Here is a 144179-nt window from a genome sequence, read left to right on the forward strand (position 1 = left end):
AGGCAGTCCCGCAGGATAAAACACTGCTCAGGATTAAGGACTCATAGATTTTAAGGCCCGAAGAGACCATCCTGATCACCTAGTCTGACCTCCTGCACATTACAGGCCACAGAATCTTGCCCACCCACTCATCTAATAGACCCATAACTTCTGGCTGAGTTACTGAAGCCCTCAAATCATGGTTTAAAGACTTCAAGTTACAGAGAATCCACCATTTACACTAATTTAAACCCGCAAGTGATCCATGCCCCATACTGCAGAGGAAGGTGAAACCCCCCTATCTTCTCTGCCAATCTGATCCCAGGGCACCCTTCACCACCCCAAACATGGCAGTCAGTTAGATCCTGAACATGTGGGCAAGAAATCACCACCCAGACACCTGGGAAAGAATTCTCTGTAGTAACTCAGAGCCCTTCCCATCTAGTGTCTGATCACAGACCACTGGAGATATTTGCTACTAGCAGTCGCAGATGGGCCACAAACCACTGTAGGCAGTCTCATCAGACCATACCTTCCATAAACTTATCAAGCTCAGTCTTGTAGTCAGGCTGTTCCAGAACTTTACTCCTCTAATGGTTAGAAAACTTCATCTAGTTTCAAGCCTAAACTTTTTGATGGCCAGTTTATATCCATTTGTTCTTGTGTCAACACTGGTGCTTAACTTTAATATCTCCTCCCTCTCCCTGGTATTTATCCCTCTGATATGATTGTTCTTTATCAATACATCTCTCCTCAGCCTTCTTTTGGTTAGGTTAAACAAGCCAAGCTCTTTGAGTCTCCTCTCATAAGGTTACTTTTCCATTCCTCTGATCATCCTAGTAGCCCGGCCCTACCCCAGTCCAGTTTTAATTCATCTTTCTAAAACATGGGGGACCAGAATTGCAGACAGTAGGAGCCTCGTTAACACTGAAAAATATAATTTGTCCTTTCCTCTCCCCATGTTTTTTTTTTAAATATAGTTCTCACAGGTGACAGCAGTTGTCTGCTGCAACCTCACTCAGAGCTGGATACAGTGTAATAGTTACCTGGCTTGTTTTACACATTACTTTTTAAGTACATCCTAATTTAAACTTTTTTCTTTTTTTTTTTTTTGAAACAACGTACCATTGCTGACCCTGTTTCCATTATTTTTTGCCTTCAGCTCCTTAGAGCCCTGTACAGATACATAATTTGTATCTGCATACAATCCGTGATCCGCAAACATGGTCCACAACTATAAAGCGGATTTGCAGGGCTCTACAGATCCTTCTGTTATTAATGGTACGGTTTAATGGACTGAAATTAGAGCTGAGAAATGGGGACTTTTCTGAGTCTGTGCATGCAGCACTGGGTAATTCAATTCATAGCTCCATTTCCCCACCTGTAACACTGAGATAATATTTACCTCCCTCAAGTTTATACAAGGCTTTTATAAAATGGGAGAGCTGTCTCTAAGCTATTTTTATCATCTACCTATCATTTTTCTATACCATATTTGTGAATTTGATTATTCCTCAGAGATGAACCTCTTTATGTCTTTGTATTCAATCTTATTTCAATCTCAGCCAGTTTCTCCAATTTATCAACTTGTATTTTATTCAATCATACCTTCCAAAGTCTTCATGTTACCTACAAATATTTCAGTTCAGTTACTGTGATTGCTCAATACAAGACAACTTCTGAACAGGTCACTCACTATGCTACAAGTGGTATAAATTTGTAATAAACATTACTGGTGGAGAAAAACTAAATTAACATCTCCAAATGTATTCATGAATGGACTTTATCTGTTGACTGGTATATGAATTTTTTGGGGTGGTTTAGCCTCACCAGTGAAGGCAAGACTTTAATCCAGCCATATGCTGTTTTTTTAATTTACATAATTCTTTCTAGGTCTAAACTCAAAATTTAGCGGACAATTTAAGAGCTTAAGAGAACACACCAGAGATTTATTTGTACAGAAGTCACAAAGTAATTTCCCTTCCAGGACAAATGTTAATTTTAACTTTGCATAGCTACTGTTGCAACATGTGTATTCATGTCCAACACCTTTTGGTCTGGCACCATTTCTAGTTTAGATTTCCAGCAGAGAAAATTGTGGGTGACAGAATGTGCTGGCAGTGGAATATTATCATGGAAAACAATCCATTGAAGGAGACTCCTGGCACAAACTTCAAGAATAATGGCCATGTCAGACAGTGAATACTCTCTTTATGCACTTTCCAGATGGAAAAAGAAAAGGAGTACTTGTGGCACCTTAGAGAGTACTCCTTTTCTTTTTGCGAATACAGACTAACACAGCTGTTACTCTGAAACCTGTTTCCAGATGGAAGTAATTTGTATTCAGTCAGTTAATTATACCGAACGTCCTTTCAGAATATAAGAATTTCCCTGTCATAGTTACCGATGCAAATCAGCTTTCAGAATAAAGAGAGAAAAGGCAACTCTGGAAATCTTTGTACCCAACATGGGTTACTTATTACCTGCAATGAAGTGCCTTTAAAAACTAAAATTAGTAGAGTAGTGCGGTTTTGCAAACAGAACTGTGAACTAATTGTATATGTGAGAGTTACCTGCACAATCACATTATTCAATGAAGAAAAAAGCCATCCAGTCCCAAACAATTTTGGTTTTACAGTATCAGATAAGTGAACCCTATCATTTTTATCACTGACTTTCTACATGAGCAAAAATGCACTTAGCACTCATACAATACTACCCACCTAGGTCCTTATACTGCATCTATCACCATGGTATCTGATCATGGTACTGATTGCATTCAAGATGGCTCTCCAAGCAGCACACCAGAAAAGTGATATTCTAGGCACTGTAAATAAATTATTCCAAAATATGGTAGCAGTTGTCCTTGAACTGTGTGCCTGGATGTATGGAAACCTTAAGCACAGATGATATACTTTTTTCTACATACTTTCAGAATAGATCACTTCGTTTCTGTATCCATGTTTGCATCCCAGACAGCTGTTGACAAGATTGTTCCCATATACGACAGGGTACTTACTATCTGCTAGTCTAAACCTTCCAAATGCTTCCATGTTGTTGGTCACCAGAAAAGTTCATTTTTATTTTAAGGAGCAATGTCAAATTCTTGGTTATATTGGTAATAAAGATTCAAAAATAATCCATGTTTCAAGGTATACACTGAAAACCGCAATGAGCAGGTTGTAGCCAGGCCAAATTAATCTCTTCACTGCTGGTCCACAGAAGTTCTATGGGATTCCTAAAATATCAAGACAGTTTCAAAGGGTACTTGGGTAGAGGCCAAATTCCACTAATTTTGGCATGAAACAGACTTCCAAACTTTTCATCCACAGAGATATAAAGTCAGATTCAACTACCCTGTTTGTCATGTTTATTGTTTAAATCCATCAATTTTAGATTAGTATGCTGGTTGACCCAACACTGCGAAGCAGTGTATTTAGAATTTAATTTATTGTCTGCTGAAGCATACAGCTGTCCTCAGGAGTAAAGGTAAGTGCTCTTTTCTAGTATCCTAGGTCTGTTTTACCTTTACATCATTCGCTGCAAGGTCAGAAAATTAAATTTTGAGAAACTGTACAATAGACTGAAAAGTTTTGACAGCCCAATTTCATGCTCCAACAGAGTTCATGTGATGTCACCAGCAGTGTAAGCTGGTGCACTACAAAGACAGAGAAAAATACACTTATAAATTGTATGTTGGAAACCTCTCTCACCATTCAGCTGTTACTTTGAAACCAATGGATTTTTTTTGAAGTACTAATGTAGTCCATTTTTTTTGTTGCACATGCCATTTGTTATGCTCTCCAACTATCTGGGCATCATGTGACCCTCAAATGAACTGTAATTATGTTCTTCTACCTTCTACACAAAATTCCTTCATTTAAAACAAACAGAGAAATAACAATATTCAAAAACTAATATGGAAGCAGAAAATAAATTGTAATTTTCTTACAAGATACTGTTATTTTAGGTTTAATTCTAGTTAAAAGTTCAATCACAGTGAATAAGAGAAATCCCTCTCATACTTCTGGAAAAAAAGCATTGTCAAAACCACATAAAGGCATTCTTCCTCAGGATATTCCAAGATGGAAGCCTCCTGTAGCTTTTCTTTCCTGAGTGCGGCTCCTGCAGGAAGCTGTAACCTGACCAATTTGCTGAGCTTCCGACTGCAGGAATTAGCCCTCTAAGTAAAGGCTCTGGAATGTCCTGCATGCAGCAGAACTAGAGTGGAAAGGGTCAGGGCAAAGAGAGGCTACATAGAGATTACCATAAATCTTGCACACTGCAGAGCACAGCTCCCTAGCAATCTCTTCAAGACCATCTACCAGGTGGGTTTGGGGTGGGAAGAGACAGGCCAAAATTTCAAATTAACTTTTTAAAAAAACAATATATTCATCATCATTGTGTACTAGTAACCTTAGAAATGTCAGTACAACTCTGGAAACAGTGTTTGTTAAAAAATAGCCAGGAGGACATAAAACACAATTTTATATGTAATATCCTGTCAATGTTTTTCTAATTTCATGCTAAGGTGGCAATGTATCTGGGATCAAACAATAGTTTTAAACAGGTCACACTTGGGACCTGAACTTCTTCACAGTGTTAAGGAAAAAAAAAAGTGAGGACCCGAACCATCAACAAGTACACTAGATATCTGTGTTGTGCACAATATAGAATAACCCAGAAGTCACTGTCACACTTACCCGACTAACCATACCTTTGATCCCTCCTAGTCACTTTGAGTGTATCCCCTTCTCTCAGGTCTTAAGCCATCATCTGTCTCTGTGGGTGGAATCATATGATTCTCTCACTCTCAGACCAGGCGTTGGGCTGTAGTTACTGGTGCTAAGCAGCAGGTGTGACAGAAGCTCAGTTCCCTGCATACCTGTTTCCTCCAGGAGTAATAGCAGTGGCAACTAGTGACCAAACAGCTTTCTTAAATCAAAGCATTGTTTATATAGAACAGCATTTCAGAGAAAAACCATCTTGAAAAACAATAAACCAGCTTATATGCATATATCTGCCTTTCCCTAAGACTTACCGTTTCCTGGATCTGGGGAAAGACACAAAATCTTTCGGACCCTTCTGCAGAATCTCTTTCTGTGTCAACCTGTCCTTCCGCAAACTGACTCCCCCAGAAAGGGCTTTTTGACTGTTAGGTGTTCTTTTGATCTCTGGCTTCCCACCCTGGCAAAACAAGGCTTGCATTTTGGCTGAAGACAATGTTTTGTCCCACCAGCTTGTAACTGCCCCTCAAGGTTGGTTTGGAGGTTGCTTGCCGGGAACCCCTGTGTTGCTTCCATGCTTGCTTTCCCCCACAGCCCCCTATTAAACTCGAGCAATACATTCATACAAGAAAGTCTTATAACCCCAACATACATTAACTTCATCTCACTGACTGGCTCTCACATTTTTCATAAAGGTATTACCTCTCAGTATTTAGATTACATGGACATGGAATTACTGTCTCACTTCCAACACCACAAGTGATTTTATTAGAATTATTGTTGCAGTTATTAAACTTTGCAAATTAGGTGTGCATCAGAAGCTACTGGTTCAAAAAGCAATCAACATCTGAAAGAAAAATTCAGAAGGTGAACCAAAATACAGCAGTGGAACTCATTTCTACAGCAGAGAGCTGGACCAGCCATAACCTGATCAAATGAAAACCTGGAATTCATGTCTAAATCTCCCCTGCTCTGTACAGAAGGGAAGAGAGCAGTGATTTCTGCAGCCCCCTTTGAGAGTTAGGATATATAGGTTTAAGAGAGGGCAAACCCTAAAGAACCCATTTTAAAAAGAGTGATGGATGAAGCCTCTGAACAGCCACGGACAGGAACTGCCTTAGCAATATAGTTTCAAGAAAGCAGAGGGGAACGTTGATGTCCCAAAGCAAGTACGGAGGGACTACCCTAGCCTTCTATGAATCCCAATGACTTATCCCTCAAGGAGCCAAAACTGAAGCCAAGACAGAATGGAAAATTTTTCAAGGGGAATCTTGAAGAATTTTCCTTCCCTGAACTCCCTTCTCCAGGTTTTATTGTCAGCAGTGAAAAAGCTAGATCTGGCCTAGAGTTTTTCCATTATCTTGTATGGTTAAAAACAAAAACCCCCTGATGTTCTTTGATTTGATTTGCTTTTTAAATGGGTAGCATGCAGACATGTGGCCATTTATTTTGTGGGGAAAATATCAGAAAGTTCATCTGAGTAAAATTAAACATTTAAAAATGCTGTTCAGATGATTTAAACATACAGTGATCTATACTTACTTCTAGATACACAACTGGGGGGAGGTGGGGGTGGATGGAAGGGAGTCAACTTAAAATCTAGCATCATCCAAGGTACACAAAGCCAGTTCTTCCCTGGAGCATAGTTAAGGAGGCCAAACCAGACATAATGGTCCCCTCTGGCCTTAACAAAAAAACAACCTTTAAGTAAATATGACCTCTTATCACAGAACCATAGAGACACAAGGAATGTATACTTGAACAAATAGCTCTTTAGAAGAAATATACCAATGACAGACATATATAGAGCTGGGTATTTGGTCAGATATTTGTTGATTACTTTCATTCTTTAAGCTATTTTAAATATTGCAGTGGTTTGTAAGAGATCCATATACCCGATAATAAAGTTGTTAAATTTTTAACATGACATGAATATGAAAAAAGGTTATAATTTAACGGTCTTGCCAATTTACTTCTTTTTATGTAATATGTTTGAAAATGTATGTATCTACCTTTCAAATAATTTCCTAAACTGCATAATCTTTCTTTCAAGAACAAACAATTTATATTCAAGGAGCTCTAATTAGGGAATAGCTAGAAAGTGTGCCTTACATGGACAAAGTCACTGCTATCATAATCTGTTTATAAAAGGTGTCACACAGGTATTGTATGCAAACTGGTAAGATGCTGGTCATTAATATTATTGCATGATGCACGGATGGCTGGTGTATAAAGAACTATAGTATGTGCTGGAAATATATTTTTAAAATGTGTTTTGCAAGCAATGCATAAGCTCAGCCTGTCCTAGACAAATGAATATTGTTTTACCTGCTTGACTACGTTGTGTCTCCAATGTAAACGGAGCAAGGTCAGGCCAAAAACAATGGAAGTACATCTACAAACAAGATAAATAAAAAGAAAAGGAGTACTTGTGGCACCTTAGAGACTAACCAATTTATTTGAGCATGAGCTTTCGTGAGCTACAGCTCACTTCATCGGATGCATACCGTGGAAACTCCACGGTATGCATCCGATGAAGTGAGCTGTAGCTCACGAAAGCTCATGCTCAAATAAATTGGTTAGTCTCTAAGGTGCCACAAGTACTCCTTTTCTTTTTGTGAATACAGACTAACACGGCTGTTACTCTGAAACCTGTCAAGATAAATAAAGCCATCAAAATAGCATGTGAGGGAGATGACCATTTAACTATCACAACTGGGGATGGAGGCTGTACCTCCAGGCTCCTGAACAGACAATGGACTTTGGGAAATATAAGCAGAAACAGAAAGCCATTTTGGCATCAATCACCTGAGGGACACACGAAGCCAGAGCTCTTGAAATCTGAGAAATCTGATCCCTTCAGCTAAGAAGGCTGATGTCTCTGCGAACTGGCTATAGGTGGGAAATCTGCTTAGACAAAGACTAACTTTCTGAAGTTGTTTTAGTCACTAGAAAGAGTGTTTTGTTTGTAACCTACCTTTCATATCTCTAACTCTTGCTTGAAATCATTCAAACATACACTCTTTGTTAATAAATTTATTGTTTTGTTACAAAACTCTCAGTGCTGTTATACTGAAGAGAAGTGTAAGTCTTCAGCTATTTTAAGACTAATGTGTGCTCTGTCTTTTTGGAAGCAGCAAACTTAACTTCTGTGAGTGTCTGTTGAGAGGGACTGAACACTGCAGAAGGACATCTCCAGGGAACTTGGGTTCAATGATGGTTACCTTCAATGCAAGGTTTGGACTGGCAGAGTCCTGAAGCATTTGTTGGAAAGGCAGGTGTGTCAAGCTTGTCAAGCTGGTGTGCCAGGGAGCTGAAACATAGCTCAGCAGCAGCAGCAAAGTTCACTCTTCCAAAGGCAGAGTGGTAACATGGTGGCTCACAATTCCGGTTGTCCCGAGTAAGATGTCACAATAATTATTGTGACAAGTGTTCTAAAATTAAGTTAGGTTTATGGGATGATTTAGTAAAAAAGGTGTAACGTTTACCAAAATTACAACTGCAATATTGCAAACACTTATGAACATACTTAACTTTAAGTAGTCGTCTCAGTGACTTCGAGTACACTTCCACATCACTATTTCAATTCAACAGGTTTAATTTCATTACAAAATAGATCTACACTACTGAAAAAGATTACTTTTAATTCAGTTTATTTAAATAAGATAAAACTACTTAAAAGACCACTCTTTACATACAAAATGTACATTAACATGTGAAACTTTTCTGTACTGAAGTATAAAACCTGCACACAGGTTTTAGTGTTTAGTAAAAGGAAACAAGCACACAATATTTAAAAAAAACACACCATTCTTACTATTTTACAGCATTCAGAAGTGCCTTTGATTCCACAATAATGAATGGGAAACTCCTGTCTCAGCCATATCCGATGTAGACTACTGTTCATATTTTCAATACATATACATTTAAAAAAATTCTAAGTAAGCTTTCAGATCACTGCTGACAGCATTTTCAAATGGCTCATAAAGCCAGAACAAGGATTTCTTCATGTTTAAATTCAGTGGTGAAAGGCCTTCATATGGGAGGAACAAAGATTTCAAATTAGTTTTTGTATATAGAAGCTTTACTGTTTACCACATACACTCAAAGTACGTGAAGGATCAGGCCCACTTAACCACCAAAATCAATAGTTTTGCCATTGATTCTAATGGACATAGGACCAAATCCAGTGTATTACACCACACAAGTAATAATCTAAATGGAATCCACTGGGATTCAAAGAAAAACTGAAGATCTCATTTTAATAACTCTCACAGGTATGAAAGAGGCAAGACATTGTTAAGAGTATACTATCCTAACTCACTGCAGTGATTGTTACCTCTTTATGTGTTGATGAGAGGAGAGTGTTGGCCCGCATTCTAGGATTTCCCACTTATTTTAACAAGCATTATAATAACGGGGATAACAAAAGAAATGTGTTGCACACATGCATACAGAAGTTTGTATATAAGAGCATGGCACTAATCCATTCATTTTTTCCCCTCAGATTCATGCTGAATATAGATTCTAATAATGTGCTTCCATGTGCATTTTTTCATCTCAAATGACTATAGAAGCTTCAATTTGAAGCAAGGATGTTACATAGTTCATCTGTTATTACCAACTTAACCTGTATTTTAAAATGTAATACAAATACAATTCTGTAGTTTTGTTCTATATAACAAAAATAATTTTTTCTCTAGAATAAAACCTGTCAATCCGATGATTTTATACTATATTGTTTAAGTAACTATCTTCTGGAACCCAAAAAGGGTTTGGATGCACAATCTTTCATACACCTGGAACCTCAACAATTGTGTTGGGTATTTAGCCAGGACATGATCTACTAAACTGAATTTAGCTGTATAGTATAAAATATGAACATTTTTAAACCCACAAAGGTGTTTTGTAGAGACACGTAGGAAATGAACTACAGTATAATTGAAAATTCAAAAGCAGGTTTTTTTAGTATCTTGTAATACCACCACCTTTGGAAGGGAAAGTGAAACCACTCTCAATGCAAGAAGGTAGACACTTTTAAGGTGATTGGTGAGACTATGATTCCAGCTTTATATTAGGGAGCTTTCAAACTTAAGAAAACTCCACAACAATGTGAATCCCTGTATAGTTTAAAGAGAAATGTACTTCAACTGTTCTGAACTACAGGAATGATATATTTACATTTCCAGGACCCCCACTAGTTCATGGCCATGTTACATGCTGGATTTTCTTCTTTGCTTCTGTAGGTTTTAGGTCATTCTGGAATAGAAGAAAGTATACAACTAATATTAGATGTGCTGCACTAGACAGTATTTAGTAGTTATTGTACAATATCCAGAGAGGGATAGCTGAGAACATTATAGTAACTTTCTGATGCCATCTTCTGGAGGAAATTAAAATGTCAGGCTTACCCAGAAAGTAAAAAGGAAGAAGAACTATAAAGGCTGATAAATTTAACCTCTTGCAAACTCATTCATTTTTTGTGGTGGTGAGCACGTTTACCAAAAGTATCCCTCTTACTTGGAAAACATAAGTAATTTAGAAATACATCCATATAAGAACTTTAAACTAAGGTCTGATCCATTAAGAATGTTTTAAAGCAAATATAGGAATATCTACTCTTAAAATTAAATATAATTAAATCTAATTTTTAAAAATTAAAGAATCTTAAAAATGCTGCTCTATTCTAAAGACAATTAAAAGACTACTTGCGTAAAACTGCTGAAAAATTACAACTACAGAAAAACAGGTATTTCTTTACACTACCACGTATAAATGAGGAACCCATTGCTTAAGCCTCTGTGCACTTGCAAATTTAAAAATAAAAAAATTCATAAGAATTGGCAGCAAACAGACAACCTCCAAATCAATCTCAAACAGTCATCAAAAATAAGAAGGAACTATGAAGCAGTCTTCAGTTGGTTAGACAGGCAAACACCTGAATAAACAGATGGACTTTGCACCATACCCTGAAAGTCAAACTAGCTCTGGCAGACCAAACGGGGAGCAGGATCCAGACTCAAGTAGAGTTCAAAACAGATGCTGACACCAAACTGAGAATGCAAATCTGGATGTTGTGAGCAGCAATTCAGCTGATCTCAGCCACTGGGAAGTTGCAGAGATGGTCTTTAAGGTAATCAGGACACAGACCAGACTTTACAAATTAACACCAACACCATGAGTGGTTCTTAAACAAACAGCAGCATGCCTGAAATGGAAAGCACCAATATGCAAGAAGTCTGTTGGGTTTCATACTAGTGGAACCATCTGCCACTTTAGCAAAACAGTTTTTTAACATTGGTCCTTGGTGAGACTTAGTTTAATGCTGCACAGTAACATTCCCAACAGCAGCGTCTCTCGTATGCTGAAGATTCTTTACTACCTTATGTACACAGTTTTCTTTAATTATGGAAAAAAAGTCTGCTCATGACCAACAACCTGTGCACCAAATTTCAGCAAAACAGGAAGTCACTTATTCTGACAGAAGATACACCCCTCTTAAAATCAATTAAAATATCTTCCATTTATATACCATCCTTCAAATATGCACACACGAATCACTTCCCATACAACCAAACACTACAAAAGAGTTTAGGACAGGAAGTAAACAGTATTACCAAATTAAAATTGCATGAGGAATTTGGGCTGTACTGACAGAATTTTAAATAAGTGTCTGGAACATGGTAATTCAAGGACCAAGAAACACTAACTCCTATTTTATACTTTTCTTCTAGGAACTCTGAAGCCATTGCTTAATTAATAGTTAAGTTAAATTAAACCATTGGCTCATTCATTACAGCCTGATTCAGCAAGATACTTAAACATATACGTAACTTTAAGCATGAGTATTCACACTGACACCTCATGCTTAAATTTAAGCGCATGCTTAAATATCTTGCTAAACTGAGGCCTAAATTATTTATGTTAACAGACTACAAAACAATCTAAACTGCAGTAAAGATTTTGATTTCAAGAATGTCAGTGGTAATCAACTCTGAACACGAATTTATTTAGATTAGGGCTGCCAAGTGATTAAAAAAATTAATTGCAATTGCACTGTTAAACAATAATAGACCACCACTTATTTAAATATTTTTGGATGTTTTCTACATTTTCAAATATATTGATTTCAATTACAACACAGAACACAGTGTACAATGCTCACTTCATATTTTTGATTACAAATATTTGTGCTATAAAAACAAAATAAATATTTTGCAATTCACTTCATACAAGTACTGTAATACAATCTCTTTATCATGAAAGTTAATTCTACATTTGTAAGTTTATGTACAAAAAAACTGCATTCAAAAATAAAACAATGTAAAATTTTAGAGCCTACAAGTCCACTCAGTCCTACTTGTTCAGTCACTCAGATAAACAAGTTTGTTTACATTTGCAGGAGATAATGCTGCCCGCTTCTTGTTTACAATGTCACCTGAAAGTGAGAACATGTGTTCACATGGCACTGTTGTAGCCAGCGTTGCAAGATATTTACGTGCCAGATGCACTAAAGATTCATATGTCCCTTCATGCTTCAACCACTGTTCTAGAGGATATGCATGCATGCTAATGAGGGGTTCTGCTTGACAACGATTTAAAGCAGTGCAGGCCGACGCATGCTCACTTTCATCATCTGAGTCAGATGCCACCAGCAGAAGGTTGATTTTCTTTTTTGGTGGTTTGGATCCTGTAGTTTTCACATCAGAGTGTTGCTCTTTTAAGACTTCTGAAAGCATGCTCCACACCTCGTCCCTCTCATATTTTGGAACGCACTTCAGATTCTGAAACCTTCATTCTAGTACCGTAGCTATCTTTAGAAATCTCGCATTGGTACCTTCTTTGTTTTCTGTCAAATCTGCAGAGAAAGTGCTCTTAAAACGAACAACACGTGTTGGTCATCATCCGAGACTGCTATAACATGAAATATATGGCAGAATGCTGGTAAATCTGAGCAGGAGACATACTATTCTCCCTAAAGGAGTTCAGTCACAAACTTAATTAATGCATTATTTTTTTTAACAAGCATCATCAGCATAGAAGCATGAAGGGGCGTTCGAATGTTTAGCAATATCTGGCACGTAAATACCTTGCAATGAGGCTACAAAAGTGCCATGTGAATGCCTGTTCTCACTTTCAGGTGACATTGTAAATAAGAAGCTGGCAGCATTATCTCCCTTAAATGTAAACAAACTTGTTTGTCTTCGAGATTGGCTGAACAAGAAGTCAGATTAAGTAGACTTCTAGGTGCTGAAGTTTTGCATTGTTTTGTTTTTGAGTGCAGTTATGTAACCAAAAAAAATTCTACATTTGTAAGTTGCACTTTCATGATAAAGAGATTGCATTACGGTATCGTATGAGGTGAACTAAAAAATACTCTCTCTTTTATCATTTCTACAGTGCAAATATTTGTAACAAAAGTATTATAAAGTGAGCACTATACACTTTGTATTCTGTGTTGTAATTGAAATCAATATATTTTAAAATGTAGAAAAACATCTGAAAAAACTTAATACATTTAATTGGTATTCTATTGTTTAACAGTGCAATTAAATCTGTGATTAATTTTGAGTTAATCGCTTGAGTTAACAGCAATTAATGGACAGCTCTATTAAATATTTAATAGGTGAACAAAACCTGTAGACGTACCATACAGCACCTCTGTGCTGTGAACCAAACAAATTCGAAAACCTATTTAAGTTTTGACTAAAAGATCTCTAAAGAACACTGTAGTAGTTTAGTGATGTTTTTCAGCTTCGTGCTGGGTCAGTATTGATCTAGTGCTTCAGCATGGCTTTGAAGTGCTGCTGGAAGAGCTGCCTTTGAGATTAAACATACAAATGAGTACCTGACTCATCCAGACCCTCAATAGTGTGTCTTGATTCCTGCAACATCCTCTTCTCTAGCCTTGAGTGGCCTTTTCTCTTGCCCCACTCACAGCCAAAAATGCTCAAAATGCTGCTGTGAAGATCACTTCCTCAGCTTGTCACTTGAAATCTCTCTTTGTATTGCTCCACTGGGTCCTACTTAACCAGTGCATCAAACATGAAAGTGAAGACATAGTTCAAGGCCCTTCAAACCCTGTTCCCCAACCTACCATCTCTCATATGCTATCGCAATGCTAACTCCTGCCTCTGCTCCGCCAATGACACCAGCCTTCACTGCCCCCTCGTTAAGTTTTCAAGCACCTTCATGCTTTCTCCCATGTTGCTCCTCATGCATGAGGAGCTCCCCAACAACATCCATAAAGCCACCCCATTGTACTCCTTCAAATCCCTTCTTCTTTGCTGTGGTGCTGTTACCCCGGAATTGAGGGGTATGTTACACCAGAATTTGATCACACTAATTGCAGCCATAGTGTGTGCATTCAGCCACCATGAATTAATAAAATAGAACACCACATAGTTAAGGGTTAATTTGGACAAGGAGGGCTTTTGAGGCAAGGTCAAATACTAGCTACAGGCTTGCACTTTCTGCTAATCAGAATAGGAGGAGGGGAGAAAAGATTCAACAAACTTGGAACGGGGGTCACGTGGGACCAGGTGTCTGTCACTTTACGGCCCGTTGCGAGGACCATGGCAGCACCTGTGTACCCGGCCTGGCTCGGGCGCTTGGCCACCAGGCAGCAGAGGTGGGCCCCACCATGTGCCCCACCCGCCCCCTGGTGCTGGCCAACCAGGTGGCGAACCACCGCCTGCACCTGGGAGAGGCAACGTGTACCACAGAGATGTCATTACCGATGGCTTGCTGGAAGCAGAATGAGTTCAGCGATGCAGTCTGTGCCAAGGAGATCCAGACATTCTATGACTGTATGGCAAAGACAGATGCGGAGCACAAGGAAAGACTTAAACAGGAGTCCCTGGGCCAGATGAGAAACTTATCTCCAAAGACAGTGAACAAACTACTGAGAAGGTTCCCTAACAGCACAGATGATTTTTAAAGGAAGACTTGCTTTCCCAAGTAACTGGAGACCAGTAGCTGAAGCTGGTATCATCTTTGGAGAAGAAGTTAAAATAGTGATCAGCGAGCATTTGGGGCTGATGGTGGCTGCCAGCATTCCTCAGAGATTCTTGACTTGAACATTTCTTTGGGGGTGGGGCCACTTTCTCCATTAGCTGAGATTGTTCTATGGGGTCACAGGGTCTTGTGATAACAGGAGTTTGCTAAGTGTTACTCAATCAGCCATAATGCGGTCTTGAGTCTTGCTTCATTGTGAAATAAAGCCTTCTAAGGAATGAAATAAAATAAATAAAAAAATAAATAAGACAAAGAAAATAAGTGGATGGAGACTTTGAGCTTCGGTGCCTTTGGTGTAGAAGCTTATTATGGCTAAGACTGCTAGGAATGTTTTGTTGATAACTAGTTGACTGAAATTAGAAGAAGTAATGACCCATTGGGGGTTGCTATGAGATATGGTTCTGTAAAAATTTAGTGATAAAAAAAGACTAGATAATAGACCGTACTTTGGAGCTGAAGCTATCATAAGAGACGTTTTCCTGATACCATACTCCCCGGCAGGGAAGCAAGCGGTCATTGCTGACCTGCTGCTAATTACTTAATACCATCTCAGATTCTAGGTAATTATTTTGGATGTCCTAAACGTATTGCTCATGTGTGTGCGCACTTACAGCTAATAAATAGTAGTTTTAGATAAGAGCACGCTTCCTTGTATCAATATTTCATCAGATGGAAGCATTGTGTTCCCACTGATTTATTCCTAAAACCACCTGGAGTGAAAGAGTTAATCCACAGCTTTGGATTCTGAAAACCTTGGGTAACAATGCCTAGAAAAGCAACTTGATAATGGCTAGACAGCTGATATGCTGATAGAGCTATCATACTGACCAGTATTATCTCATCGTTGCCTTGTGCTCATTCATCTAATCACCTGTTGTCTCATGTCTTGTACTTAGACTGTAAGATCTTTGGGACAAGGATCATTTTTTTGTTTTGTTTGAAAGGTACCCAGACAATGGGATCCTGGCCCATGACTGGTACTCCTAGGTGATTCTGCAATGCTAGTTATTAATATGAGTGATGAGTGCTAAAGAATTACTATTTTACTGGCAGGGCAGTCTAATGGATAAGATATAGGACAGGGAATCAAGAGATCAGCATTCGAATCCCAGCTCTTATGCGACTTTAGGCAAGTCACTTCATCTCTCTGTGCCCCTGTTTACCTTCCCATCTTTTGTCTGTTTGGTCTCTTTACACTATAAACTTTTCAGGGGAATGACTGTCTCTTCCTATGTGTTTGCACACTACCAACCATACTGTATGTACTACAGTAATGTGTATACCAAATTATATAAAATGACTTTCAAATAAAGCTAAAATATAACAGTTATAATGTTATAAAGGATTCTCAATAAAGGGATCTGAGGACCTACCTGCTCCTTCATATGCTCAAGGAAAAGATTTGCAAAAAGCTAGACAGTGGTGTGAACATACATACCGCTGATTCAGATTCTTCTTTTGGAGCTGCTCTCTTTAATTTCACAACAGCAGCTCCTGCTACTGGGGTCAAAGGTGGCAACTTCAGATTAGCCAATATACTATTAGTCACTGGAACACTGTTCTGTTTATCCTTATTCTTCCCAGTTTCCAGTTTAGCCTCCTGTGATAAATTGGAGGCTGAAATGTATGTTGAGGCGTTTGAAGGAACAGATAATCTCCTAAAAGTATCAGCAGTGATTCCAGCTGGAGGAGGTTTTAGACTATCAGTAGCTCCATTTTCTGTCTTTTTCACTTTTATACTTGTACTTGTTGAACTGCCATCAAATACAATTAGTGGCCGTTTCCGTAAGCCTTCCACAGTTGTAACACTGAAAATACAAGTTTTAAAGTTCTCAGAAATACAAACTAGATCATCAAGAGTTCAGTTAATAACTCAGGAATATATGCAATGTAAACAGACAATTCAAAAAATTAATCTAGCCCAACCTGGCAATATTTGTCAGTCATTTTCCTTAAACTGTTTTACTCGCTCCAATTTAAATTAAAGCAATTGCTTCAAAAATATCAAGCTACCCTATTTAAACTCATTCCAAACAATACGACTGTCAAATTTAGCAGAGCCTTAATATTGCCGTTTACAGTTATTTTAGGATTTGACAGTATCAAAAGAGATACAAGTTATTCCAGATATAAGGCAAATATCTGAGGAGCTGTGAATTGCCCTCTTCGTCTAAGTTGAGATTCACCGTCAATTTGAAATTTTATAAAAATCACTGTTAACATCTGCATTTATTCATGATTCTTACAGTGAGAAGGCCCAAATGGGGGCTAGACAGACAATTAGTGAAAATATTTAGGAAAAAAACCCAACCGCTATTTCTGAAATAAATTGTTCCTGAGCCAAAATAGCAGGCCTAATTTATTTTTTGTTAGAATTGCTCATGCTTTTGAATCTACATGCAATCAAGTCTGGCTAATTAAATATTTTATTTATAAATAGAGAAACACTGTCAAATTGTGTATATCCAAAAGATAATTCAAAAGGCAAACAAACAGCATACGTGGCAAAAAAGTTAACATATGATTTTAACATAACTGTCCTTTTACGCACACTGAGGTAAGGACTAAAAGCATTCTAAACCTCAGGGACATGGAAAAGACAATCACCAGGAAACCTGAAAATCTGTAAATTAATGAACAGATTCCAGCGTCAACCATTCCATTTACTGATTTTTCATTTGTGACAATACCTTATATTTGTGATACATTTCATAGAAGTTGTCCAAGTAAAGTGTTACGTTATAACATAAGTATCACTGAGGTGGCTATACATGAGTGGTTTAGAGATACATGGTTATTTAAATGTAGGTAAGAATGAATATACTTTACATACAATCATGTTTAATACCCACGTCATGACACCCATCTGATTCAATTACATCATCATTAGAATAGCCACTAAACATGGAGTTGCTGATAGCCTTTAAATATAAAAATAAATGAAATTCCAGAGATCTGCTGTGTGATGATAGCACTTACCAACGTTTCTTTAAAAATGAAAGGAACAACAGCTGAAGAGTGCATATGCATCCATGCTCACAGGACAACATTAACTGACCGTGCATCAAAGCTGGCCATTCGGATTTGCCCTTCATTATACTGCAATTGTGTTTAATGATTCCATTAATTTAACACTTAAATGAGCAAAATACGTAAAGAGCCTAATAAAAGCAACCTACCCACACAAATGAAGAGAGTTAATCTCTACCACTCACTCTGGATTTTTCCTTGCAACTTTTATTCCTGACAACAGCACCCTAATCTTGAATGCACTCCATAATAGTTATCTTCAAAGTCCACCCCCAATAAACCAGTATACAAAGCTATAGTATCTGTTTCAGTCTCTTTCCTTAACATGCTTAAAGATGTAGCAGATATTCCTTAGTTAAGGATTGCTTTTAAGTAATTGTTGTGGATACTGACACTCAGGAGCTACATATATGTTTAGGTAGGATATTTGGAATTCATTATTGTGGGGATCACTCATATTGTATTTTTGAGGAGTAACAGCACCCTTTGTTATCACAAATGACAGAGTGATATATTATTTAGAAGATATTCCTAAAGAAGCCACTAAAGCAGGAAACTTCTTCTGGGCAATCAGGTAACTCTCTGTTTCTGCAGAATTTCAGTTTCCACTCAAAAACAATTCAATGTGTAATCTTTAAAGTTGTGAAGATTACCTGCTGAATGTGAACAAAATGCAAACTGATGTAGTGTTGTCTTCCTGAGCCTGCAGACAGATATCCTGAAACAACAGAGAGGTATCAACTGTCTAAGGCCCAACTCCGAGCCCCAGCACACAGTCTAAACAGTTGTGCTGTGCTCCGAGGAGTTCATCAAGGTCTGGTAGGGCGAGGCAAGAATCCTTTCCCTTCAAGCTCCACAGCAGGCAAGCTGCTCTTTAGCAGCAACTCAGCTTTATCACCGAAGCAGCTTCCATACTGTGTTACGGGGTATAGCTGGTAGATTTATCCCCCACACTCACAAAACCCTTCTTTACAGCAACACTCAGGCAGCCTCGTGGAGTTGAACTCTACAGCACACAGAGGATGGTTATGAAGCTCTCCAAATACTGCTCCATCTCATGCAAAGTAGAACCATATTGGTTCTACTACAAGGTCATCAACAGAAATGGAGAAGGGGACATTATACACTCCTAAAAGCGTGTGAACTACTTTGATTCATCTCACTAGGGTGTTACAATAACTGAAGTTTCTCTATGTTCATTTTAGTTTTACTTACCAAAACTGCTCTAAGTCTAGAACTTTCAAAAGCCTTCAGCAGCCTGTCTCCTACCCTCTCCACACTGTGTGCATCATGAATGCTAGCAGTAAAAAGATAACCCAATAAAACACTCGCCAGACAAAATTATTTAAGCGTTGAACATGAACAGAAGGTTAACTACTGAAAAGTCTTGAAGTTGCCTAATAGTGGCTAATCAATAGGAAGCACCTAAACAGTAATTGGACTTTCAACATACAATATATTAAACACCAATAAAATAACCTTAACAGTGCAACCCTTACCAAAAACAGAGTGGCTGTCTAAATGGGCCTATTTCTATTCTTTGGTCTTCATATATTACTTTTTATTATAAAATGTGTGTAACTCTAAACAAGTTTTATTTGTACCATCATAATTATTTCTAATGTGCGAACTCAAACTCCACTCACATGTGAGATCTATATATAGTGGTAAAATTGGGTACAGGAATTCTTAAGAAATGTAGGTTTCTTGGTGTGCTCATCTGCATGCCTGTACCAAAAACTCAAGTCCTGTTCAGCTGTTTCAAAACACTGTTGATGTATGAGATCAGTATTGCATGCTTATGTCTGCTCACTGGCTGAAGTACTGCACAGTGCGTGAATACAGACAGTTTCTTTATGAGTACATCTAGTTGTCTATCTGTTGCATTCACACAAAGCTGTCAGAAACTGAGGCCCTGAACCTTTAATGTGAAGCACAGGGAAGCCCTTTAAAAAAATCACAGCAATTTGGCATGGGTATAGAGATCTGCCCATGAACATCATATTACAGAATTAGGACCACAGTGTGGAACTGAAATATAAATAAAATAAAATTTTCAGACCACTTTATTTTCTGATCAAGGTTGAGTTTAAGGCCTTATATGAGAGAAGAGCTATTCAACTCAAAAAGTGGTCTTGAATTAGATACAACACACACACTTTTGTTGCAGACTGGTGCCCAAAATCCTTCCTCAATTCCTAGCATACAAGCAAGCATAAATTACTATGGCTTGGTCTACTTTTTAAAAATTCGGTCAACACAGCTACATTAGTCAGGGGGTATGAAAAATCCACACCCCTGACTGATGTAACTATTCTGAACTAACCCCCAATGTAGACGAAGCTACATCAATGAAATAATACTTCTGTCAATGGAAATATCATTGCTCAGGGAAGTGGTATTCCTATGCTGATGGAAAAACCCCTTCCATCAAGGCTGCACCAACACTACAGGGTTATGCCAGCATAGCTACAGCAACGTACCTACATGAGTATAGCCTCTGTAAAGTAGACATAACCAACTGAGTGTGAATGATATAGGGTAATTATATTATGAGTGGATATTGATTTGAGACATGTTAACTGTAACTAACAACTACAATTAGTAACAGTAATGTCAATAGTAACAATTACAAGTAATAATAGTAACAACTATTACTATTAACCATGACAAGTGCTAAGCTTTTCATCCCCTATCTATCTCCGTCTGTAAAATGAGAATAAGGATGCTTACTTCCTTTGCAAAGTGCTTTGAGATCTACTGATGAAAAGCACTGTATAAGAACTAGGTATTACTATTATCAGCATTTTATTGCTACAGTTGAACTTCTTCCCCTTTTGGGTCACCATTATGGTAATACATTCTGAAATCTCACACACAGCATCCCCTGCAAGTGCTAGCAACATGCACAGAAACTGCAATTTACAAGTTTTATGAACTGAGTAGAAAATAATTAGGTTGATCTTGTTTTCCAAAATGTGCCAACGGCAATCCAGGAATTACAAGCACAATTGAATTACCTTTTACTCTCATTTTTTGTTTCATTTAGCTCCCTTTTCTTTTCCATCATTTTCCCCCATCTACTTTTGGGTAAGTCCCGCTGAGGCAATGGTATGGCATGTTGAACATAGAGATTAGTGAGGCCATCTTTGTCGATCTTTGCACTATTTTCAACTAATATGTTCTTCTGTGGGAAAAGGAACATAGCCACTATTAACAGGAGAAACTTCCAAATGCAAATAACTTTAATGGCATTTCACTTTTTCAACAGTTAATTTAGCATAACTAACATTTTAAACAAGTAATGAAATACATGATTTACAGAACATTGCAGATTATCAATACATACATTGGTGAGATTCCATGCAGGTATAAGGAGGTACCTGCATGGACCCAACAGCAGGATCACAGCCTTTGTTAGGTCATCTGAAAAAACGGGTTTAAATAATTCTCAGCGCACATTCTAGTTCAATTAATCTCAATGCCAAACATTTTAAATTATGAGAATTTCTCTGAATTACAAAAGGGATCAAGCCAACCTTGTAATGGGTTTGCAACCTTATTTGCAGAAAAGCTACTACCTCTTCATAAAAATCACACACAGGTGGTCTTTCAAGTCCCTAGATCTGGATTCTTGATTCCTCAGCTCCCAAAACACAAGCGTCTATCATCTGAGTGGAAGGCAGATCTCCATTAGCTATCTATAGTCGAATGCTGATTTTCTAAGATACAACCAACCAAGAGAATGAAACATACTCTCCCACACACATGGGCCTTGAACCTTTAAACCATTATGCCTATAACTCTATACGTGAGAGCACATTAAAATTCAGGGTAACTACTCACATAGGTAACATTTAACAAGCTAAGGGTAACGGTATCCAATTCTAGTTCCACTTAAACTGATAGCAAATAAACCCCTATGACTTCAACTGGAGAAGGAGTTGAACTCAAACTGTCCACAACGACGTACACTAATATATTTACTTAAAGTTACTTTCGGATCAGGGTATTTTAATAATGTACGCTTAAAAAAACCCAACAGTTTGACGAATTCCCTTCTAACTTCGTGCCAATGTTCTTTTACTTTCTGGCAAATCTGCCAGCTTTCAAGGGGAACAAGTTTTCCAAACCGAACCGACAATGCGTTGTTAAAATAAAGCTTTAAAATGGAAGCGGACTCTATCCTGGGGTGGAGGAGGCCAGCGCCTCTCCGGGGCCTGCCTGCGATGTGCAAAGGCCGTTACATGGGGAAACATCGATCCGCGTGACACGGGCTCCCACCGTCACACGGGTACAACCAGAGGAGGGACTCGAGTTCGGGTCCCGACGCCCGGCGGGGCGCGCTGGGTTACAGCAGCGACCTCCCCGCCTCCAAGCCCGGCTCAGGCTGGCACACGGCACGACCCGGGGGGGACGTGTTGCGGGGCCCGGGGTCGGAGGGCTCCCGGCGAGAGGCTCGCTGCCCGGGCGGGGCTCTCCTGGCCCAGGGATCCCCCCTCCGGCGGTGGCGGGCGCCCCGCGGGCTCCCTGGGGCTCGGTGAGGGCCCCCCCTCCCAGGCCGCACCTGCTCCAGGGTGAGCCGCAGGAACTCCTGCGACAACAGCTCCGGGTGCAGCAACAGGTCCGAGTTCACCCGCCCGCTGCTGCTGCTGCCGCCGCCGCCCTCCCTTGCCGCCCCCTGCACCGCCATTTTCCCGCGGCGATTCCTTCCCGCGGCCGTTCCCACAATGCTGCGGGGTGGCGCGTGAGCAGGAAGTGACGCAATACGGACTGAGGGGAGGAACGTCAAACTCCGCCCAGGCCGGCGCCAAGAGCCGCGCGTGCGTGAGCGTTACACATTCCAATGACGACGGCTTCGGCCGGGGGCGGGGCTGCGCGCTCAGCTCGCCGCGCTTGCTTCACGCGCGAAGCGGTCGCCTGCCGATCGATCGATCGATCTCTCCCTCTCGTGCGCGCCGCTGGGGCGAAGCACGTGGGGCTTGGTAGAGCTGCGGTCTGCTCCGCTGAGCTTGACTTGAGTCCCCCGCGACGCGCATCGGAGCAGTGATTGCTCTGCTGCCTCCTTGTAGGGTTTGCTGGCGGGGGTCTTGCACTGTCTGTAGCTGTCCGCAGCCTTAATGCCTTGAAGCAACAGCACTCCTTCCCCGCAAGGGACAGGATCCTGCTGCCTGCTTTAATTGCTATCTAGTAAAGTATTTAAGGACATTCTTAATTTTAAGCAGAGAGTCACAGAAGGGACTTAGCGATCAGATTCAGCCCCCTGAGCAGTCAGGACGAAGTAAATCCAAGTATCAGAGGAAGTCATAGACTCATAGAATAACAGAGTTGGAAGGGACCTCTGGAGGTCATCTAGTCCAACCCCCTGCTCAAAGCAGGACCAATCCCCAACTAAAGCATGCCAGCCAGGGCTTTGTCAAGGCAGGCCTTAAAAAACTTCTAAGGGAGGAGATTCCACCACCTCCCTAGGTAACGCAGTCTAGTGTTTCACCACCTTCTTAGTGAAAAAGTTTTTCCTAATATCCAACCTAAACCTCCCCCACTGCAACTTGAGATCATTACTCCCTGTCCTGTCATCTGCTATCACTGAGAATAGTCTAGATCCATCCTCTTTGGATCCACCTTTCAAGTAGTTAAAAGCAGCTATCAAATCCCCCCTCATTCTTCTCTTCCGTAGACTAAACAAGCCCAGTTCCCTCAGCCTCTCCTCATAAGTCATGTGTTCCAGTCCCCTAATCATTTTTGTTGCCCTTCGCTGGACTCCTTCCAATTTTTCCACATCCTTCTTGTAGTGTGGGGCCCAAAACTGGACACAGTACTCCAGATGAGGCCTCATCAATGTCAAATAGAGGGGAACGATCAGTCCCTCGATCTGCTGGCAATGCCCCTGCTTATACACCCCAAAATGCCATTGGCCTTCTTGGCAACAAGGGCACACTGTTGACTCATATCCAGCTTCTCGTCCACTGTCACCCCTAGGTCCTTCTCTGCAGAACTGCTGCCTAGCCATTCGGTCCCTAGCCTGTAGCGGTGCATTGGATTCTTCCATCCTAAGTGCAGGACTCTGCACTTGTCCTTGTTGAACCTCATCAGATTTCTTTTGGCCCAATCCTCCAATTTGTCTAGGTCCCTCTGTATCCTATCCCTACCCTCCAGCGTATCTACCACTCCTCCCAGTTTAGTGTCATCCGCAAACATGCTGAGGGTGCAATCCACACCGTTAGTCTGTATCCACACGTCACCTGAAAGACTGAAGAAGTGGTTTTTTACCCACGAAAGCTTATGCCCAAATAAATCTGTTAGTCTTTAAGGTGCCATTGGACTCCTCTAAGTAACTCTCGACCCTTGTTGACAGGTGTTTGTACAATCTGGTCTTAAAATCGTCCAGTTAAGGGGATTCCACAACCTCCTTTCGAAGCCTATTCTGGTGCTCAACTATCATTACAGTTTTAAAAAAATTCCTAATATCTAACTGTAACCGCAGTGCCTGGATGGGCCATATTGAGAATGCTACTCTTAGGGCAGACTGTGAGGAATAGGGCAGACAATCCCCAAAAGTGGTGATTTATTTTATAATGACTAGATTCACCAAGCCAGTAAGGAAACAGCTTCTCTAATACCATACTAATTAGTAAGAAGCCAATTATAGTCCCCTTCAAGAATTCCAGCCCATGACTCCCATCTAGACTGCCAAATCTAATATAGTGAGTGGTTACTAAAAACCTGATTCATCATATGTGAGAAGAAAAGGAGTAAGCTGTAGCTCACGAAAGCTTATGCTCAAATAAATTGGTTACTCTCTAAGGAGCCACTAGTACTCCTTTTTGCAAATACAGACTAACACGGCTGCTATTCTGAAACCTATCATATATGAGGTTCACCAATCCCAAAAGATCGGACACTTAGCCCCAGGCCAATATGAGTCTCAGATCTTACCCAATAATTATGCTGATGCCAATCTTTTAGTAACTAAAATTAAAGGTTTAATAATAAAAGGGAAAAGAATGAGAGCTGCAAATGATTAAAAGATCAATATACATACCAATATGTGTCAAGTCCTCAGGACAGTTTCATAGCAGAGATGGGGAGGCTGCTGCTTTATAAAAGTCTTTCTGGATTCAGGTCAGAATTCAAAGGCAGCTTAGATGTAATGTCTGTTAAAATCCATGCATTTTCCAGGATATTCCAAATAATTATTTGGAAGTTCTCCGTCTTATGACTTATACTTTCCCTGTTCAAAGTTTAAGCAGACTAGAGATGGCAGGATCAGACCCTTTATAGTTCTCTAGCAAGCTGAGAAGCCTCTGGTCAAAGCAGGACCTTCCCCCCAGAAAGAATAGGGAGTGCAGATTGTCTGTGGACCATTGCTTTCAAGCTAATTTTCTATTTCCTATGCATACACAGGTAAACTAGTTGGATTCATTCACATAAGGCAATCAGCCAGTACTTCATTATAGCATAGATAGTTAAGCTGAAGACAACGTAGATAATATTGTAGTCACACCTAGCATCTACCCTTGATTTCTATTATTACAAATAAATGAGTTAACAATTGCACAAATAATTGTTAACAATTGCGAGTCTAATATATCTCTTTGAAATTCACTCAAGTTGATTACATTTCAATGCCTTTTGTTAAATTGTTATGGATCATCCCCAGGTTGGCTGGTTTGTCAGTAGACTAACCTAAATCTCCCTTGCTGCACATTACATTAATTCCTTCTTGTCCTACTTTCAGTGGTCATGGACAACAGCTGATCACCAAACTTTTTATAATAGCGTTTAGCATATCTGAAGATTGTTATCATGTCTTCCCTCGGTCTTCTTTTTTTTCAAAACTAAATGTGCCCAGTTTTTTACCATCACCTCATAGGTTAGGTTTCAGAGTAACAGCCGTGTTAGTCTGTATTCGCAAAAAGAAAAGGAGTACTTGTGGCACCTTAGAGACTAACCAATTTATTTGAGCATGAGCTTTCGCGAGCTCCAGCTCACTTCATCGGACAGGTTTTCTAAACCTTTTATCTTTTTGTTACTCTTCTCTATACTTTCCAGTTTGGCCATATTTTTCTTAAAGTGTGGCACCCAGAACTGGACACAGTACTCTAGCTGAGGCCTCACCAATCCAGAGCAGAGCAGGACAGTTACCACCCATGTCTTATATACACCCCAGAATTATATTAGCCTTTTTGGCAGCTGCATCACATTGTTGGCTCATATTCAGTTTGTGATCTATTATAACCCCCTGATCCCTTTCAGAGTCATTCCATTGAAGTCAGTGGCATTAGGCACATGCTTTACAAGATTAGGGCCAGATTGCTCAGCACCTTGTAAAATCAAGATGAAAAGACACATTCTGAGACAGGATGGAGGGACATAGTTTGTGTGATCAATGCTACCCTACCATTCACCCTGGGTAACTATTTAATTTGAGTTTAAAGTCATGTACAAACTACATAGGTACCACAGCAATAGGTATTTCTCTAATTCATTAATTAAATAAGTATAACTCAGACCTTCCCTTCTACAAAAGCATTCTATACAAATGTGAACATTCTCTCTGAGACAATGTGGGTGAGGTAATATCTTTTGCTGGACCAGTCATAGCAGCCTGTAGAGAAGAGGAGAAGCTATGTTCCTCACAGCACCCTGCCCGTGGGGCCAGATGAGGCACAGGATATCGGGGGGAAGGGGGAAAACAGAGCAGGGCACATGGGACTACTGGGATATCACATAGACTGGGGTTCAGAAGGGCTAGTTGGGGGAACAGACTGGGCCAGAGGCTGAATGGTAGTGGGGGTGCAGGGCCACATGGGGCTGGGTGTATGGGGGTGCAGGGCCATGGGAGCAGAAGTGGCTAAGTGGGGGTGCAGGGTCACGTAGGGATGGGGAGCAGAACCATGGGGGATGGCTGAGTGGGGGTGCAGGGACACATGGGGACGGAGCCATAAGAACATAAGAATGACCATACTGGGTCAGACCAAAGGTCCATCCAGCCCAGTATCCTGTCTACCAACAGTGGCCAATGCCAGGTGCCCCAGAAGGAGTGAACCTAACAGGTAATGATCAAGTGATCTCTTTCCTGCCATCCATCTCCACCCTCTGACAAACAGATGCTTGGGACACCATTCCTTACCTATCCTTGCTAATAGCCATTAATGGACTTAACCTCAATGAATTTATCTAGTTCTCTTTTAAACCCTGTGCTAGCCTTCACAACCTCCTCAGGCAAGGAGTTCCACAGGTTGACTGTGCGCTGTATGAAGAAGAACTTCCTTTTATTTGTTTTAAACCTGCTGCCCATTAATTTAATTTGGTGGCCCCTAGTTCTTGTGTTATGGGAACAAGTAAATAACTTTTCCTTATTCACTTTCTCCACACCAATCATGATTTTATATACCTCTATCATATCCCCCCTTAGTCTCCTCTTTTCCAAGCCGAAAAGTCCTAGCCTCTTCAATCTCTCCTCATATGAGACCTGTTCCAAACCCCTAATCATTTTAGTGCCCTTCTCTGAACCTTTTCTAATATCAGTATATCTTTTTTGAGATGAAAAGACCACATCTGTATGCAGTATTCAAGATGTGGGCTTACTATGGATTTATATAAGTGCAATAAGATATTCTCTGTCTTATTCTCTATCCCGTTTTTAATGATTCCTAACATCCTGTTCACTTTTTTTACTGCCGCTGTACACTGCGTGGACGTCTTCAAAGAACTATCCACGATGACTCCAAGATCTCTTTCCTGATTAGTTGTAACTAAATTAGCCCCCATCATATTGTATGTATAGTTGGGGCCCCACTGGTTGTTTAACTGATGTTAGACTTACCAGTCTGTAATTGCTGGGATCACCTCTAGAGCCCTTTTTAAATATTGGCGTTACATTAGCTATCTTCCAGTCATTAGGTACAGAAGCTGATTTAAAGGACAGGTTACAAACCATAGTTAATAGTTCTGCAATTTCACATTTGAGTTGTTTCAGAATTCTTGGGTGAATGCCATCTGGTCCTGGTTACTTGTTACTGTTCAGTTTATCGATTAATTCCAAAACCTCTTCTAGTGACACTTCAGTCTATGACAATTCCTCAGGTTTGTCACCTACAAAGGACGGCTCAGGTTTGGGAATCTCCCTAACATCATCAGCCATGAAGACTGAAGCAAAGAATTAATTTAGTTTCTCTGCAATGACTTTATCATCTTTAAGTGCTCCTTTTGTATCTTGATCGTCCAGGGGCCCCACTGGTTGTTTAGCAGGCTTCCTGCTTCTGATGTACTTAAAAAACATTTTGTTATTACCTTTTGAGTTTTTGGCTAGCTGTTCTTCAGACTCCTTTTTGGCTTTTCTTATTACATTTTAACACTTAATTTCGCAGTGTTTATGCTCCTTTCTATTTACCTCACAAGGATTTGACTTCCACTTTTTAAAAGATGCCTTTTTATCTCTCACTGCTTCTTTTACATGGTTGTTAAGCCATGGAGGCTCTTTTTTAGTTCTTTTACTGTGTTTTTTAATTTGGGGTATACATTTAAGTTGGGCCTCTTATTATGGTGTCTTTGAAAAGTGCCCACGCAGCTTGCAGGGATTTCACTCTGGTCACTGTACCTTTTAATTTCTGTTTAACTAACCTCCTTATTTTTCCATAGTTCCCCTTTCTGAAATTAAATGCCACAGTGTTGGGCTGTTGAGGCGTTCTTCCCACCACAGGAAGTTAAATGCTATTATATTATGGTCACTATTTCCAAGTTATAGTTACCTCTTGGACCAGATCCTGCGCTCCACTCAGGACTAAATTGAGAATTGCCTCTCCTCTTGTGGGTTCCTGTACCAGCTTCTCCAAGAAGCAGTCATTTAAAGTATTGAGAAATTTTCTCTCTGCATTTCATTGTGAGGTGACATGTACCCAGTCAATATGGGGATAATTGAAATCTCCCACTATTATTGAGTTCTTTATTTTGATAGCCTCTCTAATCTCCCTTAGCATTTCATCGTCACTATCACTGTCTTGGTCAGGTGGTCGATAATAGATCCCTACTGTTATATTCTTATTAGAGCATGGAATTACTATCCATAGAGATTCTATGGAACATGTGGATTCATTTAAGATTTTTACTTCATTTGATTCTACATTTTCTTTCACATATAGTGCCACTCCCCCCCGCCCTCCCTTCCCGACCTGTTCTGTCCTTGCAATATATTTTGTACCCCGGAATGATTGTGTCCCATTGATTGTCCTCACTCCACCAGGTTTCTGTGATGCCTCTTATATAAATATCTCCTTTAACATGAGGCACTCTAGTTCACCCATCTTATTATTTAGACTTCTAGCATTTGTGTACAAGCACTTTAAAAACTTGTCACTGTTTATTTGTCTGCCCCTTTCTGATGTGTCAGATTCTTTATGTGAATGTTTCTCATCTGATCTGGCTGATACTTTATCCACTTCCATCCTCTCCTCCTGACTAAAACCTAGAGAATCTCTATCAGTAGACTCTCCTCTAAGAGAAGTCTCTGTCTGATCCGTGTGCTCCTCTGCAGCAATCAGCTTTCCCTCATTCTTAGTTTAAAAACTGCTCTGCAACCTGTGCCTGACTGAATGGGAGAAGCTAGGGGTCAGCCAGGGTCTACATGGGGGAGGCTCCCCAACTCTCTCAATATCCCTCCCCACTCCCAAACAAACCTGTTCCATACTTCTCCCACCCACACCCAACAACCCTCCAAGTTCACACCCAGGCTCCTTCCCAGCACTTACCTTCCTCTCCCTCAGCTCCTCCATTACCCCTGACTCCCCTAAGCCTTTGCACTGCTTCTGAGGGATACGGGAAATATGTTTCTGTTCTGTAGTTTAAATTAATTATTACGCAAAGTTCTGTATTAATATGCCTAATAAATAATCTATCTGTCAAAAAATGTTTCCTGAATTTTTTTGTTTCTTGTATTGTTACAGACATACTTGCTGATGGGTATTTTGAAATAAATTATCAAAATAATTGAAACTGGCATGATTACATTGTATTATTTTGACAAATAATATATTGTGCACAGAATTTTTAATTTTTCAGTGCAGAATTCTGCCAGGAATAAACTACACTGCATACAAGATATTCTGTGTCTGTTGTCATTTACAGTAGAACCTCAGAGTTACGAACAACAGAGTTCCGAACTGACCGGTCAACCACGCAGCTCACTTGGAACTGGAAGTACGCAAACAGCAGAGACCAAAAAAAACCCAAATTCTGTGCTGAACAGTACTGAGTTAAATGTAAACTAGTAAAAAATAGTTTAAAAAACGATTTAACGAAGTAAAGAAACTGTTTCTGTGTTTGCTTCATTTAAATTAAGATGGCTAAAAGCAACGTTTTTCTTCTGCATAGTAAAGTTTTAAAGCTGTATGAAGTCAATGTTCAGTTGTAAACTTTTGAAAGAACAACCATAACATTTTGTTCAGAGTTACGAACGTTTCAGTGTTAGGAACAACCTCCATTCCTGAGGTGTTCATAACTCTGAGGTTCTACTGTACAAATAATTGAACAGGTCTAACACCGTGTATCCAGCAGAGGGCAGTGGTGTATATAACACAAGAAAAAGAATAAAAGGCCAATTCTCATGCGACAGTGCTAACATCTTGGACAAGATAATAATTGTCCCAGGGACTTGTTTTACTGGTTACTGGTGTCTGACCATTATGGACTTATCCAATCATTTCTAAAACTTTCTAGCAGCCCATGTTACCACCGTAGCTGAACGGAAATCTTGTGTATGTTCTTTAGGTCAACGAATCCATCTTTATATTGTAAAGCATCATGCTCATCTTTGGCATTATATAAACAATAATGATTCCCTCTTTGCAGTTGCATCCATGACCATTTTAAGATCCTAATTCTAACACTTATGCATGCACTTAACTTTATTACTGTGAGCAGTCTCATTTAAATCAGTGGAATTATAGTAACAAAATGAAGCACCTGCATAAATGTTTGCAGAATTAGGGTCTAAGAAAGGACATATACCATTTACTTACTAATTAGTTGTTACTTATAAGCTACTCAGAAAAAAAAACCCACTGTATTTGTAACCATTTTAAATAAGTTTGCCGTGTTTTATCAAACCTTAAGATACCATATTCTTTTAAGTCACTATTTGTATTTCTCCCACCTACAGCAGTTTAAAAATATTTCTTTAAAATCAAACCAACCTTTCCATTCATTTGTCAAAGTACCTTCGGTTCCTAGTGTAAAAAAGTTTAAACTTCAGAGTATTTTAATATATTAAAAAAAAAAAAAGAATAGTGTAGACCCATTAGTTCCTTTCAATTTATGTTACCATTTACCTTAATACTTCTCTATGAATCACAAATTATATTTTTACGTGTTTGGTAACTCATATTGTTGTATATGCATGCGACAATAGTGCATTGCAGGAGGGCTTGTCAACATATGGATCTCAACCCCTTTTCCCTTTCCAAATTGCTAAATGGGAGAGGAGTTTCCTGGCTAGATCTCAACTAGTTGGAGATGTGGGGATAGAGGTCCTGATATGAAAAATGGAAATTCGGTTATGGAGAAGGTAAAGACATGTTCCTGAAAAGGAACTTATCTTCTCTAGCTGTGGAAGAACAAGTCTGTCACACAAACATGCTCAAAAATGTACAGATAGCGGGAGGGTACAGTTTTCTGTCCTCTAACATTTGGGAAATAAAGTGGACTCATGTTGAATTCTCAGGCCTAATATATGTAGTGAATGAACATCTTAAGCACAAAGGTACAATGCACAATGGGGAAGAACATATACAGGAATACTTCATCATAATGTATCAAGTAGTCCATAGAGAGCAATAATACAGCCACCGGTATGCCTACTTGCATAGCAAAACCTACAAAAATAATAATTGTGCGGTGAACAGTTATTTTTCAGTTTATATTAGTATGTTAAATGTTGCTATTTAATATAATTGTATTCTGGCCAGGCTGGCAATCAAAACAGTGAAATGTGCCGCTTATTTTAAGTTTAGTCCTGACAGGGGCTGTACCTCACGGCATTTTCAAGCAGCCTTTTCTGGCCAATCCAGAAGTGGAGTTGATACACTCAGTAGGCAGGTGTAATTAGCTTTTATTGTGACTGTAAGGAAGGGTGGTCCCTATACCATATATATCTATATGGAAAAAACTAAAAATGGGTATGTGATGGGTACGCCCATGGTGCCACCTGGAACTGGGGTACTACTGAGTCCACTTGACCCACCTGTTTGGGTTTCCTTTACATTGTACTGCTGTGACCAGCCTGCCAAGCCCTCTCCCAGGCTCCAGTCTGCACCTTCACCAGTACAGATACAGGCAGGAACACACCCGCCATGCAGATGATGTGATAAGCTCTGAGTGGGAAGGTTTCAGCGAAGGAACTTCCCAGCCGCCTAGGCATGCACCCCCTCTGGAGTGTAAACCCAAAATTATACCGTCTTGCGCTACACAGGGAACTGTACAGCGTAAGCTCATAAAATTCGCCCCCCTCCCTCAATATGGAGAGGAAATATACAACAGCTTTTTACGCCAAGTTATAACTTCCACACTGGTTTGTGATAAAGCAAAAACAAATGTATTAACTACAAAAGATAGATTTTAAGTGATTATAAGGGATAGCAAACAAATTAAAACAGGTTACCTAGCAATAAACAAAAATGCAATCTAAGATTAATATACTAAAGATTAGATCTGAGTAGCAAATTCTTACCCTAAATGATGATTTTAGATGGCTGCAGGCTCTTAAAAGGCAAGCTGCACTTGCTTGCAGCTTAATACCTCAGATTTTCTGGCCTAGAAATCCCTCTAGCATGGGTCCAGCCCTTCCCCTCAGTTCAGTCCTTGTTCCTCAGGTGTTTCCAGGAGTCTCTTTGGGTGGGGAGTCAGTGAAAAACCACGATGATGTCACTCTCCTGCCTTAAATAGCTTTTGCATATGGTGGGAACCCCTTGTTTCTAAGCTAGGTTCCCATGCCTTTCAGTGGAAAAACACTGGTATTCCAAGATGGAGTCCAGTACCAGGTGATCTGGTCACATGCCCCTGAAGTGTCATAGTAGTCATGACTCTGAGGCTGTTTGAAGCATCCTCAGGAAGGCTCCCAGGTTGGGAGATAAACTTCTTCAAAGGCCTATTGTTTTCTCTTATGGCCCTTCCCAGTCAGCCGTCTAGACTGATTGCATTCTGCCTAGTGGGCGTTCCCCAGGTGTAAACACATTTGTAATAGATGCATAGACAATATTCCTAACTTCAGATACCAAAATGATACATGCATACAAATAGGATAATCATATTCAGTAAATCATAACCTTTTCAATGATATCTCACATGACCTATCTTGCATAAAATACCTTATAGTTATGCCATAATCATATTATAATAATATCTCTATGAAGACTATGGATCGTAGTGTCACAGGGTACAACCAACAAAAAATAATTATAGTAAAATACTTTAGTCAGGTGTCAATAAACAAAAAAATTATATAGCTACACACAGGAGGTTTGTTATTGAAGTAAACAGGATCAGGATTTGGCTGATAAAAATGATAGCTCTGACGATTAACATTTGACGATCTGCAATAACCAAAGAGGTTTGGCTACCGTAAAATAAAATAATTGTGCATTGCTGTGAGTTAGTAATCCACTTACCCATTTAAAAACAAAATAGAGAACTAAAAATAATTATGTTTGTAAATTAACCATGTTGCCATTACAACATACAATTATAATGCCACAAGTACTTAATGCATTTTACAAAAGTAAGAAAAAGCAAAGGGAAATAAATTATGCATGTATATATATCAGTATTAAATAACCTAAAAAGAAATTGAACTTGGACTTTGAATGACTCAACACAAATTAATAGTGCACAATCTATGTAACCACACAATTTTATCAACCTGTCCCATTCCCCAATTGTCTGTTATATCTACTTGTCTTTCTCATTGTTTCCTTGCGTTCCCTTAGTCTGTCCGTCTTCACCTGTTGTCTCTTGAGCTCTTTGGGGGCAGGAACTGCCTTTTTGATTGTGTTTGTACTGTGCCTAGCACACTGGAGTTCTCGTCCATGGCTGGGACTTCTGAAGTACAAATAAAATAATAATAAATAATAATTAATTGTTATATCTTGTTATATCTTAAATTAAGCCCTGATTCTGAAAGTGGACCTTTGCACCTGTACTGAGGTCTCATAATGTCACTTGTATTTCACTCCATTGCATTGATTTAAATAAGAACATAAGAACAGCCATACCGGGTCAGACCAAAGGTCCATCTAGCCCAGTATCCTATCTTCCAACAGTGGCCAATGCTAGGTGCTTCAGATGGAATGAACAGAACATGTAATCATGAAGTGATCCATCCCCTGTCATCCATTCTCAGCTTCAGGCAAACAGAGGCTAGGGACACCGTCCCTGCCTATCCTCCATTAATTTATCTAGTTCTATTTTGAACGCTGTTATACTCTTGGCCTCCTTCAAAACATCCTCTGGCAAAGAGTTTCACAGGTTGGCTGTGCATTGTGTGAAGAAATACCTCCTTCTGTTTGTTTTAAACCTGCTGTCCATTAATTTCATTTGATGACCCCTAGTTCTTGTGTTATGAGAAGGATAAATAACATTTCCTTATTTACTTTTTCCATACCAGTCATGATTTTATAGACCTCTATCACATCCCCTCTTAGTTGTCTCTCTTCCAAGCTGAAAAGTCCCAGTCTGATTAATCACTCCGCATATGGAAGCTGTTCCATACCCCTCATAATTTTTGTTTCCCTTTTCTGTACCTTTTTCAATTGTAATATATCTTTTTGGAGATGGGGCGACCACATCTGCGCACAGTATTCAATCCATTTATACAGAGGCAATATGATATTTTCTGTCTTATTATCTATCCCTTCCCTAATGATTCCCAACATTCCCTAATGATTCCCAACGTTCACTTTTTTGACAGCTGCTGCACATTGAGTGGATGTTTTCAGAGAACTATCCATTAGGACTCCAAGATCTCTTTCTTGAGTGGTGACAGCTCATTTAGATTTTATATGTATAATTGGGATTATGTTTTCCAATGTGCATTATTTTGCATTTATCAACATAGAATTTCATCTGCCATTTTGTTGCCCATTCACCCAGTTTTGTAAGATCCCTTTTTAACTCTTTGCAGTCTGCTTTGGACTTAAGTATCTTGGGTAGTTTTGTATCATCTGCAAATTTTGCCACCTCACTGTTTACTCCTTTTTCCAGATCATTTATGAATATGTTGAACAGTACAGGTCCCAGTTCAGACCCTGTGAAACACCACTATTTACCTTTCTCCCTTCTGAAAACTGGCCATTTATTCCTCCTCTTTGTTTCCTGTCTTTTAACCAGTTACTGATCCATGAGAGGACCTTCTCACTTATCCCATGATAGTTTACTTTGCTTCAGAGCCTCTGGCGAGGGATTTTGTCAAAGACTTTCTGAAAATCTAAGTACACTCTAGCCACTGGATCACCTGGATCCACATGCTTGTTGACCTCCCTCAGAGAATTCTAGTAGATTGGTGAGGCATGATTTCTCTTTACAGAAACCATGTTGACTCTTCCCCAAGAAATCATGTTAATCTATGTGTTTGATAATTCTGTTCTTTACTATAGTTTCAACCAATTTGCCCAGTACTGAAGTTAGATTTACCAGCCTGTAATTGCTGGGATTACCCCTGGAGCCTTTTTAAAAAAATCATTGTCACATTAGCTATCCTCTAGTCATCTGGTACAGAAGCTAATTTAAATGATAGGTTACATACCACAGTTAGTAGCTCTGCAATTTCACATTTGAGTTCCTTCTGAACTCTTGGGGGAATCCCATCTGGTTCTGGTAACTTATTACTGTTTATTTTAGTAATTTGTTCCAAAACCTCCTCTAATGACACCTCAATCTGATACAGTTCCTCAGATTTGTCATCTGAAGAGTGGCTTAGGTTTGAGAATCTCCCTCACGTGCTCAGCTATGGGGACGAATGCAAAGAATTCCATTTAGTTTCTCCACAATGGCCTTATCATCCTTGAGTGCTCCTTTAGCATCTGGATCATCCAGTGGCTTCACTGGCTGTTTAGCAGGCTTCCTGCTTCTGATGTACTTACAATTTTTTTGCAGTTACTTACAGTAACTTTTTTGGTCTTTGGATAGCTGTTCTTCTAATTCTTTTCTGGCCTTCCTAATTATTCTTTTACACTTCACTTGCCAGAGTTTATGCTCCTTTCTATTTTCCTCAGTAGGATTTAACTTCCACTTTTAAACAATGCCTTTTTGCCTCTAACTGCTTTTTTTACTTTGTTGTTTAGCCATGGTGGAACTTTTTTGGTCCTCTTACTATGTTTTTAAATTTGGGATATACACTTAAATTGAGTGTCTCTTATGGTGTATTTAAAAAGTTTCCATGCAGTTTGCAGGGATATACTTTTTGACACTGTTCCTTTTAATTTTTGTTTAACTAACTTCCTAATTTTTCTGTAGTTCCCCCTTTCTGAAATTAAATGCTACAGTGGTGGGCTGCTTTGGTATTCTTGCTCCATCCCCCCTCCCTCTGTCGCTTGCTCTCCCTCACCCTCACTCAATTTCACTGGGCTGGGGCAGGGGGTTGGAGTGTGGGAGGGGGGTGAGGGCTCTGGGGTGGGGCCAGGGATGAGGGGTTGGGGTGTGGGAGAGGGCTCCGGGCTGGGGCAGGGGGTTCGTGTGTGTGGCGTATGGGTTCTGGGTGGGGGATGCGGGCTCTGAGTGGGGCCAGAAATGAGGGGTTCAGGGTATGGAAGAGAGCTCCAGGCTGGGGCTAGGGTGACCTGACAGCAAGTGTGAAAAATCGGGACAGGGGATGGGGGGTAATAGGAGCCTATATAAGAAAAAAGACCCAAAAATTGGGATTATCCCTATAAAATCAGGACATCTGGTCACCCTAGCTGGGGCAGCGGGTTGAGATGCATGGAGGTTGAGGGCTCTGGTTGGGGGTGCAGGCTCTGGGGTGGAGCCGGGGATGAGGGGATTGGGGTGCAGGAGGAGGCTCTGGGCTGGGGCCAACAGGTTCAGAGTGCGGGCTCCAGCTGGGGGTGTGGGCTCTGGGCTGGGGCCAACAGGTTCAGAGTGCGGGCTCCAGCTGGGGGTGTGGGCTCTGGGGTGAGGATGGGGATGAGGAGTTTGGGATGCAGTGGGGGGGGCCTCAGGCCTGGGGCAGGGAGTTGGAGTGTGTGTGGGGTGCAGGCTCTGGGAGGGAGTTTGGATGCGGGAGAGGACTCGGAGCTGGGGCAGGGGGTTGGTGTACGGGAGGGGGTGTGGGATCCCCAAGGAACTTACAGTGGCTCCCAGGAATTGGCCGCCAGATCCCTGCAGCCCCTTGGCAGATGGGAGGCCAGGGAGGCTCCACATTGTGCTCTCGCAATCGCAGGTGCCACCCCTGCAACTCCCATTGGTCACGGTTCTTGGCCAATGGGATCTGCGGAGCCAGCCCTCCGGGTGGGAGCAACGCATGGCACCTCCCTGGTCGCCCATGCGCTTAAGGGCCGCAAGGACCCGGCGGCTACTTCCAGGAGCCACACAGATCCAGGGTAGGCAGGGAGCCTGCCTTAGCCTCAGGCCCCTGCTGCGCTGCTGACCGGACTTTTAATGGTCCGGTCGGCAGTGCCGACTGGAGCCGCCAGGGTCCCGGTTGAAAACCGGATGCCTGGCCACCCTGGGTGAGGTATGGAAGAAATGAATGTCCACATGCGGGCGTAAATGGAGGGAACCGTGTGCGAGGCTTGTTGGTTGGCAAGGAGTGCGTGGGGGAAGCGAGCAGCTGTGCGCAGGGCGTGGGGGCGTGGCTTGCACGGGACAGGTGAGTGCCGGGGGGGGCCTGCAGGGGGAGTTGGGCGGGGGCGGCATGGAGAGCTGGGGGGGTGGGGTGGGGGGGTGAGGCTGCGGGATTGGGGGGGGGTGTTTGAGAAGGGTGTAGGGGGAGCAGAGGATGTTGGTTGGTTGGTTGGTTGGTGGGGGGGGGAGGGCAGGTTGGCTGGGGCGGGGCTGCGGGTCGCGCTCTCTCAGGCCACGCTCCCATGAAAGTCAAGGGGGCGGCGCGTTTTCCTCCCCCCGCCCCGCGGCCTCACGCCCCGCCCTTCCCCCCCCGTCCGTCAGCGGGCTCCGCGCCGGCGCCTCCCATGTGACCGGAAGGACCGCGGGAGCCGCCTCCGGAGGAGGCTGGGAGTCGGGGCGGGACGCGGGCGGAGACCCGCCGCCACCAGCGAAGCCGCCCTGGAGCCCGCGGTCCTGGCCCTGACAGCCCGGGTAAGCGTCGGCCCCTCCCCCGCTGGGAGCCTCTTCCCCGGCCGGGGCCGCGTTCAACGCCCCGGGGCGGAGCTGAGCCGCCAACCGCCGCCGGCCCCGGCCCCGGCCCTGTGTGCAGGGCAGCGCCGGCCCGAGGCGGGAAGGGGAGCCGGGCGTGGGCTGCGCTCCCGGCGCTACAGGGGAACTTGCTGGAGCCATTTTGTGTGGCCGGAGCTGGTTCGTCAGCGGGTGCCCGGGGCTGTGGGTGCAACTCGTGCCTGAGAGCCGCAGGGAGCTGCCCTGCCCGGGGCGGGGCGGGTTTGCGCCCCGGCAGGGCGGGGCGGGCGCTACGGGGTAAAGACCGGAGAGCCGAGGTGGGGGCGGTGGTAGCGTCCGTTGGACCAGCATCTGCCGGAGAGAGAGAGAGAGAGACAAGCTTTTGAGCCACGCAGGGTGATCTTCTCTGGGGCTGGGACAGGTGCTCCCAGCGGAACGGTTAGCCCCTATTGCCAGGGACCCTTCAAGGCAGAGTGACCCCTTAACATCTCTGCGGTCAGGGGACAGAAAGGGAAGTTAGTGGGTTGTAGATTGTTGTAATAAGCCCTAAAGCCTGTGTGTCAATTCAATCCATGATTTTTAGCGTCTAGCGGAATTATTAATTTAAGCTCTTAGGCTCATCTTTTGAAAGGGTTGTGCACCTTTCCTTTGAGGATAAGGACTCCTAGGTCAGTTAGAGAGTGATCCCTTTGTGGGAAGTGTTCACCCACGGGGAACAGGGTGTTTTTGTTTGATCACCACATCTGCCTTGTGTGCTTAATATCTTAGGGCAGACAGGGCTACAACTACACTGCATACTACATTGTACTGACTAATCAATGTGGCAAAGCCTGAAGAGGGGGGAGGCTTTCCAATGATATCGCCAGAAAGTTCTTAATTTATATTTAAAGTCAGAATATTGTATTTTTTATGTATGTTGAATGTAATGGAAACAATACTAATTACAATGGATGCTACCTTGTATCTTATTTAGGGAGCACACTACTGATATTCAGTAGGGAACAACTTCCCTTGGTATTTCTGAGAGAGATGGAATCTGGCACTTACAAGGAACAGCACGTTCCGGGGTACATATTCCAGGGCTATGTGCTTAAGACTCAATATGCTGCAAAACATTTAATCAGATATACTTTTAAAAGATGAAGCATACAGATTGTACTTAAGTTGAAAAAACTTTCTCTGCAACCGTACTCCTGTATAGCCCAATCACTTATTTTCTCTAGGAACTAGATCTATATTGCCAGAGAGCATCTTCCCCTGGACTTGCATGATTTGATTGTAGCACCTTACCTTACAGAAAGATTGTATTTCTCTTTTAGTTACTTGAGTATCTGTTTTTTATCCCCCTTCATTCTAAAGTTTTAAAAAATAATAGTCTTGGTCAGGACCAGAATTGTATAGCTCTCCTACTGGCAATCAGCATTTTTACCCTGGGCTACAGGAACTTTGAGTGAATATTGGCAGCTTCAGGTGAGAAGGCCAGTCTCAAGTCTCTAGGGGCTGGCTTTTCACTCTAGGCTACAGGCTGTTCTTCAGGTTTTTGGTTTGGCAGCCAACCTGGGTGCAATTCTTTTACTGTATACATTGTAAAAAGAAAAGGAGTACTTGTGGCACTTTAAAGACTAACAAATTTATTAGAGCATAAGCTTTCGTGAGCTACAGCTCCCTTCATCGGCTCCTTCTGATAATATTGTGGGACAATGTGATTACATTGCCCTAGAGATTCACATTGTCATTCTGAGGGTCTATTTTCATTGCTTAAAGTAAGAAATCTAATTTAAGCCCTATGTGAAGAGGCAATTCTAAAATAGCACAGATAAACTTTTCAGTTTGGGATTTAATTGGCAATTCCTGGAAAATGCTGTGTGTAAGATCACGTCACATTCCGTTACCTTTCAGCCTAGAGGAAAATTTGGCCAGGTTGATCTCATGGTGAGATTCTTAACCAGTATAGTTGCTATTTTGGAATAGGCTCTCCTCTTTCATTCAGGTACACATTTATTTTGATCAATTTTAAATGATCTAGAAGGTACTGATTGTGAAGGCAGAGCAGCAAACAACATAGTCAAAAACAGCTTGGTAATGCTTCTACTTAACATCATTCTGTGTGTGACTGTTGTCACTATTAGCTGACAAGCCCACTGAGTTTTGAATCAGTTTGTCTTTTTTAAATGTGACTTATATGTTTCTAGGTCTCAGAGTACATCTGCAAAGCAGTTAAACATCTATGGCTAGTCTGGGTCAGCTGGCTTGGGTTTGCAGGGTTTGGGCTGTGGAGCTGGAAATTGCTAGTGAGGAGGGTCCCTGACTCCTAGAGCCTGAGCTCCAGCCTGAGCCCTAAGGTCTCCTCGGCAAGTTTTAGCCCTGCAGCAGTGTGTCTTCCCTTCTGTCTCTCTCTCTCCACTCCCCCCCTCCCCCTGCGCTGCCTGAGTTTGGGGGGGTGGAGGGGGGAGGAGGAGGTGTATTGCTGCAGTGTAGACAGAGCCCTAGGCCCAGATTTAAAAACCTGAATACCTTTAATTATGCCCCTAAAGCTATTTTTAAGCATCTGAATAGAAGTGACCTGATTTTTCAAAGGTCCTTAGCACTCGCAACTCACTGTCTTAAATTGAAGTTGCGACTGTTTATCTCCTTTTAATCAGGCCACTTCTATGCAGATGATTAAAAATGGATTTTGGAGTCTAACTTTAATGACCCAGGTTTGAAAACACTGGCCCCAAATAGTTTCTGGTGGTGTCTTTCTGAGAAGGCTTACATTTTTCTGTGATCTAGTGGTTCAAAAGTAGACTGTTTTGGGAACATTTATGGAAACTTTCATATTTAATGCTTTGATATTTATTCACTGAATGATGAATAGTAGTGTTTTGGTGGTACTGGTGGCCTTGTACTTGTGCAGGTAGCTGTTTAGGACACATGCATTTTATTTGACTTTATTTTTTTTGTTTACCTCTAAGTACTTGTGGACTAATAATCATTACTTGTGACTTCCCCCACAGGCCTCTAACTCTAAAATATATTAAAATGATGTTCAGAGTAGCATCAGTCTGTACGCTGACTAAAAACCAGTCAGAATTCTCAGGTTTTAGGGACAAATTAGAGGGAAATTGCTCAAGACTCATCAAGTCTAGACATGATAAATCAACTACGAATGCGCTCCCATCAACTCCGGTGACTCCACCAGGGCGAGAGGCGCAGGCAGAGTTGACGGGAGAGCGTCAGCCATCGACTTACCGCGGTGTCTTCACTGCGGTAAGTAGATCTAAGTATATCGACTTCAGCTAGTGTAGACCAGGCCTAAGTTTGTCACCCACTCTACTTCCTCACCAACTCTGTTAGGGAGGGATGTGAGAGAGCTGCTTTCTGGTGGTTCACAATTCTTAAGGACAAAGGCCTCTTTGAGTAGGAAAAGTTAGTCACTACTCAGATTTAATCGATGACGCGCATGCTTGTTTGCCTAATATTTGGTATGTTAAATGGGAAATTAACTTTAGTATTCCAAATTTAATTTGGATATAATGAAACTATAATTGACACCTGATCTACATTGGTATCAAACAACCACACTGTGGGTTGGATCCATCCCCTTATAGTAGTTATCCATATGTAGGAGGATCCTGTGTAAATCATGATTTCCATGAAATCATGTAAATGCCTCCAAATCATGATCTTTCCATTTTTTATAAAAAGGAAAATATCTACAATGAAGTCTTCACTACAAAAAAATTATTTATCTTATAGAGCTGTGTGAAAATATCATTCAGTCCTTGAAACTGACCACATTTAGTTGTAAAATTAATTCCATGCAAACTTTGTGAATTCAGTACTTGGCCATTTACACTATAGTGAATTTTCTAAAAAATTAAAATAAAAACTGTGATTTGCACAGGTCCCGATCCATGAGATTCACAATCTGCGAATATATCGGTCATATAGGGAAAAGTGCTCATAGATAATGGTTGCGAAGAGAAGCTTCTGAAGTGAATCAGTGCAGTAGTGTGACCAATAACTCTGAGAACAGGGAACAGTACCTATGAATTTTTGTTTCAGAGTAACAGCTGTGTTAGTCTGTATTCACAAAAAGAAAAGGAGTACTTGTGGCACCTTAGAGACTAACCAATTTATTTGAGCATAAGCTTTCATGAGCTGCAGCTTGACTGTAGCTCACGAAAGCTTATGCTCAAATAAATTGGTTAGTCTCTAAAGTGCCACAAGTACTCCTTTTCTTTTTATTAATTTTTGTGGTGTTGACTTTTAAACCTCATGAGAACACTTTGTGGGCCACATTTTCAAATAAATTGGGTGTGCAATTATGTGGGTAAATCTAGTAATTGCAAATGCAGATAGTCAAATAGAGTTCAGAAATAGTAGTGTTCTTAATTTTTCCTCATAGAATGAAACTGACACTTTCCAGTTAAAACGTAGTTACTATGTGAGGGTACCATATGGCTCTTTATTTTTGTGCAAAGCTCCCGTTATCTGGGAGATTTGCGATGGATTGTGTGTAGTGTGTTACTCCAGCTTTAACTTGAGCCCTCAGGCTATAATTAAAAATATAATTTGACCTTCTCAAAATGAGTTTTGAAAGATGTGATGTACACTAAAAGTACTAAACTGTTTCAATATATTGGAATATGTAAATTGCAGTTTTGGGTTATTTTGAACTGCTGTTTTGCAGCACCAACATTTTAAGTTATTTAGTGTTTATTTCTTCTGCTTTGAAATGGATTCTTTGTGGCTGACTAAACTAGACCTAGACTTTTTATCTTGCAAATCACTTTTCTTTAAATTGAGAAAAAGCAATAATTGTCTCTGCAGCATTTTGTGCCCCCAAGTTTCTTGTCTGGATTTTTAGCATGCTATGAAAAGTTACTTCTACAGTGCCCAAAATATGCTGGTGTCTTTACATGTAGACACAGAATAAGGTGTTTGCTTGCTGTTGTGTTACACTAGTGACCACTTGGGAGCTCCATTGGTTGAAGGGTAAAACTAGAAAGTAACAATCTAGCAATTGGAAGAGGCCTGTTTGTTTATGCACCAGAGCGCCCAGCTGTAGTCTCAAATAAGCTATGCTTTGAATTAACCAAAATGCTTCCATTTTCTCTGCACCCTTTACACATACTACTTCAATTTATTCAGTCCCCTAAAGGTTTTCCTTTCTTCCTTTTTAAGGTGACTTCTTTTGAGTCAGAAGTATGTTTTGAATATACTCACCACAATGTAGGTTGCTCGAGGGTTATATGTTGTATACTCTCTTTGTGCACTGCCTTTTAACAGTAAAAGATGTCATGTGCATATTGAGGGTGGAATATGCCAATGATTGGAAGCAGAAGATTTCTGAATGGCTAATTTTATAAAGGCATTCTAGATTGTCATTAACTTAAATTTGATCAAAGAGGCATGAAGTGCTATGTGAGAGATGTTAACTTATCAACCTAAAGGCTGTCCTTCATTAGAAGTTTGATGATAGCCAAGCCTTTTACATATTAAAGACAGAGGGTAATGATTTCAGAATTGACTAAGGCCATTGAAAGTCAGTGGGACTTAGATGCTCTTATTATTTGTATTGTAATAGCACCTAGGAGCCCCAGTCATTGTCAGGGCCCTATTGAGTTGGATGCTGTTGGCAATTTTGTCCAGTTTCTAACAAATTGCTTTGGAATTTGGTGTTAGTGGCTGCTTTGTTTCAGGAGCAGCCTTACAATGACATACTGCAGTTTGTTTTTTGTGTCTTTCATATTCGCTACTGTGCTAACTTAGCCAACTGTATTGTACTCAAACTAATGGTTGCTATTTGATTCAAGTATATATTTCTGAGAGCACTGACAATCTGATGTTCTGTGTTGATAACTTTTTTGCGTGATGATGTTTGGCCTTCCTTTTGTGTGGATGTGAATAAAATGCTATTTCTTTCTCCCTTCCAAAGCAGATCATCCAGAAGACACAATGAGTTTAAAGGCCTTCGAGCTTGTTCCTGCTGTTGAGCGGGAGATGCTCATGGGAGATAAAGCTCGAATCAACGTTGAATGCATTGAGTGTTGTGGGAAAAACCTCTATATTGGAACCAATGACTGCTTTGTCTATCACTTTCTACTGGAAGAGAAGATATCAGCTGAAAAAGTAACTTTTGCTGCCACCAAACAATTGCATAAATACTTGGGCTTCAAGAAAGCAGTCAGTGAGCTGAAAGCAGCTTCAGCACTCAACAGGCTACTGGTGCTTTGTGACAACACAATAACATTAGTTAACATGATGAACCTGGAACCTATCCCCACTGGAGCTAGAATCAAGGGAGCTGTGACATTCACAGTAAATGAAAACCCTATGAGTGGGGACCCTTTTTGTGTAGAAGTTTGCATTATCTCAGTGAAACGGCGGACCATCCAGATGTTTATGGTGTATGAGGATAGAGTCCAGATAGTGAAGGAAGTGTCCACTCCGGAGCAACCCTGTGCCGTGGCTGTAGATGGTCATTACTTGTGCCTTGCTCTCACTACACAATATATCATATTGAATTATAATACCGGCATCTCCCAGGATCTGTTCCCTTATTGCAGTGATGAGAAACGGCCAATTGTGAAAAGGATAGGCAGACAGGAGTTTCTGCTGGCTGGACCTGGAGGGTTAGGTGAGACTAAAAAATTTTAAACTTCCAATTTAAAGTTTCTCTCCATTTCACGATCAGCTTTCCAGATTGAGGTAACTTCAGTATTTGATGCCATAATGTAGAATAAATGCTGCATTTCCTTGCAGGCTATATTTGCAATACTTGAAAATTGAAGGATAAGTAAGTCACTAAAACTAGTCCTGGGTGTTCTTATTGCATGGTTTTACAAGTTTGCAAAATCTGCATAACACTTTAAAAATGGTAAACTTGAATTGATCTAGATAAATTTGATTCTGGGGTGTCTATAGTGAAATAGAAAAATTCAGGTGGAATAAATTCTACTGTCTCATTGCCCAGGGCAAACAAAAGTATGAACCAAATTAAATTTTAAAAGCGGTTGCTATCAAATTCGAGCTATAGTGACTGAAGCTGGGATTCAGGCAACCCAAATTTTCTTGTGCCAGACTTGCTGCATGACTGAGGACAAGCTAGTTAAAATCAGTACGTCTGCTTCTTCATCACTGAAAGATAGTTATACTCACCCATCTTCATAAAGCAGTGTGAGAACTACTGGTACACCCACTTCACTATAATACTAACATTAAGTGTTGTTTGAGGATTCTTAGAACTGGCATTCCACCTCGGTTCCTTATAAATGTTGCAGCATAGCAGCAGAAATTACTTTTTTGATTGCCTTGCTCACTTGCCTAAATTTTCCCCATGATGCTGCTCAATTAGTAGTGCTCCATAATGGACTTCAGGAATAATAATAATAATAATAATTACATTAGACAAATTAAAAAGGAACACCTTGGGGGAATTCTGCCATAAACTATGAAAAAAGAACTAGACTGCATGCAAAACATCAAAGTCCCCTCTTTCTGGGAGGTCTGATTTCTCTGTCCTACTTCCTCTGTAGCTGTCTTGGGGTGTGCTCTAAAGACTAGTATACTTCTCTGATCACAGGCAAGTCCATTTCAGAGCTGAAGGCCCCTCACAGGGAATACTCTACTACCAGAACTTCTCTCAGATTGATGGGGAGCCAGTTTGAGTGCCTCTCCAATCATAAGTGTAGCATGTAGCAATATGGCATAAGGAGATAGTCAGTCTGTCTCAAGTATCAAGGTCCCAACTCCAGGGCTTTATGCAGCTTTTGCAAAATGCATTAAGGGATCCAGCCGCTATGGGCATTTACAAGACTGCTGTTACCAATTAGGTTTGTTTCAATTATGTTTAATTTACTGGATTTGTTGGTTATGTGTCTGAAGTGTTAAGTACAGTCCATTACAAACCTTGCCAATCTGGCCAAATACAGGGCACTTTTCTTTGACCTTCCCTTCTCTTACATAAACACATACCAACAAGTATACTTGTTTTGGGAGGGTGTTTTAAGACACTCCAGTGCATCTGCTTCTTCCTCTGAAGAGAGGATGAGAGAACAAACATTTGACGTACATAGTCATGTTGCTTAATGCACTACTGGAAGGCACTCAGATACTATGGTGATGAGCATGGTATAAAAACCTATATAGACTAGAACGGTCAGACCACCGGTTTGCCCTGAAAAGAGTGAAGTGATGCATCAATATATCAGTTGAGTTATCAGAGGTTGAGAATCAACTGCCATATCCTGCTGTTGTCACTCGCAGGATGAACCTTTATCCCCATCTTGGACAACTGTGCTTAATATCTAGATTATCTTTGCACGAGTAACCTCAAAATAGTATGGCAAAAAGTTATTGTGACTTACCACTCTAGCTCAGGGGTGGGCAAACTTTTTGGCCTGAGGGCCACATCTGGATGGGGAAATTGTATGCAGGGCCCTGAATGTAGGGCTGAGGTGGGGGGTTGGGGTGCAGGGTGTGTAGGAAGGGGCTCAGCATGGGGTGCAGGGGGTTGGGGTGTGGCTGGGGGCTCAGGGCAGGGGTTTGGGGTGCAGGAGGGGGTGCAGAGTGCAGAAGGGGGCTCAAGGTAGGGGGTTGGGGTGCAGGAAGGCTGTGGTAGGGAGCTGAGGGTAGGGGGTTAGGGGACTCAGGGCAGGGGGTTGGGGTGCAGGATGCAGGAGGGGTTTTGGGTACGGGTTCCAGCCCAGCACCGCTTACCTTGAGCAGCTCCAGGGTGGCAGCAGCTCGCAGCCAGGCTAAGACAGGCTCTGTGCCTCTCCTGGAAACGGCCAGCATGTTTGGTGGTAGCTCCTGGGTGTGGGATGGGGCAGATTGCTCCACTGTGTGCCGCCCTTGCCTGTGGGTACCACCCCTGAAGCTCCCATTGGCTGCAGTTCCCCGTTCCTGGCCAATGGGAGCTGCGGGGGGTGGTACCTGCAGGTGAGGGCAGCGCACAGTGGAGCAACCTGCCCCCTTCCCCTTCTGCCAGGGGCCACAGGGACATGGTGCAGGCCGCTTCCGGGAGTGGCATGGGGCCAGGGCAAGCAGGGAGCCTGCCTTAGCCCTGCTCTACCACAGGGCTGGCAATCCCGTGGGCCAGATTGAAAGCCCTGACGGGCCTAATCCGGCACGTAGACCGTAGTTTGCCCTCCCCTGCTCTAGCTCTAAATGTAGACTGGCCCTTGCAGATTTGATGTGCTGCAGTGAAAATCAACGTGGATACATATATTTTGTTTTATCTAATCAATCTGTTTAACACCTACTTCTGAATAAGTCTCTCTAAAGAATTTCATTTTTACCTTCCCCTTTTTATTTTTCATTTTATTTTATTTACTTTTAGTGTAAAAGAAACTCCGCACCAAATATTTCCTGTCATCCACTTCAACCACTTCTGCACTGGATCATTCTTTTTAATTTTCTTGCTTTTTCTTTCCTGCCTTCCTCAACTAGCTAAATACTGTTCTGTTTTTAGTTTCTATTGCTGCATGAAAGTTCTAGAGACAATGACAGATTAGGCCCTCTTCCTGTCTCACCTAGCATAATATCTAGGACTTAAGTCTAGAGTAGGAAAATATGTTGTGTTTAACAGCAATTCATCAGTGTATCTTTTTATGTGTTCAAACACACATTAGTGTAAAAGTATAATTAGGCAGGCCAAAAAAGATTTCAAAGAGCAACTAGCAAAAGAGACAAACTAACAGCATTTTTTATTTTAAATACATCAGAAGCAGGAAACCTGCCAAACTGTCAGTGAGGCATCTGGACCATTTGGTGCTAAAAAGCACTCAAAGACAAGATGGGTGCGGAGAAGCTAAATGAAATCTTTACATTGGTCTTTACTGCAGAGGATGTGAGGAAGATTCTCACACCTAAGCCATTCTTTTTTAGATGCCAAATCTGAGGAACTGTCCCAGATTGAGATGTCATTAGAGGAGGTTTTGGAACAAATTGATAAATTTAACAGTAATAAATCATCAGGGCCAGATGGTATCCACCCAAGAGTTCTGAAGGAACTCCAATATGAAATTTAGGACTACTGACTGTGGTATATAACCCATCACTCAAATCAACCATTGTATGACTGGCAGATAGCAGCTAATGTGAGGTCGATTTTTAAAAAAAGGCTCCAGAGGTGATCCTGGCAATTACAGGCTAGTAAGCCTGTCTTCAGTACCTGGCAAATTGGTTGAAACTATAGTAAGGAACAGAATGAGCAGACACAGAGATATGTTGGGGAAGCGTCATCAGGGCTTTTGTAAAGGGAATTAGAATTCTTTGAGGATGTCCTCAAATGTTGACAAGGGTGGTCCAGTGGATATAGTGTACTTGGACTTTCAGAAAGCCTTTGGTGGCATGGTCCTTCAGTAGAGGCTCTTAAGCAAAGCATGAGATAAGAGGGAAGGTCCTCTCATGGTTCAGTAACTGGTTATGATAGAAAACAAAGGATAGTTTTCAGAAAGGGGAGAGGTAAATAGTGGGCTCCTGAAAGGAACTGTACTGGGACCACTGCTGTTCAACAAAGTCATAAATGACCTAGAAAAAGGGGTAAACAGTGAGATGGCAAAGTTTGCAGGTGATACAAAATTACTCAAGACATTTACCTCACCAGCCTTGTCTCTTTTAATCTCTTTTATTGGACCATCTTCTGTTTGACAGACAAGCTTTCAAGCCACACAGAGCTCTTCTTCAGGTCTGGGAAAGCCAAGATGGTCAGGGATGCAACCCCATGCACTGGGTGCCCCTAAACCTCTAACTTCCAGAAGCTGGAACAGGATGTTAAGGGATGAATCACTTGATTGCCCTGTTCTGTTAATTTCCTCTGAAGCACCTGGCATTGGCCACTGTCGGAAGACGGGGTACTGGGCTAGATGGACCATTGGTCTGATCCAGTATGGCCATTCTTCTGTTTTTAACATAAGCGTGGCCTGGGTTTCATTTTTCATGCCTTTTCCCTAGTCTAGACAGTGTCTAACTGCTTGTGTCTCATTACTTAAATTGCCTGTTATTGAATTTGTACATCTTCCCTTTCATTCTGTTTCACTGTAACTTTCTAAATTTTTATTTTTAATATCTCCTCCTTCACTGTAAGCAGTGCCTCCAGCACTTTTCCTGGTACAGTTTTACAGCTGCTTTGTAACATAGGTTCTGTATATCTTGGCATTTAAGTGTTATCACTTTTTTAACAATAATCATTTCAAACATGGTTCCAACTAATACTTGAGCCTTATTGTAGACAGGACTAGAGCAGATGTTGATGAGGGTTGTTTTTTTCATACTGGCTATCATTTCCACTCATGCTTACTAGACTAGAATAGGAAGGTTATGTGGTGCATTTCCTCACAGTTGTTCAGACTGTGTAGTCATCAGTTACCAATACAGTTGTTTTCTTCCCTATTCTCACCCACTTGGAAAGCTCCTAATACCATCAGCTTTTGTGGTAGGCAAAAGGTCTATCACTTTACCTAATTGGACATATCCCATTTTGACAAACAAAGTCAAAAGCAGAAGAGAAGAAAAGTGAGGCTTAGTTTTCCTGACTTGTTTATGTGCGTGCTCAGTAGCATGCTTCAAAAGAAAAATGCTGGTGTCTGGATGACTGAAGATTGATAAATGGAAAAACCTCTACATTTCCAGTTTTGAAGCTAGTGTAGTTCAGTAGTGGCTAACACTTGTTACCATCACATAGTTACTCAGTTTCTTATGTGAAATGAGTTGATTTCATTCTAGTTCCCAGTAGCCACATGTCCACATCACAAAAACTACCAATGTTGGCAATTTCAGATGAGGATGGAGACAAACATGTAATCGAGCTACTTAGGCCTTTCAGATTCAGGGGTGAGGTAAACAGGCAGAAATTGGCTTGAGAAAGTACTATATTGTTGCTGCCCAGGCTCTACCTGTTCCAGAGGACTTAAATGTCTAGAGTACCTGTAAATTATCACTAAAACCAAAACATTCTAAACTTTGTATATTATGAGGCCTAATTTAAGTGATTATTATTATCTCTAGATATTGAGTATTCTGTATAAAAGTGTGGCTTGGATTTGACGTAAGGAATTTACTGCACAATTTTTGGAAGTGCTAATTGGATTTTCTCTCCGAACAGAGATGCTGCATAAATCTGAGAGGAAGTGGGGAGGGAGATATAGATTCTTAAAGTCTATAGTATGATTAGTGGTAAATGATCCAAAAGAGAGAGATGAGTCAAACTTATTGAATGGCTACTTGAAAAAATCCAAAATACGTAGCGTATAGCAGAGAAAATAACCATAAATTAAGTGGAAAGAGCCTTACTAAAAATTTACTAAGACTTTGGAGACTGTATCTTCATTTTTAATGTGTTTTTATAAAATTTTCAGTGTATTTTTTCTGTTTGCCTTGTGTGGTAATTTGCTTTGCAAGAACCTCTGCCTTTCTTTCTGGACTATTTTTCAATTTTTGTAGATGCATGCCTTGTAAGGGGAAAAAACCCTCTCTTCTGAAAGAGTTGGGGCCCTCACTCTGCTATAGCAATTGACTCAGGAAATATGGGTGAATTGAATTAACTTGGGGACTGGAATGTTCTGCTGGCATTTGAGATGTTAAAGGGAGTAGACAGGCCAAATTGCAAGAGGAAGAATGCTCAGGCAACCTGTAGGTATATATATATAAATATAAGTATATATAAATATATATATTTAACTAAGATAGCAATGTTAGAAGGGACAGGCTCATGGAATGCTGGTTTGGGTTAAAGGGCATCCAAAATGCATACACATGGTTTGTTTTTAAAAGAAATAGTTCACTGTAAGTTTTTTGGACTTGAATTATTTACATCTAGGAGGAATAAGCATTGAAATGAAGCTTGTATCACTTTCCTGTATGCAAGAATTTTTTTGTATCCTGCTTTGAACATAACTAATCAACAAATGTCTAATTGCAACAGGATCCTTGAAGATTCAGTGTTTTGTAAAAAGTATAACAGAAATGCCCTTCCATTGTAAGAAGTCCTTCATTGTTTACACTTGTAAATTATTCATAATCCTGGGTTCATGGCAAGAAAGGTTCCAGTGCTTGACTCTTGGAAAACTGCAGGCTTTGGCTTAAGCTTCAGACTTTCTTCCCTTTCTTTGCAGGTATGTTTGCAACTGTGGATGGCATTTCCCAGCGTGCTCCTGTGCACTGGTCAGAGAATGTGATTGGAGCAGCCCTGTGTTTTCCTTATGTAGTTGCTCTTGATGATGAGTTTATTACAGTGCATAGCATGCTGGATCAACTACTAAAACAGACCCTATCTTTTAAGGAAGGCCACATCCTACAAGACTTTGAAGGTATTAGCTAGTACACCTATCTCTTTGCATGAATTTCTTGGAACATTAAAAATCAAACTTTATGCTGACATAATATAAAGTAAAAAAAAAAAAAAAGACTCCTTTGAAGAACAAGCTACTTCTCCTGAAACACACAATAATAGAACATCCTTAAATGTAACACTTTATCCTGCTGTTAATAGCATTTTTGCTAAAGAATATTATGTCCTATATTCCTATAAAACATTGCAAATGAAACTTCTTGTTCTTCTTTGAGTGATGGTCCTTATTGTATTCCACTGTGGTTATGCATGTGCATCCTGTGCCCAGAGCTGGAAAATGTGAAAGTGGTTTTTGTTGGTCTGCGCATGCACCTTGACTCACCTTGTGCCCCCAACTGAGGGGATAAAGTCGGGGCAGACCGACTTCCTCTCCAGTTCCTTCTCACTACCACATGATCCGGGTCAGAACCTCTGTCTGTAGCTTCAGCTTTGTCTCTTATGATAAGATTTTGCTTTGCAAATAGTTTTTAGTATCTTGTACTGTTAATAGTTTGTGTTTTCATAGAAATGAGGAGTCCGGTGGCACCTTAAAGACTAACGGATTTATTTGGGCATAAGCTTTTTTGGGTAAAACCACAAAAGCTTATGCCCAAATAAATCTGTTACTCTTTAAGGTGCCACCGGACTCCTCATTTTTGTGGATACAGACTAACACAGCTACCCCTCTAGTGTCTTCATAGTTTTTAATGCTAGATTCATCTTTGGGGGAACACTTCTTCCCCCCCACCCCACCCCCCACCTTGTGTGGGTACTGGACTATGCACAGGACTCCATGCTTCAAACTCTGTGCTTCCTGCCAGAAATCCTTCTGGATCAGCGACAACCACCAACACTGCCTGTACTGCCTCAGAAAAGCTCACATCACAGTGAGGTGCAATATCTGCCTCAAGTTCCCCAACCACACTGAGAAGAGCAGGAACTCCACCTTCAAAAACACCTCATGGAAAAGGCCATGAGGCCTCAATCAGAGCAGGCCAGGGAACTTTCTCCCCCTCCCCTCCCTGCCCTACAGTGGCCTTACTTAGCAAGGATTAAGCCTCCTGTTGCTAAGGCCAATGCTGGTGCCAGAGAATCTACCCTCATAGATCTCATAGCTCTTCTCGGGAACCTAGGAAGCACTCTCAAACGCATGAGACTGCCTTTCTTGAAATCCACTTTGAAGAAGTCGCATTCAGCTCTGAGCAAGCCTAGCCTCTCAACCCAAGAGGACTTAGAATGTACTGAGCCCCAGAGGCTTGACAAGAAAGCTCTTAAACATTGGGCTCTGTTGATAACAGAATGTGATCTGTTGGTACCGTCATGCTTCACACCTCCAAAACCTCTGGATCCATTAGCACTGACAAAGATGTTCACTGCCTGTCCATAGCGGTCTTCGACAGCATCCTCTCTGGCTCCAATGGTCTGGGCAAAGATGACCCTGCTTGCACTGGGGAGGACTGGGTCCCATGCTGCTGAACAGGACATCTTCACACTGGTGGATCCAGAATCCCCTCCATTGGGTCTTTCCAGAGATGTTATAACATCACCTGGGGAGTCAACAACTTGAAGTTCATTTCCTGCTCTTTCCTTGAGGTGCAGCTTCTCTCCAGTGGCACTGATGGTACCACCTCTGGAACCAGAATCAATTTTCTCCTCATCAGGAAACTCCAAAGCAACCGAGGAGCCTTTGTTTCCTTACCCTACGTATCCTCTGCTGCCCAAAAGAATTACACTACCTGAGGATTAATCTCCACATTTAGCTCTGAGCTGCTGTTGCCCCTTGCCAGGATGCCTCCACATACCCCTTTCAACTCTTCCTACTGGCCATATTGGGGCCCCTGGGACCAATACACCCCTGCAGAGTTGGTCAGATCTGCTAGGAAGTTACTCTTTGCCTCCCCTCAGAGAAGGAAGAGCATTATGTGCTGGATCCAGCAAGACTTCCGTCTTCATCTCCAGACAAACTGGTAACCCCTTTTGTCTCCCTCCCCACTCCACTCCTACTTACCCAAGTGAATTCAGGCAGTTCCAGGATCATCTTCGTAGAGTTGCTGGTGAACTACAGATTCCTCTTGAAGAGATTCAGGAATCCTAGAGCAAACTCCTTGATGTCCTCTACTCAGGTTGGTAAGGGGCTAATCTTTGTTTTTCACCCATCTCCCAACTCTTTGGTGGTCAAAGCAGCTTCCAAAAGGGCTAGACAGCAACCCCCGGTCTGCTTCTGTGGACAAAGAGGTTCAGTGTCCAGACCTGTTGGGAAAAATATGTTCTTATCTAGCCTTCAGTTCAGGATAGCCAGCTACCAGGCACTGTATAGCCAAATACAGCTTCCTGAACTACTCCAAGTTTGCAGAGTTCACTGACAGTCTTCCATAACAGGACAGAGCTTGTTTCCAGGTGGTGATAGATGAAGCAAATTAATAGCAAAGATGACCTCAAATTTGCAGTTGAAGCTGCTGACACATCCTGTAGAGCCATGGCTACTGGCATTGTTAGGTGTAGAGAGACATGGTTGTGTGTGTCAGGGTTACCTAGAAAGATTCAGAATAGTGTGGAGGATCTCATCATCAATCATCAATCATCAATCATCAATCATCAATCATCAATCATCAATCATCAATCATCATCATCTCTCCCCCCCCCTCCCCCCCCCCCCCCACACACACACTGTTCCTCAGACGTTCTTGTCAACTGCTGGAAATGGCTTACCTTGATTATCACTACAAAAGGTTCTCTCCCCTCCCCCCCACCCTTGCTGGTAATAGCTCACCTTACCTGATCACTCTCGTTACAGTGTGTATGGTAACACCCATTGTTTCATGTTCTCTGTGTATATAAATCTCCCCAATGTATTGTCCACTGAATGTATCCTATGAAGTTAGCTGTAGCTCACGAAAGCTTATGCTCCAATAAATTTGTTAGTCTCTAAGGTGCCACAAGTACTCCTTTTCTTTTTTCAATGAATCAGTTATTCAGTCAGAAGACTGACATCCTTCTATCCCTACCTGGAAGGACTATAGGGCTACCTCTGCCCCATGAATAAGGTTAAGATTTTGTCACTGTTTTTTTTAGTAAAAGTCATGGATGGGTCGCAGGCAATAAACAAAAATTCACTAAAGTCCGTGATCTGTCCTTAACTTTTACTAAAAATAACAGTGATAAAATGGGGCTGAGTCCCAGCCCTGCTGTGGGAGAAGGGGAGTCCAGCACCCACTGTGGCTGGGATCTCCAGAGTCCCCTCCCGGTGTTAGTAATAGCTGGCAGTTCCAGGGTCCCCCAGCTGTGGGGCCAGTGGCTGGGCGTTGCCGGGGCCCCAGGGCTGAAATGGAAAATGTCATGGAGGTCACAGAAGTCACAGATTCCGTAACCTCCATGACATAATCTTAGCCTTACTTATGAACTGCCACTCAACGGCAGCTGGTTTAAAGGACCTGCTTCCCTGCACCTTCTGCAATAGGTATGGCATCCCAATCTCAACCCCCCAAAGAAGCACTATTTTTGATGAGACCTCAATAGCTTCGAGCCACTAAGCCCAACATTACCCAACCTTCATACGCGATTTGGAGGTCGTCTAGTAAACTTTGTCAACGTGTGGAGTGCAGTAACAATAGATCAGTGCGTGCTGAATGTCATCCATTCTGGCTATATGAATGAGTTTGCATCCCTACCTCCTCCAGAGTCATCTTCCCATTTAACTTTTGGGGACTACTCTCAAGACTATTCTCAAGCAAGAGGCAGACTCCCTATTACTGTGAGGAGCAATAGAACATGTGTCCCCTGAATACCAAGGGGGCAGCTTTTATTTGACTTATGCCCTTCTTTTGGTGTATAAGGAAATATGGCGAATAATTCTCCACCACCACCACCACCCTAACTGCTTCATTTGTAAACTCAAGTTTCATATGGTTATGCTGGCCCCTGCTATGTCATTAATAAAAAAGGACATGGTTTACAGCTCTTGATATGAATGAAGTGAGCTGCAGCTCACGAAAGCTTATGCTCAAATAAATTTGTTAGTCTCTAAGGTGCCACAGGTCCTCCTTTTCTTTTTACTTTCATTTAGATATTCATCCCACTCTGCTTCCTAAAGTATTTGTAGTAGTGACTGTTCACGCCAGATGCCTCGGTCTCATTGTCTTCCCCTGCCTTGATGACTTGTTGCCAAGTCATGCCAGAAGGCCCATGCTACACCTTCTCTCTTCTCTGAAGGTCAGTGTAAATGCCAAAAAATTTATTCTCACCCCGCACAGTCTCTGGACTTCATTGGGGCCACCCTCGATTCGATTATTGCAAGGGCATACTTGCCAATGGACAGGTTTCAGACCAAGAATAATACTGTAGCCCCAATGGCAATCAACCCTCCAGTACTGGTCAAAACGTGCCTGTCTCTTCTAGGTCATATGGCATCATGCACTTATGTCACTGTGTTCGCAAGACTCCACCTTCGTTGCCTTCAAATATGGCTCCAGTTAGTATACTCTCCGAACTTCCATCCTATGAACTTCATGGTAGCAATTCCTACAAATGTAGTTTTCTTCCCTACTGTGGTGGACAAATCCTTCACAGGTATGAGTAGATGTCTCCTTTCTCCCCTCTTCTCCAAACCAGGACCATTACTACAGATGGATCCCTTTTTGGTTGAGGAGCTCACTTGGACAGCCATGCAGCACAAGGCACCTTGACGCCACAAGAGTCCATATTCTGAAGGTATGAGCAGTCCAGAAGGCATGCCGAGGCCTTTCTTCTGTTCATCCACACTCACTAGGTCCTTATGCTGTCAAACAGTGTTATTACTGTCTTCTGCATCAACAAACAGGGAGGCTCAAGATCCATCTCCCTGTGCGCAGAAGAGGTCAGCTTGTGGAACTGGTGCATCGGCAACCAAATCGCCCTATCCTTAGCCTACCTTCCCAGAAAACAAAATACGCTCTGACTCCCTCAGCTGACATTTTTCAATTGACCACAAGTGGGAACTCCATGACTTGGTACTGCACAATATCTTTGATCTATGGGGAACCCCAATCAGAGATCTATTCACCTTCATAACTAACAGAAAACGCAAGACACTGCTGCAGAGGAGTCCTATGTCACCACTTCCCAGGCGAGAGATTTCTTCCTTGGTCAGATCACCTGATCTATGCATGCCTTCTGCTACAACCCCTGTCACGAGTTTTGTGCAAAAGCTGGTAGGACAGGGCATGAGTTATCCTGATTGCCCTGTATTATGTTAGACAGTTTTGGTTCCTAAATCTCCTGTGCATGTAATCTTGAGTAGCGATCCTCCTCCCAACATTCCCTGAGCTTCTGACCTTGTGGAATGGCAAGATCAAGCATGCCAATCTGTATTTGCTTCACCTCAGGGCTTGCTTTTTGGATGGGCATCATCCTTAGAACGTTCATGTTCCACAGTCATACGAGACATGCTTTCTAACACTAGGAAGGATTCTACTAGGCAATGCTATCTGGCTAAGTAGAGATGATGTTTCTCCTCAGACACATCAAAGGAACATTATTCCAGAAGATTCGGGTATCCCTCTCATTTTAGATTGTATCCCTTCTCTAAAGGCATCAGGGCTATCTATCAGCTCCTTACAAGTCCACTTGGTAGCGATTACTGCCTGCCATCCTCCTTCTGAGGATTATTCAGTCTTCACTCACCCACTGACCACTAGATTTTGGAAAGGCCTAATCAGAACCTTTCCACCTATTCACAAGTCTACATCTCTGTGGGACTTCAACCTTGTTCTCTCAGCACTCTCAATGCCACCCTTTAAACTCCTAACTTCCTGCTCCATTTCCCTTCTCTCCACAAAAGTTGCATTCCTTGTAGCCATTCCCCTCAGTCAGAAGGGTTGGTAAGCTTGGATCGATGATGGCGGATCCTCCTTATGCTGTATTTCATGAAGATAAAGTTCCGCTACGTTTATCCAAATTCACCTCCCAAGGTGGTTTTGAGATTTCACTTGAGCCACTTGAACCAATCAATCCATTTAGTTGTGTTCTTTCCTAAACTGCACTCTTCCTCAGAGGAACAGAGTCCACACCTTCGATGACCAGCAGTCCTTGGTGGTGGTCTTTGTAGGTAAAAGGCCAATTGGGAAGTCCTAGAGACTATTCATCATTATAACAGACTTGGGGGACAAGTGATCTCTACTCAGAGGATCTCCAAATGGATCTCTAACTGCATTCTACACTATCAACTCTCAAACCTTCCCCCCACCATGGGATAAGAGCTCATGCCATGAGAGCACAAGTAACAACTATGGAATTGCTTCAGGAGGTATCCCTTCTTGATATCTGTAAGCAGCCACATGGGGCTCCGTTCACACCTTTACGAGACACTATGCCCTAGTCCAGGACTCCTAAAGGAGGCATCAGCAGAGAAGGGCTGTCCTTTGCTCAGCCCTACCATTTACATCTTTGCACCCTCCTCCTACTTCAGTACTGCTCGGTAATCCCCTTCAGTGGAATACAATAGGGACCATCACTGGAAGAAGAGGAGGAGTTTACTTACGTGTAATTGGAGGCTCTTTGAGATATGTAGTCCCTATTTGTATTCCACCACCCACATCCTCTTCTCTGATTCACGGTGGAGAAGGAACTGGAGAGGCAGTCGGTCTGCTCCGCTTTTTATCCCCTTGGTCGGAGGCATGAGGTGAGCCAGGGCACGTCTGCGCGGACCAATGGACGCTACTTTCAAATTCTCCAGCTACCGGCTCATGGTACGCATGTGTAACCCCCAGTGGAATACAGATAGGGACCACACATCTTGAAGAACCTACAGTTAAGAGGTTCTTTGAGATTTGGTTTTGAACTGAATAAAGTAACACTTGCAAACTTTATGCACGAGTCGTCTGACACCATTGTGCATAAAATGGAGCAGGTGTCTGTCAGTGAAGCCCTCACTTGTAATTTGACAAAATTTTTTCCTTCAAAGGAACACTGTCAACTTAAAATTTTGTAAGTGAGTTGAGTAGTTTGTGGTAATACATTTGCAGATGACTCCTCCTCCTTCTCCTGCCACCTTTTGTAGGTATGGAATCACACTTTATAACACTCTCTCTTTGGTTGCCATATAAGATAATCAGAAACAGGTTAAACAGGTTATATGTAAAAAGCTGTCAAATGCAGATAGTGGAAAAATTGAAAATACCGATGTTTTTTGTTTGGTAAACATAGGTCATATCCATAAAAATAATGCCAAAAAACTTTAGAAGTGATTTCATGTTGGCTTTCCTTTAGCTATGGATTTAGTTTCATATCTACATGGAATATAATATAGCTTTGTATATTATGGTAGAACTGTGCCAGGTTGCACTGGAATTTGTTTTCAAGTCTACAGTTCACTAAAGGATGAATCATCTAAGCAGTACCAACAAAGGCAATGTTACTGTCCCTGTGAGCCAATGGAAGGCAAAACACTCTGACCACCCTCAGAACTCAGTAATATACCAGCAATAAGCTGTATGTTGCTCTAGGTCTGATTTAAGAGCTTGGTCACAGAACAAGGTGGCACTTGTGTTGAGAGTATGATGATTCTGGTTTTGGTTCTTCCCTAACAAATATGCAAATACAGGTTTGCAGGCTGTGCACCTTTTTCCCCCACTGTTTCATGATATACTAAGATGTACAGAAAACTTTCTGTACTAGAACACACATTAATGCCTGTGAAAACGAAGAAAATTGCTAGTTTGAGTGGATTTAATTTTTTTTGTAGTTTTTTTAGGGACAAACTTAAAGGTATAGTATAAAATCTGTTAAATATATTAATTGTAAAGATGAGCTTCAGAACTCGAAAACAAAAACGACAACTAAATTTTTATATCATTCTGTATTCTATAGCAATGTTAACGTTTAATGAAGTCTCTAGAAATCAGTTTTTTACTGTTCAAAATGCCAATTGCCCATTTTTTTGTCTTCTCTACTTAGGAAAGGTATTTGTAGCTACCAATAAAGGTGTGTACATCTTGGTGCCATTACCTTTAGAAAGACAGATTCAGGATCTTCTAAGCAGCCACAGAGTGGAAGAAGCCCTAATCTTAGCAAAGGCAGCCCGAAGAAACATTCCAAAAGAGAAATTTCAGGTTTGTCCTACCTTGAACATATATGAAAATATGTGGAAGCTGGTCCAGTGGCAAAGAAGTAACTGAAGAGTGAGAGCTCTCTAGGGAGAAATCTAATATCTCCTATTCCTTGGGTCTGAGGGGATAGGTATGCTGCTGCGTTGACTCCGGGTTGGAAGTGATTATGAGTTGGCAGTGCTGAGTACTGCTGCCTGGATGTCTCCTCTCTCTGCAGTTGTTTCTCAAAGATGTTAATGGCTTAATTAAAAGATGGTGCATGTTCTATCATGCTGGTAAAGAGATCTTGTGCTATAGAATTGAGATGGTGAGAGAATAGATAGAAAAGCGAATGATGGGTTGTGCTTTTTATCTAGGCTCTCCTTGTGCAGGGGAGGTTGCCTCACCATGGTAAAATCATCTCACTTTTTCAGTGTTGTGATTTCTTTGAAATCATGGTCTATAGAGAATATAATTAAAAAAACAAACCCCAAACCTGAGAATAAGTGAAGAACCACATGGGCAAACTTTTGTAAAGTACTTGTCCAACTATTTAACACATTTTTAAGATTACCGAACAAGACATTTTGGTTTTAAGGAGAAAAAACAATTGTGTGGATGTGGATCAGTTTCTTTTGCAATCTTTGTTTTTAGTTTATGAAATCTTATCACTTGGGTAACATTTTCTAGATTTTAAGGCATTCAGAAGGGACCATTGTGATAATCTAGCCTGACTGCTACCTAATACAGGCTATAGGACTTGCCTGGATTATGTTCTGCTTCAAGTCTAATAATTGTGATTGGATTAGAACATATCTCTTTAGAAGAACATCCTTTCTAGATTAAAAAAATTCCAGTGATGGAGAATTCACCACAACCCTTGATAAGTTGTTCCATTGTTAATTACCCTCACTATTAAAAATAAACAAAAAATGCTCCTTTTTTCTAGTCTGAATTTGTCTAGCTCCAACTTTCCATCTAAGGGTCTCAATGCTTTATGAATACGAATGCCTCACAAACATGCAAACAGGGCTGGTGCAAGGATGTTTCACGCCCTAGGCGAAACTTCCAACATGCGCCTGCCCACCCCAGCCTTGCGGCAGCTCGGCACCCCCCTTGTGGCAGCTCCCCGCCGACCCCTCCCTCCCTCCCTCACCTCGGCCTGGGGAGCCGTGCGGCAGCTCCCTACCGCTCCCTCCCTTGCCCCGGGGAGCTGCATGCAGCAACTCCCCGCCCTAGCTCACGTCTGCCCTGCCTCCTCCCCGAGCACACCGCCACTTCTCCCGCCTCCCAGGCTTGCGGCGCCCAAGCCTGGGAGGGAGAGAAGCAGAGCAGGGTGGCGTGCTCAGGGGAGGAGGCGGAGCAGAGGTGAGCTGGGCCGGGGAGTGGCAGTACTGTGCGTGGACCTCCCCCCCCCCCATTACTTGCTGCAGGTGGCCCTCCCCGCGCCCCCCTGCCCCAGCTCACCTCCGCTCCCCCGCCTCCCCAGAGCGTGCTTTTGGCCACCCCCAACCACTTGGCGCCCTAGGCAACTGCCTAGTTCGCCTAGTGGTTGCACCGGCCCTGCATGCAAAGTAGGCTTTATGCCCATTTCATAGATGCAGGGTGGCTGGAAAACTAAAGCAAAGGTGACCTAACCACGTGAGGTGATGGCAGTCAGGAATAGAAAGAACCCATGAGACTTGACTCAGGCACCTGTTGTAACCCCTGACAAATACAATATTAGTTACACATGTATATGTGTGGTTTAGTGATTTATGGCTGCGTTTTTAAAAAGTGAAATTCAGTGCTGACTTAAGAGAATACTAGATAATATTTAGTCCTGCCATGAGTTCAGGGGATTGGACTATATGATCTCTCGAGGTCCCTTCCAGTTCTATGATTATTGGCTGTCAGCAGAAGCATTCATGAGGCAGAATCTCAGTTGGAAACTACTTTTGTTGAGCCATTGAGATGAGTGTATCTGTTCCCTTCCTCCTACATGTGCATGGGCTTCTAAGAGCAGGTCCACACTTAAAATGCTGAGCTGCAGGCTTTGATGAAGACACTACTACACCAATGGGAGAGCTGCTTCTGTTGGTGTAGTTAATCCACTTCCATGAAAGGCAGTAGCTGTGTTAACGGGTGAAGCCCTCCTATTGATATAGCACTATCTATACCAGGGGTTAGCTTGGTATAACTGTGTTGCTCAGGGGTGTGGATTTTTCACACCCCTGAGCAATGTAGTTTGTAGTGTAGATCTGTCCTCGATGACAGAGTGGAGTAAATATACTAATAAACACATTTGTAGTGGAAACCCAAATATACAGAGAAGTAGCATTAAGTCACCACAAATGTGATAAAAGAACATATTTCTTTAAAAAAAAAAAAAAGGGGGGAGGGGGCAAAAAAAAGCTTCAAGTGCTCAAGAAATTAAAATGTAATAAAACATTGACCCAATAAATGAATCTGTTCGAAATAAGATTTATTTTTATCCAAGTAAATGACATTTTCAAACTTGTAGAAATACATCATTATTCCAAAAAGAACAGGAATACTTGTGGCACCTTAGAGACTAACCAATTTGAGCATAAGCTTTTGTGAGCTACAGCTCACTTCATCGGATGCATTCAGATTTTCCACTGCATGCATCTGATGAAGGGAGCTGTAGCTCATGAAAGCTTATGCTCAAATAAATTGGTTAGTCTCTGAGGTGCCACAAGTACTCCTTTTCTTTTTGCAAATACAGACTAACACGGCTGCTACTCTGAAACCTATCATTATTCAAAAGCACCATTAATTCTTTCTCTGACTTCCTTCTCTTTGAGCCTTCCTTTGGTCACTATAATGACATTCAACAGTGGGTTTTTCTCAATAGTGTGGAAGCATCTGTAATTCAGTGGGCAAGTTAATGATAGAACGGCAAGGGAGGTGTCTTTTTTTGTTTTTAAAAAAATGCACAATTATAATTTCAATGGTGTCGCCTTCTGTAGCAAGGCAGTGGGGGAATCGCTGCCCTTCCAAGTCCTCCGGTTGGTGGAAACTGATAATACAGTGTCATTGGAAATGGGTTGAGTTTGGTAGCATTTGAAAGCCCTTTCTCCCAGGAACGTAATGGTCCCAAACATGGCAAATCTCAAACAATTATGTAAATATATTCAAGAAAATGTTCAAAATCAACTTTTTTTTAGTGTATTTTAACACAGACATGTCAAATATTTAGTCCTCGCAAAGTTAAATTGTGGCTTTCGACTGACAGTACTGTATTATCAGTTAATGCTCAGAATGTGATACTTGATTGATTTTTTTTTTTGATGTTATAGATGGTTGTAAATGGAAGGAGAGCTTCAAGTTCATTTGTCATCACTGGCAAAAAAAGTGATTCAGTGGTGTGTGTATGTCTATATGTGTGTGTGTGTGTGTATATATATAAGAATTTCAAAAAGGAAATTGGGTTGTTAAAAGGTCACCAGTTCCCTTGTGTGCACTTGGTTTAGATGAAGCCCTAAACACGAAAACAGAGTGGTGAAAGCCTTTGGGAGATTGGTGGGGTATGACACCGCATCAGTGCTGCTCTTCTCTCTCTCCCCCTCCAATCCCCAGAACTCAGATGAATTTTGAACAAAACTTTAAGCATAGCAGAATTTATTTAAGCATAGCACCATTTAAACCAGTGGTGGGCAGGCCACAGGTTGCCCACCGCTGATATAAACTCATTAGGTGCTGTTAAATGCCAGGAAGGGGCAATTTTAAAGCTACAAGATGAACTTACTCTTACTAGCAACCCATTCGCATATAATTGACTGGTGCTCATTAATGTCAAGATGGAAGGCGTCTTCAGTGATAGATAGCTACAGGTTATTAGTTGAATGGCTACTTTGGATCATGACTTTGATGGAGTCTTGGATAATTCTTTGGGTTTTGAGGACTTCATACATCTGTGGGCTCCAGGTAAGAACAGACTAAAGCTGTGCTCAGGTACAAAGAAGAAAGTCAGTGTGAAGGTGGTCGGGACTGTTACAGAGCTAACTGCAGACAGATCATTGTTTGCTCATGTCCTGGTTGCATCCTAATCTGTGTGGTCTGATCTGTATGAGACTTTGGGGAAGTACAAGTTCTTCATGGTACCACAATGTATGTTTGAATGTGATGGAACAAGGTGTGACACTGTATAAAAGAGAGGTGACCATGTTTTCACTAATGTATCATCATTGATATATCACCACTGTTGCACAATTGTGATAAATCAGGTAAGGTATCATTGGAAAAGTTACAGTCTGCTCAGTATGATTAGCCTGTTTATATGCATGTCATTATTGAATATGAAGTTATGAAACTTTGCTATGTATTTGTATCTCAAACCTGTTGTGTTTGAGGGTAACACCCTCAAAACAGATTTACATCAAGCCTAGCCAGCCTGCTTGATGGTCTATTAAGGACAATCACCTCTTCCAGGGACGACTCCTGATGTCTCTTCAGGCAGCACGTAAGCAATGCTTGCCTCATGTCTCAGCAAGGCACATGTGACCCAGGACTCCATGTTTTGCCATTAACTTTTCATGTACCTAAACTGAGAGTATAAATTGCAGACTGAGACATTCATTTGTCTTTTTCCTGCTCCACATCTTTGGATTATGATTTCTAACAAAGAAGAGCTTTGAACAATGGACTGAGGACCCCAATGTTTGGGATGAACTAGAGAGACTTATTACAAACTGTCAGATTTAACATCACTGGTATTATTATGATCTACAAACTCTGAACTTAACTGTAATTATACAATTCATTTTAACCTCTTAACTCTTCTTTTCTATTAATAAACCTTTAGTTTTTAGTTACTAAAGGTTTGGCTGCCAGTATGGTTTTTAGCTGAGATCTGAAGTATATTTTGACCAGGGGTGTATGTGTGGTTTTTGGAACTGGAAGAACCTAATACATGTGATTTTTGGGTTTTAATAATCATTTATTGCAGAAGTCTGGTTTGTCTGGATGGTGCATGAGGGGTTAGAGTGTCTGAAACGGATTGTCTATGGCTTCATAATAACTAGTATAGTATTTTGACTTGGTGAAATCTTATGATAGAATATACCACCAGTTTCTGGTAGTCTGACCTAAGCTTGGCACTCTTAGCTGTGTCACCTACCAGGCAGTATGATACCGGGCATATGTGCAAGACCAAAAGCAATCCGGTGCATTCTGTGCATGGTATTCCCAAGCCAGCATCTACTGACAATGTGACCCAGTGCCTTATGCCAGCAGAGGCCTTTCAGCATAGAAATCGTAGTCGGTATAGCTGAGGGACAAGCTCTCAACAAACCAGAAACTTGTAACACCTGCCAGAATTTGGTTGAACACTTAATTATGAGACTACAGAGAAAATACTGGACCTATGTTGAAATCCACTTCGTGTTTGACATGTATGCAGAAGAATCAATTAAAAATCTTACCAAAAAGAAGACTCCATAGCATTACACCTGTCCAATACAAAATCATTGATTCCATAAACATCCCTAATGTTGCAGTGCAAGAAGCTACTGTCTCATACTCGCACAAAGGATGAATCAACCATACATCTTGCAGGAAAAATGCTCCAGCATGTAAAGAATTGCGCAGATATTTTTGTTGTTGCATAACATAATGAAGCTGCTGCCTCATGCTGCTCAGTGGAGTTTTTGTAGGTCCCATGAGGAGGCTGCCATTAGAATTCTCTTGCATGCCATCAGTGTCACAAAGAGAAGTGCTACTAAATTCAATTTTTGCGCAAGACACAGATGTTCTAGTGCTTTCTGTGGGATGCTACCGAAGACTTCCAGAAGATTCTGTTTTTGTGCCTACTACTGGTGAACAGAATCACTGTATATCCCTCAGATGCTTCTATCACTTGAACCATTAAAAGTCACTGCGCTGCCATGTTTCCACACTTTTTCAGGCTATGACGTTACTGTTACATTAGCTGAAAAGATCAAGTTATCTTACTGGAAGGCATTTAATTCAGCCTCCAAAGAGCCTCTCCTAGCTCTGAATGGCTGAGACAGTCACTGGTGAGGTCATAAATGCACTGGAGACATTCATATGTGGAGTTTACCATTTGAAGACAAACATTACGACACTGGCAGATCTACATTGGTGGATACTTTCCAAGAAGCAGACAAATAGAGAGAAATTGCCACCATGAGGGGTGTATTTACCTGCTATTAATAGGGCAAATTTTCAAGTTGTGCAGTGGCTCCAGGATAATTGAGTACATCCCAAACTACCCTCCCCTCAGGCCTGGATAGGTCTTGGATGTTGGACTGATCACAGCAGTGTGTGAATTACCAGGCACTCACCAATCAATCCTTCTGATAATCCAATACTCATGTGTGAAGACCAGATGCTCGCCACCTTTCAAATGTTTGGCCAGCAGCCTGCTTTATATGGAGATATGCGAGGATTAGTGTGACAGCATGTCTAGCAGTGTTGCCCTAGATGATGACTTTGATGAATAAATGTTTTCAGTCCTACCATGTCAAGGCTAACTTCCCTAGGATTACCAAAGATCTTTTTTTTTTATGTAAGCAATAAATCACTGTGTTAAAGTATAAACTCTCAAACAAAATATATATAATCTAAAAAACAAATTCTAGATTTATGTTTGGAACTGTTATGTTTGTGGGAGAAAGGGCTTTCTAATGATACCCACTTGACGCATTTCTGACAACATTGTTTTGTCAGAATTTCCACCAAGAGGAGGACCGGGAGCTGGTGAGGGGCAGGAGAAGGCAGTGATTCTCTCCTCCTCCCCCTGCTATGCTGCAGAGGGTAAAACCATTGAAATTATGATTCTATTGATTTTTATGAATCAAGTGACACCTTCCTTACCTTTCTATCACTAACTTGCCCAGGGAATAAGATTGTAATACATTAAGTTCCCAAGCTACAATTTAAGTGCTATGTAAATGTTGAGTTTTGAAGGTGACCTGTGAAATTTTAAAAAAAAAAGAGATGATCACAATCCCATTTTAATGATGCATGAAGAAATCCTGAATGGCTTTTGTCTAACTTCCCCTACTGTTTTTATTTTAACTTTAAAACATTTAGGCATTGTCTTGGTCCGGAAAATTCTATGGCGTTTCTGGAGAACTAATGATGTAGTAATTTCACAAGCAAATAAAGTTTGACAAACTGAAAGGGAATTTTAATCATGGATTTATACCTGGATTTGATTCTCTTTTGATATTAAGTCCAGTGCCCAATGAATAGATTGGAGAAAGATGTCTTGGATTCAACAGCCTCACTACTTTATGGTGTGATAGTCTGCAAATATTTGAGATGTCTGAGAAGCATTGCAAGGAAGACCAGACTTCTAATTCCCAATATATCGGAGGAACAAAATAGGCAGGAAAAAAAAAATCAAGCTCTTCAAATCATAAAGAAGCAAACCAAGATCAGTAACCCAAGGACAGTGTGTCACGTTATATTTAACACCTTTCCATGCCATGAGGCCAGATAATTTCCCCTGTACTACTTTCATTTAAGTTGTATGGATGAAGTACAGGAAAGACCATACCACACTCTGTTCATATCACATATTTAATTGCAATCCATTATTTAAAAATAAAGATGATTCAGGACTTTTGGGGCGGAAAGTTTTTCCAAGTTATACATATTTACAATTTTTAGAATAAATCATTCTTCTCTGTTCCCACATACTTTACGTAAGTGAACAACCATTTTCTCCAAGATTTACCAAATTACTCCACGTAGGCATCTCAAACACTTCAGTCCATGCAAGCAAATGTGACTTTCACAATTGTCCAGACATCTGAAGAAAGTGTTGGGATTTATTTACTGCTTTGCCATGAAAGTACATGAATATGGGTAAAATCAAACACGCACAATAAACCATTTCCATTTCCCTTAAAGCAGTTAGCATGGAGACAACCAGTTACCTTGAAGTTGTTGCTTAAATCTCTATGTACACCATATAGAATAACGTTACTATAAGGTATCAACACAGTGTGCATGTATGAAAACAACTGATATCCTTGCCCAGACTTGACCTGTAGTATCCCTTTAGTTTTTCCAGGGTGAGAAGAACTTTTATAGTTAATTCTTTCTTCATATTCTGGACCATGGGTTTTGGGCTTTTTTTTTCATTGCCACATTGCTCACGTGTTGGACCCTTCCATTTTAACAGAATTGTCTTCCAAAAATTCCTCCAGACTCAGGCTAGCTCTTAGCCATGGCTTCTGGCCATGGGTTATTTACAGGTCAGATTCCAGATTTTTAAAGGGATCACAAACCTGTTTTCCCAAAAGCATATTGAAAGCTTTTTAATATCACAAAGAAAATAAAGGCGTGTGTTTATCCTAATGTTAACCAATGGGATTCCAATTCTACCGCTGAACTAGAATCCCAAAATAAATGGGTTAGTCTTGTCATGTATAGTTGACATATGGTCTTTAGTGTATAAAGAAGGCTGCATCCGTCCCCTCATTAAGAAATGCTTTCTTAATCTGTTTTCTTTCAGTAAGGGCATCAGGGCTAGAAATAGATTTTGCTTCCCGCACAGAGTATTTTTTGTAACAGCTCTTAAAGACTTTTTTCCTATTTATATAATTTAAACGTTCATTAAAATGTTAGACAAATGTTTCCATGACCGAACAATATTATAATATAAAAGCTTAAGTATATTTATATAAAATTTTGTCCCAGGTCATTGTAGACCAGTTTTTATGAAAAGGGAAAAGGAAACAAGCAAATGTACGAAAAATTGCAATTGCATTTTTTCTAAATTGTTTAAAAATCTTAACATATAGTAATTAGTGTAATATGAAAATAGGGAATATTACCCATTGGAATAACTTTACTGAAGCCAAAAAGGAGAAATTCAGCCTACCAGACTTAGTAAGATAAGAGGTAAATCATCAGACTTTTCCTTTTGAGTTTGAGACTTAATTTTTCCACACAACCCCTTCCCTCAAAACAACCAACCAACCATCTTCTGGCTTAATCCTACTCAGATAATACAGCTGTCAAATCACCCAGTGCTGTGGTAAATGTGTGATAGCTACTCTTTAAGAGCTAAAAATAGAGAACACAGCAGCTTGTGCTAACTTTGGAAACTTCTCCTTGAATAAGGAGCCAAGATGGTGACATTGATGTGTATGCTATGCTGGGAGGTTTCTCCTTAGATTTTTATAAGGAATGTGTTTCTTTTGGAAAAAAAATGTTGACAGTTGATGTGCACCCAGTCTCTGCATAGCAATCACCAGAACCAATGTCCACTTCCATTCTGTAACAGCGTATAGAATTTTGCCTCAAGAATGACGTCAAGAAAATTTTTTGCCTACTCACTCACTAATCTGATTTTACTAATCAACCACTCCTTTAATCCACAAATTCAGATTCTAGCTTTAGTGTTACTCCTAAATTCTAATTTCAAATGTTTTCCTTTATTTGAATGTTTTTCCAAACTTTCATTTCATTTTTTAGGCTCATTATCTTTATAGTTCTTAGTCTTCTGAAAAGACTAAAAGGGCTTCTGTGTTTACAAGTCTGAAGACAAGCTTGATACGTTGTCTTAATGCTTTTAATATGAATAAAGGCAACTATCCAGAAGGAAAAACTTCTCTTCAGAACTGATTCCTCAGGAAGACATACATGGTGAGATGGGGCTGGGATAACAGAAGTGTGGTTTCTCACCTATTTGCGAGGTTATTTAAGCATCATTTTTAAAAAAAATTATAAACAAGCAAGGTGCGATGAAATTTTAGAAGGGGATTCTCAGATGTCTTCTTTCTAAATAGATAGATACAAGCACTCACTTTTCCAGGAAGAACACATCCCGACAGTCTAAAGATGAAATGAAAAGTTAGTTGAAAACACTGATGGGTAAACAGGGAGTCAGTCTGTAAAGTTTCCATCCTCATTCAGTAACATCAAAATCAAGTTAAAATGGAAGATAAGTCATCTCTGAGCAGCTGGCTTCTACAGTCTAGTCTTCTGAAAATGTTATCGAAGAGCTGATGTTTGGAAGCAGCATCAACCTTCCTGTCTTTGACTGTGGCAATGACAGATAATCAAAGTACCTGTTTAATTTTCTTTCCCAGCAGGGCCTCTTGTGCAAATCTTTAGTAAAATTCAGTTTAAAAGGAGTATTTTCCTCATCCCTTTATAAAACTTTTTACTAGAAATATTGCCAAATTTTGCACCAGGTGTATTTTCTCCTCTTTCTTAGAATACCCAACACTTGCTTTCTTGGTGTGTTTGGTGTTTTTTTTTTTTTTTCCCCCCAGCATTTTGATCTTCCTTTCCATTCTTTGAACTTTAAGCATGCAAACTGCAAATCCTTTTTTCTTTCCAAAGTGGTTTGTCCAACATTTTGTCTTAGCTTTGCTGTCCATTTCCACCTTTCTCAAGAAAGAGGCTAATTTAATGTTGGTCATTTTATGATGGCAGAGATCAAGGGAATCTGTCAGTCACTTCTCCTGCCTGCCGTTGTGCTTGGACAGAGAAGAGGCAGACAAAGCCAGTTGTTTCAAGGCCTACATGCTAGGAGCTGGCACCCTCTGTTTAAAATGCTTTTCCTCTTTGTGGGCATCTTTTCTGTGTTGATTATTTATCAATGATGATAGCCGTATTGCTCAAAGACCGCATCTAAGCAAGTCTTGGGACAAGTGACTGTTTCTACCATTGCTGAGATCAGGCTCTGTCCCTTGATATAAATGTGTGTCACCCAGTTTAAAAAAAAAAAATCTAGCAAATTGCACTTTATACATGACTATGAACATGTTTTGCTGGAACACTCAAATGCGAGCTTTGTTTTGGGAATGTTTCTGGTGCACATTTCTTTGCCTGAATAATTCTTCATTGTTTGTACAATATAATTTTATCAAATATTAAAATCACCTGTAGATTTATAAATATGAAATGGAGCTTAAATGGTCATTTTACTGGAAGTTAGTAACTTATTTGAAAATATACGGACTTAGCAGAGGTTGGGAAACACATTCTACTCTGTAGTGGTTATTTTGATTCTGTAGGACCAGTGAATTGTTATTCAAACAGTTGCAAGTACAGCAACCTGTTCTTACTATTCTGCACTGCCCTCTGGCTACTTTGTTTGACCTGTTTAAAGTATAGCAGTCTATTTTAAATATCCAGTTTTCACCTCATTTTTATTTAATCTTAGTAAACTTGTCCATGTCAGTTGTAGTTGCAAAGAGCAGCTATTTTTCCTTTTATGAACCTAAAGGAACAATGTGGAATATTCTTATAAGGTCCTTACAAAGTATATCCACAAAACAAAGAAGGTAGGGGAAAAGAAGCATGTGGGGTAACTTATTTTGTAACAGGTTGTATATTGACGCTTCTGCAAAAAATAACAACAAACTATAATATGCAGTTTTTTAGCAGCCGGAAAACAGCCAGAGTATAGAGAGTGCTGCTGCTTGCTTTTTATATTTTTCCAGACATAAATGCAGAGCCAATAGTGTTAAACTAGCTGGTCAAAAAAAACCCAAAATTGTTAATTTAACATTTATATTTCAATGGCTTCTTCAGATGACACGAATACTTTTTTTTTTTTTTTTTGGGTTGGTGTTGATCTTTAGTGGTACCACTAGTCAATTGATAACCTTCATTGTGCCTTGGTATTCCAAGATTTATATTATGGTTCATACATGCCCTCAGTTCTAGGGACACCTGAAATACAGCACTACGGAGAGGCTCAATGGCATGGTGGAAAAATGACTTCTGAAACGGACTCTTCTTGCCTTTCTTAGTCACTGTTAATTTACAATCCTTTGTGTGTGTTGTAAATGATCTTACAGAATGAATAAACCCTCCCCTTTACTGGGTTCACTGAGCCTTGGCAAGTCAGTCAACTATTCCATTATGACCAAGGTGGATAAAAAATTGATCTTAAAAGTTTTAATATAAATTAAATACATTTTTCTTAAAATTGAAAATTGAACTTGAACTTGAAATTGTTAGCCTGTATTAAGGCCTAAATTTACTATAATCTATTAAAATCATTTAAATAAAAATATGCTGCATAAATGAGCACTCCTCAAATTTTAATGAATTAAAGGCTGCTGCTTTTTTAGTTTTTTAGCAGAATCTGGGGGAAAATATCTTTAACTTCTTAGGTCAACTCAAGCTTTATATATGTCACAATGACTTTTGTATTTCATTGAGTATATATAGTCTGTCTTGGCTTTTTTGCACATATAGGAACTTTCTGTTGTGCAGAAAAGCTGTGGCCTTAAATTACTTTTGGTTTAAATTTTTCTAGCAGGTGTGTAGAGAAAATTTCTTTTGGACTTGTTAGCTCAAAGTTGAGACACAGGTTGGAAGAGGAAAACAAGCTTTCTTGCTTTTTCAACTCCCAATCTAAGAAAAAAACAGGTTGGGGAGAAAGTGAGACCTGCTAGTTCTCAAAAAAGACATGGGGCCAGATTTTCAAAGGGTTTAAGCATCTACAGATTCAGGCAGGTGTCCCGTGGGATTTTCAAACCTCCTTAGGAGGTTAGATGCTTAACTCCCATTGATTTTGATGGCAGTTGGGCACCTTGCCCTGCTTGGGCCCTTTTGAGAATCCCATTAGGCACCTGTCTGCATCTTTAGGCACTTGAATACCTTTGAAAATCTGGCCCACAGTGACCAGAAACAAGTCATCAATTCACTATCTACAGCCTTTGCTTAATAAAGCTGGGTTAAATTGAAATTTGATACTTTATGTATCTAGCATACTTCATTTTAAAATGCTTTTTATACATTTTAACTGAATTCTAGTTTGAGTTCAAATGTAGCTTGACACAAATTGAGAGTAAAAGAATTACCTAGTAAATAAGAAATGCATCATCCACCGTTGTCTATCTCAAAAATGTAAAAATTAAGAATTTGAATACTTGTGTTATACATATAACTGTTTAAATGTATAGGGATAGTATACCCTCTCAGATAGCAAAGAATACCAAATTTGGTTGCAAATCAACTGTTAATGGTTATATGAACCAATGAGAGTGAAGCTCTGTTGTTTAGGAAAATAACTGAGAAGTTGCACATGCAAAATACAATTAATATCAATGTAAATCAAAGTTTCCTGTTTGCTGATTTAAATCATGATTAAAGTTGGTTACTTAAAATCACTTATAAATCAATCCACCCTGCCTTAGGCCTCTGATTCTTGTGCAGTATCTTTCTGCATGCAATAGATTGTTGAGGAATACTTTACAATTTTCCTAGGTACTTTAGTTGAAAATTGGAGCTGTTAGCACTGTGTCTGTTGACATCTTTCATAACGCTGTTTAGAGCAGTGTGTAAAAATCAATTTATGTCAGTGAAGCTGGCAGATTATCATAACTGTAGATGCTCCTGGAAACAAGAGGAACCAGCATCATGTGACCACCAGCAGGTGTGCTGCAGACTGCAATTTGAGAAGTGTACTTGTCTCTGTATTTTCAGTAATACAGATACTTCTGTTAATACAGGGAATACCTAAAACATTGAATATAACTTTATCTAGTCACCACTAAATCAACATTGAGCTTAAAATACACTGGTCAGTTTCACCTCCGCTTTTATAGGTGGGGGTGGGTTAATTAAAATAAATGCTATTTTCATGTTGATGAAAATGTGTATGCCAAGTATGTAAAAATTTTGAAAGTATAACTTTCCTTCTGAAGTTTTAATAGAAACACTAGAAGAACCTTAGTTTTGTAGCACTTTCTAGTTGTTATAAGGTCTGGCTCTTCTTACCTGTCTGCTTGCACTTTCCCTTTTTTTTGCCTTCCCCCTTTTAAGTAGGGCTGTCGATTTAATCACAGTTAACTCATGCGATTAACTCAAAAAAAAAAAAATCATGATTAATTGCACTGTTAAACAATAGAATACCAATTGAATTTATTAAATATTTTTGGATGTTTTTCTGCACTTTCAAATATATTGATTTCTGTTACAACACAGAATACAAAGTGTACAGTGCTCACTTTATATTTTTATTATAAATATTTGCACTGTAAAAATGATAAACAAAAGAAATTTTTTCAATTCACATCATACAAATACTGTAGTGTAATCTCTATCGTGAAAGTGTAATTTATACATGTAGATTTTGGTTTTTTTGGTTTCATAGCTACACTCAAAAACAAAACAATGTAAAATTTTAGAGTCTGTAAGTCCACTCATTCCTACTTCTAGTTCAGCCAATCGCTAAGACAAACTAGTTTGTTTACATTTCTGGGAGGTACTGCCGTCTGCTTCTTATTTACGATGTCACCTGAAAGTGAGAACAGGCGTTCGCATGGCACTTTTGTAGCCAGCGTTGCAAGCTATTAATGTACCAGATATGCTAAACATTCGTATGCCTCTTCATGCTTCAACCACCATTCCACAGGACATGGTTCCATGATGATGACACTCATTAAAAATTAATGCAATTTATTACTATGGCTGAACTCCTTGCGGGAGAATTGTACATCTCCTGTTCTGTTTTACCTGCGTTCTGCCATATATTTCATGCTATAGCAGTTTCAGGTGACCCAGCACATGTTCTTAAGAACACTTTCACAGCAGATTTGACAAAACGCAAAGAAGGTACCAATGTGAGGTTTCTAAAAGTAGCTACAGCACTCGACCCAAGGTTTGAGAATCTGAAGTGCCATCCAAAATCTGAGAGGGACGAGGTGTGGAGCATGCTTTCAGAAGTCTTAAAAGAGCAACACTCTCTGATGCAGAAACTGCAGAACTGGGAACACGGAAAGAAAATCAACCTTCTGCTGGTGGCATCTGACTCAGATGATGAAAGTGAGCATGCGTCGATCTGCACTGCTTCGGATCATTATTAAGGAGAACCCCTCATTAGGATGGATGCATATCCTCTAGAATGATGGTTGAAGCATGAAGGGACATGTGAATCTGGCATGTCAATATCTTGTGATGCTGGGTACAACAGTGTCATGTGAACACCTGTTCTCACTTTCGGGTGGCACTGTAAACAAGAAGCGGGCAGCATTATCTCCTGCAAATGTAAACAAACTTGTTTAGCTGAGTGACTGAACAAGTAGGACTGAGTGGACTTGTAGGCTCTAAAGTTTTACATTGATTTGATTTTGAATGGAGTTATTTTGTGTTCATAATTCTACATTTGTAAGTTCAACTTTCATGATAAAGAGATTGCACTACAGTACTTGTATTAGGTGAATTGAAAAATACTATGTTTTTTACAGTGCAAATATTTGGAATAAATAAATAAAAAGTGGGCACTTGTACATTTTGTATTGTTGTAATTGAAATAAATATATTTGAAAATGTAGAAAACATACAAAAATATTTAAATCGTACATTGTTTAACAGCATGATTAATCACAATTCATTTTTTTAATCGCTTGACAGCCCTACTTTTAAGATATATACCCTGACTTCTCCTGAAAACTTAGAGTCGGATGTCAAATGGTGCAGTGAGCAGTTAAATTTGTCAATCTGGATTTGTGTTCAGGAGTCTTGACTAAAATTGTTTTAAATATTCAGAAGTTTCATGTAGGGAATATTTTTAAAATTCTTTGTTATTGAGTAAACCTGATTTAAAATGCATAAGCTGAGGGTTTGATATCATGTGCAATAATTCAGAAGCATAGTTCTATATCATACACTGAATGCTTTGTGAAGTAGTTAGCTATTGCAGTAATAGTGTAAACGACTCCATTCAAAAAACTAACAAACCTTTTCTCCCATCTTTCAGGTAATGTACAAACGAATCTTGCAGCAAGCAGGTTTTATACACTTTGCACAGCTTCAGTTCCTAGAAGCAAAAGAACTCTTCAGGTAATTCTGTGTGTTGACAAAATGAAAAACATTCGTGTTAATCATCTTTGAACAAGGTTACATGCTTGAATTTAAAGGTATTTCAAAGGAATATTTTATGATGCGAGTGTAATACTGCTGTGGTAGAAATGGCTATAGTTGAAGAGGACCAAAATTATTTTGGTCCTCAGCTTTATGATTGGATGAAGGATAACCCATAATGTTAAGTTAATATTTTTGTACCATAAATATAATTGACATAAAGTACTAGGGCCCTGATCCTGTAATCTAATCTCCATCGTGCCCATGTGGAGACCCACTGATTACATGCCCATGCAGATCAGCTTCCAAGATCAGGGTCTGATGTAGGTTTTGTTCTGCTTTCTTAAATCTATTAAAACTGCAAAATATGGCACAGTGTCCACTTAAAGTACTTAAATTGGGCAGGAGGGAGTGGAAGGGGAGATGTATTAGTGCTCTTCAGTTACCCTTGGGAAGCAGTAACATTTCTGCATTAAGGTAGAATCAGTTGCAAATTATAAACTGGTGATACACAATTGCACTGTCAGATTTTTCTACGAAGCTCTTCTTTATATTCAGATTTGCCTTCTTAAACAGTGTTGGGTCTCTTCCACAAGATCTGCTTGCCATTTTTAAAAATCTCTACAAATCTTCCTGACTTCACTGTTGGAAATAAAATGGTTGCTGACAATCTTGTTGCTCTGTTCTCATTCCATAAGTGTGGTTAAAAATGATGCTGCTCACCCTATTGGTTGTTTTGTTTTTACTGTCAGCGTCTCCTACATTTCTGTGACGCATGGGCTGTTCCCCTCTTTGTAATTCTGGAGACTGTTCACTGTTGCAATGAAGTCCTGGCTATTTCCACTCCTTCTTTGGCTTCACACCAGAAATCATTTAGAATGATTAGAATAGTATAGATCAGTATAGAAACTCCTGAAATATGATTTGTAAAACCTTAATGCCAACCAGTGACTTATGTATAGAATGCTAACTGCCCTACAACTGTAGACAAAAATAAATTAAATGTTGTCCCTTTGCTAATGAACCCATGCTCAGGAGGATAGAATTGTGAGAAATGCTACAAAAAAGAAATGAATGGGAAAGAAATTTCCCAATGTGTGGCTCAGTGTTCCTAGAGTTTTAGGATGAATGGGCGGTAGTGCACATTTAGCAGGGAAGGATAAAGAAACACAGGGAAATAGAGAAATCTCCTGAGGAAAATAAATGCCTGAACAGATGGCTTACTTTGCTCCTGAATCAGAGCAGTGCTCTGTATGTGAAGTGGCATTTATAGGCTCTACAGAGTGCAAATTATATCCTGTGCTGTGCTGGGCTCGGGGTTCAGTCTTAGACCAGCATGTCAGGACACCCTCTTCCCGGAGGTGCTATGCAGAAAAGCTCAACTAGGAGTTGCTGAGCACTTCAGGGAGACAGTCTTAAGGACAAGGAGGACTCCATCAGGCCAGCTCATACAGTAAGTCCCTGTCCAGAAGAGATCCAGAGTACTCCTAATATGAAGAGTGTCATCAGCTCCTTGCGAGGAAAGAAAGCAGGGCTGCTAACTAGTTCTTTTCTGTGAAGATTATGGGAGTCTCCTCACAAGAATCCTTCAATTAAACAATGAGTCTAGGATCCAGAAGGGGAGGACATTGGAAAAAGGCAAATATAGTGCCCATATTTAAAAAAGGGAAGAAAGAGAACCCCGGGGACTACAGACCAGTCAGCCTCACATCGGTCCCTGGCAAATCATGGAACAGGTCCTCAAGGAATCCATTTTGAAGCATTTGGAGGAGAGGAAGGTCAGGAACAGTCAGCATGGATTCACCAAGGGCAAGTCATGCCTGACCAACATAATTACCTTCTATGAGTAGATAACTGGCTATGTGGATATGGGGAAAGCGGCAGATGTGATGTATCTTGACTTTAGCAAACCTTTAGATACGGTCTCCCACCATATTCTTGCCAGCAAGTTAAAGGAGTATGCATTGGATGAATGGACTATAAGGTGGATAGAAATCTGGCTAGATTGTCAAGCTCAACGGGTAGTGATCAACAGCTCGATGTCTAGTTGGCAGCCAGTATCAAGTGGAGTGCCCCAAGGGTCAGTCCTTGGGCTGGTTTTGTTCAACATCTCTATTAATGATCTGGATGTTGGGATAAATTTCACCTTCAGCAGGTTCGCAGATGACACCAAGCTGGGGGGAGAGGTAGATACGCTGGAAGGTAGGGATAGGGTCCAGAGTGACCTAGACAAATTGGAGGACTGGGCCAAAAGAAATCTGATGAGGTTCAACAAGGACAAGTGCAGTTAGGAAGGAAGAATCCCATGCACCGCTACAGGCTGGGGACCGACTGGCTAAGCAACAGTTCTGCAGAAAAGGACTTGGGGATTACAGTGGAAGAAAAGCTGGATATGAGTCAGCAGTGTGCCCTTGTTGCCAAGAAGGCCAACGACATATTAGGCTGTATTAGTAGGTGCATTGCCAGCAAATCGAGGAAGTGATTATTCCCCTCTATTCAGCACTGGTGAGGCCACACCTGGAGTATTGTGTCCAGTTTTGGTCCCCCCACTACAGAAGGGATGTGGACAAATTGGAGAGAGTCCAGGGGAGGCAATGAAAATTATTAGGGGGCTGGGGCACATGACTTATGAGGAGAGGCTGAGGGACCTGGGGTTATTTAGTCTGCAGAAGAGAAGAGTGAGGTGGGATTTGATAGCAGCCTTCAACTACCTGAAGGGGGGTTCCAAAGAGGATGGAGGTAGGCTGTTCTCAGTGGTGGCAGATGACGACAAGAAGCAGTGGTCTCAAGTTGCAGTGAGGGAGGTCTAGGTTGGATATTAGGAAACAGTATTTCACTAGGAGGGTGGTGAAGCACTGGAATGGGTTACCTAGGGAGGTGGTGACATCTCCATCCTTAGAGGTTTTTAAGGACTGGCTTGACAAAGCCCTGGCTGGGATGATTTAGTTGGTGTTGGTCCTGCTTTGAGCAGGGGATTGGACTAGATGACCTCCTGAGGAGTCTTTCAACCCTAATATTCTATGATTCTATGTATCTAAAGGGCTCAACCTCTTATTAGGTGTCTTGATAAAAAGGGACTGCAGAGATACCCCACCGTGGCCACAGGCATGGAGTTACTCCTGCAAAACGGGGGAGAAGAGCCTCCCCTGCCCGCAGGAGGCACAAAAGAGAATGAGTATAAAATATCTAAAAGTTTCCTAGTCTTATTCAGACCCCACCTCTACTACTCAGGAGGAGGGAGAGCTTTCTAATTTAGGATCTCAGCAGGGTGAGGGGAGGAAAATGTTGTCCCCTGATAAGTTTGATACTGCAGGAAAATGGCATCTTCCATACAGATCTAACCAAATGTGGCAGTAGATGGGAAGACTAAGTTCAAATACCATCCAGATCCCATCCTGATACAGGAATTCGCTTTCCCCTTCCTTTGTAGACTTAATCAAGGATTAATGGGAGTGCCCTGACAAGGAAAAGCATATGAGCAGGCATGCACTTAGGTGCCGTAAGATGCAAGAGCCAAAAAATGCCATTAAGAACTACCGAAAGTAGATGCTGTGATGGCATCGTAGCAAAGGATATGATGGTCATATTGAAGGGGGTTTCTCCCAGAGACACAACGGGAAGAAAGATGGAGGTCACCTTTAGTAAGGACTTTGAGCCTTAGTTGCTCCGAGCAACCCTGGCTGCTATCTGTTTTATGAGAGCTACGGTCTCTTGGCTAGATGACCTACAAGTTTTGGATGACAAAGCCCATCCTGACTTCAGTTATGCCCTTATGAAAATGTCCCTAGCAACACCTTTCATTTCCCTAGCAACACCTCATTGGACAGTATGATTCTCAGCTAGGTGCCACATCTGGTCCTGGACTGCAGTTGCTCACACCAGACAAACCCTGTGCTCATCCAAATTCATAGGCTTTACCCTCTCTGGAGAAAAAATTGGATAAGATAGTGGCAAAAGGAGCATCCAAACCAAAGAAGACCCTCACATCTCCATACCTCAAAGGCACTACAAGCCCAATAACAGGGAGAAAAGCTCCTTTTGTTCATCCACATCACAGAAGTACCAAAAGGAAGATGGCAGGTAAGTCCGGGGAAAACCATGTATCAGGCATCAAAAGCAGAGGTGATTGCAATATATGGACTTTGCTATGGCACCAAAAGACACTGCATCTGTCCTGATTTGAATCTAGGAGATGGAATATCCCATTCCTCAGAAAGATGGTCTCTCTCAACAATACCCCTGAGAACTGGTTCCCTCAGAAGAAGGACTGTATTGTTTTTATATCCAGAAGGCATGATTTCAGTCGGCCCCATCTAGTGTTTAATAGGATTGCCTGATTGATGGAGTAGGGCCTTATGGTTTCTTATGGAATGGTCATAATTCCACATCAGGTTTCCAGAAATTTCTGCTGAAGGTTTGGAACTGCACACCATTATTCATGAAAGAGTGGTTGTTGGTTCCAGTCCAACTACTGGAGTCTCAAATGTTGGACAGTCCTAGGGAGGGTCCACTGTCAATGGTCTTTCTGTCTGCCCTGCCGTCCCTCAGGTACTCATGAAAGATGCCAGCCTATTTGGGTGAAGAACACATCTGGGTTCCAGAACAGTGCAGGGCACTTGGAGCTCCATTGGTAGGAATGAGAGTATCAGCCTTGTGGAATTGAGTGGTGAAGCTTGTCCTGTGAAGGTTCCACAGCGACCTCGTGGATAATGTTCTATTCTGGTCCAGTTGGATAGCAGCAGCAGCAGCATGCTAGCAAACCTCAACAACCAAGGGAGAACTCAGAGGTGGATCTTATGCTTGGAAGTAATGGAATGGGCTGAGGAGACACTAGTTCTATAACAGAAATAGACAGAACTAAACAAGAAGGCAGACTGACTCAGCACAGCTCACCATGTGTGAATCTGAACATCTTCAAACTGATCTCATAGAAGTATGGTTTCCCAGCAGTTGATCTGTTTGCCAGTCACAAAAATGGAAAGCTGTAAAAGTACTTTATTACAGAAGCAGATTCCAGGTGACTGGGGATGGACACTGTTGGTTGAAGTGCTTGCTTTATGCATTCCCACTGTGATGATTGTAGAGCTGCTATGTATTAATCAATGAATAATGTGTAATATTGTAAGTGGCTTAGTGAGGTCAAAACACTGAATAATTATAATAATTACAGACATGAAGGTCGCTATCTTAAAACAAAAAAACTTCAAATCCAGACTCCAGCGAGAAACTGCTGAATTGGAATTCATTTGCAAATTGGATACTATTAATTTAGGCTTAAATAGAGACTGGGAGTGGCTAAGTCATTATGCAAGGTAGCCTATTTCCTCTTGTTTTTTCCTACCCCCCCCCCCCAGATGTTCTGGTTTAACTTGGATTTAAACTTGGAGAGTGGTCAGTTTGGACGAGCTATTACCAGCAGGAGAGTGAGTCTGTGTGTGTATGGGGGTGGGTTTTTGGAGGGGGGTGAGGGAGTGAGAGAACCTGGATTTGTGCAGGAAATGGCCTAACTTCATTATCATGCACATTGTGTAAAGAGTTGTCACTTTGGATGGGCTATCACCAGCAGGAGAGTGAATTTGTGTGGGGGGGTGGAGGGTGAGAAAACCTGGATTTGTGCTGGAAATGGCCTAACCTGACGATTACTTTAGATAAGCCATTACCAGCAGGACAGTGGGGTGGGAGGAGGTATTGTTTCATATTCTCTGTGTATATATAAAGTCTGCTGCAGTTTCCACAGTATGCATCTGATGAAGTGAGCTATAGCTCACGAAAGCTCATGCTCAAATAAATTGGTTAGTCTCTAAGGTGCCACAAGTACTCCATTTCTTTTTGCGAATACAGACTAACACGGCTGTTACTCTGAAACCTGAATAATTATAGAGTTCTTAGAATTTCCAGTATGAATGTATTAATCTAACTTAATGGGGGTTGTGGGAAGAGCAAACAAGACAGTCACCCAATAGATCTGACACCCCAACATGCACCTGAAAGACAGTAAATGGCTCAAGAATGCAATGTTCAGTCTCTCATAGGTTGCAAACCTTATTTTGCCAAAGCTGGAAAGCTAGAAAACAAAAAAACACTCAAGAGTTAGACTCTCAGAGTGAGAACGGGGTTGATTGTCAGAAACTGTGGAGGGAGCTAGGCTAAGAGAGAGAGAATCTGAAGAGGGAGTCTTAAGCAGTAAGGTCTTCGCAGATCTAGTGAATAGTAGGCCTTTGGGAAAAGCTAGATATGCATGTTATCTATTTTTATTAGGGCAATCAAGAGATTAAAAAAATCAATCATGATTAATTGAATGATCAAAATTGTGATTAGTCATGCTGTTAAACAATAATAGAATACCATTCATTTAAATATTTTTGGATGTTGATTTCAATTACAACAGAGTATAAAGTGTACTATGCTCACTTTCTATTTTTATTACAAATATTTGCACTGTAAAAAAACCAAAATAAATTGTATTTTTTAATTCACCTAATACAAGTACTGTATATACTGGTTCATAAGCCGAATATTTTTGGTAAAAAAATGACACATCAAAGAGCGGGGGTCAGTTTATAAACAGGTGTACACCAAAATTGGATGATTTTAAACTCTATGAAATCATTCAATTGAATATCTAATACATTGTCGTTTTGTTTACCTGGAGTGTTCGCAGGCATGGAGCCCCTCAGTTCCCAGTGGCCGCAGTTTGCTGTTCCCAGTCAATGGGAGCTGCGAGAAGTGACTCCACTTCTCGCAGGTTCCATTGGCTGGGAACGGCAAACTGCGGCCACTGGGAACTGAGGGGCTCCATGCTTGCGAACGCTCCAGGTAAACAAAACGTCCCGATCCGCCAGCGGCTTACTCTGACGGGCCGGGAGCCGAAGTTTGCCAACCCCTGAAATATAGGGTCAGCTTATGAAAGGGTCATACAGTTTTTACCATTTTTACTTAACCATCTTGGGGGGTGGGGGGTCAGCTTATAAACAAACCGGCTTATGATCAAGTATATACAGTACAGTAATTCAATTCACCATCATTCCAGAGGATATGCGTCCATGCTGATGACTAGTTCTGCTTGATAACGATCCAAAGCAGAGAGGACTGATGCATGTTCACTTTCATCATCTGAGTCAGATGCCACCAGCAGAAGGTTGATTTTCTTTTTTGGTGGTTTGGGTTCTGCAGTTTCCGCATCTGAGTGTTGCTCTTTTAAGACTTCTGAAAGCATGCTCCACACCTCATCCCTCTGATTTTGGACAACACTTCAGATTCTTAAACCTTGGATCTAGTGATGTAGCTATTTTTAGAAACCTCACATTGGTACCTTCTTTGCGTTTTGTCAAATCTGCTGTGAAAGTGTTCTTAAAATGAACATGTGCTGGGTCATCTGAAACTGCTATAGCATGAAATATATGGCAGAACGCAGGTGAAACAGAACAGGAGACGTACAATTCTCCCCCAAGATGTTCAGCCACAGTAATAAATGCATTAATTTTTAATGAGTATCGTCATCATGGAAACATGTCCTCTGGAATGGTGGCCGAAACATGATGGGGCATACGAATGTTTAGCATATCTGGCATGTAAATATCTTGCAGTGCCAGCTACAACAGTGCCACACAAATACCTGTTCTCATTTTCAGGTGACATTGTAAATAAGAAGCCGGCAGCATTATCTCCTGTAAATGTAAACAAACTTGTTTGTCTTAGCGATTGGCTGAACAAGAAGTAGGACTGAGTGGACTTGCAGGCTCTAAAATTGTACATTGTTTTGTTTTTGAGTGCAGTTATTCTACAAAATTCTACATTTGTAAGTTACACTTTCACAACGAAGAGATTGCACTACAGCACTTGTATGAGGTGAATTGAAAAATACCATTTTTATAATTTTTATAGTGCAAATATTTGTAATAAAAATAATTATAGTAGCACTGTACACTTTGTATTGTGTTGTAATTGAAATCAGTATATTTGAAAATATAGACATCCAAAAATATTATTACATTTCAATGGTATTCTGTTTAACAGGGTGATTAAAACTGCAATTTTTTTAATCAGTTACATTTCGAGTTAATCATGTGAGTTAACTGTGATTAATCAACAGCCATAGTTTAAATGAATTATTACCCAGAGTTCTGTATTAATATGCCTAGTAAGGAATCTATTTGTCAAAAAAAAAAATTCCTGAATCTCTTTTGTTGTCTGCATTGTTAGAGACATGGTTGCTGACAGGTATTTTGAAATAAATTATCAAAATAATTGAAACTGGTTTTTTTTATATTGTGGTGTTTTTGACAAAATATGCAGAATTTTTAATTTGTTGATGCATAATTCCCCTGGAGTAAAAGAGGTCAAGGTTGGGATGGCGTTTTGGCTGAGGTTTTCAGAAATTGTATCTGATCACTGTACTTCAAACATAAATATACTTCTTCCATTGCTCCACACAATAAAAGATGATAAAAGATGGGAAAAGTAATTCAGGATGAGACTTAGCAGCCCCTGTTCTTTCTGAGCATTCTGCTTCCATCTCTGAAGGTTTACAGTTGTTCTGTTCTGTCCAGTAGAGTGTCTGCAAGCATGGAAACCAAAACAAAAAAGGCCCAGTCATCCCATTAGTGCAGTTGCAACTCTAATTTACTCCACTTTGGTCCTCCAAACTTAGTGCAGTCTTCTGAGAGACTTTTCTACACTTTCTGGATCTGCTCTGTGAGAATATTGGCTCTGTTTAAACTTGTGTCCAAATCTGATTAGTGTCCCAGGCATTGAAACCTTTACAATATAAGTCAGACAGATGTTTTAGACATCCTTAGGTGCTCTAGAAATCTGAACATATGCAGAAACTTCTTCTCCTAGCAAGACTTTTTAATCTCAAAATATCCTTCAGGAACATTTTCAGCCTTGGCTGAAGGAGCATCTCGAAGAAAAACAAGGCTTCTGTTAGCCCAGGCAACACTCTTTTTAAACACTGGTAATTCCTTCATTGTAACTCAGGTGGGTTTTAACACTCTAGAGGTCTGTACTTTAGTTAGCCCTGCACAACATATCGTATATCTATAAAAAGCTGTTCATTTAATCAACAGTTTGTTTTCTTGGCTCTTTGCCATATGTTGGCCACCACCCTCTCCAGCCCACATACAAAATTTATTTTAAAGCATAGAGGTCTCCCTGAGGTTCTGTCTTTTTAAAGAACAGCAAATGTAGTGGCTGGTGAAAGGTGCCAGGTGGACCATCCATGGGACCAGTCACCTTTATCTACAGAACACATACTGTACTGGTGGTTTCATTGTGCCTCAGCCCAGTGTGAGAGGATAGTTGATTGCACCAGAGACCAGCACAAATAATATAAATTAGTAGTCCCCTAAGAGCTGGACTGGGGCCACCAACTAATTTCACATGGGCCACAGCTGTCGGATGTTAATTTGTCAGTACTTACAAAGGTGGATGCATACCAGTTACCAAGAAGGAAAGGCTGATCGTCCCCTGACTAGTCCCCCTGAATCATGAAGTTCTCATGCCCTGGGGCACATACATGGAATGACACGAGTTCTCCCATAGAACTAGAAAAATCCCCAGACTTGTTTTGGGGGAAATGTCTCTGGTAGGATAATTTTAAAGGTGTCTTTGTACTCAAAAGCATGTGTGCACACAACATCAGTATGGTTTTTGTGTGTGTGTGCGCCTATGTGTACTTTTTCTTTCTTCTTTGCTTCATTTAGTTTGACACTGTAATTGCAGAAGCGGCCAGCTGGATGTCCGGGAGCTGATCTCTCTCTACCCCTTCCTGTTGCCTACTTCCTCTTCATTCACACGGTCTCATCCGCCTCTTCACGAGTATGCTGATTTAAACCAGCTGACCCAAGGGGACCAGGAGAAGATGACTAAGTGCAAACGATTCCTCATGAGTTATTTGAATGAAGTCCGCAGCACTGAAGTTGCAAATGGCTACAAGGAAGACATTGATACAGCTTTGCTCAAGCTATATGCAGAAGCTAATCATGAAAGCCTTCTGGATCTACTGGTCTCAGAGAATTTCTGTCTTCTAACAGACAGTGCTACCTGGCTGGAGAAACACAAAAAGTCAGACATTTCATTAGATAGATCACCTCTGGGCTGGGAGTGGGAGAAATGTTTTGTTTTGGTCCTGTACATTTATCAGTCACTTAAAGATTTGAACCCATTTCTCTAGGTGTCCCAGTCAGGCTAGGCTCACTTCAGTTTGTGGTGTTGGTGTGTGCACCAAATGGCAAAACAGCATACTTCTCTATTTGTTTTAAGAGAGACTGGAATGTCTGGGTGGGGTTGAAATTCAAACTTGAGGTGCATTGGCAAAGCTGTGTGTAGGGAGCTTGCAATTTTATGCTGGTTCAGGCAAGTACAAATTGAACTTCCTTTTCATAATTAACGAGCTTGAAAACTCTGGGGGGGAGGATTTCCCTTGAAGTTAGGAAACTGTCTGATTGCCTGATCCCTAGGTGTTTCTAGGCTTAAAGGACCTCAGCTGTCATTTGATACTTTGTTGTAGTAGTAGGGTTGCCAACTTCCTAATCCCACAAAAGCAAACACCCCTGTCCTGCCCCTTCTCCAAGACCCCGCCCCCGCTTGCTCCATACCTCCCTCCTTCTGTCGCTCACTTTTCCCCACCCTCACAAGGTGTGGTGTGCAGGGGAGGAGGGGTGTGAGGGCTCTGGCTGGGGGTGTGGGCTCTGGGGTGGAGCTGGGGATGAGGGGTTTAGGGTGCAGTAGGGGGCTCCAGGCTAGGCCAGGGGGTTAGGGTGTGTGTGTGGGGGGCGGGGTGCAGGGTTCCGGCAGCTCTTACTGAGGCTCTGAGGAACCAGCCGCCAGGGGGCCACGCGGAACTAGGGCAGGCAGGGAGCCTGCCTTAGCCCCGGGTCCCCACTGTGCCACCAACTGGACTTTTAATGGCCTGGTCGGCACTGGCCCTTTTTGAATGGGCATTCCGGTCGAAAACCAGACACCTGGCAATCCTAAGTAGTAAAAACTAAATTACTTGTACAGTACTGAACAAATGATAGGGTGACTGGTATTGTCCCCCTTGTGATCTGAGAGTGTGACAATTAAAAGTGGAACAATAAGAATAAAATTTTTCTTGTTGAGATGTCTTGCGCTGGGAGAAAAGAAGCCTTAGTACATGAACAGAACTACTTTTTAAGTTGAATTCTAATTAAATTCATAGTTAATTATGTAGTAGTTAACTTTCAAACTACTAGTTTATTCACTGGCCAGAAACTTCACGTTTGAATTCTGAAATCTGATATTGTTTCCCTGCTGGTGCTTCCACTGAACTGAGAAAGGAACAGTTATGAGAGCCCCAAAGGGATTAATTTTGGAATACCTTAGAAGGGGAGGACCTAGAAGAGAATAAAAAAGTAGAGAATCATGTGCTTGACATTCAGCACTGTATACAGTATATGTACCCAGAAAAAGTGTGAAAACTGTCTGCACCTTTCTCTATTTTTTCCCTCTCAGACATCCAAAAATATATTACACAATAGTATAACATAGGATGAGTGACAGGCTGGATTGGAAGTCTGTTGTGATTTTCATTGGATTTAAGAGTGTTTTACTGTTTCAAATGTCCAACAAATCCACTTGATGACAAAGACTTTACATGACTAGCTAGTTGGAATAAATATGAAAGGTAGAATTTTAAACCCATGGAAATAGAGAGGCATTATAATGGAAACAATGGAAAGCCATACTATAGTAGAACAAATTTTATAACATGGGAGACTCTTGTTCAGAACTGCGTGTTGCTGTGTCTTGACACTAGTCTGTATTGCAGTAAAGAAAATCAGATATTTTTTAGATAGGAGGTAGAGTTTTATAAATACTATAGTGTAAAAATGAGATTTTGGTTGAACAGCTGTTAATGAATTAGAATTGCTCCATTGATATTTAATATAGAACTTTGTGGGTAGGTGAATTCTAAAATGAGGGAAAGCATGAAATGTATGAGGACAGTAAACCACTGCTTTCCTATTTGTACCATATTTAAACTGATGAAGAGGATCTAAGAACTTAAATGTTCATACATTTTTTTAAAATACAGGTATTTTGCACTTGGACTCCTGCATCACTACAATGGTCAAGATGCTGCAGCACTTCAGGTTAGAATGACAAATCAGTATTTAATCAAGATGGTATAATAAAGCTTTTGTTAGTTCCTTCATAAACCACCTTGAAAATATGTCTAGGTAACTTCTAATTTCAAAATTGGCATATATCCACAGCAGGATGAACTTTCTCTTAAAACCTAATTCCTCAGACTGGTTAAAATGTTGGAGAAATACAAAGCCACATAAGTGATGATTAAAAAAAAGCTATCTTTTCAAGATAAACTTTTACACCATAATAATTCTTAGCCAGAATTATGATGGGTTAATGGACATAGAAATCCCAAGTGTGTGTGTACCCTAATTACTGTTGTGATCGTATCTGTGCATCTTCAGCTAGAAGCATTAAAATGTTCAGTCTCTGACAGGAACCTCTCATACTGAATAACTATCTTGGTAATTTATTTAGAAGATAGTCCCTTCAGTAGATTGTAAAGATGTCTTTAGTAGCTTGTGTTTTTCTGTTTTCTTGGGATATGGTTGTCTCCTAGATTTAAATAAACTTTGACTTACATATATTTGACTAAGTAAATGAGGCAGGTAGTCACCTGAGTGATCCTGGGCAGAAAAGCAGCCTCTGGATATGCTGTGGTGTGTGTTTGTGCATCAACAAAAACTGTTCCAATATTTCACAGGCATACTTATTCATTTAAGAAGTTTTTTTCCTATGTTCTTGTATTTCCTGTAAGGGTTTAATCCCTTCTTCAGGGTCTCAATCAATGGCCGTTCAAGTTAATGGTAAGATTGGTCAGGTCCTTGGTGCAGAAATGAGGTGGTGGAGGGTGAGAAAAATCATTCAGCATATAACTTCTTAAACCAGTAATGCACTTGATAGGTGCTGGAACTGGGGGTGCTGCCACACCCCCTGGCTTGAAGTGGTTGCCATTATATACATGGTTTACAGTTTGGTTCAATGGCTCTTAGCATCCCCCTCTATAAAAATGATTCCAGCACCCCTGATGCCCTTGAAATAGTGTCTGCCAGCTACTTAGCCTAGTTCTGACAAACTTGTATGAACACCTGTAAATGCGCTAAGTTGATTGCAGCTGCTAGGCAAGCTAATACAGTTCTGCATTTAGGAACAAAACAGGCATAAAAGAAAATTAGGTTGCTTTTTGCTAAATTGCTGTCTGATTCAGTTATTTTGAACTTGTGCTAGAACATTAAGAGCAGGATTCAAGTAGAAACCAGAAGCTGAATGTAACTTAAGAGCAAAGAGAGCAAATTCCGAACTGATACTGTAAAAAAAATATTTCCTTGCATATAATTAGACTGTGCAAGTCCATTGAGGCCAAGAACTTTAGCAACATTCAAAAAGGGATATTCAGAGTTAGTGCTAACAAATTTGAAAGGAATAGTAAACCTCCATGCTTCAGGATTTAAGCCAATCTCTAACCATTAGGGACTAGTATAAGGGATGAGAGAGAGAGTGTGCACATGTGTATGCACTGAACTCAATAGGAACCAACCAGCAGGGAAAGATGTACAATTGTAATAAAGTTGCTGTAATTTTTTAATTGAGCAGTGGACTTAATATAAGATTTTAAGTATATATTAAAGGCAAACTCCTAAGAAGTTTAATTCTTATACACTTTTTCTGTTTCAGTTATGGGTGAAAATAGTTAATGGCGACATTCAAGATTCTACGCGTTCAGACCTCTATGAGTATATAGTAGACTTCCTTACCTTCTGCTCAGACCAAGAACTAGTGTGGAAGTATGCTGAATGGGTTTTACAGAAAAGTGAGGAGGTTTGTGATTGTATCCCTTCTTAAAGCAAAAAGTTCTAGAAAATAAATTCTTGGTAAAATTTAATAACGTCATCACTTCCCCTTTCATGTTTCTTACCCCTCTAAATCTTTCAGTCTTAACTATCTCCTATCTAATTTATTTGATGCAAGTGCTTCATTTCAGAATTTGAAGATGTCTACTGTAAACAATAGGTTTAAAAACAATATTAAGCTGTCGTCTTAAACAATGGAAGAAATGACATGTATGCTAAAGGGGATTTATATTAGAGTTTTGCTTCATATTAGTAAGGATTTTTTGTGTGTATGTCTGAAGATTAAAACACAAGCTGATGTCACATGTTAGTAGTTCAGTACTGGTAGTATTCCATTGCTCTAAAGCAGAGGTGGGCAAACTACGGCCCGTGGGACCCTCCTGCCCAGCCCCTGAGCTCCTGGCCCGGGAGGCTCACCTCTGGCCTCTCGCCCGCTGTGCCCCCTCCCCCCCCAGCCTCAGCTCACTGCGCTGCTGGTGCGATGCTGTGGGCGGTGAGCTCCTGGGGCAGCGCAGCTGCAGAGCCCAGCCTGGCCCGGTGCTCTGTGCGGCCTGGTGGCGCGGCTGGCTCCAGCCGGGCAGCACGGCTGTAACACCGCCAGCCACCGGTGCTCCAGGAGGCACGGTAAGGGGGCAGGGAGCGGGGGGGGGGGTTGAATAGAGGGCAGGGGAGTTCAGGGTGGTGGTCAGGGGCAGGGGTGTGGATAGGGGGTGGGGAATAGGGGGGTTGAATGGGGGTAGGGGTCCCTGGGGGGGCAGTCAGGAAGGAGAGGTTGGATGGGGTGGCAGGGGGCAGTCAGGGGCAGGGGTTCCAGGGGTGGTCAGGGGACAGTGAGCGGGGGGGGGAGTGGATGGGGCAGGGGTCCTGGGAGGCCTGATAGGGAACAGCGGGGTAGGATGGGGCAGGAGTCCCCGGGGCAGGGGGGAGCGTCAGGGGGCATGAAGCAACGGGGGGGGGGGGGGGGGGAATAAAGGGCGGGGGCTGGGCTGCACCTGGCTGTTCGGGGAAGCACAGCCTCCCGAACCGGCCCTCCATACAATTTCCGAAACCCGATGCGGCCCTCAGGCCAAAAAGTTTGCCCGCCCCTGCTCTAAAGGGCTGCAGAAGTGGTGATGTATGTGGGAAAGTGGGGTAAACAACCTTTTCTCTTGGCAACACTTATTCTGCTTCAGGAGTTAGATGTCAGGAGTGGCTTATGCTCTTTACTGGCCAAAATCCAAGTCCATCATTTCTGTAATATGAATGAGTATTTAGTACTCCAGCTTAAGTGCCAACTGAGTGCTTGTGCTATAAAATGCACAAGTAGCAGCCTTTGTCCCATGGAATTTACCATCTAAATAGGTTCTAGTTATTTCTGAATTAAGGCATGGTTATTCCATCTACTATTTAGCATGTAGACTTAACTGATACTGAACCCGGCCTCATGGATTCGTACTGTCACTGTATCAGAAGCAGGGTAATTAAATCCACAATTAGTAAATCTTGTTGATTTTAGCCATTATAAAAGTTGATCAATTAGATTTACTTAAAGGAATCCAGAGAAGGTTGAAAATCTGAGCTGACATTCTGACCTTTGACTCTTCCTTTTTTGCCTTGTCCTTTGGGGTATTTAATATTTTGTTATGCTTCTCTCACATTCATGTCCTAGAATGAGAAGTATTTGTTTGAAAAGGTCCCTACCACAAAAGGCTTACAAATAGGGCAATGTATAGATTATGAATTGGGACAGTAGGTATGTGATGCATCCAGAAGCAGTGACTGAGCAGCCCAGTTCAGTATGTTTTGTTAATCCATTATTTTTGCTTAGTGTGTGTTCTGAATATTTTGTATTTGATTTCTTAATTAATCGTTAACAAAGTGTGTGCTTAAAACAAAAAATAAAGATGTAGTCTGACTTCCTCAATGCAACTAACTTGTTATAGGTGGGGGTACAGATTTTTACGAAAAGGCCTTTGGAGGAACAAGGGAAAAACAGCTTTAATCCAGATAATGTCATGAACTGCCTTAACAAGTACCCCAAGTCACTTGTTAAATATCTGGAGTACCTAGTCTTGGATAAAAAAATAAAGGTAAGCTCTTCAGAAATACCAGAAAAAAAGTTTGATTCAGTGTGCTAACTGGGATACCTCAATTACACTTCTTATGAAGCCCTTCTTGGCAAATTTGTACAATGTGTTTCAAGTTTACCCAGAAGGCAGAGAAAGAGGAGGATCTTATGGCTAGAGTATAACCATGGGAATAAGGAGATCTGGCTTCCATTCCCAGTTCTGCAACATTGGGCTTCTGTAATATTGTGCAGGTTACTTAACCTCTCTGACACTTTCTCCATCTCTGGACAATGTATGCTTTCCTGCCTCATCGGTGAGGCTTAAATCATTTATGGGAAGTACTTTGAAATCTTCAGATGGAAGGAGCTATGGAAGTGCCATCTATTACTAAGGCTAAGACTTCGTCATGGATATTTTTAGTAGAAGTCAAGGACACGTCACTGGCAAGAAAGAAAAATTAACGGAAGCCTGTGACCTGTCCCTGACTTCTACTAAAAATATCCATGACAAAATGGGGATCCCGTGGGAACTCCGGTGCTTCCCATCACCTGTGGGGCCTCGGAGCTCCAGGGTTCCCCTCCCCCCATGGCTCAGAGTTGTAGGGGCCTGGCCAGGAGCTGTGGGGTCCCTTGCCTGCAGCAGCAAGGAGCCCGTCGGTGCCTGCAGCAGCAGGGAGCTCAGAGGTTCCCCCACCGCCCATGATGGCGGGGAGTTCCCGGGGGTCCGTCTGCTGCGGGCAACAGCCAGACCCTGTAGCTTCTAGCTGCATGTGGGCTGAGGTCACAGGGGTCTTTTAATTCACAGATTCCATGACTTCTGCGACCTCTGTGACAAAATCATAGCCTTATTTATTACTTATATGACGCTATTCATGTGCACAGTGCAGTAGACATGAAGAATGGTGAATAAACAGATATGTTTCCTGCTGCAAAGAGTTCATTACTTTAATAAGCAACATACAGACCAAACTGGAGGGAAAGTTGTCTCCTAAGATATTTTTTTTTTAAACTCTTAATTCCAGTTAGAACACGTCCACCAGTGGAAGCTGTATTGTGGACAGGTTTAAGTGCTTTTACCACAAGAGTTAAACATCATGATGCTAAACACACCTGAGCTGGCCTGAGCTTGTGGGTGCTTCTGTCAGTAGACTTGCAACCAGAGGGAATTAAAGATCTAAGAAATTCTACTGTAGGCAAGGTCATAAAAAAACATCAGTTGAGCAATAATTGCTAATCTCGTTATACTTTGGTATTTCTTTTAACTTCACAATTTCAATATTTCAGAGGCAAGCTTGTTCTTCAGTCCCTACGTAAAGAGCTAGAGGAACATAACTTCATAGAATTAAGTCATTTAGCACCCTTGTAAGATCACAAAGCACTTTAGAAATTGCATATACAGGAATTGTTTATGCAGCACTGACATCCAGCAGCCCTCAGATTGGAACGCAATAGCCTTTTATCAGTACACAGCAGCACTATACAACAGATCTTAAAAGTGAAGCAAAACCTCCTGAGGCAGGTAAATGGTGTTACACTGAGACACAGAGAGAAAGCGATTTGATTTGACCCAGATAAAGCAAAGCAATGATAGTGGGGGCGGGGGACCAGGACTTTTGGTGCCCAGTTGCCCAACATGAACTGTTAACAAAACTTTGCATTCTTGGGATAAGTTGGTAGTTTCCTCTTCCCATCATTCACTAAAATCCTGCAGTCGAGGCAGCCCTGACTATGCTGATGAGCATACTTGTTTCCATGAAGCAATGGCATTCAACTGATGTCCTGAATATTTCTAGGTAAACCACTTTCACCAGATTACGGACTCTATTATATGACACAGTTTGAGATAATGCATGGGTATGCTATTAGAAGAAACCATTTGAATTACTTATATACTCTGGGTTCTAAATTACTTACTGCCACTCAGTCCTAAGTGTCATTGTGGACCACTTCAGTGAAAACCTTTCCTCAGTAATGGTGGTTCAAAAATATCAGACTTAAGTTTTGCTAAGTAGGATAAGTGAGTAATGCTGAAAACACTATGCCATTATATAAACTTTGGCATACCCTCAGATTAAGTATTTTATCCGATTCTAGTGGCCTTATCTCAAAAAGTATATAATAGAAATAGAAAAGGTCCAGAGAACAGACTTAAATTAAACTAATTAGATTAAAACTATTTAGTTACAGAGGAGGGAGATATAAAAGGATGTGACAGAAGGATATGTTAAAACTATTATCAAAAAGGTCAGGTGCTCTTTTTCATACTTTCATAGTACTAGACGAAGAGTTTCCCAATGAAATTGGAAGGCAGCAAAAATAAAATGGATAAAGGGAATTTTTTTTATACAACACCACTCACCTGTGGAGCTCATTGTTGCAAGATACCATTGAGGCCAAGACCTCAGTAGGAGTAAAATAAGGATTTGACATTTTATATAACGAATATCTGCTGTAATATTAGGATACATATAAGGGATATAGACTCTGGTCCATTAGAGCAGAAACTAACAACCATCAGATAGTATATAGGACTAGAAGAATCATTGACTGAAGGGACAAAAGGCTTCAGAACTTACTAAAATCTTCTGGAGAGCACAGTCTATAAGATTAAAAAAATGGTTCAATTTATTGGACAATATTTACTGTACATGTCATTGTATTTACACTAAATATCCTGTAAAGACTAATCACTGTTTAATTTGGGGTGGGTGTGTTGTCAGTCTTGTAATGCATTTTGTATGTATTGAATTAATCTTGTCCTTTATGCCTGCAGAAGGAAAAATATCATACCCACTTAGCTGTGTTGTATTTGGAGACAGTGCTGAAACTAAAGTCTGTGACCACAGACAATTGTGTGGAATTGACTGAAACACAGACTAAGCTACGCAGTCTTCTTCAGAAATCTGACTTTTATAGAATTCATTTTATTTTAGGTAAGATAAGTACTTTTACCCTGTTATAAATGAAAGACAATAGTCTCCTTTGACAGCTTATACTGAGACCAGGGTAGGTATGGAGATGGAAAAGGTTTGAGGCATACTGTAGGGAGGGAAACTTTTAATTGCCTTTATCTGTGCTATACCTGTTACATGGAGAAAGCATTGTAGTTTCCAGTGCCATCAAACTGACTCTGCTCATGAACCTGAAACAAAAATAGAATATTTGAGCTCAGTCTTCTTACCAATACATTGAACTGGCTGTTACTGTTTTAATAGCAACTGAAATTACATACCCTAGTCACTCCTTATCAACCTGAGCAAGCTCTTTTTATGTTGCACCATATGAGTACCTGGCATTTAGCAGACAAATATGACAGTGCCAGTCGTTGAAGATGTTAATGTGTAGGTTAAAGCCTAACCAAGGGTAAAAGTAGTAATGTATAAACTATTCCCTTTAAAATCTTACATTTCAGAGCAAAGAGCTGCTAACTTTTGCAATACCTAAAATTGGAAGCACTGAATTGCTATTTCAGAATTTTACACGAACATGGAATAAATTGGTAGTGAACTAAAGGTAGGCTTACTCATGGGTGGTGGTTCGAAATGCACACTAGTGTTTTCCCAACTGAAAATAAAACAGCATATTTTGGAAGGAAATTACTTGTGTTCCCATTAAATTTCTGAAGTTGTACTGCACCTACTTACTGTAAATACATTTGCTGAAAATTAAGATTTCCTTCCTTAACAGGAGATTTATAGATGGATTAAATTATCGCCCTTCTCTGCCAGGTGTTAACACTTAATGTTTTGGCAGCTGCAACATAGTTCTGGGATTAGAATTTGTATGGTCTCTTTCATAAAAGGTTTCAGAGTAGCAGCTGTGTTAGTCTGTATCCGCAAAAAGAAAAGGAGGACTTGTGGCACCTTACTAACCAATTTATTTGAGCATAATCTTTTGTGAGCTACAGCTCACTTCATCGGATGCATTCAGTGGAAAATACAGTGGGGAGATTTATATACACACAGAACATGAAACAATGGGTGTTACCATACACACTGTAAGGAGAGTGATCAGGAATGAGCTATTACCAGCAGGAGAGCCTGGGGGTGGGAGAGAGGACGACGGACCTTTCGTAGTGATAATCAAGGTGGGTCATTTCTAGCAGTTAACAAGAACGTCTGAGGAACAGCGACGGCGGGTGGGGGGAAAAATAAACATGGGGAAATAGTTTTACTTTGTGTAATGACCCATCCACTCCCAGTCTTTATTCAAGCCTAAGTTAATTGTATCCAGTTTGCAAATTAATTCCAATTCAGCAGTCTCTCCTTGGAGTCTGTTTCTGAAGTTTTTTTGTTGAAGAATTGCCACTTTTAGGTCTGTAATAGAGTGACCAAATTGATTGAAGTGTTCTCCGACTGGTTTTTGAATGTTACAGTTCTTGATACTCGCCAGCAATCACATACCACACAACAGAACCACTAACCCAGGAACTTATCCTTGCAACAAAGCCCGTTGCCAACTGTGTCCACATTTCTATTCAGGGGACACCATCATAGGGCCTAATCACATCAGCCACACTATCAGAGGCTCGTTCACCTGCACATCTACCAATGTGATATATGCCATCATGTGCCAGCAATGCCCCTCTGCCATGTACATTGGTCAAACTGGACAGTCTCTACATAAAAGAATAAATGGACACAAATCAGACATCAAGAATTATAACATTCAAAAACCAGTCGGAGAACATTTCAATCAATTTGGTCACTCGATTACAGACCTAAAAGAGGCAATTCTTCAATAAAAAAACTTCAGAAACAGACTCCAAGGAGAGACTGCTGAATTGGGATTAATTTGCAAACTGTATACAATTAACTTAGGCTTGAATAAAGACTGGGAGTGGATGGGTCATTACACACAGTTTTACCATTTCCTCCTGTTTATTCCCGCCCCCCCCCCCCGACATTCTTGTCAACTGCTGGAGATGGCCCACCTTGATTATCACTACAAAAGGTCCCTCCCCCCTGCCCCCACCCGTGCTGGGAATAGCTCACCTTACCTGATCACTCTCGTTACAGTGTGTATGGTAACACCCATTGTTTCATGTTCTGTGTGTATATAAATCTCCCCACTGTATTTTCCATTGAATGCATCTGATGAAGTGAGCTGTAGCTCACAAAAACTTATGCTCAGATAAATTTGTTAGTCTCTAAGGTGCCACAAGTCCTCCTTTTCTTTTTTCATAAAAGGGACATTTGCTCAACATACTGTTTTCTTTTTGGACTGGAAAGATTCCAGAATTTGAAGGGAGGCTGAGAAATGTACTAACTTCTTGTGTTTTTCACAGTTCACAATATGGGCTGAGGTGCACTGGGCCCACAAGGTAGATTTATAGAAAATATACTTTTTTTTCAGATAAAGTACATGGAATGATACTGCCTTTTGTCACTTAGATAGCAGTATTTTGCAGTTTTTTTCCCCTTAAGTTTTGATTCCTTCTGGGGTGGCAAATAATGCCCTTTATTGAACAGAGCACGGTCTTACATTGATTCTCGTTTGGCAGATAAAATCAAGGGGACGGATCTTCATATGGAAAGGGCAATACTATATGGGAAATTGGAAGAACATGACAAAGCTTTGCATATCCTAGTCCACGAATCAAAGGACTTTTCTGCTGCTGAAGATTACTGCATATGGAGCTCTGAGAGTAAAGACCTACCATACAGGCAAAGGCTTTTCCATATGTTGCTCTCAGTGTATCTAAATCCAGGCTCTTCGGACTGTGAACTGGTCATGGCTGCTGTAGATCTCTTGAATAATCATGCTGCTGAATTTGATGCAGCCCGTGTCTTACAGCTTGTGCCTGACAGCTGGTCAGTACAGCTCCTCTCCCCATTCCTGACTGGAGCAATGAGGGAAAGCATTCATGCAAAAAGAATGACTCAAATTACACTTGGGTTAGCAAAAGCTGAAAACTTAATCTATAAACATGACAAGGTGGGTGTATTGCTTTCTTTGTTATAATTCAAATACGTGGATTTTTTTTATATTTTTCTATAAACTAAGGTAGTTGATTCCTGAGGGAAGAAATCCTTCCCTTAGTTCTCTTCAGTTATCCAAAATTATTTTTTCCTCTGGCTGTACCAGTTCTCAGGACCGTTCTGATAACTGCGAAACTCTACCCAGTGTTAAATTTCAAAACATTGTGACAAAAACAATTTCTTTTTCCCTTTAAAAGGGAATGATGTTGGGCCTGGGTAGAGTAGTGGCTAGCTTAGTGTACTTTGTTTAGGTTGCAAGTGAAAGAATTGGGTGTTCCCAGACTAATGCATGTATTGTGCACATCTTACCACATTTTGTGTTTAGTTTCATGATTAGCATGCTCTCCTTGAGAAACTCAGAACTGCAGAACTGTAATCAGGATTGAGATGTATTGGACAGAGTTGCGTGGTAACATTTGCACAGCACTCATCCCAACTCAAACCTACTGGATCACTTCTGTAACCACAATGTTCACTTGAGAAACCAACTTCCGTCCCTGCTTAGTTATATTACTTAATGCTTCCAGCGTGCTCTTATGTCTATTTAATTGAGAGAGTTAACAAATTGACCTACAGAATTTGACTGAGAGAAGAATCCATGGGCTAATACATCTCCAGGGAAACTGAGTAACATACACTTGCAAATCTTGCTATACATTCCACATAGTTACTTGGGAAGCTTCGGGATTTGAATCAAGTGCCATTTAAAAAAAAAAATGTATTAATTAGGAGGAAGCATGGAATAGTTACAACAAACTGCTGTTAATATGCAAAATTAGTCAAACTTAATTTAAGTAATCCATGTAATTGGGCTTTATAAAACCCAATCAAGTGACCCAGATCTATTCACTCAGTGCAGTTCAGCTAATGTAGCTGTAATGTAAAAAGTTTTAATGGACACGGTTGTCTTATAAACAACCTGATTTGTTATGTTCTACTTCCCTTCCTTATTTGCAGTGATACTGGATTCATGTTTTTTCTTCTATTTATAGGTTAAACTAAAAGGAAGCCCAGTTATTCTTTCGGACAAAAAGCTCTGCCAGGTGTGCCAAAGTCCTTTCTGTGAGCCTGCGTTTGTGAGATACCCAAATGGTGGTATGGTTCACACCCATTGCGCTGCAAACAGACTCATGAATCCTAACATGACCCATCACAGTCAGACTTGAAATAAGTTCCAGGTTCCACTAGTTTCCATGACTTACTCCTTGGAAAACGTGCTGGATAAAGAGCAAAGTGCAGCTACATTAACAATAAATCAAGATGAAGAGATTATCCTGGGGCTAATGGGAAGATTTCAATAAATGTGAAATATGGCCACTTATCTGCTGATCTTTATGAATGTAGACAGCAAAGAAAATATTAACTATCAGAAATAGAGACATGCAAGAATAGGCTCTTCTGTGTATAGTTATAAAAAAAATCTACCTTCTGAAAGAAAATAAGCCTTTTCTTCACAGAAAGGATGGCTACGGGGGCAGACTAATGTTTTTTAAGGAAACTTAAATTTGCACTGAATGTGTTGCTTATAAACATGGTGTGGCGGGGAGAGACCCTTTTATTCAGGAGTCAGATTTTGTCTGTCTCTAGAACGCTTTATGAAGAGATTATACAGTGTTGTAGCCATGTAGAGAAGAGACTGGCATGATGCAGCTTATTTTCAAGAAAAAAATGCATATCGATTGTTAGCTGCAGCATGTCCTCATTTCTGCTGAAATCTGTTCCACAGGATCACATTATGAACTTATTCTGTGCTCTACAAATTGTTGGCTTTTGATGCACTTTGTCCCTCTTCCCCCCCACCCCTCCCCCCATGTTCTGCTGTATTGTTGTCATAAAACAAATTTAAGTACTGGCCTGTTGCTAGTTTCTACTGTTTTGCTGTGTATAAAGTAATAAACTCAGTGGAAACTGATGGCCTCATACAGTCACACATCTGTATTTGAAAAACCCAGTTGTAATGAAGCTGTCTGATACAGTTTAGTGAGACCCTAGTCACTTTTTTGTTGGGGAAAGAGACTTCCATAATTTTTAATATGGACTTATTTATTAATATGCAAATATACTGTAAATACAGTTGAATAAATTCGTCTTATTCTTGAATGTCCATGGAGGATAAACATGTAACCAGTGATGTCAGAGTACGGGTTACATTATAAATGTCTGCTGTAATATAACTTTATGACAGCAAGCAGAGACTTCAGTGGGACACCTTGCAATAGTAAGGGTCAGTGCTTTCGGATCCCTGTGTGAGATCCAGGACCTAGACGGAAAGAGGAGGAGAGGTCGTGAAGAAGTCAGTAATGACACCCTCAGGTGCGAGTGAATTTGGTATGATTTAGTAAATGCTCTATAAATTCTGAAGTGTTCTGTTAAAGAAACAAGGTGGGTGAGGCAACATCTTTCATTGGACCAATGGGAGAGACAGGTGTTCGAGCTTCTACAGAGCTCTTCTTCAGGTAATGCTTTTTCTGTCATAATTTCAAAAATAACATTTACTGATCCTGTGAACTCTTCAAGATACTGTTTAACCAAATTTTGAGAGGAGCCTGAGAGTTGAAGGAGGCAACTTCACTCTACATAAGAGGATTATGTATAAACGTTTTTAAAACTTTAATTCTTTAAGCCAAAGAAGAAATCTATCTGTAATAAATATAATAGATTCTTGAATGATACATGGTTGAAATAGTTGGTATGACTCCTCGAAATTTTCAGATTGAGTCAGTCGAGATTTTTCAGCACAAAGTGTATCTGCACAATGTCTAGGGCCCTACCAAATTTACGGCCATGAAAAATGTCACCAACCGTGAAATCTGGTCTCCCCCAATGAAATGTGGTCTTTTTTGTGCTTTCACTCTGTACTATACAGATTTCATGGAGGAGACCAGTGTTTCTCAAACTGGGGGTCCTGACCCAAAAGGCAGTTGCGGGGGGGTCGCAAGGTTACTTTAGGGGGGATTGTGGTATTGCCACTCTTATTTCTGCGCTGCCTTCAGAGCTGGGTGACTGGAGAGCGTTGGCCGGGCGCCCAGGTCTGAAGGCAGTGTTCCGCCAGCAGCAGGGCAGAATACGAGTGGCAATGCCAGACCAGGCTATCCTTACTCTGCGCTGCTGCTGGCGGCGGCTCTGCCTTCAGAGCTGGGCTCCCGGCCAGCAGCCGCTGCTCTCCAGCCGCCCAGCTGGGAAGGCAGTGCTGCTGCCAGCACCAGTGCAGATGTAAGGGTAGCAGCATTGCAACCTAGACATAACAACTACTTTTTTGAATGGGGTATCCTAAATCAATATGGTCCAAAACACAGATAAATTAATAAAAGAAGTTCAGAGGTTGGTAATGTAGACAAAACATTGTTGAAAAAAATAAACCAAACCCACGTTACTCGAGGAGTACTGATGTGAGGAAATAACAAACAGTGTTAGCTTCTATAAAGATTTGAATACAGACATTTTTTGATGTGGGCAATAGCATGGAGTTTGTAAGAAATGCTTTATATATCCTATTGGAAAACAGGTATTATACAAAAATATCAGCTGCAGTACACTAATTTTGTTTTCATAAAGATGTCTCACTAATAAAAGGAAATATAATATTTCTTTTTTTTTAAGTAAGGTTACTGTCCAGGCAGAATGTCAAATCCAGATGTTTCACACTCCGTTTCAAGAAGTGGCGCCCTGGGGATTTATAATACCTGGCTATGGGCAAATTCGTGGTAGAACACCTTAACTAAGTTTACATGTGAATAAGACCAAATATTAGTTTTTGTTAACATATTTAATGTTATCTAAACACAACCTGTAATTCATCTAAAACAAATTAAAATCTAGCTATTGCACACATGCAAGGCAAATGTTAAAGGGTATACAAAAATGGATAGTGTAGAATAACATAATCTAACCTGAACTGGAAGGAAAAGGGCAAAAAAGATGCTTAAGGTTTTAATTTAAGTGTAATCTTGGGGGGCGGGGTAGGGGACAATATATTGCTGCTTGAATTTCAACTTCTATATCACTTACTGCTTTCAGTGTATTAACTACAGCTGTGCACATTTTGAGTACAATTCTAAAATTTAGAGAAACACCTTTCTTTGACAGGAAGCCTGTTGGAAAAATTAAGCAGTATAAATTAATTTGTCTCAAAACAACTCAGCAAAAAATAAATTAGCAGGTTTCTGGGACTACTGCCTCTGGCACAAAGACCATAATTAAACTTCTAATTCTAGAGAAATTTGCAAGGCATTTGTTTCAAAACCTCTTCAGTTATAGCATTATATTCTACAACTTTTCTATTTCTGCTATTGTCGTCCACTTTGAGAATTTACCTCCGATTAAATTCAGATTTTGTAGAAATCAGTACATTAATGCAGCATCACTAAACTGTGTATAACCTACGTTTGGAAACTTGCCAGAATTTCCAAATGAAAGTGATCCAAAGATAAATCCAGGTTCCACAGAGGACAGTGAAAACATGGCTGACTACACTCTTTAATGACTCTGCTTAAAGAGTGACTTTCTCAGAAGTAGTTTTGGAGTAATCTGGTGAGGTTGAAAACGCTTTATGATTTGACTGTCAGCCTCGCTGGCCACCCTTTTAAGATCTTTGAAGCAAAATGTCAGAGAGAAGCTGCAGAAAGATGCTGACCCACATTGTGTGCTTGTCCATGACTAACCTTTCTCTCATTTCAGAGTAGCAGCCGTGTTAGTCTGTATTCGCAAAAAGAAAAGGAGGACTTGTGGCACCTTAGAGACTAACATTTATTTGAGCATAAGCTTTCGTGAGCTATAGCTCACTTCATCACGAAAGCTTATTCTCAAATAAATTTGTTAGTCTCTAAGGTGCCACAAGTACTCCTGTTCTTTCCCTCATTGTTTGTGCCTTTTACCTGTTTTTAACCCTGTCTAATACCAATAGCAGCAGCACTGATTTCAGCGTGGAGTGTCTCCTGCTAACCATCTATATTCAGGGATGGTTGGAACGTCTCTGTTTTTAGCTAGTAAGAGTTCTATCATAAAGAACATGTTGGGTCTTTGTTTACTGCCTCCGGGAGGGATTCATTAGAGATGGTTGGTGTCAGCAGCCCTGCTGACAACTGAGATAAGAAATGACACCAGCTCTGATTTGGAAGTCCCGTTTTTCTGGTTTATTCTTGCCTTTGAGACACTATTTGCTCTGTGTGTGTGCTTTCACATCAGCTGTCTTGCAGTATCTCTGCCACTTTTCTTGTTCTAGCAGTTTATTCAATCATTGCTGGTTCTGGAGTCAGTTCAAAGCACTTCTGTCTTCAAGAGCAAGCCTCTCTAATATATCACATCTTTGGTAAGCTTCCCAATCAAAATTTCAGCATAGAATATAAAACGCAGCATTGTAACAATGATACTATTCAACACTACTACAGGAGTTGAATCTTCTTTCCATCCTGTGTTGTCCGTACAGTTTCAGATTCATATGATAGCTGTTATCAACATGAAACAAACTTCTCCGGTTGAGTTTCGTTTTACTTCAGCACCCAGCTCATAGCTTTCTGTACTGCCTGCTACTAGCACATAATGAAACCTCACTGAGGGCTTGTTTCCACTACTGGTGAGATCGGTGCTGTGGCGATTGATCCACTGGGGGTTGATTTAGTGGGTCTAGTGAAGACCCGCTAAATCGACCACCAATTGTTCTCCCATTGACTCCGGTACTGGACTGGAAGGAGAAGAGTAAGGGGAGTCAATGGGAGAGTTTCTTAGGTAAGTAGATCTAAGCTATGTCAACTAGAGTTACGCTACTAATGTAACTCAAATTGCGTAGCTTAGATCAACTTTTCCCTGTAGTGTAGACCTGCCCTGAATGTTGGCATAGAATTTCTGGTAACTCAGTTAGGGAGGCTCTCCTTTAGTCACCTACTTTGGCTAGTGTGTTCACATTTTTTCTGGTGAGACAGGATAACAACTTTTCTCTGCTCCCCCCAAAAAACCTGACTGAGTTGTCTTGTCCTGATTTACTGTCTGCTTTCCTCCCTGTCTGAAGCAAAAAGGAGGGGGAAAATAACTGATAAAACAAAAACTGCACTTCAGAATCCAGTGTTCTGTTCAAATTAGAGGCTAGAAACAGCAGTGAACAGTCCAAATTATGCATGTAAAGGATTTCAATCAGTTGTCCTCCTTAATCTGTCAAATTGTCATGCAACTTGACTGTACTACAAGAATATTCTTGATAAATTCCATATCCATGTGTTTGAGACAGTTACTTTTTATGTACTGTATGTAACAAAGTTTGATTTGAGATTTTTATGCTCTTTGAAGTCTCTCTCTCTCTCTCCAAAACTTTATTTTGTGGGGGGTTTATGCCACATTTCACTAAGGGCTTGTTTATACAGCAAGTTACTGCTCTGCAACTCAGCCCTGGTCTACACTACAAACTTATATTGGTATAACTGTGTTGCTCATGGGTGTGGAAATCCACAACCTTGAGCGACACAGTTGTACCAACCGAACTCCTGGTGTAGACAGCGCTATGTCAACAGGAGGGCTTCTCCTATCCATATAGCTATCACTTCTTGGGGAGGTGGAGTACCTACATTGCTGGGAGAAGCTTTCCCATCGGCATAGGTAGCATCTTCGCTGAACAACTGTAGACAAGGCCTCAAAATGTGACACTAGAGCCCAACAGCTTGCCATGTGTTCACATCCCATGTGGTCACTGCTACAGCACATTGAAAGTTCTGGATTGTAGCCGTAAGAGCTTTAGATGCATCCTCAGCCATGCTTCTCTTGGGTTCATTAAAATATCAGTTTTCATTATGCATCAGTATTATGAGACTGGTATCTTTGATCATACCGGGATGGCAATATATGCATATAAGCAGTTTAATATCTTCATTATACATTCTTATATGAAAGCTTAACTCTGAACCAAGGCTCAGACTTTATAACAAAACGTTTTATCAATCTTTCTGTATATGTCTTACCATGAGTAATTATTTAAAAAGCTGTCACTCTGATTGTATTACTGTAGAGAACAATGAAAACTATCACTCATTCATTCCCAGTTAGCTTTAGTCTGATTGTTCTATACAGTTACATCGTCATTTTTTTACATTAAAATTACACTAGCAATGAGTTAATTCATGTCACCTGTTCTATTACCTATGAATTACTAATGCAGACTGTTTCCTTAGTGTAGAACATTGTCTGAAGTGTAAGCTATTAGCTTTATGTCCTCTGAACACAGATTATGAAATGTGCTGCTATTTGCAAAGGAAGAAAGGCTAGCTATTTGCTGCAAAGTTAATGGCTAATTACACAACTCAAAGTACCCCTGGATTAAGCTTGCTACTATGGCAACCTTCACACTTACTGTCTGCTATTTTGACTTCTTGCTCGGTATGTCAGTGAACATATCCAGCAGTATGTGGAATGTACAAATGTAAACATGTTGATTTTAATAAATTATTTTAATTACTTTCTGTAACTTACTTTCTAGAGGGATATGTGCCTTGGTATGGGACTGCTAAATGAAGGGAATATACGCATGAGTGAAGTGTTGGCTTATTGGTAGCCAGAGGTGAAAGTAGGCCAGTACCCCCCAGTAAGGCATACCGGTAAGAGCCGGTGCGCTGTACCAAGACCGGCTTTTCTAGAGGGCAATTTAAAGCCCTGGGGTAGCAGCGGCAGGGCTCTGGCAGGGATTTAAAGGGCCCCGGAGCCCTTTAAATCCCTTCCTGAGCCCTGCTGCCCAAGCCCTGGGGTAGCGGCAGCAGGGCTCTGGAGTGGATTTAAAGGGCCAGGGCAGTAGCGACTGCTGGACCCCGGGGCCCTTTAAATCCCTGACAGAGCCCGACTGTGGCTACCCCAGGGCTCGGGAAGCAGGGCTCAGGTGGGGATTTAAAGGGCTTGGGGCTCCGGCAGCCGCTACCACAGCGGAGCCCCAGGCCCTTTTTAAAGCTCTGCCAGAGACCCAGGGTAGCAGTAGCAGTCGGGAGCCCCCTGGGCTCCTCAGGGATTTAAAGGGCCCGGGGCTCTGCTACGGTAGCGGCAGCTGGAGATTTAAAGGGCCCAGGGATTTTAAGGCCCTGCCTCTTCTGGTTAAGGCCACACCTCTTCCGGTTGATGCCACGCCCCCTGCTCAGGACTCCAGCGTACCGGTAAGTCCTCTAACTTACTTTCACCCCTGTTGATAACTCAATTGTGCCTATTGAGAGAGGTGGTCAAATGAAATAGTAAAAATTTTGAACAAGTCCTGGATAAATTGGTTTCCTTGTTCCTGAACACTAGGCAATTTGGGGTTTTTTTGCCAGGGGAAGGGGAGTTTTTGTCACTTACCATGCTTCCTCCCTTCCTATCCCCTGACTGAGTTTATGGGGATTCAATAGAAGTAATTGTTGAGCATTCCAGATTTGGCAATTCTAATGGCCTTCCTCTGGTGCTATATGACTGGCCATATTATCCCTGATTTGACTAGTTAAGTAGATCTACAGCGGAGATGAACTTGGTGGAGCGACTTTGAAATACATTAGACTAACAGTGGTGGCAAAAGGCGTAGGTGGTATTTTAAGAGGATCACTGCAGGTGACTAGGGACCATATTGTAAACTCTGCCACTATTTTCCACAGCTGAGGGTCACTGAAGCCAATATCTCACTCCTGAGAGTAAACAAGGATGCCAGGGTGCATGTCCTACATGTGTGCGGCTTCAGAGCGGGTCCTTATGCTGCTCACCTGTGTGCCATGTTGGTCCCTGCACATACAGGAATGCTCCCTACAACGGGGAAGGAACAAAGCAGCTCTGCCAAGGAACCTGTGGCATAGGATGGGCGAGTACCTCCAGTAAAGTTTCCTACAGATCTCTCTGGAGGATTCCTGTGAAATCTCACTGTGCATTAACACACACACCCTGTTCCTCCGCACTGCTTAGCTGCACAGGGGAATGTGAAGCACATGCAACCACAGCTAGTCTTGTATATTTCTATCCCTTCACCCACTTCTAGAATATACAAAGCAAAGAAGGGTTCTACCTCATATAACCGAGCAGCATCAACTGGTGGGACTGGCTAGACGCCTTTGAAGTGGAGAAGAGGTCCTGACTCGCTGTGCCACTGGACAACCCTGCTGTGTGCTCTACATAGTCCTCCAACTTGACCTCTTCATCCATGATTTTGTCCTCAGGATTAATTCCGATGTCCGCTGTCTCCAGCCCCACCAAAGTATTTACAGGGCTTTTGGCAGTGGAGGTGGGGTCGCTGCCGAGGATGGTGTCCAGCTCCTTATAGAAGCAGCAGGTCTTCGGTGCAGCACCAGAGCGACTATTTGATTCCCTTGCCTTCTGGTATGCCTGCCTCAACTCCTTTATCTTCGTATGGCACTGATGTGTGTCCCGTTCATAGCCCTTATCCAGCCTGCCACAAGAAATCTGACTGTAGGTATCAAAATTCCTACAGCTGGAGGGGAGCTGGGACTGCCCAGCCTCTTCTCCCCACAGTGCCAGCAGATCCAACAACTGTGGTATGCTCCAAGCGGGACAGCGTTTGCTCCCTGGAGCTGCCATGGTCAGCTGGGAAGGTGAGATGTGAGCTGGCCATGCCAAGCAAACAGGAAGTGGTTTTTCAAAAATTCCCGAGCCTTTAAAGTGGGAGGGATGGATGCCTCTGTATCTGGGTGCAGGACATCGACGTTTGAACTGCTGACCCGAGCAGTCAGGATGGGCATTGTGGCACACTTCATGGAGCTATTTACAGTGACATAACCAAGTACAGTGTCTACACTGACACATAGTCAATATAACTTTGCTGCAAAAAGTTCTATGCCTCTCGTCTAGGTGGTTTTATTTTGTCAGCAGAAGGAGGATTGTAGTGTGTACACCTCCACTGTCTTGTCAATGAAAGCTGACTTCTGTTGACAAAACTCTGTAGTGTAGACAAGGCCTATCTTTTTAAAAGCAGATTTAAACTAAATCAGGGCAACTTCCTTCTGTAGACAAGGCCTTAAATACTCAACACAGTTGTCATAAGTTGCAAATCCATGTTGAAGGTTTCTCTGGGGCAAAGCACGAAAAAGAAATACAGGAAAATTGACAGCTGCAACTAAGTTAAATCATGATCATTGGTGAAACATATTTTGAGGCTATTTTAGACTCTCATGAGAGACTGACCTTGTCCATTGAAAAATGAGGAATAAAAAAACTTTGAAGGGTGAGAGCTAAATCAGGGGCTTCTTTACCCTTTCTCACAACAAAAGAACAAGGGACCACTCAAGGCTAAAACTGATTTAGAAAAAGGATTTCCTTTTTTGTGTACTGAACATTTGAAACTCACTGCCTCAAGGTATCTTAGAGAATCTTATTAGAATTCAGAAAAGATTGGGCCTCTAAATGGATGGAAACATTCATGGTTACATTAGATAGGTTGGTTTAAGTTCTGAAGTACAAGCTCAAATCCCTTCCAATTTTTATCCTATGTTGGTTTAGAGCATGTTAGATAAGATGTTTAGACTCTGTACAAGCTATTCAGAGTTGTGCCCTACTTTATGGTTTCTTTATCTCTTCCTCTGCAGCTCTGCTACTGGCTGCTGTCAGAGGCAAGATACCAGACTAAATGGACCACTTGTCTGATCTGGTGTGGTAATGCCTATGTTCATGATCATTGGCCTCTGCTTTTGTTAGCTTAAGAATGTTATCTTGAGAATGTTGGACAATGGAGCCCAATAAGACTGACTATACATTTACCCATTGAAGGCATAGGATTTAGTCTTTTAATTGTACCGGATGCTAGAATTCATTGCTTTGCTATATGTATGCCATCTGACACCTTAAATATAATTTTAATCTTCTCAATGAATAAAATGATCCTTGGTTGTATATACAAAGGGAAAACAAGGTAGAACATTACACTCTATTAAGTAATAGCCAGCGTGCTGTCCAGTTTTGTTTCCTTTAATGCAAAAAGCTGAAATTGAAAGAGATAGGAGTGGTAGGAATTGCATAGCAGATTTCAAAGCTGGTACAATTTATTTAACGAACAAACCTAGAAGCTATCAATTAAAGGGTATTGTGAAAACTCATCACTCATTATTCTGCTCTTGACTAGGAGAACATTAAAGAGCACTACATTGAGGAATAATTAAGTGTCTTTACATAATGTTGCCACTAAAAAAATAAACTGAAAATGTAAAAGGACTGGACAGTCTTGACCATAATAGTAGCATCTTATACTTCAAGACCTAAGGACTGCATAAGGAAGAGAGTTCTCCCCAGTGTTCATTGTACAGGTTGCTACGTGCATTTTAACATTTCTCTGAAGCATCAGATATACTTACCACTGCCACTCAAAATGGGGTGTAGCAAACCCTATCTTTATAAGAGAAAAAGGCAGAGTGTGTAGTGTAGGAAGAAGAAAAATATAGGAAAGGTAAGAGTTACTTTTAACAGAATCAGTCCTTTATTCAAATTACTTGCTTTATTAACTTCAACTCAAAATCAAAAGTGAAGAGAGGAAAAGGAGGTAAGAAGGGGACAGGCTCAGAGAAAGTGGGGCAAATTGCTGTGTCTGTTCCATTTTTTTCCCTCAGCAGTCAGTCCTTCAGAAATCTGCAGCTATTTCCTTAAAAAGGGGTCCTTCATGTAGCCGCAGTCATCCCCATAGAGAGTCCTAGGTGCACCAAAGCTGTGATCCAACGAAAGCTCAGGGCTCTCAGCCAAGCCCCAGCAAATGGTCTTATTAAAACGCAGTGCTGAGAACCCAGGTCCTCCAAAATGCAGAACAAGATGACCTTCTATTCCCCTTCTGGGGCCACTAGCAGTAGGCTTGCCTTCCCTAGACTTTCCTGCCCAATGTTTGGAGGTGAAAGGGACTATTGCAGCCTAAAGCGAATTGTTTTTCCCTGGTTAGGGGCGTCAGTCCATACATGAACACAAGGGTGTTTACAGATGGGAAAAGTAGTAAAAATAAAACTAGCATTTGTCACCCAACCATATTGGTGTTACTTTTTTTTCCCCCCTTCCTGCAGCATATGGCCACTGCAGCATCTGGAGGTGGGTCGATGGAGGAGTCATTGTTGTCCCATGGATGTTTAAACACTTCCAGGAAGCAATGGCAGTATTAGCTCCAAACTTTTCTGGTCAGCAGGGTTGATCTTAATTTTCACTGCATCATTTGCTTTGTATACCACTGTCCTCCCTGGGAAGTTTCCCCACGCCTCGAACACAAGTTCCAAACTCACACCACCAGAGGAGCAGGATCACGACACCCAAGCCAGCAAAAACAACACACAGGAGTGCATCGTCTCCAAGGACTTCCAGCATTTACATGGTCACTAATCTAAAACACAAAGCAAAACAAACCTTGCCCCTCATTGTATAGTAGGAGGTATTGTTAGACATTTCAGCTAAATTTATATTCTACTTAGACCCATGTGGGTTTGAGTTTCTCCCCCGCACCTTTTTCCCCAGGAGGGGCCTCTTGAACTTTTAACTGTGCTTTGAGCACCCAGTTGAGGCTCGGCAAATTCATCAGCCCTGATTTGCTTAGGGCTTGCGGGGGTTGGTATATGACAGTTAATTTTGCCAGTGAGTACATATTTAACTGGGGAATGGGCAGTTTTCAATTACACGGGACAATTGCACCAGCTATTCTCAATGCTGCAAAGCCCAAACTCGTGCCAAAACCACCTTTTCACAGGAGTGAATTCCATCTCTACCTCAGAATCTTGGAGGCATAAGCCATGGGCTGGAGGCCCACACCATGGTTCTGACTCAGCACAGCCCACCTACTCCTGTCTGTAGTTGCCAACTGCAGCACAAATGACTTTCTCACCCTTAGATATGCAAGGGCAGGGGCTTAGGCCTGCTTTAACTGGACCCTGGCTTCCTGTTGCTGAGAGCCCCAGTCCAACTCTGTTCCCTCCTTTAACAGTTCATGCAGCGGGGCTGACTTTTCTGGAAACCCCTCAATAAAATCTTGGGAAAAATTAACCATTCCCCAAAAGGATCTAAGAGCAGTAACATCCATGGGACTTCATAGTTTAAATATCAGCTCAGCCTTCTGTTGACCATGGGGGTGCCCCCTCTTGTCCCAGGGTTGCTCCAAAATAATTTACCTGCTAGGAACATAACAGGGCTTTCTTTGGGCTAACCTTTAATCCAGTTTCCTGAATCTTTTGTAACACTTTGTTCGATACCTCCAGAGTCTCTTCCCTGGTCTAAGTACAGATCAAGATCTTATCCACATAAGTAACTACACTCTCAGGCATCCCATCCCACATCTTGACTACATGGACATGACATTTACTAATTAGGGGCATTGTTCCAGCCCATGGGAACTCTGGCAAAACACAATTGCTTCCCCAAAAGGTGAATGCAAACTTATAGTAGCTGTTCCAATGTAAAGGGATAGCAACAACAACAAAAAATGGCTAAATCAAACACAAAAAACCACTGGGCCCCTCTTACAATGGAGGCCTTTACCTCCTTATACTTGGCCACTATGGGAGCCATTGGCAAGGTCACCTGGTTAAGGGGATGGAAATCTACCACAAGCCTCCAAGTCTTGCCATCTCTCTTTAGGACGAGCCATAAAGCAGCGTTAAGACTTGACTGTTCCACTAAAACTTCTTGGTTCAACAGTCCATCAATTGTTTATTTCAGGCTGGCTTCTACCTCCTTGGGACACGTATACTGCTTCTGGGGTAGGGAGATTGGGGCCTGAGACTTCTGCATCAATTTTAACACATTGTATTTTATTTTTGGCCTGCACCTCTCGGGAGGTTTCTGTACCATTTGGGCTACTCCAGTTCGTCAGATGCTTTAAGGGCTGCTATCCAGCAACTTGCTGACATTTCCACTGGTTCCCAGTATGTACCAGGAGGCAGTTCCCACAGAACCCTATTAGCGAAATCAATCAGCACTCTTAGTTCCCTCAAGGCATCAATTACCAGGATCCCTTCCCTTCCCAAATCCATTAAGCCAAATCGCCCTTTTATTTTTCTTATTTCCCCATGCTATATGGAATTTTCCTACAACAGGGGACAATGCTTTCTGCATCATTAAATCCCTGTCAGGTCTTAACTCCAGCTGGAGGTTCAATCAGTTTCTTATTCTGGGTACTCATCAAGGAATAAGTGGCACCTGTATCTAACAAAAAATTCTGTACACACACCACCCCTTCAAATGTCACATACACCATGAACCTCCCGATTTTGGACCGATAATAAACAATAATCTGGGACTGATCCTTCTTTTGTTAATTTACTATTTCTCTTAACCTTTAAAACAAAACACACACACAAAGAAGCAGCAGCGAGAGTGTGTGTGTGTGTGGAAAAGAAGCAACGGAGGGTGGGGAGAGGGGGATATAGAAAGAAGCATGGGGGCCGGGGGGAGAGAAGGGTGTGTGTGAAGAATGACTTAGGAAGGAAAACCTAAGCCACAAACAAAATACAGCCACCAACAACAAATCTAACAAACTAAAGAAAAGTGGGGCTCTGTGGGTCCAAGCATCTGGGAATCCGTACCCCTGTCCCTATCCTAGCATCAAGAGGAGAGTGGGGGTTGTCACCTGCTCTTGCAAATTAATATGCCTTTGGGCACCTTCTAGGGTTGCCAATCCTCCAGGCATATAAGAGCAGGTGAAAACTCCACTCTCCTCTCGATGCCGGGATAGTATAAGGGAGCCCTACAAAATCCTCTGGGGTCATGTATTCCCTGATCAAAGCCACCCCAGCCACCAGAGTGAGACAGGGATGCCAGCTACCCTAGCCAGCCATCCCAAAGCTGTACTCCGGTTTAACGGGCCAACTGATTTCCCTGCTTCCCTAGCCTGGTCAAGGGAGAAGGGCCTGACCTCTATCATCTTCCCTTCCTTGGTTACTCCCTTGGGGACCAATTTTCCTTATTATGGTGTTTATTATGGAGGCTATGGGTGGGGGCATCTGCAACTCTGCCAGTGTTTCACGCAAGGGACTATACAGGGACGACCCAGCAGGGCCCAAGGGAAAAGGAAGCTCATGGGACCATCCCTCTCATCATCATAAGAAGGATACAAGTCAGGGTCTTCCTCTAACCCATTGACCCTTCCCGGACTACGACTTCCTCTAATCACAGCTGCTATTCCCTTCTGCTCTCCCCACATGGCTCTGAGAGCACAACAGTGACTCTTACCTTCCCCCTGATCTGCCTGGATCTTATCCTGGGATTGTTCAGTAAAACTTTCAACTTGCTGCTATCAGTCTGCTTCTGCAACTCAAATACTTCCTGCTGCAACCCCCGCCCCCCCTCTCTCACTGTCGCAGGCTTGCTGCTGTACTGTCTGAGGCAACGTGGTTGCTCTGAGGGGATCTGATTCGGCTTTCACGCTGGCTTTCACTTTTTCTAACTCTTGCACCCTCTCCTTCAACCCCAATCTCTCTTTGTCGAACACTGTCGCTGCCATCCACATTCCCACCCGGACCCAGCTTCCCCATTGCTTACAGAGCTCCAGGGAGGGTAAAGACTGAGCTTCCAAAAACCATTACCATGTTCCTGTACAAAATCAGTCAAGCTGTTACCCAACACCACGCCGAGTGTCTCCATCTTTCCAAAAGTTCCCTTTTCTTTGGGCATAAGTTCTCTCTCAGCCAGGTCACCGACCTGAGCCCTGTCAACTGACACGCAAGCTACAACACAGGAAGTGTAGAGAGTGACCCTGTCCTGCAGTCCTCTAATCTCTACTGTAACAAAACAAACTGTTTATGCCCAGCATCTCCTTCCTCTCAGCCGTCCTTGCTGTGGCCTCAAAATCTGTTACGTGGGGCTCTCTAAATGCAAAGCACTCAGTAACTTTACTCTCTGCAAGGCAGTAGCAGGAAATAAACCAAGGGAGATGCAGCACCTCCCTCTGCTATATGGCTGGCATAAATCACACAAAATCAAGAGCTTTTACTTAAAGCCCTCACTTTATTAGTCTCCAGCACTCTCACCAGAATGCCTTTACTCAAAGTCTCTGCTTTATTTAGTCTCAAGCACATACAAACACAATAGGTTATACATAAGGCTACGTTTTAGTCACAGGGATTTTTAGTAAAAGTCATGGATAGGTCATGGGCAGGAAACAAAAATTCATGGCCCGTGACCTGTCCATGATTGTACTATATACCCCTGACTAAATCTTGGGGTGGGGAGGGCAGCCTGGGGATGCCGCAGGTCCTGGGGAGGGTGGCCCATGGGTCTCTGGGGCAGCGGGGCGGGGGGGGGGAGCTCCCCAGGACCCCTAGTGGTGCTGGGCGGGGAGTGGAGTTGCCAGGGTTGGCAGGTTCCCTACCTGGCTCTGTGCCTCCCAGGAAGTGGCGACATCTCTCAGTTCCTAGGTGGAGGCATGACCAGGCAGCTGTGTGTGTTGTCTCTGCCCCGAGCACCAACTCCACAGCTTCCACTGGCTGAGAACCATGGCCAATGGGAGTTGCGGGGGTGGTGCGTGCAGGCGGAGGCAGCACAGAGATCAGCCTGGCCACACCTCCGCCTAGGAGCTGAGGGATGTCACTGCTTCTAGGGAGCCCTCCCCTCCCCCCGAGGAAAGCATCGCCCAGAGCCCTTACCCCCCACCACGCCCCAGCCCCAGCTCTGAGGCCTCTCCCACACCCAAACTCCTGCTGTTGCTGTGGGGAGAGGGCATAGTGGCTCAAGACTGCTCAGTGGGGCCAGCTGCACCAGCCACTGCAGAAGGCACAGAGGACCTGGAAAGTCACAAAATCCATGACTTCCGTGACAAACTCACAGCCTTAGTTATACAGCACCCACGAACACTAGTTACCTACGGCCTAGAGGGGTCACAAGTGGTCAAATGACAAGGTCCAAGTGGCCAGCTATCCGCCTGTCACTGGGATTCCAAGAGATGTCCAGAAGGTCAAATCCAAATTCCTCAGACCTGTCTACCCCATTTATGTTAGTAACGGCTACAATTACACCAACAACATGTCAATCAAAGAAAAACCATTAAGCAAGCATTTTTTAAGCCATTAGTTTTACAGATGTGTTTTTGCAGAGTCTGCAGTCTCATGTCCGTCTGACCCCCCCCCACACACACACACCAGAAGTCAAATATAGATAGCCTTCCTGTTTTTCACAGATGCTTACCCAAGCATATCAGAGAGGACATAGTATCAGGGGGTAGCCGTTTTAGTCTGTATCCACAAAAACAACAAGGAGTCCGGTGGCACCTTAAAGACTAACAGAGTTATTTGGGCATAAGCTTTCCTGGGCAAAAAAAGCACTTCTTCAGATGCATCAGAGAGGACATAGACTCAGGCACATTCCATGTGATTGCTGCCTCCTCCCTCCCAGCTTTGCCTTAGTTAAGCTAAGTTCCTGCAAAGGCCTGCTAAATGCAATAAGCAGAATAATTGATAGTCCATCCCAATTATTGGCAGTGGCTTGGACACCTAGCTGGTTGCTAAAAACGCCTCTCATCACAATAAGAAAAGGAGTACTTGTGGCACCTTAGAGACTAACAAATTTATCTGAGCATGAGCTTTCATGAGCTACAGCTCACTTCATCGGATGCATTCAGTGGAAAATACAGTGGGGAAATTTATATACACAGACAACATGAAACAATGGGTGTTACCATATACACTGTAACGAGAGTGATTAGGTAAGGTGAGCTATTACCAGCAGGAGAGCGGGGTGGGGGGAGAGGGAACCTTTTGTAGCGATAATCAAGGTGGGCCATTTCCAGCAGTTGACAAGAACGTCTGAGGAACAGCGGATAGAGACTAACACGGCTGCTACTCTGAAACCTCATCACAATGCATCCCTTTAAAAAGGTTTAGTCTTTAGGATGACATTAGCTGTAACATGTCCCTATATTGATGCTCATGAGAGAGCAGGCATCTGCTAGTCACTGCTTTAGCTCAAATGGTGGCAGTCTTTGCTTTGATGTTGAAAGTCCTCTGTCTATCCCCACAGACCTAGAGAGGAGGGACTGTTACAGACACATGAAAGTAGCTCTGTCTTCCTAACCATAGGACGTGTAACTTTTCAGGAAGAAACTGCAACTGCAGTTGCATTATGTACGTGCATGCCTTGGTGTTTTCAAATCAGTCAGCCAAATGTCCTCAAAGCTGTGGATGTCACCTTTAATACCTTGTCCTGTGAGCCAAATTCATACATGCTATCAATCTACAGTTTGCTCAATCACATCATTATGCAGCAGCATTGCAGTGCAGTGTGCTGATAGGGTCAACGTGATTGTTATTTCATATCATTGCTTGCTACTTATATGATGTGCATTTGGAAAAGGCCACTGGCTCCAAAAGACCTTAGCATTGGTCCTTAACTTGTTTTTGACAGCTGGAGCTGGTCTGGCCATGCAAATTTTGGGCATTGCATTTGCATCCAACTGTAGAGTAGCTCTGGCTATGCTATTTTGCAAAAAGTGTGAGGTTAATCATATTTTTTGACACTTGCTTTCCAGGCCATCAGCTATTACACTTTAACATTAACCCCTATGTTAGAATGATGTTCAGATAATTTGGAGTACTCTACTTTTCTCCAAACCTATAGTTTTAATTAGGTATAGATTTTAAACATATCCTCCATTCTAACGGGACGGTAACTGAAATTTTTTTTTTTAAACTGTACAGCCTCCCTGAAATCAGACATTGCAGCCATTTTATTGTAACTATCTAATTGTTTCTCAGTACTGATGCAACCTTCCCCGCGAGAGGGGATACAGAAAGGGGCACCTCTGTACTAGAGCTGAGACACCCTGTGGTTGGCTGCTTCACCGATTTTAGTTAGTAGTAACTTTATAGTCTTTCTATAACTAAGGTTGTACCACAAGGTTTTCCATTCTTTGGTTTTCCACTGAAGTTTGATCACTGATCAATAGATCCCTCAATGTCAGACGTTTTCTTGAATTATTGTACCAAGTCTTAAATTGTTCTTTTGGGGGGAAAAGATGATGGCAGAACAACTCCCTATGGGGAAAATGGGATTTAAAAAAAAAAATATCTGCCAATCCTAGTTATGTACCTAACATGAGGGAAGCTGGCTTTAGGTTGTAAGAAACAGGAATCCTAGGCAGTTTTCCATACAGCCTGTTTGCTCTCTCAGCAGCTTTTGTTCATGAGACGATGCTGGTCTGACTGCATGGACTGGTAGCACTGAATGGGACTGCTTTAGAGCAGTTTAGTTTGTGCATTTGAATCTTTAACAAAACAGGTTATTGCAAATTAACTTGAGTGCACCAAGTCTAAGCACTTTAAAGGCCACTGCTGGCATGACAATCATGCATCTGCCCCAGCTGTTACTGTCATACATAACAGCTGATATGCATAAACAGGGTCATGTGGACTGAAGGTTTCCCTTGCTGTTCCTCCTCCTACTGTGAGGGAGTCCAGACTTTTTCCTTTTTCTCACTGCTCTCTCGATCCCTCAGAGCAGCATATTGCAGCAGGCAGCATGAAGGAAAAGCTAACCAGCACTGGATGCTTCATATGGGTTCTCTTGCGCATCTACCTCTTGTTGCCGTTTAGGGCCAAGAGGCACATGTACCACCACCACATTCCCTACGCAAGGGACAGGATCACGGAGAGATAACACGCATGGCATGCGTGGAAGGACCAATCTTGGGGTGAGATACAGGATACAGCTTGACAAACTGGGGAAGTAGGACAGGACCAGAGGGCAGTGACAAGGAAAATGCTGGGAAGGTAGAACTGGAAAACAAAGGCCTCTGCAGGGGGAGAAAGAACTAGGTCAAACAAGAGCGATGAACACAAAAGGAAATGAACGTATGTAACCAAGAGAGGAGAGAATGCTGAAGATAGAAATAAAAGAAGGATAGGCTACAGGTCAATGCATGAGATTGGAAGCCAGGACTTCAGCACTCTGTTTCTGGTCTGCAATAGAGTGGCAGTGTACCCCGAGACCGCCTTTATGTGCTTCAGTTTCTCATCTGTAAAATGGAGGTAAGAGCCATCTCACAGGTATGTGTTATATTAAGATTCTCTGATGGAAAGTGTATACAAGTGTCAATGAACAAATTAGGTAATAGAAGACAAGCACAGTGAGAAAAAGCTCCTCCATGAAAAATCTCACTTGGGGAGCTGCACAGGACATGACAGCTATGGCTATTTTAAAAAATGAAAAGCTGCACAACTGTTAGTCATTGTCACAATATAAAAATGTGTTAGTGGCCATATGCACCCCACCTAGTACCAGCTTCTAGAGCTATTGGTGTGTGACTATATATTTGGTCACAAGTGACATTTTTACACGGCACCAAGTATTGCAACATTATTGCCCCAAGTGGTTTTAATTGAAGCAGTACTAATGAGTTATTTGTAAACTTGGGGAAGTTAGAAATACAATCTTAACACACAGAACAATGGAGCACAGCATCCTTTTAAAGATTTGTGACAACTGCAGAAAGTAAATAGTAGAAATGAACTATTGCCACTTTAACCAGTCCTTTCATAACTTTTCCCTCACTGGCCCACAGCTTCTTCCTAAACAGCTGACTGGGTCTCACTACAGATGTATATTGTACTTGGCTGGATTCTCCTCTTTGTTCGTCCAGGCACTTTAGGAAGGATCTTGAATGTTTTAGGCATGAACTCCATGCAGGCCTCACGGAATTTCTTGATTCTCCAGCAGTAGACGACAGGGTTAAACACTGACTTGAGGTAACTCAGCCACAAGATGTAGGTGCTGGTGATGTAGAAAGAAGGGCTGTAGTAGAACTGTCTGCTAAACACAGAGAGCAAGCTGAACACGGTGTGTGGAAGCCAGCAGAGTGAAAAGCCAATGAACAGAATGAGAATTGTAGTGAAGGCTCTGGTTTTGAAGCTCATGTCCACATTCATCTGCTGAGGTTTCTGTAGTCCCATGAGGCTTAGTTTGCTCACCTGGCCCAAGCAAAGGCTCTCAGCATGGTTGTGGATCCTTAGGGCATTGCGCCGCACGGTATTTAGAATGCAAAGGTAAGAATACAGCATGACACTGAAAGGCATGAAGAAAACTGCCACAACTAGCATCACGGCATAAACTCGGTCAGCAGGAAATTCAGTGTACCCCAGAACACACTGGGGAGCCCGGGCTGGTACTTCCACAAAGGTCCGTCCAATCACTGAAGGAAAGGAAATGCAGAAGGACAGTGCCCAAGACATGGCAATGAGGACTTTGGCACGGTGAGGGTTCAGCTTGTCTTGCCGCTGAACAATAATTAAGAAACGGTCCACACTAATGATCAAGAGTATAGAGACTCCTTCCAAGACAAATAACCAATAAAGCATAGCTGATATCCTACAGAAGTGAGCTCCGAAGTTCCAGTTCACTGTAATAATTGTAACTGCAGTAAAAGGCATGCAGAGCAAAGACAGCATGATGTCAGAAAAGGCCAAAGTTGCTAGCAGCAGGTTGATGGCTGAACGCATGGCTGCCTTCTGGTAGACAATGAGGCAGACAATGGCATTACCAAAAAATCCAACGGCAATCATGAATACCATTATTATTACCAACAATATCCTGAATGGGGCAGGCTGAGCTATGTAACTGGAGCCTATGGATGGGGTACTCTGATTAAGAGCAACATCACTGTCTATGGGAGTGTTGTTGCATGCCATCCCTGACAAACATGAAGTGGGAGAAAGAAGAGCTAAAAAGTCTTCCTGTTAATGCTTTGATTGTTGCCATTTTTTCATGTTGCCTGCCAGAAAAAGGCCATGGAGAAACGTCTGCAGATAGCTGTGGTAAAATAGAGATCTGTCTTTGAGGAAATATTTTTCAGGTATCAGGAGGGCTGAACAAAAGCTAATATTTAGCAAACAGCAAGTAACTTCAGGGTTTATTGGAGTTGGAGTTGAATCCATCTTCAAGGACATTTGCTTGGTGAATCTCTGACCTAGAGAAAATAGGAAGGTGAATCACAAAAGTCACTCTCTGCATCTGTTCAAGAACCATGAGATACATGCAATGATGATGAATAAATTCTTTTAATCCTTATATGTAAAGATAGTCAGATGTCCTAACAGCACATGCTTCCAGTGTTCGATAAAAGAATTACATTTTCTAGTAAGACCACCAATAGATGCAATATCAGTTTTATTTATTAGATACGCTTAGACCCGCACATTACCTGGTCAGAGAAAACAAATGACTGAAGTTTCTGGATGTTTGAATGATTTTTCAGGTTTTCACTTATCAGGTCTTATTTCAAAGTTTCTGTGGTCTGCTCCACTATCTCTATTTATCAAATGGAAGGTCTAATGTACTTCTTCAAATCCTTCCTGAAAACATTGTATGGGTTAATATTCAGCCACTAAACTCCCCTGCCTACTCCATTGTCTGACTGTTGGTAGGATTAGGAATGCTAGAGAGGCCACATACTTCTTCTGTGGTAATATGCACCATAGAAATGCCTATGGAGAAAATAAATGACAAATGGAAACAAGAAAAATAAGCCCCTGGAATGTCCAGAAGACACGTGATTACAAAGGAGAGAGGAAGTTACCTCCCTAGATTTATTTCTTATTCCCTGTCTCATCTCACAATTGTGCCTTCCCTGCCCTTCATACCTGGGTGCCTTTTACCTGTTTATGCACTCATGTGTAAAACAGCACGTAAATCCTACTCTGCTAATAGCAATACTACACTGAGCTAGATTCACAAAAGGACTTAAGCCCCTAACTGGCTACTGTTCACCAACACATTTTATGTACACACACACACACCACATTACTAAAGTGTTATTCACCACTAATACTGTCCACATGATATTAAATATGAATTCTTTGTGTAGTTAGGCTACCTGACATATATCATGTTCTTCCTGTAATTCTGTTCACCTATGCCAAGTATCCCACAACACTTCGCAAAGCTAAAGTCAGCTTTGGCACTGGAAAACAGGAAACCTGTTAAAGGCAATATACAGTTGTGGTTTGTCCTGGTACAAGTATGGAGCTATCTGCATGGGCAATTAGTTTGGAATACAGTACCCAAAACAGCAAAGGAAAGGTACACCATGGTGCCAAAAGAACACGACAAAAAGCTGGTTGGTTAAATTTAGTCTCAGGTGACACAGCGTACTCTCTAACTTGTAAAGAGGTTACTGTATTTATGTAGTCTCACATGCATGATATGGGAGCACAACTGTGAACAGTGAACTGCATGTCTTTAGACAATAAGTGAGTGGAGCTTGGTTATTTGATCTCTTGAACTTTTTTAATATTGAACCACAAGCTTAGTCAAGATCATTTGGCTATATTTTGAGAAATACAAGTTACGAGCCTAAATCCCCAAATCAGGCCTGACTACGATTCAAACCTCCCCGCTCAGCAGCCTCCAGACTTTGTAGGTGCCTAACCTCTCCTGGCACCTATATTATTGCACTAGACATTCCCTAGGCATCTATGGTCCCACATCTGCACATGCTCACTGCAACTCCATGCTCAGTGTCCGGTTGCCTAAGCCCCAGAGTGATACATGAACTGGGGGATGATAGGGCATTCCTCTACTAAACTTGCTTGTGGGGCCGTAGCTGGTAAGTGTGCTCAAACTCACCTAGTGCATCAGGTTCTATAGGCACGCTTACACAAAATGGTGAGGGAAAGGAGGGGAGGGCACACCCCCTAATTTTTAGTCCAGTGGTTAGGGTACTCACATTGGAAGAGACCCCGGCGTCAAGTCCTGCCTACCTGTGAGGAGAGAGGATTTAAATGGGGATTTGCCATCTCTTAGCTGTGAGGCTCCTTTAGTCTCTCCTGCTGAAGTTGTTCCACTGTGGATAAATAAGAGTCACTGGCTGAGTGCGCACACAAAAATGACTTTTGCCTAATGGTTACTGCACCCACCCGGGATGTGGAAGAGCCCTGACTGAGCCCCCCTGTTGTGATAACACTTTATCCCCAATAGGATAGCTTCAACAGGAGAAATTGAGGCCACCCACAACAGACTAGCCCACAGCTCACGGGTGAGGGCACTCAACTGTGCTGTGGCAGATCCCAGTTCAAATCCCAAGAGAAGGGGCTTGAACTAGGTGTATCTTGACAGTAGAACTGCAGTCAGCGGTCCCGTCGGGACTATTTTTTGACTGGACAATAGAAATTCAAGGAGTTAGGCTGGAAGAAATTAGGCTAGAACTGTCTGGAGGGTTTAATAAAGTTCCACTTGTTCACATGAACCTACATTCAGCATCTCTCTGTGAAGAAAACAGCAGCTGAGTACCCGGAGCATGGGACTAAAAGTTGTAAGGGAGGTCTTCCCTCTCCCACTGCTGTGTGGAAAAAATCCACTTTAGGTACCGATCTCAGTTGTAAAGCTTCGGAGTTAGGCACCTATCTCCCTGACAGGGGTGGGGCTTAGTGCATACCCCTCACAGTGGTGTGCTGGCTTTTGTGAATTGCCCCTTCACCATCTAGGGAGCTTAGACGCCTAACTCAAGATTTGTGATCGCAATGTGTTCCTGTGATTTTTCTAGGCACCGAAGTACCTTTGTGACTCTAGGTTTAAATGATTCCTTGGGATTTGGAAAGATTTCCAGTGGTAGCTTTACTTCTAACTGCAGCACCCTTCTAATTATTCTGTTAATATTTATTCAGGGTCCTTCCCTCTGCTTTGGTGGCTGTGCTAGCTCATAAACAAGTGTCAAATATTAGATAAGCCTGTGTGTACCTTCCAAATGACGGACAAACTTTTGTTTGAGTATCATAACTGGAAAAAAAAAAAAGAATTTCCAAACCCGTAACTACAGTCTGGGAAGAGCATTTGCTGTCCATAAGTAAATGACTCAAATGTCTTCCCCATTGAGGTCCATTATATTAAATGGATCCATTAACAGTGTTTCAAAATACGTGAACACTCTGCACAGACACACACATCACCATAGGCTCATTAATTCATCTTTTGTAAAAGTCTAATATGACTAATTTCAATGCCACAGCAAGAATTTCCAGTATTTCACCTCATCTGTATGGTTTCCAAGAACTTGACATTTCAGTCTGAGTTACTAGTGCTTTATAAAGACAGAGCAAAAATGTCAGTCTGCTATCACGGCCATTTATGCACGAATCACTGGAGTTATTTTTTAAAAAAAGCCATGAATAATTTGCTTGGTCTTCATATTTTAAATTATCCTTTTTAAATGTTCAATACTATTAAGATCCCCTTTGTGAGGCCCCCAGGTCTGCATGAGGATGGATGTCTGTACCAGGCCCTCATGTACCCATGGGCGGGGGCTGACAGAGCAAGACGGAAGTCGGGAGCACCAAGTCAGTACAGGAAATAAAGTACAAAAGTTGAGTAAGGTGGAAGGAAGGAAAATGGCACTAATGAAGCGTGAAGGGGGAAAGTCTCACCCCACAGGAGAAGAAAAAAGGAGGAGAAGAGAGATGCACAAGGAAGGAAAAAAGGGGAATAAAGAAAAGCATGAAGAGGTATGTGCGCACATGCACACACATACCTCCTACCAAGCACATGCAGAAACACCGTAACGACATGAAACCATTTCTCCATACCAGACTGTGTTCTAGGAATGTCTTTCATGGCTAGAGAGAGTCTCTGAGCAATACAATAAAGTTGTCCACCATGGCCAAATTAAGTTATTTTTTATGAAAAATCATGGCTATTTTGACAAAAATGGAAGTTTTTGCAAGAAAACAATTAGTTTTCATTGCTATTTGGGTGGATTTAATCAGAAAACAACTTTTGATTTTCTACAACTGAAAATGGCTTGTTTTTGTGATGAAAATCTAGGGTGAGATCTTCACCCCTGCTTTGGTCCCTTTATGTCATATAGATGGGATGGAGCCACAAAAAGACTTTAAAAGCCATTTTCCAGGGAGCATTGCAAGGATTCCCCTGCATAGGCATGGTGGAAGACAGGCAGCCTTCTGTGTACTTCTTCTCAAGGCCGGGTACAGGGAGTATGGTGGGGTTGTGATGGGGGCGGGGGCAAGGTGGACAGGGGATGCAGAATACAGCACTTCAGACCTTTCAGCCAGCACTGTAGCCCATAGGGCAGCCCAGGAAAGGCTAACTTTAGGATATGACTTCACCACCATGTGAAGGTATGACTGTAGCAGTGGTAGGTAGGCATACCCAAGCTATCTTAAAACTAGCTAGTATGGGTAACAAAAGTAGAGAAGATGTGATGGCACAGGTTTCAGCACCGACTGGTAATTCAAGCACATACCCAGGGTCCTCAGTGGGCTTGTACTCTGGCTAATATGCCAAACATAAGCTTGTGTCACCATAGCTTCACTATTGTTGTTACCTGTGCTAGCTCCATTACAATCACACCTTCAAGGGCCGTGAAGTCATGTCTTTACACAGCCCATGCCTGTGGCTGCTCTAGCCTCCAGGAGTGCAGGATGAAAAAAAAAGGGTTTAAAGCACCTAATTGAAGCTCAGCACAGAATCTCAACTCTAAACTCTTCTGCAGAATTTTAACGAAAATGATGTTCTTTGGTTTTGTTTTACTTTAATTTCCTAAAGCCCATGAACTATATTTTTCAACCAGTAATCTTGTCCATATTGCTTTTGCTGTGGTAATGGTCATACCAGAACACTTGTGTCAGGCTTTGATTACAGTACAGTTTTTCGAACGGTAAACCAGCCCTCAATCTGAAAGTGCGTGTACCCTCATCGATAAGAAAACCCCTCAGAGTTGACAGCAGTTGATTCTATTATTGCTGCAGATTCTATCTGCTTTCTTTCCTCTAAAATGTGTCTTTTCTAAAGGAGAGAGGGGGGAAAAAACCCACCCATGCAAGAAAAAATTGTTACATTGTGGAACAGACTTTACCGCCTTGTCTTTTGGACAGTATGAGTCAATGGGGGTCTGGCTGCTCTCCGCTCCACCTCTTTAAGAAAGTTGGTGAATTGTCTGGATAAAAGTAAACTTGCCTGGGACTCTGCAAGAAACTTCTCCACCTCTCCTAGGGGCCTTTCCCTAGTGCTAAGGGTAGCAAAGGTGAACTAGCTTGACCATATGATTTGTTGGCAGTTGGCCTTCCTGGCTAGGGGAGTAAGGATTCTGACTGAAGACTATTCAATAAAATTTTAAAAAGGCTGAAGTGGCAGTATTTCATACACTGCATGAAAGGAGTCTTGATACTCCAGCTAATAGATTGTAAATTTTCATTTCCCAACCCTTTCATTTTGCTCAAGTACTGAATTCAAGATATTCTCTCATGGTCTGATGCTATGAGGCACTCGGTCTCTTGCAGGCCTGAACTCTAATTGCTTAGTGTGGATCACTTTTGTTTTGCATATTAATGTAAGCAGGATCTGAAAGAACTCTCCCCTGACGGCTATCTGTGGAGGGGGAGAGACTTCAGGAGCAAACTATATTTACATGAACACATCTACTCTGCGAAGGTATTCAGCAGACACGAGCTGTGTTGCTCAAAGTGATCAACTTTGGCTGGTGCTGGGTTACAAATCATTGTAGTACTGAATGAGGGCTAATGTTATTAATGTTATCTTTATTGTATGAGTAAAGGGGAGCAGAACTGTGCTGAGCCAGTCCTGATTGAGGGGGTCACCCTCAGTTGAAAAGAACTCGCTAAGCCAGGGGCTCGAATGCCAGAACCCTGTGAAAGTAAGAGGGGTAGAGACAGGTGTCCTAGCCAGGAGGTGTGGCCTCTCCCTAAGGGTCCCCAATCTGGTTTAACCTGTTCCTCCCCACTGTTCAAAGATAGAGCTAAATAGGCTCCATTAGGAGTCTTTTGTTAAGTACTCCCTAGAGCTGAAAACACTCGTGGGACAACATTTCTGCCCAGCTTGCTTCACTAAGGCTATGTCTACACTTATTTAAAGTGCAAAAAGGTCCTTTTTTTGCGCTAAAACCGCGGGAGCATCTACACTTGTTAATGACTTTTTGCAGTGAAGCTCAGAAGTTTCACCACAAAAAGAAAGCCACCTTCACGAGAGGCATAAAGCTCTTACTGCTGTTCTTTTTGCGCTGTTGTGAAAGTGAAGACACAGTCTACCAGCGTAACCACCTTTTGGCCTCCAAAGGATATGAGTCAATGGGGGTCAAAGTTCCAAAAGTGACCACTCTGGCCAGCATCTCCGCTGCTCTGATGCCAAGTAAACGGATGTCTGCCCCCTCACACCTGTAAGCCCCAGGAAGTTTGAAACTCCCTTTCCCTTTGCTTGTAGATATGGCAGGGAAAGCAGCCAGACAGCAGGGAATTTTTTAAAAAATGCCACTAAAGAAACAAGGAAGTAATGGGGCAGCACAGGGCACTGAGCAGGGACCCAGAATGCCTTCTGCTCACCCCCACCTTCCCACAGGACCTATTGAGAGAGCTGCACTGTGGGATAGCTTCCCTACAGCGCTGCTCTCATCGGCGATGGAAATGCTGGTAGTGTAAACACTCTCTGATGCCTGAGGAACTGAGTGAGTACACAAACCAGTGCTTTACTTTCACCGGTTCGCTATCACTGGTGAAACTTACAGCACAGAAACTCTGTAAGTGTAGACATACCCTAAGAGCTGAAAGTCATTAAGAGCTGACAATCATTAAGAGCTGGGTGGACTCTCAAGAGACTGACCTGCCCAGGTCACAGAAGGGAGGCAGGTGGCAGAAGGTGACTGGCGAGCAGAGAGGAACAACAGCTGCCTGAGCAAGTAATATGCAGTTAAAGGGACCTTTTCTCCCAACTCTCTTTAGGGTTACATATTCAGCATAGATTTTCTCAGACATTGGTAGAGTGGCTACTGGAAATAGATGTAAGTTACATCAATTAATGTCCCCTCTAAACTTACTTAGACTTACCTCTAAATGTGGCTCATTGCCATTAATTGTCATACTTACTTGACTTCAATCAGCCACAATAATATAAGTTAGAAACAGAAAACACACATCATCTGCCAGTGCAGGAGTCTTACAAACAGTTGATTTTCTTGTTCTTTGTTCAGTCTAATTTTCTACGTCTCAACTGTTGGAACTTTTTCTTCCCTGATAGACCTCACTGCCAAGAAATATTTTTTTTGGTTTTCCAGTCTGAGTTTCCTTTTCTTAATTTCATTCTGCTACTCCTAATTATGCATCACCCTTTCCATCCTCAAGGTCATTGACTGCTCAAATATTTGTAGACGCTTTTGTCCCCCTTTCCTATCCTTAATGGATTAATGTTGCAGTGGTCAGTGAACAGTCCTCTTGCAAACACAGGACCAAAATACATGTCTTTTTTTGACAGTGGTTAAGTACAGGAGAGTTGAAAAGAAAACATACTTTGGCATATATTTTATAAAATGAAGTATTCATTGTAACAAGATTTAACTACTAAACCAAATGTTATTTCAGGTAGGATTGAATGAACCGCCTACTGAAATTTGGGGTCTCAGATAAATTTACTTTGTTACGCTTCAGTCCTCATGCACTAAATCAAGTAAATACATTACGTGTTCCGAATGTCAAGGGAGAACATAGATGAATGGTCTCTACTCACGCTGCATAATTAATTTCTATTACTGAGAGTTCCACACATGACCAGGACTGAAATATTACCCCAGAGTCTGGTTTCACTCCACTAAGGAGTAAGCACTCTATAGTAATTTATACTTACGCCCACTGAATCCATTCCACAGCTCTAAATAGAAACAAAAAGAAATAAAAATAAGATTCCCCAGGAGAGTGCACGATGCATGTTTCCTCTGCAATGTGCTGCACCAGAAAATGGCAGCAGTTTTGCAGCTAGCCAGACTCCTAGAAATTTAAAGATGCACTAAAAGCAGTTGCAAGTGATGTGCACCCACATACCATACCACAGAGGGAAGCAGCTGAGAGTTAATGTAGTCTGAGACTGCACTAACTCCTCTGTAGATCCTCAGCTCATTGCCGCAGGGACTGAACAAAGCCTGCCTACCTGGTTCCCCGCCCTGGTCCATGCTCTCCCCACATGGGGATCTAGAGATCTTCAGATAGCTCTCTTCAGGTCCAAAGATGGAGGGAGATGGTGCTGCAGAGGCAGCTGACACTTCCTTTTGCACAGAAGAGGTCTACATGTGGAAGAGACCCTTTTCCTGTAAATCATAGGGGAAAGTTTACTCTCTTGCTCTTCTATACACAAACACTCTCAAAATAGGGCTCTAATTTGCTAAATCTAGGAATTAACCGATATCTTCCTTACTGTCATAGACAGAACTGGCTCCCTGAACGCAACTGCTGTTCTCAACCTTCATCTCAGTTGTTGCCAAGGAAACCAGATCAGTACATTCACAAACAACTTCGTATAACCAGTTTTGCCCCGGGAATCTTGGAACTGTTTCTCCCCACCCTCTTTGCTGAGGTTCATTTATCTTAGTTGATTATACCACTTCTGCAAGCTCCCTTTATATGGGAACAGCTACAAGATGCACGTAAATACATCAAAATGTACACTGAAACAAAGAGAGCGAGCACATGTCTGTACATGTGCACCATCTACCTTTTTTTTCTTTTTTTAAACTCTGGCTTTTTCAACCTCAGTGGAAGAGGGTGGTTTGGGTTGAACTGGTTAATAAGCCATGATACTGGCAATGCAAGAAATTTCTCAGTAGTACTAAAGCAGTAGAACACCAAAGATTCATCAACTTCAATCCAATCCACTTAAAAAAAAAAGATTTATTTACAGTACCTAAAATATAAAAAAGGGCAATAACAAGCCTATTTAAATTAACTTGAGACAGGCTTAATGCCATCTAATTGCTGCACCTGTACCAATGGCAGAAGGAAAAACATAATTAAACTTCAGAATTAGAAGTAAACAAACAATCTAATAATAACTAGATCTCCAACAAACAGAAAGGCTATAGAGGATTCACCACAATCTTAGAGTCTAAATAAGTTTTTGTGAAAATGAAAACAAGGTTATAGAGGCAGAAAAAAGTAATCAAGCAATGCAATGCAAAGAATAAATGAATCATCCACATATGCTAAGCCACTGTGAGGATGGTGGGAAGCTAAACAACAAAAAGATGGTTTGATTTCAGGGGAGTGAAGGCAATGAAGTTGAAACTACCGTAAGCAACCTCCAGGGACCAGCAAAAACAGTTGCCTAACACGGATGGTTTAACTAAAGGCTGGAGAAGATGGTACTGGAAACCTTCAGGGTACTTTAAAGTAGTTGCTTAAAATACCTACTGAGGTGGTTCCTTAGAGCAAGTTTCACTATATTTACAGCAAGAATAAAAATGGCACCTCATTTACAAGTGGATTACACTAGTTGACCGTTAGACAGACCACCTATGAAGACTGAAATGCATGCAAGACATTGAAAAAAAATGTTTGGACAATGTGCTTCTTGCCAACCTAACTGCATATGGCAGTTCTACTAAGCAATGAGACTTCTTCAGTTGCCTTCTTGTAAAAAAGAACCCCCATGGTTTCATGGAGTCAGAGTTTTCCTACCCTCTATGAGAGAATAGAGGTCTTTACTCTTTGGAATAGGCAGTTTAAGAAACAAGCTTATTTAACTGTGGCTTAGGGCTTGCTGAATTTATTTGGATCAGTTTGATCATTCCATAACATACAGCTAACTAACGATTCAAGTATACATAATTATGCAGGGTCTGATTGGGCCTTGAAATGCCATTGCTGTGTATCTGTTCCTAATTGCTTTCCAAGCCCAACCAGAACATCAGCTTGACTAGCTGAGAGAAATGACAATGCATCACATGCAAACTTCTTGGCTTTGGTAATACTTTATGGATATTGCCAGGAAACAATATACTGTATTTGCCTTAGAAGATGTAAGACAAAAGCATATGTGCAGATGATAACATGGCTTCTCAATTTACAAGCTATTTACACTCTAAACTAGATATCTACCACATCTCCAGTTTTGCATTATAATAGAATGCCATAAACAGCATTACATTGAGTGTTCACAGCACTGTGCCTTTCAACATCTTAGAATCTCAACACTTCACAATTAGCTGTGGGGGGGGGTCTGAGGGGGAAGGGTGGTGGTGATGGAGAGAGTCAGATTATGAGATAGCCAAAACGTTAACAACTCTCCAACCAATTTTGCACTTAGCATTTTCCTTGATAAAACTAACTTCAGACACCAAAATCAAACCAATCCAAAACCTGCTTCATGCTTTGCTTTTCAATTGTCTGCATCCACACAGCATATGGAGTAACAATCACAGGAGGGTAGACTCACATATCATTGCCTGCATGCCACGACAGCTGCTGCTCATGACATGTGCACTGTTGTGCCTCTGAGGGACAACCTTCCGAGGAGATAGCGCATGCCGCCAGTGATCCGTCATTACAAATTGCCTGGTCCTGGGCCTCTATCCAAGAAATCTGCACAGCTGTGCACTGAAATGCATCACAGGATACAGCTCTTGTTCATATATCCAAGAACTGTGCCTGGATAGCTGGTTAATTTATTTCTGATGCCTTTGGTTTCAACAGACGAGCAGTCCAAAGACCGCAGATTTTAACTTTTCACACACTGCAGTTACACACGGACTGCTTTATAAGTTCTCCACTTGATGTTAAACCACCAAGCAGAGAAGATGCATCAACAACTGTGCACTCATCCACCACTTCTTCCTGTAGTTGGAGCTTGCAGAATCTCTATTAGATGCAGCTCTTTCCCTCTTGAGGATGCTGTGTTTACTTGCAGGAAATGCACACTCCTAATAAATATCACTTGTAAATTGTTCCCAGTTCATTTAGTTCCTGTTTCTGTACATGCTCTTTGATCTCAATTTGTGCTCTCCTTGTATTTTTCCAAGTCTAATCATTGACCGCATTTCTGGTCTCAAGCACTTTACTTAGTTGCCTGATCCTTAGCGACATCCTGAAGAGGTTTGCTGAAAGATGCACTTTGGAGGTCCACTAAACTCAGACTGACCCAGCACACAAAGCCGGATTCTGCTGATTGAACAGGCAGAAATGACACATGAAGGGAAACAGAGGACAAGCTCCAACAGAGAGCAAGATCAGTTGATGTGATGCTGAAGCTAAATCTTATGTAATAAAATCTGAATATTTTATTCAACAAATGCCAGGATATTTCTCAAATGTTTATATATCCTTCTGCTGCACAAGCTCATAATATGGAGGTCCTGATCCCTGTCCAGGAACAGGATCCTGCAAGATGCTGAGCACTCTGCCCCAGCAAAGCACTTAAGCACATGAAGTCAATGGGACTTAAGCACATGCTTCATGGGCACATGCTTAAGTGCTTGGCTGGATATGGGCAAGTGTACTCAAGATCTAGCTGGACGCAGCCCACATACAAGTGACATTACCTAGGACACGGAGATTGTATTCCAAGGAATGTAAGGGTCTGAATTTCTAAAATGAGAGAGAGAAAAAAGGGTCGTTCAAACAGGAGCAGTAGGTGTTTATTCCTGCAGCACAGAGTCCAGCTCAACTCATTCCAACAATAAAAGACAAAAAGTGTTCTTCTCCTCACGACACTCTCTGAAGGATGTTCTTCTGAGAAATTCTTTAAAGATTCAGGGCCCAGTTCTGCCTTCATTTTTTGGTGTAACTCCCTTATCTGCAGTGGAGTCATTCCTGATTTACAGTGGTGTAAATGAAAAAAAAAAATAGGCATGTTTCTAAGGAAAGAATGGATTGGATACTCCTCCCCTACTTCAAAATTGTAGTGAGGCACTCTGGAAAAAAGAAATAGGGATTTGTATTATTAAACATTTATATTGCAATAGCACCCACAGGCACAGTGAGGTTGGGCCCTACTGTGCAAACATATAATAAGCCACAGTCACTGTCTCAGAGAGCTTCAGGTATGCCAGTGGGTCCAACTCAGAGGGGAAGGAGAAATGAGATCCTCTTACCCTAATATAGATTCAGTTATGCTCGGACCAACTCCCATAGGCCACTCTATCAATGCTTAAGATTCTAAACTGGTGTAAATAAGAAATGGAAAGAAATTAAAGAAGCCCCCACTCTACCTTACCTATTAAACAAAAAGGTTTTTTACTTAAACAGGAAAAAATACTTGAATTTATTAACATTTTAGGATTAATTATAAGGGAAGGAAACCAGTCCACAATTTGCTTACAGACAAATACAGCCTTTTAAATATAAATCCAACATAATCCAAAGAATTCGATTTGAACCCTCTCCCCTCCAACTGCCCATCAACCCTCACACCTCTACCTCTAAATCAAAGCCACATTTCTCTTGGAATTGCATCGCTCTGATAAGTAACATCTGTTTTCCAGAGGTATAAAGTTATAAGGGGATCATCATTAGTCACTAGCATAAAGGATTACACATGGAAAATACAACGGAAAAGTATCAGAACTCCATTTAAAAGATGAAAGGACTAAGTAGGCCTGGTACTCCGTTAAACAATCAATACTGATATTGCTAAAACACTGACAGACGGAACAAATCATTTACTATGCACATCACTGGAGGGACAACCCCACTGTAGTTATTGTGGAGACTGTTACTCCTTTAGTATATGAAAACAAAACAGACTAATATTGCAAGACTTGGAAGGCAAGTTCGTGAAATAGCTCCCCATTTAGCAAAGCATCAAAACAGAACAGTACACAATCAATGTGTCTGGTGCATTTTCCCCCCTCCTAATAAGCAGAACAGGAGAATAGGGGAAACTGAATAATAAATAATAATAATAATTTGTTTATAGCACCCTTATCCAAGGATCTCAAAGTTTAAAGTAAACCAAGAAACATTAATTTGCCATTGTTGTGACCAAGGCTGAGAGGCAGTGGGTAAAAATAATGGCAGGTTATGGGAGTCTGCGTACATCATTTAACTGGCATTCAGCAGGTTGATTACTCTCTTTCCCCTCCCAATGGCTTCTGAACCAAGCTCTCTGTTGGGGTAAATGGGTGCAGAGAATTTGACCCTCTTCTATCTCCATTAGCTATAGCTGCTGCTTTTGATGCTATCTGAATATCATGAATGCTTTCCCCCTAATCCCTTAGGGCTTCTAAAAGCAAATGCTTCAGATCTAGCCAATCGATAATTCCCATCGTAGGATGACCTATTACCAGGTTATGATTAGGCTGAATGAGGATCCATGCTGATAAAAGTTTACAGAGGAAATGTTAAAAAAATTTCTACATGCTGAATGCCAGTAAAATGATGTCATGGCAGCAGACTCCTGTAACCTACCATTATTTTTATCCACTGCCTGTGAGATTTGGCCACAAGAGGGGCAATTTTAAAAAAAAAATTTACATGGCAAAGATACATGGGCAATATTTAAATGAACCACTTAACCTTTTGGTACTGAAAGCTTCCTGTTATAATGAAATATCAGTTCTTCACTAAAATGTGCTTGGTTAAAGATTAGCCAAGAGTGCATTCAACTAAGGTACTTATATATATACAGTGATAAGAGCCATCTGTGTTAAATACAGCCTCCGGGCCATGAAGTATTTTGAGTGGCACAAAATTATAGCAAGCCTCTGATGTGAGCTAATATCCATGAACTAGATTTGGTCTTACCGGAAGATTTAAGTAATGGGCAGTGTATAATTACACTGCCCCGGGAGCAGCCCAGACCCACATCCACACACATGGATTTTTAACACCCATGAGCAATGTAGTTATACTGAAGTATGTATGTAACGTAGACCATGTTTTAGAGTCACTCAGGTCTCTTGCACCCACCTTCCTCTTGGAGTAGTGGGGGTGGGGCCGAACCCCGCCTCCTGAGAAAAGTGCTGAACCAGGCCAGAAAGGCTGCGCGAACCAGAAGCCAATCAATGAAGGCCTGGGGAGAGCAAATCAGGGCGGGGGAAGGGACAGCCAATCAGGACCGGGCAAGGTCCTATATAAAGGCTGCCCAGCTAGGGAACAGGGCAGTCTCTCCCTGACTGGCAAGGGAGGAGGACTGGCTCCTGAGTGGTGCTGGGGAAGGGCAGAAGGAGCTGGGGAGCTCTGGTCAAGGAAAACCCCAGGCTGCAGGCCTTGCTACAAAGGGCTGAGCAGGTGCACAGGGCCAAAGGGGAAGAAGCGGCCCAGGGACAATAGTTTGACAAGGGGAGAGAAGGAGGGCTGAGAGGCTGCCGCTAGAGGGTCCCTGGGTCGGGACCCAGAGTAGCAGGTAAGCCTTGGTCCCCCCTTTACCCCTTGTACTACACCTGGCTGAGAAGGAACGTGGCCTGATACAGGCTGTGGCTGGCCCCTGTGACAAAGGGGCTAGACTCTGAGGCTGCAGTTGGCCACTAGAGCTGGTGTAGATCGAAGATTGCTGATAACACCAAACCCCCAGAAGGGGGTGAGACCGGAGCAGTGGGCACTACTGGAGGGTGGTGTCCTGAAGAGGACACCGCCAAGCGGGGAGCAACGTGGGTCCCCAAAGTAGCAGAGCAGACAAATGGCAAGGCACCATGTGCAAAAGGTGCTCCATGACTAGACAGAGCTAATTCCCAGAGCAACCAGCGGGAGGCAACCGCAGTGATGAGTCTTGACCCCGTCACAGGGGGGAAGTAATCTCCACGGTAGAGATTACAGACTGCCAGTATATCAGGGCTGAAGTGAATGCAAGAATGATTATTTTCTGTTCAGGCTCTTACCTGCTTGCTCTATGCCCTCTAGTGGCCACTCTAAAGATTCATGATTAACACCACATCCTCCTTTCTGAAAAGGGAAGGCTGGTATCCAAACTTTTCATTAAAGCATATAACAAGAATGAAATAACAAGAACCAACAGCCATATGAAGAGCAGGGTAGGCTGCCTGAACCTTCAGCCTTGCATCAGGGATTTATTATGCCCTTTTATGAGATTTGACCACTAGTCCTCTGACTTTCTTGAATCCTCAAGATTTTATGTAATTCTTCAGGAATGCAGGAGGCAGTGTTTCTCTTGCTGGATATCTCCTTGCAGGGAAAAGGAGCTGGAGAAACTGCTCGCAGTTCTATGTGGACAGGCAGGGTGTTATTCATAGGTTCAGTTGTGGGGTAGAGGTCAGGGTGTTGCATCATCAGGTGAACCTCCAGAACAAGATGTCTCCTATTCTGACAGATGATTTCCCCTGGCATCCTAACAAAGCAGACTCGAGGAGCCCTGGAACATTCCTACACTGTCCCCTTTTCCTGAGAATTTCTCATCAAATGCAATCTCCTGGATTCAGTTTTCTCAAGGATTTGACTATGGCACCTGTTTGAGTCCTTCTTCCAACAGGCTTTATATTAACCTTCCTTCTTCTGTAGTCTTGGGAAGGCAGGCCAACAAGGGTCTAGTTAGGAATGGATGGTTGGGATAGTGGATCTCAACTTCTTCCCCATCAACGGTTCTGCAGGGCTGAATCCATTTGCATACTGGTCTGTCATAAATATAAAGGGAAGGGTAAACCCCTTTGAAATCCCTCCTGGCCAGGGGAAAGCTCCTCTCACCTGTAAAGGGTTAAGAAGCTAAAGGTAACCTCGCTGGCACCTGACCAAAATGACCAATGAGGAGACAAGATACTTTCAAAAGCTGGGAGGAGGGAGAGAAACAAAGGGTCTGTGTCTGTCTGTATGCTGGTCTTTGCCGGGGATAGACCAGGAATGGAGTCTTAGAACTTTTAGTAGGTAATCTAGCTAGGTATGTGTTAGATTATGATTTCTTTAAATGGCTGAGAAAAGAATTGTGCTGAATAGAATAACTATTTCTGTCTGTGTATCTTTTTTGTAACTTAAGGTTTTGCCTAGAGGGGTTCTCTATGTTTTTGAATCTAATTACCCTGTAAGATATCTACCATCCTGATTTTACAGGGGGGATTTCTTTATTTCTATTTACTTCTATTTTAATTAAAAGTCTTCTTGTAAGAAACTGAATGCTTTTTCATTGTTCTCAGATCCAAGGGTTTGGGTCTGTGGTCACCTATGCAAATTGGTGAGGCTTTTTATCCAACATTTCCCAGGAAAGGGGGGGTGCAAGTGTTGGGAGGATTGTTCATTGTTCTTAAGATCCAAGGGTCTGGGTCTGTAGTCACCTAGGCAAATTGGTGAGCCTTTTTACCAAACCTTGTCCAGGAAGTGGGGTGCAAGGTTTTGGGAAGTATTTTGGGGGGAAGGACGCGTCCAAACAGCTCTTCCCCAGTAACCAGTATTAGTTTGGTGGTGGTAGCGGCCAGTCCAAGGACAACGGGTGGAATATTTTGTACCTTGGGGAAGTTTTGACCTAAGCTGGTAAAGATAAGCTTAGGAGGTTTTTCATGCAGGTCCCCACATCTGTACCCTAGAGTTCAGAGTGGCAACAGGACAAGATGAAGATCTGAGGAATTAGAAAGAAGTTGTTCTGTTGTTGCTTTGAGAAAACTGTGGGCTGGATGCGACATGAGTGAAACAACAGGTATTTGGAAACCTCAAAGTTTTCAGAGGAAAAGCGTGGACAACTGGTCAGAGATTATGTGCTATGGAATCCCAAAATGGGAAAAGATGGGGTTTAATTTCCACAACTGCACTGGATGAACAACCAGGCAAACTTCAAGGAATAAAGAGATATTCAATCAAAAGATAAGTTGTATTAACCAGACAGAAAAGATCAGTTCCCAACTTGCTGCCATTGCCTGTCTTGTAGAGCAGATGGTAGCAACAGTTCCTGTGGGTTTGTTCCACAGGATCACATCATCACATTTCTCAACTCTCTTTTGTAGTGGTTTGCTCAGCCCAGACTACCAAACAGACTGTTTAGCTATTTCCCAGCACTTTGTAATGCCTTGGTGTCCCTCATGAAGTCTGTCAAGGATTTCCTATTGCATGGATGTAGGGATAACCCATCTGGACCCCGCCAACAGACTTTGGTTTATGGTAAGATCTCCAGAAACTACCAAATATGGTTTCACAGAGATTTCTGACTGTGTCTTTTTGTCCAGCCTTCTTTGCAGTTAATCATGGACGTGGCTATGTAATTCATCTGCCTCTTGCATCTTTTTCAGTTCTTGCAGGCATCTTTCTTTGACTGACAAAGTAGTAAGGACTGTATCGACAGAATCTTCTGTGAACAGCTCTTTCTGTTTACACTCTTGCTGTAGTGCGTCTGGGACCAGTGCCTGGAAAGTATCAGCTATGATATTCTTCTAAAGTATATGAGCAGTCTAGAACTGAAACCTCATGAGCCTCATTTGAAAATAGTGCATCCCACATGGTAACTTATCTAGTTTGTTTGAACCTAGAAGAGTAACTAGTAGTTTGTAGTCAATTTCCACATGAAATTTTATGCCCACTAGAAGGTGTCTAAAATGTTCACCAAGTCCATGTAATGGCCAGGACTTCTTTTGCTATGTCTGCATAGTGCTGCTCTGTACAGGTGAGTGCTTGTGAGGAATATGCTATTGGACGCCACAGGGAAAGTGATTGTTCCTGAAGGAGGACTGCCACTATCCCACAGAATGAAGCACAAGCAAAACCTGTGGTGGTTGTATTTGGTTATATAAAGGCCCGAACTGGTGGAGTGCTCAGATCTTGCTTTATCTCTGAATGTCAGACTGTTTCATTCCCCAATACCAGGAAATGTGTGGCCTCAGGAAATCTCATAATGGCATTGACTTCTCTGCCAGGTGATGATGTAAGAATTTTCCCAGGTGTGTCACCATGCTCATGAATCTACAGAATACACTGACACTCTGAGGCACCTTCATCTGGGTAATCACTTGCACTTTCTCTGGATCTGGACTGACCCCTGCTCCACCAATGATCTGGTCTAGCAACTTGACTCTGTCTTTTGAGACTTTGCATTTGTCATTAAGTGCTTTCTCCAGGACTACAAAGAGACACTAGTCATGTTGGGTTTGGGTTGATTCATAGATATAATTCATTTGTCAGAGAATCCCTCCAGGCAGACCCTCGAGGAGTTGTGATATTTTCCTCGGTGTTCAGGAGCAGATGATATACCAAATGGTAACCTGTTGAAACAAAACCTTTCAAAAGGTGTGATGAAAATTGTTACTAGTATAGATTCTGCAGCAACTGGTATCTGCCAGAAACCAGACTGGGCATCCAATATGGAGAAGACTTTTACTTTACTAAGTTGTCCAAGGGTGTTTTCAACGCATGAGAGTACAAGTCACTCTCGATAGACATTCTCATTAAGCCTGGTAAGGTCTACACAGATCTGAACCTTGTCATTTGGTTATGGGATCATCATGCCTGTACACCATTTGGCATGGGTGCCTATTCTGGAAATGGCACCCACCTGCTCCATGTGGCTGAGCTATGCCTTCACCCTGGGCAAAAAGGAACAGAGACTCTCCTAGGCAACAACAGAACAAAGGCTTTGCATTTGGTACAAGCTTAATGTGTTATTCCCCCTCTAGTTTCCCTACTCCTTGGAATAATTTAGGAAATTTCTTCCTGATTTCTAGCTCTAGGTCCGTGGTGACTGGTTCTATCCTTATAGCCTTAGGCCTGGTTATGATTTCTGGGCGGGAAGGTAAAACCGTGCATAGGCCATCTACAACATAGACCTCTTCAGATGTAGTTTGAGTGGCCAGATGTTTAATGGAGACTGTCCTGGTCCTTTCAATATCTTTTTTGGCTCTTGAAATGTTGGTGCTTTCATCCTCCTCTAAAGTAATTTATGGAATCAGTTAGCAGCAGCTGTGTCTATTCTGAAGTCCATTTTATGTTTTCCTGTGGCCATCGTGGGATCTACAGTGGTTCTTTTTAGTATCTCCTATGGCTTCAAGGTATACACCCCAGCAGTCTTTGGGTCTTCTTGAAAGATAGCTGGTACCATACATTTAGATCAGCAAACTGTTGCAGGAAATGTCTAAAAAGAAGACATTATGCATGTGGTATCCCTTGCAGGAGAAAGCCATCTTCTGTGAAGTGGTCTGCCACACCCCTGGCATTCTTTCATTTTCTTGTATTTCTTTTCTTTACTCCATGTTAGCATAGCCCTCTCTTGATCCCTTTGTGCTTATTCTGGTCAAGGTGGGTATTGTTTCTGGGCATCCTGAGGTATTTTCCTCCCTGTATCTATGGCTTCTAAAGTGGACTCCTCCTCAAAGTTATTTCTGATCAGAGTCTGTTGCTTCTTTATGTACTGATTTTGAAAGACTACGTTTTTGGCTATCTCTAGTGTGACATTAGGATCAGTTTGGGTTCCTTCTGACATTTGGCTGTCCCTCAGCCTACAACAAGGTTGTCTGTGATGACGGAAGAACTTACCTCCCACTAGCCACAGTGTTGGATTAGGTTGTAGAGGATTGTTATAAAATCATTCACTGACTCACCCTTCTCTTGCTTGTGTAAGTGAAATTGTGCCCACAAAAAAAAAAGAAAAACCACACTGTGGCATGGCATGAAATGCTTATCTCATTCTTCTTAACAGTCTTGAACTGTTTCATCTAAGCAGCTACAAGGCTTCTGGAAAAGAGAATGTCTCTGCTTCAGCTCCAATTTTACAGAGCAGGGTATTAACTGGTTTCTTCTCCGATTGCTGATCTAACCCCAACACTTGATGGAACTATGGAATCTGCTTACCCAGAGTGGCCATCCCTCCTGGTGCAGGAAATAGGTCGGGTCAGAGGTAGCCATCTCTGCTGTTTTTACCAGACTGTTTATTGTGCCCCCACCCCACCCCATAGGTGCTGGAACTTGGGATGCTGCAGCACCCCCTGGCTTAAAGTGGTTTCCATCATATGCAGGGTTTACAGTTTGGTTCAATAGCTCTCAAACCCCCCACCCCCCATTCATTGTTCCAGTGCCCCTGCACCACCCTTTTTTCTTGGTTGCCCCTACGTGGAGTAAGGTAGCTTAATCATTAAAGGAACCAAACTGGTGTTACTGTGGGCCTAGCATTAGCTTCGGTGTTGCTTAGGGTCTCATCCTCCCTCCCTGGACTCACCACAGCAGGGCCCTCCAGCCACTGGGTTTTTCAGGCCTTTTCTCTGCCAGCTCAGCTGCTCCAGACATTCACAACTTACACCACATCCATCTGTTCTCTATCTAATGCAGATCAGCTTCCCCTCCACACTAGGGCTACCACCTTTGAAATGCAAAACAAGAATCCCAGAACCCACTCCCCACACAAGACAAGCCCACCACAACCCCAACCACAAAGCAACGAGTTAAGAAAAACTGTTTCACTAGGAGGGAGGTGAAGCACTGCAATGGGTTACCCAGGGAGGTGGTCGAATCTCCATCCTTAGAGGTTTTTAAGGTCCAGCTTGACAAAGCCCTGGCTGGGATGATTTAGTTGGGGTTGGTCCTGCTTCAAGCAGGGGGTTGGACTAGATCTCTAGAGGTCTCTTCCAATCCTAATCTTCTATCAACTCCACAACCCCTCCTCCCTCCACAGACACTTATCGAATCTAGAGAGATAACACATATAGATAAGATTACTTAAACGGCAGAAGTGGGAACACTACAGCATCTTTAGCTGGATACAAACTTATAACGTTAGCTATCCCAGTGTATTGTGATAATGCAAATCTTCAGACCCATGTAAAAAGAACCCAGCAGATTTAATTTTTCTGGCAACCGGCAAATCCATTTAAAAAAAACCAGCCAGGCTGCTGGTCAAATACCAGCCAGGGCTAACACTACTCCACACCAGCTCAGATGCATGATGGACAGGGAAGGGAAGGTAGAGTCCTGACTCCACTCAGTGCCCCTGCCTGCCCACTCCCTACCCATCCTAATGGAAAGTAGAGTAGTGCCTCCCTCTCTCCAGGCTGCTGTTCCCCCTCAGACACAGACTGTAAAAGGGCATGCACAGGCATATAAGGCAGCTCACAACTGAGCCCTGCAGGGTTAAAGGGACAGCACGAGGAAAATCAGCTTACAGTCAGAATGGGAAATCAGAAAAAGTTACTATTTAATAGCATCATGCATCAAACTACTTGTATTCTTCTTCTATCAAATTGATCCAATTAGTTGTGCACATCTACAGTACAATGACTATCAAGGCTGACACTGAATGCAAGGGAGAAAGTTTGGGGCAATATGAGTTCAGACTGACTTATAGGTACCTCTGCAGTGACAGAGTATCTAAGTCAGCCTTTCCAGCAGCTGAGGGGTCCTTAAAAGTTTGATATTTTATTCTGAAACAGTTTAAGACAATGGACTGTTAATACAGAGCCACTGTCACTGCAGCAAGTCCTTTCAAGCCAGCCAGAACCAATGCCATAAGGACTTGCCCGAAATGGGAAACAGAAACCGTAGACAGAAACATTGGCATCTTGCAGTGGGCCCAAAGCAAGGGGCAGCATGTGATTGTGTTATCCCAGGGATAAAGGAGGGACTCCACCTCCCTCTTGCTCCCCGAGGGAAGTAATTTGTGCCAGCGCTTTTCTTGGCAAAGCTTATTTTTTCCTCATGTACTAGCTATACTGCCCTGGCTGGTGCACTGGGGGTCTGGAATCAAGGCTCCTCCCACTCTGTGCCACCCAGGTGCAGAGGAAGGGGAATGGGGCCCACCATATGAGTAGCCTGCACAGAGAAGTGCACCGTATGTCCCCTTTATGCACGAGTATGTAGCTGTGATTAGCTCACAACTTAGCCCTAAGCATGGTCCATCAGCAGCAGTTAGACAATGTGTCTTCTCCAGTATTATCTTCAGCCAACCGTGTGGAGGCAGGAACTTTGTTAAACATTGCTGGGGCCTTCAGAAATGGACCCTTGTGGTAGCTGAGAGAGTCAGGTACGTGTAAGAGGAACTCCCCAAAGATAAAAGCCAATATGGCATTATTCCATAAAGTGCAAATCATATGACTGAAGCTAGTTGAATTGACCATTGTGGGCAGCAGATTTGGATCTTTTTCCTTAACTTCGAAAAATCACGATCAGTTTGTTATTGTCAGTCATTTTTATTAAACTATTTCAGTCTATGGATTTTCATTAGCCATTTGCAATGCAACATCTTTCATGCATCTGATATTTAAAATTCATTGGTCCATCTCTCACTGGCCACCTAAATCGCTGGATGACTTAATCTTTATAAATGGGAGCACAGCCTGGGGAAGTCACTAGAGCATTGACTCTCTCAGGAGCACACTGGAGAAGCAGAAGATGAACACTTAAATTTCTGCACAATTAAAGGTTTCAGAGTAACAGCCGTGGTAGTCTGTATTCGCAAAAAGAAAAGGAGGTACTTGTGGCACCTTAGAGACTAACCAATTTATTTGAGCATAAGCTTTCGTGAGTCCTCTTGCTCTCTCGGATTCAGCTCCAATCCCATCCATCTCCGATCCCCTGATGGGGAACCTGATCATGAAGACCCTCGTCTGGTCGGGGACAGGAGTCTTGGGGATGCCTGGCTACTACTCCAGCTGCTCCCAGATCCTGCTATAGCCCCATTTAGGTCAGGAATCTGTTCCTTAGAGCGGTCATCCTCCTCCAGCTGCACGATTAACTGTGCTTTGGTGAATTTTCCAATGTTCAACCCTCTCTTTCTGCACAGAGTTACAGTGTCCTTCTTAAGGAGATGGTGATAGGCCATCACTCCACTGTTTCCAACTTGTTGTGGACTCACAGGCCTCTGTGCTCTTAGCTCCCCATGGTTTCCAGGGAGAACCCCTAGTGTGCCAGCCCTTCTTGAGGTCACCACCTCTTTACCAGGGTCGAGCTGCAGACTCCTCCACTCCTGGGACTGCTCACTGCAATCCCCAGAGGAACCCAGTTACTGCAAAAGTCCTTCTCTCTCCCAGGGCCAAGCTGTAGGCTCCTCCGCCCCTGAGACTGCTCACTGCAGTCCCCAGGGGGACCCCATTACTGCACAGTCCTTCTCGCTGGTCACACACTCCCAGGGGTTAACCGCCCCCCGAAACTGCTCCTCTCTGAGCCTTCAGCACGCCTGGTCCTCGTCAATTCCCCTTCATTTTACTGCTCCCCAGTCACTTATTGCAGAAAGCGCCATCCACGGGGTGCAGTACATCCCACCGCTCTCACCAGTTGTCACGGAGTCCCCGGGCGATGCTCTGGAACTGCTCCCCATAAAGCCAGTCAGGACTCTGGGCAAGTCTCCTTTCTGTGAGCAGCCTGTCTTCAGGACACAAAGCTCACACAGCTTCCACCTTCCTGGGTCTGACCTCGGAGCATTCAGCATCCTCTGCCCCTCCATGTGCTTCCACTAGCGAGTCCGCCAGGCGGGGTCTTGGGGCTTGGGAAGTCAGAAGGTCCTGCACCCCAACTCCGCAGTCAGACGTGACTCTCAGCCAGCCAGTAAAACAGAGGTTTATTTAGACGACAGGAACATGGTCTAAAACAGAGCTTGCAGGTGCAGAGAACAGGACCCCTCAGCTGGGTCCATTTTGGGGGGCAGTGAGCCAGACAACCATGTCTGCACTTCACTCCATGTCCCAGCCAGCCCCAAACTGAAACGTCCTCCAGCCCCTCCTCCTCTGGGATTTCCCCTTTCCCGGGCCAGGAGATCACCTGATTCCTTTGTTCTCCAACCCTTTAGCTCTCACCTCACAGGGGGGAAGGGCCAGGCCATCAGTTGCCGGGAAACAGGGTGTTGGCCATTCTCTGTGTCCAGACCCCTGCATACACCTGCCCTCTAGGGCTCTGCAATGATCGTACAACTTTACCCCACCACCTAGATACTTAAGAACTCATAGGGGAAACTGAGGCACCCCCACACTATTCAGAGAAAACATTAAGAACAGTCCCACTTCGTCACATAGCTCACGAAAGCTTATGCTCAAATAAATTGGTTAGTCTCTAAGGTGCCACAAGTACTCCTTTTCTTTTTGCACAATTAAAATCATGCACAAAGAGAGGCTGTGTACATGGAATCCACATATAAAAATAGCGGGGCTCCTTCCTGACTAAGGGAAAAAGATGTAAACTAGATTTGTTAGTCTAGCAACAATTATGTTCAATTTTCTCTTAGCATAGTCACACTGGGTAATTGCTGTGGGTGCCTTCCTCACTGACTGGTATTACTATTCACTGGCTCCTCAGCTCACCTTGACTATAGTGGTACTGGTGTCCTTTCTCCCATCTTGTACGCTGTCAATGGGAGCAACAGGCCAAAAAAAGGCTCTGTGTGGTTGATTCCCGCCCCCGACCCCTTTGGGATACCGAACTTGCTGGGACAAAGCCAGCCTGGGGTAAGCAGGCACAACTCCTTTGACGTCAACTGATTGTGCCGGCTAACACCAGCCCATTGTATTTGGCAGGTACCATCCCTCAGTCTTGTCTACAGCTTTGTCTATACTACAAGCTAGGGGTGAGATTCCCCTGCTCGTGTCCACACGTTCACGCTAGCTCTCACTGAGATTATAAATAGCAGCGTAGCCGCAGTAGCATGGCTAGTGGCCACAGAGGTATATGACTGAGCCATGCTGAGTACATACTCACTGGTTTCAGACAGGGTTGTACTTGGCATGAGTCAGCCGTGCCCCCACTGCTGGGACCCACACTACCATGGCTATTTACCTTCATACTAGCTCACTGACAGCAAGTGCAACTACATGTACATGAGCAGGGGAATCACGCCGGATAGATGTAGCCTATGCGTTTGGTTCACAGGCAGCAGTTGGTGGAGGTAGGACTCTGAACACTTGTCACACTTTGACCTGAAAGGCCTGTGATAGCCAGAACTGGATTTGATAACCCAGGAGGTCACTCTCAGTCCTCTGTTCCCAAAGTGAATGAATTTCCCATTCTCCTCAAACAAACAGAATTAACAGTTCTTAAAGTCTCCTAACATATGGTCACTGAATTTAATACATCAAGACAATGTTAATTTTAAAACGGGTTTTTAAGGCATGTAGTGCTCCAGTTTTCCCTTTTTCTAACATTGGTATTAAAATGCTAACACTTTTATATTCAGTAAGTTGGAAGTTAACCAAGTACCAAACCCATCATTTGTTTATAATTCTTAAAAACAAATAAATCACATTTTCTTATTCCACAAGAATTCAGAAGGAGCTTCACACAGATCCAGACTAACACGCAGTTTAATACAACTGTCTTCCTTGTGTAACCTTAATGCTATTATTCTGGACAGGGTCAGCTGTTTTATATTGTTCTTCAGGAGCAGAAAACCTATAAGTAACAAGGAAGGAAAGAAATCAACCCTTCTGGGAGTCTGGGCTGTAAATATCAGTATAGTGAGATGTCTCATCGGAAGG

At 41.9% G+C, this 144179-nt stretch overlaps 4 protein-coding genes across 7 annotated transcripts; 2 read left to right on the forward strand and 2 right to left on the reverse strand.

The window, feature by feature from the left end:
* Positions 1 to 8342: 8342 nt before the first annotated feature.
* On the reverse strand, positions 8343 to 22468 carry C1H2orf49 (chromosome 1 C2orf49 homolog). 2 transcript variants are annotated; one of them, XR_013345817.1, is made up of 5 exons: positions 22321 to 22468; positions 20774 to 20940; positions 16162 to 16531; positions 10675 to 10914; positions 8343 to 9965 (listed from the first exon to the last, which is right to left on the reverse strand). XR_013345817.1 is itself a non-coding variant. In XM_077814289.1 (4 exons), the coding sequence occupies exons 1-4, from the start codon at positions 22444 to 22446 to the stop codon at positions 9909 to 9911; spliced, it is 720 nt and encodes a 239-aa protein (XP_077670415.1). In that variant the 5' UTR covers positions 22447 to 22468; the 3' UTR covers positions 8343 to 9908. The 2 variants fall into 2 exon arrangements, 1 of the variants encoding a protein (XP_077670415.1); XM_077814289.1 differs by lacking the exon at positions 10675 to 10914.
* Positions 14282 to 14646, forward strand: LOC144263436 (small ribosomal subunit protein mS37-like). Its single transcript, XM_077814291.1, is given in 2 exon segments — positions 14282 to 14345; positions 14348 to 14646. Coding segments are annotated over 2 exon segments (363 nt in total).
* A 15471-nt stretch (positions 22469 to 37939) lies between the features above and the next one.
* On the forward strand, positions 37940 to 99122 carry TGFBRAP1 (transforming growth factor beta receptor associated protein 1). 3 transcript variants are annotated; one of them, XM_077814316.1, is made up of 12 exons: positions 37940 to 38054; positions 44017 to 44715; positions 51194 to 51388; positions 59338 to 59492; positions 75175 to 75257; positions 85002 to 85343; positions 87337 to 87394; positions 89007 to 89150; positions 91105 to 91251; positions 94003 to 94162; positions 96733 to 97166; positions 98203 to 99122. In XM_077814316.1, exons 2-12 carry the CDS (start codon positions 44034 to 44036, stop codon positions 98374 to 98376), a joined length of 2574 nt encoding a protein of 857 aa, XP_077670442.1. In that variant the 5' UTR covers positions 37940 to 38054; positions 44017 to 44033; the 3' UTR covers positions 98377 to 99122. The 3 variants fall into 3 exon arrangements, with proteins under 3 accessions (XP_077670442.1, XP_077670432.1, XP_077670451.1); XM_077814306.1 differs by having other exon boundaries at positions 37949 to 38054; positions 44014 to 44715; XM_077814325.1 differs by lacking the exon at positions 85002 to 85343 and having other exon boundaries at positions 37949 to 38054; positions 44014 to 44715.
* Positions 99123 to 117660: 18538 nt separating this feature from the next.
* On the reverse strand, positions 117661 to 118776 carry GPR45 (G protein-coupled receptor 45). Its single transcript, XM_077807091.1, has one exon. It carries the CDS (start codon positions 118774 to 118776, stop codon positions 117661 to 117663), a length of 1116 nt encoding a protein of 371 aa, XP_077663217.1.
* Positions 118777 to 144179: the final 25403 nt, after the last annotated feature.

This window comes from Eretmochelys imbricata, chromosome 1 (assembly GCF_965152235.1).
Source record: "Eretmochelys imbricata isolate rEreImb1 chromosome 1, rEreImb1.hap1, whole genome shotgun sequence".
NCBI lineage: Eukaryota > Metazoa > Chordata > Testudines > Cheloniidae > Eretmochelys > Eretmochelys imbricata.

Excerpts from the sequence above, each read along its gene's own strand:
- C1H2orf49 (XM_077814289.1), bottom strand. The coding sequence starts at position 22,446 with ATGGCGGTGCAGGGGGCGGCAAGGGAGGGCGGCGGCGGCAGCAGCAGC. Across the intron at positions 20,941-22,320 it reads TGCGGCTCACCCTGGAGCAG|AAGAACATATTAGTTGAAAA; the intron begins GTGCGGCCTGGG and ends CTTTTCCCACAG. Across the intron at positions 16,532-20,773 it reads ACAAAAAATGAGAGTAAAAG|TGTTACAACTGTGGAAGGCT; the intron begins GTAATTCAATTG and ends TTGTATTTTCAG.
- TGFBRAP1 (XM_077814316.1), top strand. The coding sequence starts at position 44,034 with ATGAGTTTAAAGGCCTTCGAGCTTGTTCCTGCTGTTGAGCGGGAGATG. Across the intron at positions 91,252-94,002 it reads TCTTGGATAAAAAAATAAAG|AAGGAAAAATATCATACCCA; the intron begins GTAAGCTCTTCA and ends TTATGCCTGCAG. Across the intron at positions 94,163-96,732 it reads TAGAATTCATTTTATTTTAG|ATAAAATCAAGGGGACGGAT; the intron begins GTAAGATAAGTA and ends CTCGTTTGGCAG.
- GPR45 (XM_077807091.1), bottom strand. The coding sequence starts at position 118,776 with ATGGCATGCAACAACACTCCCATAGACAGTGATGTTGCTCTTAATCAG.